The sequence below is a fragment of the Sinohyriopsis cumingii genome, chromosome 4 (genome assembly GCF_028554795.1).
Source record: "Sinohyriopsis cumingii isolate HCF-2022 chromosome 4, ASM2855479v2, whole genome shotgun sequence".
In the NCBI taxonomy this organism is placed as follows: domain Eukaryota; kingdom Metazoa; phylum Mollusca; class Bivalvia; order Unionida; family Unionidae; genus Sinohyriopsis; species Sinohyriopsis cumingii.
Genome location: NC_142964.1, coordinates 90,418,906 through 90,563,084, shown reverse-complemented (window position 1 = coordinate 90,563,084; position 144,179 = coordinate 90,418,906). Strand labels below are relative to the sequence as shown.

The 144,179-nt window shown below is 36.0% G+C and overlaps 3 protein-coding genes across 4 annotated transcripts; all 3 read left to right on the top strand.

Annotated features, from left to right (window-relative positions):
* The first annotated feature begins 16,624 nt into the window (after window positions 1-16,624).
* LOC149801650 (protein ZBED11-like) lies at window positions 16,625-17,488 on the top strand. The gene has a single exon (XM_089956820.1). It carries the CDS (start codon window positions 16,625-16,627, stop codon window positions 17,486-17,488), a length of 864 nt encoding a protein of 287 aa, XP_089812946.1.
* Window positions 17,489-44,342: 26,854 nt separating this feature from the next.
* LOC149801649 (uncharacterized) lies at window positions 44,343-45,512 on the top strand. Its single transcript, XM_089954340.1, has one exon. The coding sequence runs from the start codon at window positions 44,530-44,532 to the stop codon at window positions 45,388-45,390; it is 861 nt and encodes a 286-aa protein (XP_089810466.1). The 5' UTR covers window positions 44,343-44,529; the 3' UTR covers window positions 45,391-45,512.
* A 38,893-nt stretch (window positions 45,513-84,405) lies between these two features.
* LOC149801648 (uncharacterized) lies at window positions 84,406-139,103 on the top strand. Of its 2 annotated transcripts, none has more exons than XM_089955921.1 (6): window positions 84,406-84,916; window positions 97,131-97,248; window positions 112,928-113,884; window positions 117,596-117,704; window positions 121,498-121,617; window positions 124,770-139,103. In XM_089955921.1, exons 1-6 carry the CDS (start codon window positions 84,536-84,538, stop codon window positions 124,948-124,950), a joined length of 1,866 nt encoding a protein of 621 aa, XP_089812047.1. In that variant the 5' UTR covers window positions 84,406-84,535; the 3' UTR covers window positions 124,951-139,103. The 2 variants fall into 2 exon arrangements, with proteins under 2 accessions (XP_089812047.1, XP_089812046.1); XM_089955920.1 differs by having other exon boundaries at window positions 97,131-97,260.
* Window positions 139,104-144,179: the final 5,076 nt, after the last annotated feature.

Here is a 144,179-nt window from a genome sequence, read left to right as displayed (position 1 = left end):
TTAGGCCAAACCAGATTCCAAAAGAAAACAGAATAGTCACAATGCAGGTTGAATGATCTGGAGAAGTCCAGAAAACCTAACACTGGAGCTGCGGTCAGTTTATTTGTTAGAATGTTAAAGGCCAGATCACAATCATCATACCATTCCCAGGTTATAGGATCATTCAAAAGCCGAGCCAGTCGTTGTGCAATATTTGCAAACTCTTTTCCTCAAATGAAATTCAATATTCAAAACCCTATAACTCGTCTTTCCCTGGACCAAGTGACGGCCTATTATATCATCTGACTTAGTGTGATAGATTTTCCTCCTGTCCGGTGTTTCTACTCATCTGTAGTATTTCTTGACTGGTACCCCTTCAGTCCAACAACCACGTCCTTCACCCTTCCACTTCCTCCACTTCCTCCACTTCCGTTCGCTCCTTTTCTTGTCTCCCAGAGACTCAGGACCAATTGTACCAAGGTATTTCCCTTCTCTGTCTCCTACAGCTCATCTGGTCCCTAAAAGCTTCCTGTCCAAAGCTCCTTTGTAATTCCCAGAATAACAATGTTTCCCGCCAATTTCGAATGACGTCGGAGTAGCTTATAACTTCGTTATGTAATTCCCGCAAGATGGTTTAGCGACTACTGACGTTTAGTTTCAAGACACTAGATCTAAACTTGCGATTTCAATGGTGGCCACGCCTTGCTCAGTTCCGAGTGGATGTCGATTCACCCAAGGTCTACATAATTAGCAGAAATTACCCCCTCCCCGGCAGTCGGTCAAGGGTGGATTTACGACCCCCACTTGATGTTCCTTTGAGCCCAACACCGGCAATTCATGCCACTTACCTGCGAATCGCACGCAGCCAAATAAGGGGCCAGTAACAAGTTCCCATGGCCATGTTATATACAACTGGCTTCCCATCCGTCCTTTCGATGTCGGCTTACACTATCGTAACATAAACCGGCCGGCCAGTTGTGTACACATCGCTTTGACACTCATTGTTTGCAAGGCTGACACTCGCAACATTTGTGAAGCGAATAATTAGCCTCAGGGTCTAGCATATACATGTGGCAATCTGGCTATTGTTCCTTACTTATAACGTGACACACATGGTCATCAAAGCACAAGGTAAATATTATAATGACATCAATGTATACTAGAACGAATATCCAATTAATTGATGATAGTTATAGATCTTAAAATCGTTGGTACATCCACGGTGCATTGCACAGTACGAATCTTTTTGTGTTAAACTCATATTAACCTTCCCAGCAAACAAATGCAGGTTTCCGTTTATTTTGTTCTGTAATTGTTACCCGAAGGTATCCAGGCAAATAAACGAAACAAGTAAAGTCTTGACAGCTGCTGTAAAGCTTCTAGCATTTCTTGTTTTAGGAGGAAAGATGCACACTTCTTCACATAGAATTCAAATGGCGATAGTCAAAAACAAGACGATAATCTCCATCTGGTTTCTTGACTAGTAAGATTGTCTTACCAAAGGACTGGTTAAACATAGTATTACATTCTTATTTGGTAACTATTTCACTATATGTCTGACTTCCTATCTCTGTCAGAAAGGAATATTGTACAGTCTCTGTTTAATTGGTGGACTATCCTCTGTATCTATTCTATTTTCAGCTATGTTTGTTTCTTCTAGATCCTCATCAGATTTTGTAAAAGTACCATTATGAAAGTAAAGAACTTTGGGTATTTTGACTTGTGTTCTGCAGAATATTTGTTCCATTCAATATCAATGTCCCAGTCATTACGTTCAACAGTTTTATTTGGAAAGGTTTTATCACATGCGTATAAGACAGTGATGCAGAACTCATGAGAACATTTGATAATATTTATTAGTTTTCATATATATATATCTATATATATATATATATATATATATATATATATATATATATATATATATATATATATATATATATATATATATATATATATATATATATATATATATATATATATTAATTTTAGCTAAATAAATAAAAATGACAGAAAAAACGAGAAAAATATACAACCTTCTCTAATGCGGCTTCAACATAAAAGAAAATTAATTACGATAAATGGACAGATTGTTAATAGAATCATAAATAAATGATTTAATTGAACAGAAATCTTAATAGGAACACATTTTTCGGCGGCAATAATACATATTTGTATGAACCTTTAGATAACATTGAACCATATTTGAAGATGATCAACATAACAACTCTGAAACTTTGTGTTCTGATAATTTAGTAAGATTTAGCAATCAGAATTATGAAAAGACACTCAAGTAGGTGAACAGAGTGAGAATAAAATGCTTACAGAGAATAAGGTTTCTGAAAATTTGGAGCAGCCGTGAGAATGTCATGTTTATTCTACAATTTTTACGTACCATGTTTGGACAGGAAATATGCGAAAGTTTAAAATGATCGCTGTCCTGAATAATACCCAGTTCAAGTCCCGAAGAGGTTTGAAATTGAAGGTGATGACGTATATGTTACAGCCTGCGAAATACTGATGTGTCAACAGTCTCTTGCTGAAACACATATATATATATTATTCCAAGTTTGAATTCAGTATAAATTCTAATGAATATCTTTATCCAAGAATTTTGTCAGAGCACTTTTGTATTTCCAGAGAAAATAATCACTTAAATTCAACAATTTGAAGAAAAAAATATTCAGCCCGAACTGGTCACAGTATAATACAAATTAAAGTGCTAGATATTAAAGCACGACTGGTAAAATCCTCACAGTCACTAGATAATATAATTCTATGTTTGACTTCAGGTCACAATTCGCATTTTATAAAAAAAGAAAAACCAACCATTACCTAATGAAAAATAAACTTCTAGAATGATCTAATGAGCCTTGTTTATTTACAACTCAATACCCTACAAAATTCACTTAGGAATCTCCAAAAATCTGACCTTGATCAACATATTTTGTTTACCTGAATAATAAGCTCATACACATAGAGAGTAACGAAGCTATTATTAATTATTTACATAACAAAAAAAACAAAAACAAAAAACGTCAGTCACGTCAAGCAGAAATGGACTAAATTTTGGACAAGGTCCAGCGAACAATGTTACATTACAATAAAATGTAATGAAATAAAAAAGTTAAAACTACAAACAAATAATTAAATTAAATATACATAACACAAAATGCGAATGGAATTACTCCACCATCTCCATCAAAACTGACGGCTTCCCTAAATGTCCAGCCTCAGCAAGGTCGGACGGTTGTCATTCTGTAATGTCTTTTGAATCGGCGACCATCACACCTGATGATGATCTTGAAAAAGAGACATCTGCGCCCCTTCGTCCATGTACGTCTAATTACTATACGCACAGCATACAATAAATTCTTCAAATGGGTGCTAAGTACTCATCTGACGCATTAATTGTGTGCATAGCACACTAATTAATTAGCAATTAAGGAGGAAGATAAGCAGTGAAGGCATAACAGGAGTCGCAAAGCGGCAAAAGAAAATATTCTTGAAAGGCTGTGGATATAATGCTAATCAAATGTTAGCGACAACAATCATCAATGTGTTAACCACAGATACTAATTACGACACTGAGATTTAATTTTATGTAAATGGTGTGTATAATATTTCCAAATATTAAAACCATTACATGAGTGTATGTTACTCATTTTCATTTAGTATCACGCATAGTTTCTTTTAAATGCATGGTTATATTCTGGACGTTGGTTCGATATCGGTCAAATGTGTGATTTCAACAAGCATAATTAAATGGATTTTTCAAAAACCAACTAGAAAAATCCATACTGTTAGTTTTTTTTTTTTATCTGTCTGTTACTGGAGAGCTCCATCGTTGAGTATCTCTCAGGTAAGTCCTCGGGCAAGCTGACGCCATTCAGGCCGTCCTTTGTGCTGCAGTCCCAGAATAATTGCTATAAACTTCTGTTTGTCTCCAGTGGTGTGCAATGGCGGGTGGGTGGGATGGGGGCTAATATAAATCCGACTTAGTTTACACTTGCCAATACCTTGCCTGTCACTTCTAGTTCTTCTTTTTTTTTTGGGGGGGGGGCACCAGACACATGCCCCCCCATCCTAATTATATTAATTATTTATGTGTTTTTGTGTTCCCCCAGATTTGTTGTATTGTATTATTTCATCGTTTTTATAACGTGAATTAGGAGTTCGGGTATTTTTTCAATCCTTAGTGTATCTATAGGGGAGTGTCTCCGAGAGTGATCTCACTTATCCTCTCGGTTTAACTTCCCCTAGTTTGTTTTTCCTTGTGACCTTGCTAGGGTCTCCTACATCCCATGTTTGTTATATGTTTGTGTTATAGGTTATGTATGCTATATTGTGTTTTTGTTGGGATAGCTTGTTGGATCAAATTCTTGTAGTGTATAAGTTTTCCTATTATATTCCGTATTCATATACAACGGAAATTCTTTTTTATACTTTTATGAATTTGGAAGAACGGTGATTTCCCCTTATTTTTTGAATCTTATTGATTCTTATGAATGTGTTAAATCACCTTTCTTAATAAGATTAGGCTGAGCTCCAGGAAGGGTTCACATTTTTTTTAATTATTATGCTTCTCCCCCATGGAGCTGGTCTATCTTTTAATTAGAAATATTTCAAAATGGCTCAATAGTAGAAAAAAAAAAAATTAATTTGATTTGAGTTGCAATCCAAAATTCTGATTGTATACATTTTTTTGAAAGTTTAAATAAGTTTTAAATTTAAATTTAAGTTTAAATTCCAATTTCAATTCACATAGATTTTTTTGTTGAAGTTAGTGATAGATAGGATAGGTATTCAGTTTAAAATTTATTTTTCAAGAGGGGTTCCTTTCCAGATTCTGCCATGGGCCTGTTCACTTCGCGTAGCGCCATGTGACATAGCCCCATGGCATCATTATCTGTACTTTCCCGCTTGAGGTATTCCCTAAGTTAAAATTTAATTGGGCCACACTTTTTAATATTATTATTATTAACAATGAAACTTGAAATTTTATATAAAGTTGCTTTGCTAAAATCACCATCAAGATATAGTAGACATTGTGGTTTAAAATTACTGTTTATGTTAATTTCATCAATTATAATTTTCCTATCATTTTGTGTTTCCCTACAATTTAAAATTACGTGTTTTTTATTGAAAATGCCTATTTTACACAGCGGGCATTTAGGCGGTGCTCCGACCATATGCCGTCTCGCTGCAACCTCTCCAGTCAACCACGCATCATGCATGTATTTGAAGCGAGGCTTTGTATTTTTAAAGATCCTAATTGTGACCAGGGCCCCCATGCCTTTTTCCAGTTAACGTATAAATTTTCACGTTCGACTTTACTTTGTATATTTTTGGTTATGTCATTCCGAATCCATTTATATGAGAGTTTTTCGTCCTGGTCCCAAAATTCTTTTTTATCCCTATATTTCATTAATAATTCTTTTATACTCTTATATTTTCTAGGTGTTTCTAAAAGTTTCATTACTTTATTATTTTTATATATTCCCTCCCTGTTCCGCAAAACGAAACCAAACCAATATATATATATCCCCTCCCATGGTACTTTAGGTTCGTCACTCAGTCGTTTAAATCTATTTAAAATATTGGTAATTTTTAAAATTATGGGGCTTGGTAACCCTATTCCCCCTGATTCTTTTGCTTTGTATAATGTTTCTTTTATCACATAATGTAGTTTAAAATCCCATATATATTTGATTATAAGTTTATCTATGTTATTTAAAATTATGTTACTTATGTTGGTAGACTTGATAATATAATTCAAATTTGTATATATATATGTTTTGGCCACCTGGGCCCGTTCCATTAAACATAACGGCATAAGTGCCCAGATATCGATATTCCTTTTTATCTCACTTTCCATTTTTTTACAGTTTTCCTTTTCTTCATTTTTGCCAAAGTACACACCAAGTGCTTTAACAGTATCTTTGAAAATATGGGCTGGTATGCTAGAAAGCCTACCGCGCTAGTTACCTATCTCTAAAATTTCTGTTTTATCATGATTTATTTTGGACCCCGATGCTCTTCCAAATTATTCATATTCCTTTATAAGGTTCTCAAAGGATTTCGGATCCTCTAAAAAGTTAGTGCAATCGTCTGCATGTTGTAACATTTTCACTTCCTCTTTGATATTTGGAACTTTTATACCTTTAATTCCTTTATTTAGTTTTACACTGATACTCAGCATTTCAATTGCTATTACGTATAATAGCATCGATAGTGGGCACCCTTGCCGCACTGATCTTTTAATGTCAAATTGTTCTGTCATGGCTCCGTTATTTTGAACTCTTGAAGTTATGTTATTATATAAAAAATTTTTCCATTTCCGGAAAGGTTCTCCGAAACCAAATTTTTCCAGGACTTTCTGTATATAGTTATGCTCTATTCTATCAAAGGCTTTTTCTTGATCAAAAAGTACCATAGCAACTTTCTGTCCCTTATTTTGTACATAGTCTATAATTGCAGTTATACTTAATATGTTATTTTGTATGTCCCTATTTTTTGGCCCACACGTTTGGTTTACATTTATTATTTCTCCTATCCCCTTTTTTAGTCTATTGCTTAAGATTCTACTCAATATTTTGTAATCCGTGTTAAGGAGGGAGATGGGCCTCCAATTTTTAAGTTCTTCCCTATCCCCTTTACCTTTATATATTAAAATGATGACCCCTTCTTTCATCGTTTCCGACATTTCCTTATTCCTTAAAAATATATTGTTATATAACCATTCGAGAATGGGCAACAGCTCTCCGCAGAATGTCATATAGAATTCTGCAGAGAGTCCATCTCCTCCTGGAAATTTTCCCTTATTCATTGTGTTTATACTATCTAAAATTTCTTCCTGTGAGATAAATTCATCACATGTTTGTTTAAAATCATTGCTAATTTTTTCACATGGTATTTCTTGTAAGTAATCATCAATTTCATTCTCCGATATTTTTTGAGACGTATATAGTGTTGCATAATAGTTTTTAATATGGTCCATTACTTCCTGTTTTTCCGTTATTGTTGTTGTTGTTGTTGTTGTTGTTGTGCTGATTTTGATTTTCTCCATAAATTTATCTCCCCCCATTCTTTTCTCTTCTCTTTTATATAATCCCTCTGCTTTTTTATATATCCCCGTAAATTTCCCTGCCCTAATTTCTCTACCCCTACCTTCTATTATATTTATTTCTTCCAATCTGTTTTTTAAATTGGTCTCGATATCCTTAGCATTTGTTTTTTGTAGTTGGTATCTGATCGCTTCCCTTTCTATTTTCAGTTTCCTACTTTTTAAATTACAGTGTTCTATCGCTAGTTTTTTTAGTTTGACTTTTAGTTTTTCCCATTCTAATATTATATCTACGTTTTCCCTATTCTTAAATTCTTCTATCTCTTTCTTGACCCTTTGTATAAAATCTGTATCTTTTAAAATCGAATTATTTATCATCCATCTTCCATGCCCCCATTTTATTCTATTTTTAAATGTTACAGTCATATTTATAAGTTTATGATCGGATATTTTAAAATCAGTAATATTCGTTTCTTTGTGTACATTTTTATCATAGTTGTTGCAGTAAAATTTATCTAAGCGGCTTCCTTTGTTTATTTTATATTCAAAAGTATATTTTTTCCTTAATAAGTTCTGTACTCTGTAAACATCCGTTAATTTATATTTTTTAATATAAAAATCCATATCCGGTTTAATCCTAATATCGTTTGGTGCTAGATCTCCCTCCCTATCTATATTTTCTCCCACCCAGTTAAAATCGCCCCCTAGAATAATATTTCCTGTTGCATATTTCTCCATATATTTATTTAAATGCTCTAAGAAAATTTTCTTTTGTTCCCTGTTGTCTGGCATGTATATATTAATTATGTGCATATCCTCAATTATAATGTGTATCATCCTACCTTTAAACACCTTATCTACTTCTATTCTATCCCATGACAACCCTTTTTTATTTTTGATTAAAACTGCCACCCCTCCTTTAACATCTGTGTGTTCGTAATCACTAATTAATAGAATTCCATTCAGGTAATTTTCTATTGTTATTTTTATATTATCTTTAAAACCATTATGTGTCTCTTGTATAAGCAATACATCATAATTTAGATCTTTAGGAAATTTAAAGATTTTTTTCCTTATTTATGCTATTTATATTAATAGACAAGAACTGTAAGTTTTTTCCTTCCATTCCTGTCTCTTCCCAGGGTGTTGCTTTTTTTTTTAAAATTATTCTATTCTTTTACAAGTTGTTATTGGTTTTTGTGTTAAATACTTATTTGTGAAAAGTCTGTGGGGGGGGGGGGGCACTGGTTTCCCCACCCCCCTCTGATGAAATTGTACTACTTTGGGTTTCTACTGCACTTGTAACTGTTGTTTGGATCGTACTTTCTGTTTCTGTGTTATATGTTTGTATAGATTCCGTTGTTGATCTTATGTGTCCGGTGTCTTCCTCAATTTCTGTGTCGTTTTCTGTGTCCGGTTCTGATTCAGTTCGCCCCATTGCTTCTCCCTCGCTTCCATTTTCTGGGTCTTCTTCTTCTTGTATTTGCTCTATTTCTGCTTCTGCGGTTTTCTTTCCCTGTTTATTCTTTTTCCTTCATGATAGTGACTTTTCCTGGGGTGATATTACATCCGAGTTCCTTTTCGCCCTCCTTCTCTTGGGCATCGGCGTCGACGTCAGGGGGGTCTCTATCTGTGGGCTATCTTCTATTTGTGTATTCTCCTCTCCTAGAACGTCAAATCTATTTTTCGCTACTATCTCTTCTTCGTTTTGCACGCATGATCTTGAAGTTTTGTTTGGGCTCAGGTAGTTCTCCCACTCTAGTGTCTTGTGTCCTTCTTTTTTTGTGATGTCAAACTCGGGTAGGGTTTGTATTCCTTCTTCTTTTTCCTTTTCCTTTTCCTCCCTGACTTGCCTTATCAGGTTTAGAATTTCTTCCTGTTGTTGTTGTAGTTGTTGTTGTTGTTGTTGTTGTTGTTTTTGCTGCTGGGGTGGAGTTTTCTGCCCTTGTCCTGCCGCTTTGCTGGCATAGGTATCCTCCTGTTGTTTGGATCTTTCTATTCCCCCTTGGCAGTCTCTGGGTCCGTGCCCTTTTTGGTGGCACAAGGGGCAAACTCTATCCTGTTCGCTCCCCCTGTACCATGTTTTAAGACGGAAGCCGAAAACATAGAAGAAGATCGGGATTTTCTTAGCGTCTTCCCGGCTTACATATATAAGTCTGTTTCCAGACTTGATGGGAGCAAAACCCCATACCGTCGCCATTTTGTGTGTCACAACTGTCACTCCTGTCTTCTTTTTAAGCTTTTCCACCAGCTCCTGGCTGTCCACTTCCATGGGAAGCCCCATTACGTTGATTTCTGTTAGTCTTGGTTCCATGGTCCTGATGAAAGGTGCTGTTTTGTAGACTTTGGCTATCATCCCCTTTATACTTAGTTCTTCTTTTAATAATGGTACCCCTCCTTTTGGGTATACCACGTACTTGTTTAGACGGCCGTTTTGTAAAGCTTCGATCTTTCCTATGTCTACTCCCATAGTGTGAAGTCCCATCAAAACTTCACTTTGTCTTGGTAGGTTGGTGGCCCCTTCAAAGTCGATGGTCTGACACCCAGCCGGGTGATTGACTATCATTCTGTTGTCTTCATATACTGTATGGAAGTATTGCCGGATCTTGGATCTGACTGGTGCGGTTTGTCCTTCATCTTGATCCATTTTTTCCTTTTTTGTTCTAAATATTGTGTGTGGGTTGCACGCTACTATTAATGCGAAATAAATCTTCCCTATTTGATTTCGTTGTTTTAGAGCCGGTCAACCCCTTCTACTTTTTTTCTAAATCTTACAGTAACACTACAAATATACTAAATTTATGAAACATAAAGTGCAAACAACACTGTTTGCAACAATGACTAGGTGAATTCAACTCACTCTGCACTGTCGCACATAATCTCAGCCGGGATTAATATCATGCAACGATGCGGGATAATTGAAAATGTTATAGTAAATACAAAAAATAAATTGTAAATAGGTATTAGTATGAAAACAAATATCCCTTTCTACCTCTTCTCAAAGCTTTGTCCTTGCCATTTTCAGACGATAAAACAACACACACTGTACTTCTCAAGAAGGAGTGTAAGAATCACTTCTAGTTCGGGCTTCTTTTCAGGCCTGCTGAACGTCTGGTTTGGCATCTGCTTCCCTGTGTTTCCCTTATTGTTCTGGTCATTTCGTTTGTACTCATCGACTTGATGCATATTGGGGGCAGTTATCTTATGTGTCGTTCTACCCCGTATTTGCAGCTACGCCCCTTACTTCCTTGTATTCAATAACAGGCTGGTCATTAGCTGCACGAGGCATCATGTGGAATCTCCACAGGTGGCTCAACAGCTCTTCCTACATCGATGTTGAAAGCTTGACGGTTGGTGTCTGGAGAAGAACGATGACACGCCTGACTGACTTACCTTAAATATTGAACGTGTGGCGAAAGTTGGCCATGTACAATCGGGTAATGTGCACATAGTGTGCGAAGCACCCATTCGACATCATACTGTGTGCACCACACTTAATGATTACCTATTCCTGAAGACGAAAAGGAGGAAATCTAGGTCAGAGGGCGCCTCAACCACTCTGGAGAGCTCCAGGAGGTCCAGGGCTAAAAAATTTGCTTTTATTTGCCAAATGAAAGAACAATTTCGACTTCCAACTTATGTAAACGTTTTCTTAAACAAACGCTGTACATGTGGATGTGAGCAAGGGGTGAGGTTTAGTTATAAAATGGTTAGGAAAGGAGTATGTATGTATGTATGTATGTATGTATGTATGTATGTATGTATGTATGTATGTATGTATGTATGTATGTACGTATGTACGTACGTACGTATTTATGCATGTATGTATGTATGTATGTATGTATGTATGTATGTATGTATGTATGTATGTATGTATGTATGCATGTATGTATGTATGTCTCTATGTATGTGTATGTATGTGTGTATGTGTGTAAGTGTATGTATGTATGTATGTATGTATGTATGTATGTATGTATGTATGTATGTATGTGTTGTGAGTCTTATGTAAATTCCTGGATTTGTTATTGCAGCATTGTGCAGCTGGGCCTGGTCGTCCTGGGTATTAGACCACCTTATATATCCTTTTTCTTAGGGGTGCCTTAGTTTTAATGTTGTCTTTGTTTTCTGCTGTGGGTCTTTTGATTTGTTTTGCTGTTATACCTTTGTTGTTGGCTAAGGCTTCCTTTTAGTTTGATGGCAGTTGAAATTTAAATACTTTCCTTTTCCCGATATTACTGAGAAAGTTGATGATGTTTTGGTATGTTATACCTATATTTGTGTTTTGACTTCTTAGGAAATGCTCGGTAGGGCGATAGGGGTCCTATATTTTCCTGTTTGTTTCTAAATATAAATATTTGATATCTATGTTTTGGACAAATATTGAAGACGTCGTGTAGGTTTTCTGGGTATGGGCAATGGGGACAGTTGCCACGTGAATACACAATACTTGCCAGGTGTTTGCTGAAGCTGCTGATTGGTTTGGTTTTGCCAGTTCTTTTTCTGTTAATGATTTTTTTTTTATCTTGAGTTTATAGGGTACGTCCTTTCTTGCTGTTTTTCCATATTTCTTTTTCCATTTGCTATCAATCTTCGTTCTGATAATACTGTATAATTTCTGTGTGCCATAATTTAACGTTCTTGTATCAGGTTTTTGCAGCTTTTAGTTTAGGTCAGTTCTTAGCTTTTTCTTTACCTGCTAATTCAATGTGGGAAGGTACCAACATGAATTCTAATGTTTGGTTATATAGTGTTAGTTTACGTTTTAAGTTTTTAATTTTGAGAATGGTTTCTTTCAAGAAATTTTCTCTCGTGACAGACTTGCCCAATTTGATCGAATTTATTACACTTAGAGAGTCGCTAATGACTACTGCTTTATTATCATTGTTCTGTTGGACCCATTTTAGCACTTCAATTATTGCCCGAAATTTAGCTGTCTATATGGAACAGTTGTTTGGTAGTCGAGCTCCGAGCTCTCGTTTTTGCTTCTGGTATGACTAATGCCTCTGCTGTTCTACTGGGATTGCAGTTTTAGAACCGTCGGTGTATATTTTGGTAACCTGTGTATTTTCTTCTATTTTGGCTAGTAGTTTGGTTTTGATCTCATCTTCCTGTTCCTGTTTGGAGCTTAATGTTAATGCTTTTATATTAATATCGATATTTATACCCATCCAAGGTGTCCGGTCGGGATAACTGCATTGATCAGCTTGTATTGAGCCTAGGGAGTAATCTTTAATTAGTTCATGAATTTTTTTCCCTCCTTGTGTATATGGAACTAATCAGTGATTGAATGGGCTATTACATATTTGTATACTTTTTCTGGTGGGGTGTTCTGGTGTATGTATTGATATGCGTGTAGTGTATCTTGAAATACATTCTTGTCTTAGTTGTAATGGTCTTTCTCCCATTATTATCTATAATTCCGTTAGCGAAGTTAAGGTCTCACTGGACAGTTTATCTGGTGAATTTTCATCCAACAATGACCAATTACAGAAAAATGAGAATAATTTTACACTGAAGATACAAATAAAAACAAACTAATGATTTTTGTAGAAAGCATACATGTGAGCTTTTGACTGCAGTAATCAGGTTGATTCCTGATGCAACTGGTGGTTTTTATACTGAACCAACACTGCCACCAACCCCTACATTTTACATTCATTTTTGACAAGAAATAGCTATTTTGAATATTTTTCTGTGACAAGGCAGCTAAAAGAATCAGTATGTGCCTTATGCATGAATAAAGTTCACTAGTACTATAACAAATTAGCATACTTTTAATCACCCCTCAACCATCCAGATTTTTAGATATTTACCTCTGTAGCAGATACACATAAATACGTAAGTTGGCATCTCATTTCAGCCCAAGTTACGCATTTGATCTCCAATGCTCATCTAATTGTGACAGGCAGTCACCAACAAGCCAACCTATTTCCAAGCCTAATTCAAAGTAAGTCTAAACCACATTTTAGATTTAGCTTATGTGTGAATTTATAAATGCTAGGCTTGTGATAATTAGGTTCATGCCTTCTACTTTAAAAATTAGGGGGGTGTCAAAATACGAAACTATCCAGTGAGACCTAAGCTTAATGTTCAGGTGCATATGGATAAAGCCTTATATTGGATACTGTCAAGTTTTATAAGTTTATGTAGACTTGCTGATTCGTAAACCTGACATTCCTAGTCCATTGTATCTTATGAAGGCTTTATATAATGTTAATAGAGTTTCTTGATTGGCTCACCATGTAGTTCATTTAAGGTTTCGTAATAAGTCTAGATCTAACCTGCATCTCAGGACTAGCTTCGTACTGTGGTGTTTCCATGTAAGATATTCGTCAAAGTTCATTCACATAAATTTTGCTACTCTGACGAATTTTATTAGCGTGTCTTGAATGTACAGCTTTGGATATTCTACTGAAATACGGGTTTGTGGTTAGAACATTATTGATACGGTTTTACTGTGAGATATTTTAAAACCCCGTTTATCCGCCCACCGACCTATTTTTTTGAAAGAGACTTTCTTGTATATTTCCGATGACTATTTGATGGATAGGGTTTCCAGCTTTCAATATCCCACTGTCAACTGCGAGCTGGGATAGGTCTATGTTAGTTCGATTTATTACGCTGCCTAGATCACTGTCCATGATGTTTAATAATGTACTTTAGTACACAGCCTAGATCACTGTCCATGATGTTTAATAATGTAGGGCTCAGTACACAGCCTAGCTAGTTGGTGCATATCGGAGTATTGGTCTCCTACTCTTGTTATTAATTTCCGGTCTTTCAGGAAGTCCTATATCCAGTTATGTACGCAGCCGGTTATTCCGCAATGATTTAATTTTGCAATTAGGCCTTTTGTCCATACTAAGTCAAATGCTTTTTTCAGATCAAGAAATACTGCAATTAGTTGTCGATCACATTTGCATTTTGCATTAAAGACCATCTTGATACCTGATTCAAGTCTAAATAATTAGTCTGTGGTGGATCTTTTATTGCGAAGGCCGCTATGATTATCTAATAAGTATTTATTGCTTTCTAGGTGATTTTTAAGTCTGCCGTTTATCATGGTTTCCATTATTTTACATATATTATCAGTGAGTGATACTTGTCTAGATGGCATTGTATTGATGTTTGATGGATATTTGCCTGGCTTCTGTGTCGGTTATCGGTATTGCTATTGCTTGTTTCTAGCTTTTGGTGTGTTCACTTTTTTGCCGAATGTTATTGAGTAGACATTTTCCGGGATGTGTTTGCAAATTTCATAACCAAGTTGATCTTCCCTGGGTAAGGTTGCCTTTCTCTTTGCTAATGCGGTTTTCCATTTTTCTATGATAAAGTCCTCATTTAGATATAATTGCTTAGGTCCTAGATCAGTGAAGAGATTTGGATTATTTTACTCTACATTTTGGCGGTGTTCTTGAAATACTTTGGTATGGTTAGTGCTACTACTCATGCCTGAAAAGTGTATTGCTAAATGATTTTCTTTTCCTTTGTTGATTAGGTTTCCAGGCAATTTGGGAGTATGTTGCTTGGATTTGCCCTTAATTGCTCTGATCTTCTCCCACTCCTGTTTTGCATTGATGTTTACGTTAATAATTGTCCAGAAGTCTTGCCATGCTTTTTCTTTACCATTTCTGACAATTTTCTTCATCTCTTTTTCTTTATTATTATATGGTCTAAAATCATTTGACGTCCCTGCTGTGTGTTTAAATTTGTTTAGGGCTTTTTTCTTATTTTTGAGTGCTATTTTACATTCATCGTTCCACCATGGGACAGTTGGTTTGGGTTGTTTTTCTCCGGTTCTAGGGATGCTTTGCGTAGCTGCTTCATTTAGAGTCTTAACTATGTTTTTATTATATTTATCAGTGTTGTCATAGAGATGGACTTGAGCTATTTTGGATAGGGCGGCTTTAAATTGATCCCAGTTGGCTTTATCACATCACCATCTTGTTATGTTTTTAGATGGATTTACTTCATATTTAGAATGACTATTATGGAAAAGTGATCGCTTCATAAAGTGCTGTTTTGGTCAGCTTACCAGTTTGTGATTTGTGCCAATCTGGGTGTGATGAAGGTGAGGTCTATTGCTGAGTGAGCGCCATTTGCGAGGTCAATTCTTGTACAAGCTCCATTATTAAGCATTACTAGGTTTGTTTCAGTAGCCCATTCCTCGAATAATTTGCCTTTTTTGTTAATCTTAGCGCTTCCCCATTGTTCACTGTGTGCATTATAGTATCCGCATATTAAATGTGTTTTGTTCGTCCTTTTCCTATAGTTTTCGATTGTCATGTGAGTGTCACCTCCTAGGTCATAGAGGTTGTACAATTTTATATTAAGTCGTCTGTATTAATTAGTATAGTTTGCATTTCGATTGTTTCGGAGGATTCATGGTTTTCAGATTCGTGATCTATAGCTACTTCAGATGCGTTTGATAGGTAATCACTAATATAGATCGCTTGGACTCCCTTCTGTTACCCATTTGCTCTATTGTTGAAGTACCCTGTTGCAGATGGTCCTAGTGGCATTTGATAGATGTGTTTCCTGCAGACATAAGATATCTGGTTTTCGCTTTTCTGTATTTGTTTAATTAATTTTGCATATTATTAAGTATCCCGAGGAAATTCCATTGCCACAGTATCAGACATTTACGTTGTGTGGAAGACATATCATTAGTTGCTATTTACTGATTTGTATTGATTATATTTTTGTTATACTCTGTCATTACTTTATGGGAAGTGCTTGTTCGCTAACTTATGTATTTTAGTTGATGTGTCAGATCGGATTGGACATTGTTGTTCTATGTGATTAGTGTAATGCTGTTGCTGAGTTCACTGATATATTGGAGCACTACACTTGTTGTACGTGCTTTTGGTTAGTTGTTATCGTTATTTCCTTCTGTTAGTGGGTCACTAGGTTTATGATTATTTCTTGTCTGAGGATTGGGTACCTGGTTACTAGTGTGATGGCCTGAGTTTGATTTTTTCTTTGTATCTGGTTCAGTTAATTTCGGCATATTTGTTTTATCTTCTGCGTTCTTCTTAATCTCTTTCGTATTGGTGTTTCCTATAGTGCAATGATTCTCAAACTGTGTGCCGCGGCACACTAGTGTGCCGCGAGAGATTTGCAGGTGTGCCGTGGGAGTTTTGAAAAATATTTAAAATTGCTAGCGTTTTGAAACCTTGAACATATCGAAAAATTAAATGGTAAATCAATGTCGCAAAAGTTAAAAAAGTAGCATGTAACATATATATATAAACGCAATCTCTGCCAGTCTGTCATTCGTTGGTTTCTTTGTTAACGCGAGACTTGTGCGAGATCTCGGGAGAACTCGATCGCTCTAATTATAATAATAGTCTAAAAATAAATACATGCTGCCCATTATACAATGTTCTCGAATTTTCCACGCTAAAACAATAAATACACGACGTAACAAATCAGACCGCTGCATTTGGCCGCTAGGGGTGGCAGCTATACAATGTTCTCGTATTTTCCACGCTAAAATAATAAATACACGACGTAACAAATCAGACCGTTCCATTCCAACATTGATGCTTATAAATAAAGTTTGTTCATTGTTTAGCCATGGAGAAATACTTAATCAAGTCTGGAACTCTGAAAGAGAAACTGTTAAATGAAAAGCAAGGAAGCAAGCGAAAGTACAAAGAAGATTACATCGAGTATGTTTTCATCGCATCGGGATCTGAAGATGCTCAATTGCCATTCTGTCTGATCTGCAATGCAGTTTTATCGAACGAGGCGCTTGTTCCCAGCAAATTGAAGAGACACTTGGAAACAAAATATCCAGCTGTAAAGGACAAACCAAAGGAATACTTCAAAAATCTCGTGGCTCAACAAAATAAACAAGCTAAGAAACTTACGAACTACATGAAGCTGCCCGAAAAAGGATTGATTTCAAGTTATAAGGTCGCTCAGCTGTTGTTAAAACGAAAGAAAGCGCATACAGAGCCTGAATCAGTCATTGCGCCAGCATTAGCAATTGTCGTTGAAACTATGCTTGAAACCGATGCCGCCGAAAAAGTAAAGAAAGTTCCTTTGTCAAATGACACGATTTCGCGCAGAATTGAAGACTTATCGTCAGATTTAAAGGATCAAATCTGCGAACACTTCGAAGCGCCTGACGATGAATTGTCTCTGCTGTGGTCTCTTCAAGTTGATGAATCTACAGAAGTTAGTGGCAAAACTCAGCTCCTGGCTTTTATTCGATTCATAAAGGATGGAAAATTTGTGAACGAGTACTTATTTTACAAAGATTTGGAAACTACGACGAGTGGCGAAGACATTTTCCATTTGGTGAATGAAAACATTTTGCTCTTTAGCCTACAGTGGAAAAACCGTGTCAGCGTTTGCACCGATGGATGTCTTCAATGCAGGGAAGAAAGAAGGGATACGTCACTCTCGTACGCCAAGAAAATCCAAACGTGTTAGTTGTTCACTGCATGATCCACAGAGAAGCTCTCGCCTCCAAATCTTAGCCGACAGATTTGGAGTCTGTTCTGAACCAAGTTACTCAAGTGAAGCGATGGATTCAGACTACAAATGCCTGCTGTACCATACCGACGTTCGTTGGCTTTCAAGGGAAAAAGTGTTAAAGCGTCTCGTCCATCTCAAGATTGAAGTGATTTCGTTCTTGGAGGTTGAAAAACCAGACTTTGGATTCTCTCTTCATGACGAAATCTTGTGGCTGAAGGTTCAGTTTCTCTCCGATTTGTTCGACAAATTAAATTCGCTGAATTTAAGTCTTCAAGGACCATCGGAAAACATCATCACTGCAACATCAAAACTGAAGTCATTTGACGAAAAATTGTCGCTGTGGCAAAGTAAGGTCTCGAATGGAGTCCTCGACTGCTTTCCTACTGTCAACTGTCAACGAATCTCATTCAAACAAGAAAATCATCCCCGAAATTCTGGACACACTGAGAGACCTACGATCGGCACTGCAGCATTACTTCCCATCACATGCAAGCGATGAATATGGATGGGTGATCAATCCATTCGGAAACAAAGAAACTACAAATCTTACAACCGAAGAAGAAGACCAGCTTATTGATTTAAAAAACGATAAATTTTTTCAGTCAACTTTTCCCGAAAAGAGCCGAAAAGACCCTCGATGAGTTTTGGATCTCAATCAAGAAGTCATATCCTGCAATCAGTTCAAAAGCAATCAAAGTAATTCTGCCATTTATGTCTTCGTGGTTTTGTGAGTTTGGATTTTCAGCATTGACTGAAATCAAATGAAAAAAGAGAGAGAGACTTCTTAAAATCGACGATGAAATGCGCGCTTGCTTGTCGACTTTGGAGCCTCGCTTCAATCTGATTTGCTCTCGAAGGCAGGCACATCCTTCACATTAAATTTAAAATTAAATATATATGTAAAAATAAATACGTTCTTCACCACAAAAATTGTTAAATCTTTTCAGGTGTGCCGTGAAAATGTTTAGATATTTTTGGTGCACCGCAAGACCAAAAAGTTTGAGAAACACTTCTATAGTGGGATCTTGCTTTTTTAAGTTCGTAGTTTGACTTTTTCCTGTGCTTTTGCTCTTTATGGTATGCTGGGTTTTCATGTTTAGGTTGACTATGTTTGGCTTCCTTGTATGAAATTAGGTCGTGGTCCATGTGTCTAACTATTTCAAATTTTTGAGTGGCATAGATGCACTCGTACGATTTAGGGTGAGGCGGTTCTGCACAGTTTGCACATTTCTGTTTCTTTATTTTGGTCTGTCCCCTATGATGTCCACCATAGTGATCGCATCTTGATTTGTATTTACAAGAGCGTATGAAGTGGCTCCACACTTTGCAGTTCCCACAGAATCGGAGTTTATTCATATAGTTATCTAATTTGGAAAATTTCCCGTTCGGGCCCAGTCTTACCACTTTTGGTGCTGGGGTCATGACTTCCATGATTGCTCATGTTTTTTCTTGTCCTTGAGAGTTTTTAGTTTGTATGCCCTAGCTATGTTATAGCCGTAGTGTATGAGTTCCTCTGTTAAATCTTTGTTTCCTTTATGCTTTGGTTCCTAGGTAGCTTGAGAACAGTTTTAAAAGATGGTATGTCGTTGTTTATAGGTATTTTAACCGGGGTGTTATTGGTTCCTATAACTTTTGTATTTTCCTCCTTTTTAGTTACTGTGGTTGTTGTGGGTTTGTTCTTGTCATTATTGCATTTCAGTGCTGTATGCCCTGAAATAGTGATCTGCATTGTAGCAATGGATTCCATTTCTATATATTTGGCTACTTGCATTAGTGTGTTACATATGATTATTATTTAATCCGTTTTGGGTCTAATGATTTAGAATTCTCAGCCGTGGGCCTTACTGAGAGATCCTGCGATGCTTAGAGAATTGAGGTTGAGGAAATCGGTGTTTTTACTTGTAACAAATATGGCGAGGTTTATAGAGTGGTAGTTTTTTCTGTGTCTTGATGTTTTATCTATCTTTAGATTTGGTTTTGGATTTGGATTTTTCCCCTGTTTAGTGTTATTTTATATTTGAGTTTGGTTGGGCTTGCTAGTTCGCTCAATTTGTCTGGGTTGTTTTTTCGTCTCAGCGTTCCCATAGTTCTTATCTGATAAGTTTTTTAAAACTACTTGTGGTTGTGGGGGTTTATTCATTGGCTGTTCCCCTTTATGAATGACTGGTGAACGCACCGCTTTATATAATTCAAGCACGGGCGTGATAGAAACAGCCACTTGATTCGGTACGAGGACCTGAAGAAAAGGATGAATAAGATCGACAGCGAGAAATCGAGAAATTTGAAAGAACAATATGTTTTCAAAACAAAAGGCAACACAATTTCTTTTTTTAACAATCAGCAGGCTTAATAATAATAATAATAATAATAATCACAAGAAGAAGAGGCCTCTTTAACACAAATAAAACAAACAATATAAAACCCGAAAGTATTTACAAGATTGACATCGTTGTGGGGTCAAACTTGAATTTATCATGATCACTGTCATTTTGCCATCAGTGAACGCTAAGTTTCTGAACGAAAGTCAAGATATACCCATAATGCTCACAACATCATTTGTCTAGTTTATCATAATTCCTAGAAGAGTACAATATTGTCTATACACAATTGAATATGATCCTTGTAATTTCACATTATTGAATCGAGTCGACATATCATTTTTTTTTTACAGCGTCAATGGTGTCGTCTTCCAGAAGAGGTAATCCATAGGAATCAAAATAGTCTACATTATGGTTGGGAATATAGACGGCTACACAATAGATTCCTGGTCGATAACTGTCGTCTATGTTGATGACAGAGGCTTGACCTGGATCAAGTACTCGTCCTAGCAAGCACTTTTCTTCTTCGTGGGGCTTTTCTTCTTCTTGTGTGAACCTTCAGGACCAGAAATTTTCTTTGAACGTCTTTTGGGAGATCTGATTTTTTTTAAAAACTTTTTTCGAGCTTCGGCATTAAGATACATTTTAAAAGGGAACGAATAATGACAGCTCCGTAATAACCACTTGCACCAGGTTTCAAAATGATTTGTGTTTTTGCTTTTTGTATCAGTCCTTGGATCTGTCAGCTGCTACAACGTTAATTTACGAAGCATCTGGTTCAAAAAAATTGTGTTTTGCTTTCTATATCGGTCCTTAGATCTGTCAGCTGCGACAATGCTAATTTACGAAGCATTTGGTTCAAAATGATTTATTTTTTTTGTTTTTTCGTTTCGATCCTTGGATCTGTCAGCTGCGACAACGCTGATTTACGAAGCATTTGGTTTGATGGAGTATTTGTATGATATCTTTAAGTAACTTAGTGCTGTCAAAGTCATTCATAGTAATAAAACTTCTTTGAGAATGGCTTCTAACAAAATATATTTGAGTGACATCGTCCCACGCATTGTTCAGTCAAAGTGTTCCTTATTATTTGGCTAATAATTGTACCAGAGATGTGTCTCGTGGGCGATTGAACAAGACCACATAATGAGCATTGAGACTGAAGAAGGTAAAACGTGGGCCATGCAAAGTGTCGCTTTTTCATTGGTTATGTTAAACTCGCCATTGGATTGTTGGACGTGTTGAACTGTGCATGTGAAGAAATTTACAACAAGAGTAAGACAGTGAAATAACCGTAAAGGTTTTGCTGGCGCAAAACTTGTTTTACGTTTTGCTTGTCACCAATGAAACTAGTATTATGTTAGTCACTTTATATGAATACAATACTGACACTTTAGTAAATATTCATCTCTTTAATAGTATATTTTTCTTGAGGCTATCCTTGCTTTGTTTTTAATAAATATATTTTACAATCTTTATTTATTAATTTTTAATTTATTTTCGTCTATTTTCATTATTTTTCAAGTTTTACCATGTCACGTTTTATATTTTAATAAAATTTGAAACAACAAGTTTAATTATCCTTTCTGTAATTTTTTAAATTGTGCTGTTATGTATATCTACAGTATGTGTAACTTTTGTCCATGCATGAAGATTGCACTATTTTATATAATGGTCATTTGTATACAGGTTGTTTAACTAACTTATTTGAGTCCATGATTCTAAGCTGTAGATAGCATGTTGGCATGACTTTTTAGTTTAGAAACTTATTTGTGTCCATGATTCTAAGCTGTAGATAGCATGTTGGCATAACTTTTTAGTTTAGAAACTCATTTGTGTCCATGATTCTAAGCTGTAGATAGCATGCTGGCATAACCTTTTAGTTTATAAACTTATTTGTGTCCATGATTCTAAGCTGTAGATAGCATGTTGACATAACGTTTTAGTTTAGAACATTCTCGAAACATGCCTGTTAACAATATGATTGGAATTTTCCATTGAAATGAATTTCATCTAGGTCAAGTAAAATGTGTACAGATAGGTTCTTGATAAACAAATAATATATCCCTATCTTAGATCGGTATCTAGAAACGAAACGTTTCGCTTTGTAACTTAGAGAAATAACTAATATGCTGGTTCTACTTAAATTGTTGGTTTCGCTGTTAGGCCTACTTAATTTAAGACCGAGGGTCACAAAAGTGTACGTTCAATCAAAACTTTCATATTTTAAATGATGGTCATTTTATTGAACTGATGTACATGTTTAAGTTCTCTTTGTTTAACTCTTATATTGATATTTAGTAAAGAATCCTCCCCTTCAATCGCATACACAAAAATGCATATACTTTTTGTTCTTTGTCGGCAGGAAGAATGAGTTTGATATGGTATATTAATAATTTATATCAAACAAGTCATTTCCCCGACACAGAACAAAACACGAATGCGGTTTTCTATTTATTACATGCCTTCTCTTTTTTTTGCTCTCTGAAGAGTTTAGCTTTACTGTATGTTCTAGTCTGTGTGTGTGATCAAGAAATACGAATTGAAGAGCTCTGTGTAATGGCAAATCAAGAATGTAAAAGTATATGGGAATGTCATTAAACAAGGAAAATTATAGAACTGCACCCAAGAACACTAATGAAAAATGAAACTGACTGACTAATCAATTTCTTTCAACCTAATCATAATGATGCATTAACGTGCGGTCATTTGATTTCAAGCTTGTTGTAAGTAGAACGATTTTGATGATCTGAGACACGATTCCTTTTTCCAAACATTTTGTCGAGTCACTGTTAACAAACCTTACGTGACCGCTGAATAAAAAAGTGACCTGGATTGTTTTGGGGTCACTGGTAATAAAACATCAAGTGAGTTGTTAGGATTTGGTATAGACAGTCTCCATAACATTTTCAAAGTTCACAACCTCATTTCTTAGTGACTGATAAAGAAAGTTCAAAGCGACACGCTGATTTGAACGTTAAAGGGCAATATTGAAAAACCCATTAGGCGATGTTAAAAAACGTATAATCTAGATCATGTCTTTTTGATTGGCATTTATTGTTATGTGCATTTATAACCTTGGTTTTTGGTAAAAATTTATAGTGGATATATATTCCAGTATTTGAAGATTTCGATCTTTAATCTGATCTTTAATTTGAATAATAAATATGTTTTACATGAGTACAGCTAGTTCAAATTGCTTGTAGAAATGAATACTGTGGAGAAGAAGAAAAAAACAAGGACACAAATAACTATTACTTTAGCGACCACTGAGGCTGATTATGTCTTAAACGTTATAAGCTTGCTAGGGCGTGAGTTAGTGTAACTACTACGTTAAATAATAAGTTCGTTAGAAAGGAACGCGATAGAGATAGAACTTTAATCCAATCAGAATGTGTGTTACATGCATTAGTTCCAAGATATATCGCGGGAAGGAAATTTCTTAGTTTATTTGATTTTTATCGAATACATTTTCACCAAAATAACACGTTCCCTATAGAGGCACAAGACATCAAACTTACCCCCACCCCCACCCCCACCCCGCCAAGAAAACAGATGAATTCACTAACGGTCCTTGGTTTTGAATAGAAAAATCAATATTTTGGGTTGCGATATGTATGCATGTTTTTCAGTATTAAATTTTGTTGTGGAATATCCAGACCCCTGGGTTTGATGCATGGCGGTGCTCGATGCGTCAGTGGGCAAGGTTCTTTAGAGGCGCACCTGCTTTGCTACAGAAGATAGCTTTTATATCATTTGCCAACCTCTTAAAGCCCAATCCCACCCTACCCAACCCCGGTCCTAAATATAAGTTTTGTGACGATTGCCCCCATTAGACTAAGGTGAAGATGAAATTGCTAGAAAAAGATTTCGGCTGCAAAATGCTCTTGATGGCGCCCCAATTTCCCTTTCGTGTATGTATTTTTTTTAAATTATTGACAAATGATACATACATTTAATACATAAATACTGGTACAGTATTTCAACCACAAGACAAAATCAATATATTTCTAGACAATTAATGTTGTCTCTTTAAAATGAAAGAATAACAGTTAATAAAAAAAGAAAAAATGAAGAATGGTAAAAGAAACATGCAATATATATATATATATATATATATATATATATATATATATATATATATATATATATATATATATATATATATATATATATATATATATATATATATATATATATATATGTATGTATGTATGTATGTATGTATGTATGTATGTATGTATATATATATATATATATATATATATATATATATATATATATATATATATATATATATATATATATATATATATATATATATATATATATATACATATATATATATATATGCATTTATGTCTATCTGTCTGTCTGCATACCTTGCACGCACATTCTTATTCTATTAAATGTTTGTATAATGACCAACTATTGTCAAACGTTTCACATTAACAGTTTCTATAAACACTGTATTTTTCTACATTGAAGTTCAAAGCAGCAATTTTTTTGAATTGAGGCAAATGTAGTCTGTCTTAATTAAATGCAAATTTATAAATATATTGCTTACCATCAACATTAGTTTTAGCTTTAATTCCAAACTAATATTTATGTTTGCGAATTCTAAAATATTTGTATGACTATATTTACTTACTTTTCCACTGCACGATATTGTTTATAATAATCTGAATTATGTGATAATCCCTGAAGATATCAGAGATTGTCTCTGCATGTAACATGCAAAAAGACCAGAGATCATTCTGGATAATTCTCGTTCTTTTGAGAAATGCATTCGTAGGCAAAATTATATGTAATAGTTTCAGCTGCAACCATCTAACATTTGGACAGTTTTGTATTTTTAAAAATCTTTCTTGTGGTAGCAAGAAAACTTTCTATCAGTCGTCATCTTCGACATTGCCAATTTCACAATTCCATTTTCTTCTAGAAGTTTGTACCTCATTGTTTCGAACATTGCCAATTTCACAATTCCATTTTCTTCTAGAAGTTTGTACCTCATTGTTTCGAACATTGCCAATTTCACAATTCCATTTTCTTCTAGAAGTTTGTACCTCATTGTTTCGAACATTGCCAATTTCACAATTCCATTTTCTTCTAGAAGTTTGTACCTCATTGTTTCGAACATTGCCAATTTCACAATTTCATTTTCTACTAGAAACTTGTACCTCATTGTTTCGAACATTGCCAATTTCACAATTTCATTTTCTTCTAGAAGTTTGTACCTCATTTTTTCGAACATTGCCAATTTCACAATTCCATTTTCTTCTAGAAGTTTGTACCTTATTGTTTCGAACATTGCCAATTTCACAATTCCATTTTCTTCTAGAAGTTTGTACCTCATTGTTTCGAACATTGCCAATTTCACAATTCCATTTTCTTCTAGAAATTGGTACCTCATTGTTTCGAATCCGGTTTTTTTATATATATACTTCTACATCCTCTTTTATTTACTGCATTGGCATGCACAGTAATATTAATAAAATGCTGTAGAAGATTTGAATCATAAGTGACACTAAATTTATGACTTTAAAGCTGCAAGTATGCCTTGAAAATCTATGAAATTAATGCTAATATAAAATCTATTCTTAAAACCAGCGGCGTCGCTAGGGTTGGTGTCACCAGTGCGGTAAACTCATGGTGTCACCCCTCCAGACTTCCACCATGGATTTCTTCTTCTTAAAATAAGTCCACTCTGAATCTCATTCAAATAAGCACCAGACGAACTGCAGACTGCATGGTGGCACCCTGTGCCTGCTAGTCATGTATTTAACTAGGATCGGTTATCCGCTTATGAAATCCGACTAGACGGAGCAGTGTGTGCTCTGCAAAATTTGCAATTTTTCATTTTGGTGTCACCCCTCTGAGATGGTGTCACCGCACCCCCCGCACCCCCCTAGCGACGCCACTGCTTAAAACTATCCAAGCTCATCTCATTTATCATATCGTTCACAAATCTAATGCCTTTCTGAAACATGTTTTGTGATACAAACGTTTTCCATCTATTGTAATACAAGGATTTAACCGTGTTTGTGCTTCTAAAAAAAGTGTTCAGCTGTGGCTATTTTAAAAGTCTTTTGAGCTCTAAATTTGCGTGAAAGACATCGAGACTAACAACGTTAAGATCCATTTTCACTGAATTAAGAAAATGTGTTTCAAATTAAAAGAAATTATCAATATTTAATATAGAAAAGTGTAACAAAGGTTTCTATTTACATTGATCAGATCATATCAGTCTAATCCATGTAATTTACAACGCGTTTCCAATTTAAATATATCATGTTTAATCCCCCCCCCATGATAGCCCTTCACATAATTATTTCTTTTGATTTTGTCCTTTGACCTATGCCAACAAACATGTAAAGGTGAGTGTTTAAATCACTAAGAACGTGTTTTTATGGATTTAGTATTGATAATACAAGATGTTTAATTTTAGAGATAGATATTCTATCCAAATGGTGTTAAAAATACTTGATTCCACAGAATTAGCAGGTTCTTAATCTGGAGAATTTTGGACGGATAATTAAGAGTTTTAATTTTTTTCTAAGTTACTTGAAAACTTTACAAGTAAGACAACAAACTCATTTAAGCATATATTCTGGACAGAAGTTTTTATTGCTAACTATTATGCTTCCTATTCATACCACCTTTGGGATTTTTTTTAAAATATGTATACGAAGACCAGAAAATTTGGAATATTGTTATAAAAGATCTAAAACAGACATTTGAGATTTTTCTCAATCATCAAGAGTAAGTGTTGTATCGCCATTATACTGAGAAAGAACATAGGCTATATGACCTATACACTAAATATCGTAATGTTTCCATATCATACGGGCTCAAATCTCCGCGCACAGGAAACAAAAAAGAAATTTGAAGAGAGTGTATCTCCCTATCTACATCCTCTTTCCATACCAAACCATCTTTAGAGTTGGCCATTGATAACTACACCAAATTTTGCGTTTCGATAAAAATAAAAGTTTTATTTTATCGTTGGTTCATCAAAATTTGAAAAAGATATAACTTTGTTAATAAATGACTATGGAACAGAGTCCAGTGTTTTCTCAAAATGAATTGAAAGAAGCAGTCCAAGAATATCTTGCTCTTTCGTGTAAAACAAAATGTTCTCTACAGTGAATCGTCCTTTTAGAAGCCCTGTTTGATCCTTATGTATGACTGTGGGAAGCAAGATTTAATCCTACATGCATTGCACACAGAAGCAACTTTGTATGATCCATTTAGAAGTGATATGGGTCTCCAGTTTGAAATGTACTGCTTAGGTTTATCTCCCTTTGGTATGCATATAATAACGCCATCGTTCGGAGTGGAAGACATTTCGGCAAGTGCATACCCAAAGTTAAAGACCCTTACTTTAACTGTCCGATATCTTTAAAAAAGATATATAAAATTCCACCATTAAAGCCTGACTTTTTCATTAGTCGTTTTCGTAATTAAAAAAATGCCGCTTCTGTATATGACATGAGACCATTTAAGGAATGTTTCTGACGAGATGTCTGGGTAATTAAATAACATTTCAAGATCGACAAGATCAACTTCATGCTTTTTATATAAATTCATATAAAATAGTTTTGCTTCTTCGAAATATTTCTAAGGAACCACTGCTTTGAACAAGAGGTGGCATCATATTACTTTTGCAATTTATATTTTCTAAAACGCATAAACATAAGTTGACTTTCTCTCCTTCTTCAGTTCATATAGCTCTAGACCGCACCCTTACACCAGCCATCTTTTCTTCCTAATACCTTCTAATGCTTTCATTTGTCTTCAAATTCCGGTATTTCACTGACACTGTTTCTCTTTTTGAAGTTGCTTATATCTGCATTTAGATGCTTTTCCTGTTGATCTTGCTTTGTTTCTTAAATAAAGATAAAATGCATATAAAATTGTTCTTTCTCTTATTTCTAATCGAAGCATTTTCAAAGAAAGTTGATATTTATTGAAATTTAAGGTCAGGCAAAGGTATAGCCTCTAAAGTTTTTAATTGTTTAGTACATGTAGTCTGATGTTTAACTTTTAGGATAACTTTTACTCATTTAATTTTTCTGCAGGTGTAGCAATGGATCCCTATATTATATTCCCTCCATAACTCTACTAAATTATATATATATTTCTTATTTTTTATATCCAAGACAATTATTGCAAATTATCTGGATTCTTTATATTACTACAATTAATGATATATATGCTGGTGGATCCATCACAGGATTGGAATCTCCGAACATTAAAACGCAATAATTTTTATAATGCAATATATCTTTTTGTTATCTCAAGGTAAAAATCTTGATTGCCTCTGTTTGGTCCGTAAGTGCTTCTCCGTGTAAATATGTTACATTCCAACCATCGCAAGTTTATTGCCATCTTTCTCATTCAATGGGAAGTGATCTGGATGACATTGTACCATAATATCACCACACGTCTTAAATTAGAATAGTATTGGCTAAAAATATGTTTATATCTCCAGGTGGTCCGCATAAAATTTTACAACTCTTCAATGAAGTGCGTATTATGAAGAAAGTATACTGAGTATTTCTTATTCTTGAGAAAATTAAAAACATCTCTCCTTTTCTTTCGATCCCCAACCCCAACAATTCAATATCGCAGTATGTGTTGACCCTGACATAAATATTAAGAAAGTTTTATACTACTCTCTTATTTCTTGTGTGCAGAGATCAAAGTAAAATTGTATTTAACTGATTTCTTAAATAAATTATGCATCAGAAAACATTAACAATAGTGTCAAGAGTACTGTTGTCACGCCCAAAGGTGTTCTGGTATACGGACACAAAAGGTGCCAGGAGAATTAAAGTTTCCATAGTGACAGGGAAAAAAAGAAACGGAGAAAAAGAAAACAAGACAATTTGACATGATAAAGAAACGATGTTGTAAGCATACAGAGGGTACTTTAAATATATTTCTAAAGTATGAGGGCATGATTAGTTTTATGAAAAATATGTAATTGGTTGGTCATGTAAATACCTGACAGCGATTGACAGATCACTATTCAAATACGGCTGATCATTCACGATGGTTACTGGACTGTAAAGAGAGATTCATACGACTCCGATTCATTCGAGCATTATATGATTAACCAATAGGATTTTCTTGTCGGTCGATGTCACCCACTGACTGATACAGGTAGATAACTAAGCTTCGCCTACTATATTCATTTCCTTACTACACTTTCTCAGCAAGTTCATCGGAACGACATCATTTCATCTCAAAACAAAAAGTTTCAAAATAAGTTAAAGTTTAAAAAAAATAGATATATGTCGAATTACAGCAATGTATTTGATTTTTTAACACGTTGTTTAGAATAATTATCACATGATAAATTTTGGAAAATTATGTTCTAGTTGAAGTCAGACATTAAAAATAAACTAGTATCAACAATAACGCTGTCTAGTCAGATATTAAATTGCAGAGGTATATGCAATATGACGAGTGTGGACAAATTTTAATTGAAACTCAAACAAGGACACAAGTTGTTTTATTATGCTGATGAAAGTTGAAGTGCGTGTGTGAAAAACTGACACATGTAGTGCAGTGCTAGCAGTCGCAGGGGTGACGTGACGATAACGTTAAGTGAAAATGACGTGAGGTCATAAGAACGTGAATATGACGTGACCTTGAGATTAATCTTTGGACATCTATGGAGACAAACATTTTCAAGAAATACAACACAATGTTGAATGTAACGTGTTTCTATTTCAACCAGTGAAGATCTGGATTGTAAAACTGAGGTATCATAAACACACCAAAGTGTATATTATTTTGTTGTTGTTGTTTTTTTTGTTCTGAGTCGGCATAAAGAACGAATTTGATACGGCGAAGGTAGGTAGGTAAGTTAAATTAACGTCGATTTCGCCCGTTAGGGCACGTTCGACGGTTTATTGGAGCACAGCTGGATGTTTAATTACTCCTGGGGGAAGGAATTGGTGCCTCATCCACCAGACTCTTATGTAGTGCCGTCATTAATGGGACTGAACCCAACACGCACTCATGATTAAAAGTTGGAATTCAGTTGCGATCTGAACAGCACCAGGTGTCAAAACAAGCAGTATATAACGTCCGCTACGATTGGTCGGCAGCGATGACGTCACATTATGACACCTGGGTTTTTTTTTTGACGGGTGGAAATGGTCCCACATTCCGTCAAGGTACGATGTCCGTGAGAGGCAAGGAAGCAAGGGACTCGGAAAGCCAGCCATGGATATCGTGTACTCCCAGAAACGCCAGCCGGTACTTGTTTCAAATCTAGTCCAGTTTATGGACAAGAACAAATACCAATAATGTGTTAGCCACCTGTGCAATTGTTTAAATCGCACGTCACAAGTTTTGAAAAAAAGAATCCATTAATGAGTTAGAATTTAGAGTACAAAGTGTACATTCAATAAGCTAATTAAATACCGATCAGTATAGTCAAAATGACTTGTAAATAGTTTGTATCACGCATAATAATTTAAGAACAATAAATTTTATGCCGGTATCTAAAACGGGTCAAATTAGGTTTTGTGAAAATAGAGATATTATCAAATGTGTTCTCTAGCTAAAATGAGAACCAAATACATTCAACCAGGCAATTTGTGTGTTGCTCGACCTTTTCAAATCGAGATCATGAACGTGGTCCAGTTAGGTCCTGAAATGGTCTCCACTGCTTTTTTATCAGTCTTACGACTTTTCGGCATCAGCGTTAATACTGTGCTATTAATAACCGGTCACTTGTTATCAGTTCTTTTTTGTTGCAGAACCGTGTTGTGGCCACGCTCCCTTTTTTACTCTTTAATGGTTAGTCACGGCCGACGTGCTGCATGCTTTATCTACACCCTCCTCCTTCCTTTTATTTAGTAACGGGCGCTCCGGAGTTTTCCCCCTGTAACGTTCTATTTGTCTTCCAGCGAAGTCTATTCGGCAATCCCCTTTACTATCCACGGCGAAGGAAGCTGTCAGGCCTAGACGTATTCATAAGCCATACCAAACGAGTTCTTTTCCCCGACTCAAAAACAAAACAAAAAAAAGAAATATGTTCTTTATACTTGTTACATGCACCCTCTTTACGCTTTTTAAATATGTTTAGCTGTAATGTCTGAATGAAATTCAAACCGAATTGAGATTTATAAATTTCCATGCCCTGCTTCTAGAAAGATTTAGGCACGGACGTCAAAGAAGACACATACGTTCGAATATGGGTAATGATACGGAAATACGAATAGTAGTAGTAGTAGTAGTAGTAGTAGTAGTAGTAAAGGGCTGATTTGAGACCAAACACATTTTCCTAAGTCATCGAGCAGTAAAGTGTTTATTAGACCCCAACAGTAGCGGGAAGGTGTGTCTAAGCAGACTTCGTAGTAGCGTAATATTAAGTGGGCGACTATCACCAACACTCCAATTACAGACGAAAAGGTTTATGGAATACCGTCATGAACGTCAATAAGGAGGAGAGAAAGAGTATCATCAGTATGCTGATCAGCTCGCATAAGTCACGCAGCTTGGCTTCTCTCGGTCTATTTTAATATAAGCCAAAATCGCGTATAAAAATATGGAAGACTCACAGCCCAATAGGAAACGGAATTATTGAATCGTTTGGCAAGAGACCGATTTCAGAAGATGACAACGGAGGAGAAAGATATTAATTTGTGTTATATCATTTTGCGTGTGTGTGTGTGTGTGTGTGTGTGTGTGTGTGTGTGTGTGATTTGGACTTTTAACGTAGCTTTAACAATTTTTCAGTCATATCGCTACGATGTCAGCAGTGTGGCAGTTCATAGTGATGTCTAGCACTGAGGTGTCATGCCGCAGACATGTAGCATGATGTCCCACCCAGTCATATTATCCTGACACCAGGCCGACCAGTCCTAACACTAACTTCCTAATGCTGAGCGAGGCATCTGTAAGTACCATTTTTGTAAGTATTTGGTATGACTAACCGGGGATTGAACCCACGACCTCCCGCATCCGAGGCGGACACTCGAACCACTTGGCCACTGGATCGGTTTGCTAGGGCTTATCAAATCTATATAAATACTAGATACCACAGCAACCAACCTTAAAAGAATAGCAGTCAATCAACACCCAAACTAATTAGAGAGGCAGGCTTCTATGATGCACCATCATATTCCATTGGCTGTAAATGATCTCAGCTATGCCCTGGTTGTCCTCAGACCGCACAAATCCCTGCAGAAAAAAAAATGCTTTGACACTTACTGCGCCGTTCATACTCGGAGATACTGAGACCGGATCAGACTCTTGATCTGTTGGAAGTGCGGAGCAGCCTCTCGCCGTCCATCACATATGCAACAGGTGCGGAGATGGTCACCAGTCCGACAAGGTGGGATGCATAATACTAAAGACCAGCCGACAATATAGAAAGGTCCTTAGCGAGCTCATGGCCAAGACATGTCCTACGACCGTATTAAAGGCGCTCTGTAGCAAAAGCACATCTTCTACTGTCTCATCAGTAGCCCATTTAGAGAAAAACCAGGTAAAGTAGCACAAATACGTATACCCAGGGGCGTATTAGCCATTAAGCAGACTAAGCACGTGCTTAGGGCACCAGGGCCAAAGGGGACACAACAAAGTTGAGAAAAGGGTGAAAAGAAAAAAAAAACGAATGAAGATTTGTAAAATAAAATTGATAAAACTAGTGCAAATTGATCATAATGTTCTGTTTCTTGATCATGGTGCACCCTAGGGTTATCTTCCCAGGTGTATCACAAGGAGCGCTGCTGGCGCAGTGCACTCTGACCTCTGTCGGTCAGTGTGGAAAGGAGGGGGGCACCAAGATTTTTCAGTGCTTAGGGCACCAGTGAGCCTTAATCCGCCCCTGCGTATGCCCTCAGCGGCAGCAAAACAGTCACAAGTAGCGATTGTATATTATAGACCGGTTGGGCACAATAGCCATGCTCAGCATTGAGAAAATGAATGTCCTACTCAGGGAGGGGCAGATTACCGAGAGCGAGTACGATGGCTTGCTGGATCAAGTAGTGTCCATCTAAGCACGGCAACCAAACCTAGCTGCCAGGCCAACGCCAGTCTCTAGGGACCTGGTCTTATGACATTAACCAGTGTTGAAGAGCTGCTTTAAAAGGTTCAGGCTGGCGGTTCCTCGTATGCAATGATGCAAAACTATACATTTCGCAGTGCCGCCCGTATCAAATCCAGGGCATATGCCCACGTCCAAGTAGATTTCAAAAGAGCAGTCATCAACGTAGAAAACCCGATATTTTGTGGCCGTCCTTGCCACTCTTTACCTTTCTGATAACCACATCATTAATCACATCAGCTACAGTAAATGTCTGGCAATGCCATGTTTTCTATCAAGGTCTGTGACATTACCCAATTTTACAAGCTTAACTTTCTCATCACCGTCAACGCCATTGGGTAGGACCACGTTCTTTCTGACAAAGCTGTGGATAAAACTGTTATCCCACTGTTGCGATCGGACGACGACAAGCAACACTCGTATGAATCTAAGTCCTTTCCCGGAGTGTGTATAACAGTAGCACATAAAAAGCACATCCACTGCCAGTGTCTCCATGCCTTCTTCCAACATAACCTTCTCAAGAGTGCTACGACTGAATAGTCATAAACTAAGTAACAAAACGAAGCAGAACCAAGTTTTTAAAACAAATTCACAAACAGTTTTATTATCAACGTTATAAATGAAAATTTAATAGGAACCTACAGTGTAATGGATTGATCGAAATTAATACTGAAAAGGTTATATTAAAGTCCAAACAAATGAAATCTACTAGTCGGCCAAGAATCGTGACGTTGTCAAAATGATGTTGTCCCTCGAATATTTCACAATAGTCAAAATAGTCCAATGAGCACTTTCTATTTTCATTGGATAATCCAAATAAATGTTTTCCTCTCCGATAATATCTTAATACAACATAAAATACGTCTGCACATTTGAAGTTAAACAAGAACACTAGATATAAGAATGAGAAAACTGCCAAGTCCGAGCTTCAGGTAATAAGCTAAAACACGCATATTATCACTACTGCTACTGCTACTACTACTACTACTACTACGTGACAAATCGCAAATTTCCAACATCTTAGAAGAGCTCACAAGATTTAACCCATCCAATGGTAATTAAATCAATTCTTCAAAGATACCACGTGACCGACCTGTCCAGTGGGAAGAAGCCCAAAGCTCGGCAACATTATTACAAATAATTATATTATTAGTAACTGTCAACACTTACGTAAATATCTATAGGTCATCGAGAAATTGTGCTTTACTACAAATGTTTGAACGATGTGTCAGTGATAGTTTTGTGTGTAGTTTTCCAATTTCTCTTGCATTTAACCTTTCTTGTCAAAAAAGTAGGATTGTGGTTACCAAGACCAGCATTTGGCACATTAACATAAGCATCATTGTCTGGTAGGTTGGGATAAATGTGATCAATAAGAGTACTTGATATTTATGTTACCCTTGTGGTCTCATTTACCAGCTGGACTAGGCCTAATGATTCAGTAAATTCCATCCAGTTACTCCTGTTTGAGTAGTGAGTGGGTCCTTATTTGCTTTGCCGAGTATATGTTTCTTTCTCCTGTGCAAGAACATTTTCTATTTGTTTCCAAAAGTTATCATTCCAAATTACTTTGGAGGAAAGTGGCCTTTAAATGAAACCAATTATGAATGATTTTGCATTATTTTGAGAAATTTCCACCCAAATACTTTCAATTTCATGTGACTCCAAGTCAGGTTGCCTTTCTGCATTTACATTTTCCCTAATGTATACAAGACCTCCCCCTGCTATCTCTCTGAACCTGCGTAATGGTTTATTGTAGCCTTGACAGTGAAATTGATTATCATTGTGGTTAGCATTTAATTTAGCTTTAGTCCTAACACATGTATATTATTTTCCTTGCAAGACAGCATTAACTTAATCTGGTCTATTTTTCCCCACACTACCTTGTACATTTAAATGACCTAAGTAAAAACCGTTTGTATTTAGTTTAATATCAATTATATGTATGTAATTATGCAGTGGGTACTCTATGAGGTTGTCTCCATACTACTTTTATTATTTTGGTATTATATAAGGTGGCTATATAAATGAGGTGGTCTCTGTATTTTCTACGGTATCTGTGCATGGTCTTCCTTTATCAAATGATATTGAGGTGGGGTGGTGAGTAGCAACGAAAATTAAAGCAGATTAAATATGCATTGTGTGGTAAAATGAATAATCCTACAGTACAATTATGCATTTTCTAAGTTGTACAAAACACTACTGACTTGTTTATATTAGAGTCTTTGCCAAGTACCAAACACTTTTGAATGCGTATCAATACTTGTTTTGCAAGATATAAATAAACAATTACCCTCATTCTTGTCTGACTTATTGGAACTATGTGTAAAGCTTGGTCATCTCTGTTTTTAGGCTGCACGTCATGTCTTCTTCCTCTTCCCTGTCTGGTTCTTGCTCTTAAAGGTCGTTCTGGAGTTGAGCTTGAAAGTGAACTTGTAGATGAAGATAGCTGAGCGGTCATACGCCAAGAACTTGCATAATATTTGTTATGTCATGTAACGTTTAAAAATTGAAGCTGACATCCATCTTTCGTCAAATCATAGAGTATAACAGATACAGTTGGTGACAGAGCTACATAACAAGCTTGATCCTGAATTTAAGAACACAATTTAAGGTCAAAGGTCAATCGCACGCCAAAGCCTGCACTTTTAATCAGTTCATGATCATTCCTAGATCATTTACAACCTAAATAACTCTTATAATGCCCAGATATGAATCTTACTCACACAGAGTCTTTATTATATGTAGAATTTATTCAGTGAAGCTAACTGATGACTGCGGAAGGCCAATAGGCGATATCTAAATTATACCTATGATTATTAATTTGTGGTATGAGCATTCTTAATATTCCACAGGGTCGTAATATTGCGGTGCGAAATCTTTAAATTTGATTTTATCAATGTTACTATACATTACTTACCGCTATCTTAAGCCTTAAATGCGACTGTTTTAGGTAAATCGAGAACAAGCTATCAGTTGTTGTTGTGGGGTTTAACGCCATTTTTCAGCACGATAGGCTATACATGGCGGCCAGTATTAATGGTGGAGGAAGAACCCGGAAAACCCCGGAAAGAACCACCGACCCACGAGAAGCTACTGGCAAGCTTTCTCACATGCCCACATTGGCTGAATCTTAGACTCGAACCGCCGCAGACAGAGGTGAGATGGCAGTGATCCGTAACGAAGAGCGCTTTAGACCACTCGACAAGCTATCAGAGCCGTAGAGAGCGATCACGAGCCCTTGGGTACGAAACACCCGGGATTCTCATAGTTCTTGTTCAAACAAACTTTTAAATTAAAAAATTAAAAAGTGTTGTTCGGCCCGAGCCCCGGGGATATATCCCGGTTGCGTTCCACCCCCACCCCCACCCCCGCTCTTGTCGGCGATGAATCTATATACCAAAAAACACTGTGAAGGATACGTAATTTATTTTCATAACATATTTACCACTCATTTGTATGTTATATTATGCTTCATTATTTGTCGTAATTTAGTTTGAAATTAAAGCTATGACACGGTGCACATATAATGGTTTTCAAGATGTACGCGTCACTACAGACATTAAATTAAAATATAAAAGCACAAATATCAAACTACGATGTTACTGAAAAATGCCATGGCGATTTTTTAAAACTTTATATTTTTCAGTAATGTTTTTAGGTTTTGTCCTTTTGTTGAAGTTTGTTTCATTAATACAATCTCTAGAGCTCTGCAGGTCGAAGACTTACGATGCACGCCTTGTTATTGATTTAAGGACAGTGTATATTCCTTTCAGTGTTATGTATATTTAATTTTTATTATTTGTTGGTTTTTTCCTAATGATTATATTTTATGTACATCTATATGTTGTACCTGACCGTGTCCAAAATTAAATTAATAGTGTACTTGACCTGAAACGTTGATTTTGTAAACAAAATAATACACTGCTAAATATATCTCCAAGCTTGTGGATTAAATATTCAGATCATTATCAGTGGATGCAAAGCATGTTTACTTGAATCTGAGTCTAGGATTTTTAATTGGAAATTCCTAAATTTGTTAACAACATTGAGTGTTTCATAAGGGAAATTGACCTACATCCTGGCTCTATTATTGTGCCTTAGCCTGTTACATAATGTTGTTTCCTTGAAAAATTATTCTCTCTTATCTTAACATCTTAAGTACTCATTCTTGTTGTTGTGTTCATTGTTTTATTGTGGGTGGAATTGTTTATTCACATTATTATTCACGGGAATCACAAAGTGCTCAATAATATTTTTGGACAGGAACATACAATTGGAAATACAATGAAATTAGGCAAGAATTTGTTTGGAATATATTATTGTAATATATCAAATAACTACTAGTATATCGCCACGCACCAAACGTTTGGCACATCAGAACATTCATGAATGCAGGCACGTCAACACATTAAATATTGAAATTTTATTGGGAACACCACTGGGGTTCAGAAGGATAATACATTTTGACTTGTTCTAGAACTTTTAGGACTACTTGGTATTTGATTCACAATACTGTAAGTTATTTTTATATTTTCACTTTGTATTATAGGGAAATAAATTATTTGTTGAATTTTACAAAACTTGGTTGTCGCTCTTGTCTGTAACTTAGTTTAAAACGATATATTCGTAACATCGGTTAGAAAGCACACCATGCTATCTTTTAGATAAGTCTGAAAAGAGTATAACTCGTGTCATCTACATGAAATATTTGAACCACATAACTTGTAATACTTTCATTTTGTCTTTTTCTATATAAAAAAAAATCAGTCGCCGTGAAAATTTGAGGGCATAGCAATACTGAAATATGGAAAAAGATGAAAAAATGGGGTTCCATTTAGTCGGTCCTCAGATGGAAGAGACTGAATTGTAATATCATAATCAGACAATTATTAACGCAAAAATTCCTGATTCATCATTGTACATGTTTCATGGCTAATTCAGTTATGTAGATGATGTCCGCTGACCATCCAATGTAATCAGATGGTCTCCTTAAATGCTCAAGCAATGAACGACTCTGCTAAGTAATTTTAATCGTTTAATTTTATTGTAATTCTAATTAGATAATGAATTTGTAAACAATATGAAGTTTGAATAGCGAACGTTGGCATTCCTTTGGTCTTTTAATTTAGTATTTCTTTTACAATGCAACAGCAAGGTTTGGCATTCATTTGTCCCTTTAATTTGGTTTTTCTCTTACAATGCAATAGTGAGCTTTGGCATTAATTTTACCTTTTGATTTAGTGTTTTTCTTACAAAGAAATACGAAGATTAACGTCTATCCCTATGTTATTGGCATTTTATAAGATTATGATAAAGCAAGCATTATAGCATATGCTTAAAGAAAGCCACTAAGTACATTTATATGCCAATATCTGGCTAACTGTATATTGCAAGTGCTCACTGAATGGCAATAATTAACGTATGAATGGAGGTCGGAAATAACGTGATTGTTTAATCAATTTTGTTTTCAATTGCCCATACTTCATAATTTTTTAAGTATTATTTTTCAAGTCCTGGAAATTTATCGGTGTGAAGATTAAAACGATTTTATGAAGTCTCAAGCAGGAGATGAGGTTAATATACTGAAAACATTTGTCTCTGATAATCAATGTGCAAATTCGCTCAAATTGGACATTCTACGGATAGCTGAATCCCATCTCACTAAAGCGAACCATCTGAATATATTGAGATATAATTAACTTATCAAAAGTAAAAAAAAATTAAATATTATATTTTGATGAATTAACGGTTCGCTAACGTAGTTTTGCTCAATAAAAGACTAGCAACGATTGTTAGTCCACCTTACCATAAAGTAGTAATAAAAATAACAAAAGACGTCTGCTACGCTTGTTTGTTTAGCACATACCTACATAAAACCTCCTCTCTCTCCATACATACATACATACATACATACATACATACATACATACTGCAATATTCATTTTAGAGATATAATTAATCTCTGTAGGAGAGATAACGGAAATACGAGAAACAGGCGTAGGCTGAAGATATTAAGCCAAAGAGGTACCGAGAGTAAAAGCTAACGTACCATATAGGCTAGTTTCAAATACTATATAAAAAGTATATTAGAACATGATACGTAGAGATTGCTTTCGGTATCGATGTTTTCATCGATGTATCTAAGTAGTTCCAAACAAATAGATACCAATAAAACTGTGCTATACTACTGTAATAATATCTGAATTCGTTCAGTTTCAAAACACTGCAGCCTATTTTGTCAATTGGCGAATTCCTTCTCTTAAAATGTTCCAACATTAGAGACAGCTTCCAAATTAGGGAGAGACAGGTTTTCATACACGGGAAAAATGGATATGTATTTTTTGCTATCATTAGGAAACGATGAATTACAATGTCACTTTCTAACAAACCTACAAAATTCCTTTGAGTGAAAAAGAAAGAACCAAATGGTTATTATTTCTTATCCATAGGTTTAAATCATTCGAAATTAGCTTATTACAAAAAAGTCACAATAATCATTCTTTAATGTTTCGGGTGAATGCGTGCTAAATGAAAATTTATTATAGTGTCATATTCAAGTTTGTTTTGGTTGTTTTGTTTTTCTTGTTTTTGTTGTTGTTTTGTTTGGTTGTTGTTTTTTGTTACTTTTTTGTTTTTGTTTTTGCTTTTTATAAAGGAAAGCTTCTGTCGCAGGAATTATATCAGTTAATTCTTATTAGATTAGAAGCTATTGTAAATATATTTAAAGTCAACATATACGTCCAATCAAGTTAATTCCGTTGTTGCACCAGCTTTAACTATCAATCCAAGAGGAAAAGTGTCAATTAACAGTTAAACACGCTTATATATTGCGTTTGACTATTTTAACCCATTCGATTATTCAGTATACATGTTGAAAAGGTAGCACTTTGAATATCAAATCCCAATCCACATAATCAAAGGCATCTTTCCGTCATTTGATCAAAAGCGTAATACTTTTATTTCAAATCCATTAAATTAATGGACGATGATGTATCCATTAATTGTAATGGATCTTTTCCACGTGTACAACAGATGTGAGTATGATATGTGTCAGACGGGTACATACAAAATTTGTCCACACCCAGCTTTGCAGGCGTTAGGTGACTTCTGTAACCTTGTCAACCATCAGAATTTGATTGGAAAAATCGCGACATGCATGTCGATTTAAACCATCAATCACATTTTAATTAGTATAATCCCGGAAAACCTCCTTTTGAAAATATTTTGCTAAGTCACTATAACAAACAAGACGCGACAGTTGACTAAAAAGGTGGAATTTGTATAGACAGTAATGATCAAAGTTTTAAATTTACAACCTCGTTTTTAAGCACCTGATGTAGACACGCTAAATCGAATCTCAGTAGGGCAATATTGAAATAACATGGATCATGTGTTTTTGATTGTTTTTTATCTCCATCGCGATTTCTATTCATATGAAGTTAGGCATCTTCTTTAACAGATGATAATTCCTTCTCATGCATAATACCAAGTCGCGAAGATTAACCATGATATGAATCACATCAACTTTCCAGATAAATAATGATTGTAACAAACATGCCATTATAACAATGAACAATGATTATAATGCATATGATTATATCGACTAAATTTTAACTAAAATAACTCTTTCGTTATAGATGCACAAGGCAATCTCGGAAGAGTCCGTGTGTAGTTTGCCCCTGCTTTGCTACAGAGAACAGTTTATATATCATTTGACAACTTCCTCCCCCACTTAACCCCACCCCGATCCAAAATATAAGTTTACTGAAGACCTGCTTGCATTAGACTAAGGTGAGAGGGAAATGCTATGATAATTTCAGCGGCAAAAACACCTTCGTGACGGCCTCGTTTTGCCCTGCGCCCAGTGGCAATCGTAATTCCCCCCCCCCAAAAAAAAGAGGAAACCAGCAAGCTCAGGAAGTGATTATGGTCTGAATATCAACGTTTTCATACCTGTATATGTTCACCCTGTCTATGTATCTAGTGTGTATACTGTTAACAAAAATAAATGAATGTTGAGCAGAAAGAAGAATAACTTAACAAAGAAAATTAAGCGAATGGGTTAATATTTGAATTTGGAAAGACAATGCGATGTTCAGATTTCCATTTCAAAGTTTCCATTCCTTCCTATCCTGGGGCTTAGCATATCCGTAACGCGCCCAGCATGCATAAGTCCCTTATCTGGGATACCTATACAAATAATATCATACAGGTTATACATTCTGGTGATGTGCTTGGTCGTGATGGAATATGGGCTGGTGTGTGCAGACAAGGTGATGGGTGTCGTTTACCCGCAGACCTGGGATCGAATCTCCGTAGAGAACGAATTAAAAATTCTCGAACCTGTATGATAGTTTCATTTGTATAAATATTACTTCTGCTAGCCATTATCAAGGATTCTCCAATAGCACTTTCCGTTCTATCTGGTGTATATTTATAATTCCCTATAATTAATCCTATATACCTTGATTTTTTCATAGGAATCCGGAATGACTGTGTAGATAGATGAGAATTAATTACCTGGTCGTCATGCGAGTGTGTCTGCTACACACGAGTGCATATAACACCGATTAAGTAGCATCATTTATTTTGTGTTCAGGCAAGGCGACGTGTGCCGTTTACCCGCGGACATGGGTTAAAATCTCCGTAGAGTACGAATTAAAAATTCTCTAACCTTTATGATAGTATTATAGTATTATCTGTATTAAGTATTAATTCTAACTACTAGTATCAAGCATTCTCCTATATAATCCAGGGATAGCACGTTCCGCTGTCTGGTGTATATTTATAATTCTCTCTCTCTCTCTCTCTCTCTCTCTCTCGATATATATATATATATATATATATATATATATATATATATATATATATATATATATATATATATATATATATATATATATATATATATATATATATATATATATATATATATATATATATATTGGTGCGAAACAAAATAACATCGTATTTATAAGAAATAATATGCACGAAAGTAATAATTATTGCTATTCTCTGATGTAGGTGTCATACAAGTATATACAGCACGGTAATCAAACAAACGGATTTAAGAGTAACCCTACAACTTGTGAGGAGCAAGATTTGTGATATTGATCTAACGTCTTATATAGCAGGAATTGTTGATAAAACTGTTTCTCTAATCTGTAATGTTTTTATAGCAAACGTTGCCAAATTAGTCATCAGAATTTTGCTAGTATCATTGTGTATAAAGGACCTAAAAATTTTTAAAGTTGGATTTTTATATACCAATGTGGGTAAGTATTGCTTTCATATTTCTCCATATAGCGGACAAACAGTAATAAAATGGAATTCATTTTCGATGTTCAGGTTAAACATTTGACACAGTCTTTCGTCGTAGTAGATACTTTCATATCTTCCTGTGTTGCCTCTCACTGGCAAGTTCCCCACTCTAGGCACAGTGATTATATAACAAAGATCGTCATCTCCCAACAATTCAAGATATTTTTGACAAGTAAATTCTACTCCCAATGACCGCTAGAAGCGCAGTCTTACCATCACCTTCATCACATCCTGCAGCTTTTGCCTAAAAATATCTTCGCATCTCTGGCTGGACAATCTAAGAGAAATAGTTTCAGCATTTACTTCACACACACACACACACACACACACACACACACACACACATATATATATATATATATATATATATATATATATATATATATATATATATATATATATATATATATATATATATATATATATATATATATATATATATATATATATATATATATATATATATATATATATATATATATATATATATATATATAGAGAGAGAGAGAGAGAGAGAGAGAGAGAGAGAGAGAGAGAGAGAACATTTTCTATTTCTTTACTTCAATATGCTTTTTTGACTAGTGGGTAGAATTAGGTCTTTTTTCAGAACAGCAGACGAGTATTTTTAAAAAATCTATTTCAGTGTCGGAAATGGTGAAATAAAAAAAATCTATAACGATGTACATGCATTCAGCATTGTTGAGGTAATTGATATAATTCCAAATACCATAAATATGAAGATTTGATTGGTCTTAATGTGAATCACATCACCTGCCCTAGAATGTGCTCGAACCATGTATTTAATAAACTTTCAACTCTCTCTCTCTCTCTCTCTCTCTCTCTCTCTCTATATATATATATATATATATATATATATATATATATATATATATATATATATATATATATACACACACACACACACACACATACATACAAACATACATACATACATAGAGAGAGAGAGAGAGCACCAAACCTAAATAGTCAGTTCACTTTGCATGTGATCACTCTGAGATGCATTTCTATTGATACCGCATGCACGATTCATTCTTGTAGATTGGATATCCAGACTGCAATGTTACATTATTCCCCACAGTTCACTCCACTTACACGGATTTGTTAGAGGAATTTCCAGATACCAGCTGTTTTGGCAACTAGTAAGAATTATAGACTGCTAGAATTGACAGTTTGAAACATTTCATATAGTATGCTTTTATTTATAATTTACAGACAGCAAATGCTGCCAAAATCTTGAATCAGGTGATGTTATCACAGGGCCTGTGACATGTCAGAAATCTTCAGCTACTATTTTCACCTCTTCAGCTACAAATCACATGTCCTGTGCTACTGTTGTAGAGATATCAAACATGTCATGTGCTACTGTTGTAGAGATATCAAACAATTGTATGTCAAAATATAGATGTCAAGATACGTTTGGGAATAAAGTAAAATGTCAGTTTAATGAGTTCACTTATTACATTGTCAAAAAAATCATAGCAATCACGTTAATTTCTTAGACATTAATTTTTGTAATAATTTTGTACAAAACAAAAGGAATTGTGGAGCGTTAGCACTGAAATAATTTTGACCTTTAAACTTGTCTCTTTCTTTTACCAATACCACTTTTGAAGAAATGGTTTTTTTAGAGTCCTCTTAACAATGTTTACTTTTGCAGATTTAAAGAGCCTGCCCATAGAAATACTTGTTAGGATTCTGCAATCAACTGGAGTCCAAGATTTACTTACGACTCTTATGTTCAGCAACAATCGTCTGCGACAGATAGAGAAATACTGTCATTTGAGAAATACTGTCATTTGGTACAAGAAGTGATATTTGAAGATGTAGTAAATATAAAGATGGATATACTGGAATTTATATTAAGTGTTCGCATATGCTCTTCGTGTCTTGAATTTATCAAGCCAGATAATATGCACTGACATAGAATAATTTAATAACCATTTACAAAATTTGAACAGTGCTCTTAGTTTGAAATAATTGTGCTTGGAAAGTTGCCCAGTACAAGATATTTCTTGTATGCCTGCTGTAAAAGCATTGAGAGTACATGACTTGAGCTCCTCTTTAATTGTAGATAGCAGTTTGAATTTTCTAAAAGCCGGCAAAAACATTGAATACCTCTATTTATCATTCAACTGTCTTTCAGCAACAGCAGTTCAAGAGGTGGAGAGACAGATTTGCTGATTGCTTTACGCTTACAGAAGGATCAGCTCTTCAAGAGGAGCAAAATTCATGATCAGATATGGAATTCGATATCAGCAGATATGGAAAAACAAGGATTTATTGTGAGTGGTGGCCAGTGTTCAAACAAATGGAAATCTCTGAAAAGAAGTTACATGGAAACAGTTGATCACAATTCTAAAACAGGCGAATATCCAAAATCCTGTAAATATTTAGGAGAAATGAATCAGTTGTTTCGTAACAAACCAAGTACCCAACCAACTTTTACTTTGCATTCATCAGGTCAGTCATCATCTTCTGATGAATCCTCTACAGATCTATCAGTCTGTAAAGACAAGGATGAAGATACCAACTTGGAAAGTGACAGTTCAACTACTAATGCATCCTGTACAGATCTATCAATCTGTAACGACAAGGATAAAGAAGATACCAACTTGGAAAGTGACAGTTCAACTACTAATGCATCCTCTACAGATCTATCAATCTGTAAAGACAAGGATAAAGAAGATACCAACTTGGAAAGTGACAGTTCAACTACTAATGCATCCTCTACAGATCTATCAATCTGTAAAGACAAGGATAAAGAAGATACCAACTTGGAAAGTGACAGTTCAACTACTAATGCATCCTCTACAGATCTATCAATCTGTAAAGACAAGGATAAAGAAGATACCAACTTGGAAAGTGACAGTTCAACTACTAATGCATCCTCTATAGATCTATCAATCTGTAACGACAAGGATAAAGAAGATACCAACTTGGAAAGTGATAGTTCAGGTTTTGAGTCTGTAGCTCCTCCTGTCCCTAAAAGAAAGAAAGTTGCTGGCTGGCAAAAGAGGAAGGGAAACTCTATTCTGGAATTTTTGAAAGAACATAGTGAGAAGCAGATAAATGAAATGAGAGGGCATGAGCAATTTCTACGAGAACAACAAGACCAAAATTAGCAAGTTTTGACCGGCTTTAAGATAATTTACAGAACAAACAACCATAAGTAGAATGACATAATGAGAGTGAATATTAGTGATGATATTGATGAGGATTGTCACATACAGTATTAGTGATTGAAAATAAAGAGATCTTATTAATAGTTGGTATTTTGAAATATGTTTGAGATTATACTTTCTTCAGCTTTATGACAGGCCATTGCATATGGAGTCCAATTTGTCTGTGTTGTTAAAATCATATAATGCACCTTATTTTACAAGGAATTGTTCATCATCTAAAAGTGAAGTTGGCAGTGGTGATAGAAATGGGTTCCATCTATCCATGATAATTTTATTTCTACAGTGCAAAAAAAAAGATGTTTAATGAATCGACTGTTTCATTTCCTTGGGAAAGGAGAGAAGGTCTGATATTTTCATTTCACTTGGAAATTTTGTTTATTTACCTCAAGATAATAAGGACAAGAAAATGTTTAATATGTTTTAATCAGTTATTGGACTTACATTTAATGTTCATACTTCCCTACCAAATATTATATAGTTTTCCAATGGATCTTAACATCATAAAATGACTTTGTTGACCCCATTAGTATCAAGAAAAACTATGTTATTTTTTTAGATGTTTCATCTCACAAGACAAGACCAATGACATTATGAGAATTTTTATGCAAAGGTTTATAGTTTTGAAAAGATGCTGACAGATATAACAGGCATTTATATTCCAACCATTATATCCTATAGTATGACCATAACCTAGTACGCATGTCTATCAAACATTTAAGGAGCCCACCACCATATGGATTGAAACCACATTTTTTAAACACGATTGTGATCAGTGATGTAGCAACCTCCCAAGCAAAATACGTAACTGCTGGGGGTCCAGGTAAGTGGGCACCATAAATTCTAAACAAACACCTTATTTATTGGTGGGGTCTCCCGACTTTAGTTGGGGGGGGGGGGGCACCCAGAATTGCTTGCAAGGTCACTGAGTGATGGGGGGTGGGGCACCCATAATTTCTTGCAAGGCCACTGAGAGTGATAGGTCACTACAAAAAAAAAACATACTCACAAGGTTATAACACAACTTTATATCACCTCATGACAATTACAACTCAATTGTGCTTTATTCAAAACAGAAATAATAAACTGTCTGTTACTCTTATCATGTTATAAATAAATATAACGATGAGCCACTTACTAACTTTTTGTTGTCAGACAGGCATAATTATTCACAGTGCACATATGTCAGCTATACCTGATCATCTGTATTTATATCTATGGAATAGACTTAAGCTTCGATCCCACAAACCTCGATCCGCGCGAGTTCGTGTCTCGGCTCGACTAACGAGGACATGTAGGAAAGCTTGCCATTATCTTCTCGAGTTTCGGCAGTTCTTCACCTGGTCTTCCGCGGTTCTTTCTCAACCAGATGTACTGGCCGCCATTATGTATAGTATATATCATGTGTGAAAAATAGCGTTAAAACCATTACAACAAGACCATGCCATAAGTAACACACTTTTACTGATTTGTACTGACTTCAGTCTGTGGAAAATCTTTTCAGTATTTAGTTGCGTCATTAATGTTGTTGTTGTTGTTGTTGTTGAGGTTGTTGTTGCAGTGTTTAATGTCATTTTTCAGCACACGATAGGCTATACATAGCAGCCAGCATTAATGGTGGAGGAAGAACCCGGGAAAACCCCGGAAAGAACCACCGACCCACGAGAAGCTACCGGAGGGCGCTTTAGACCACTCAGCCACTGTCATTAATGTTGTCTATTGTCTTAATGTTACGCAACGAGAGAGAGAGAGAGAGAGAGAGAGAGAGCAGTAGCAGCAGCATATTAATTCGTAGCGAATGATATGCAAAGATATCCGGTGTACGCCTAAGTGATACAAATCACGTACAAGGCAGTGAAACAATTAAATGTAATTGAATAATTATATGCAATCCTACTTTAACAACCCCCCACTCATCAGATGTTTACGAACTTTTCATTCTTTTGATTAAAATGAATCAACACTTTACTTCCTTAAAACTATAACCTCGAAGAGACAATTAAGTTCGGTACACCTAGTAGAAAGAAATTGGGATGGGCCTAGAGCATTTAGCATTTCAGAGTCCGTATTGAGTTTGCATTACTATCGGAATATAATCGGTATTATCGAAATGCTATACATTTGTTTTTCTCACTTATTCTATTCTCTTCCTTATAATTATATGCAATCCTACTTTTAACAACCCCCACTCATCAGATGTTTACGAACTTTTCATCCTTTTGACTAAAATGATTCAACACTTTACTTCCTTAAAACTATAACCTCGAAGGGACAATTAAGTTCGGTACACCTAGTAGAAAGAAATTGGGGTGGGCTAAGAACATTTAGCATTTCAGAGTCCGTACTCAGTTTGCATTACTATCGGAATATAATCGGTATTATCGAAATGTTATACATTTGTTTTTCTCACTTATTTGTCATTTTCTTCTTTGAAATGTTTCCCTGATTGACAACATTTAGAGATGATGTCATACAACAAACGGTTGACATAATGTCATGTACATGGATGTCTGTATATCCGTATTAGTGTGTAGTATGCATTTATGCTATATTTGTTAAGTCTGTTTAAATTGAACAGTGTTCTTCTGTTGAAGATCAAGCGAATGACTAGATTTTGTAAATAGAGTTAGATATCGATTTCTCATAATGATTCTATCACATTGTACTATATTTACAACACATTACATCCGGGGCCTCAAACACGCGGCCTCTGAGACGCAAGTGGCCCGCCAAGCCATATCCTGTGGCCCGCAAAATGATTGTCGTCACAAGGTTGCAAGAAAGATAACAAAGGTGGTGCGGCCCTTGGGCCATCGAAAATGTCCTCGTGCGACCCTCATGGTTGTTTGAGTTTGAGACCCCTGCATTATATGTTCACAGTTTGAGAGATGTATATGTATGACACTAGTAGGAAAGTGTGTCCAGAAACAGAATCACTTAATTAGTTTTGATACTCATACAGATGAGAAATTTATACTTTATGCAAATATAACAACTGTTAAATGATTTCACATCAACCTAATTGTTATGTGAGAACTTTAATAATAATAATAATAATAATAATAATAATACAAAGTTTTCGACAGATAATACTCAAACATTATCGAAAATCTCTGCCTTGCCCAAATAACATTTTAAAAAAACTTACGCACTAAAACTTCATTAAAACTATTTAACGCAATGATATCAAACTTAACTGAGCTGTTGTCCCACCTACGCTTTCGAAATTGTATGATTGGTAATCACATATGGCCTCCACAACTAAGAAGAACAGCATTTCAAAAGCTTTCTCTCAAGCACTGTGCAACGGAATTTGACCAACTCTGAAAGAGCATTTCTGTGTCAATGTGTTTTGATTATGTAGCAATGATAAAGATCCATCACATGATAACGGCCACCTCCCCTCCATTAAAATTAGAAAATATTTAAACGACTTTTCTACATCAGTTAATATAGTAATTAGAGCAAAATTTACAGAGTTAGCTAGTTCAAATACTTTAAAAATCTGTACAATTGCTGAACGGATATTAAGTATGATTGTCGTTATAAAATATTATTTCAAGGACTTCTAATTAACCTCTATAGGGTTTCAAGTAAGTACATTTGATTTGAAAATTGCTAAGTACTTGTGTAGCAACATTGCCAAGTTAGGTGCTTTTAACCAAAGTCATTTACGAAAATGTTTAAAAGCAAAGTTGATAGAGTGTAGCATCGAGACGTTTCAAGCATGTACACATAATGTCACTGGGTCATTATATAGTTAAATATTTAGACATATATGCTTATTTCATTTATTCACTCTGCCTACTTATCTATCACTCTGCTTGCTTGTGTATCTATATATTTTATTAATCTGTCTTGTGTTTAGATTATGAACCCTCAATATATACGAAAAGATACAGTGGGAAAATGAATAAAAGAAGAAGTTAATTTTACAAAATATAAGGTGAATGACTATCAATCTATTTTAACAATGTTTAAACTCTATTCCGTCATCTTTATTCATGATAATAGGAAGAATCAAGACGACGGAGCGAATTATTGTGGGTCTCGCTGCAGAGGGGAAATAAGCATACAAAGATTTGCTAAATCGTAAAGAAGTTACCTCCCTAACATCAATGGAAATGTGTGTGTGTGTGTGTGTGTGTGCGCGCGCGCGCGATTTTGTATTTTTAACTGAGCTTTAACAATTTTTTTGGCATATCGCTGCGATGGTTAGAACGTACGCATCGGATGCGGGAGGTCGCGGGTTTGAATACCGACCGAGTCATACCGAAGACTTTTAAAAATGGTACTAACAATTGCCTCGCTAGGCGCTCAGCATGAAGAGGTTAGTGTTACGAGTAGTCGGTCTCGTGTCAGGATAATGTGAATGGGTGGGACATGATGCTATATGTCTGCGGCATGATGCTCCAGTGCTAGACATCACTACAAACTGCCACGCTGCAGACATCGTCACGATATGACTGAAAATTTTGTTCAAAGCTACGTTTAAAACACAAATCATACACACACACACACACACGCACACACACACACACTTTCATTGGTTAGTTAGAAGTAGGTAAGTGGGGCACTTTTGCCTCACGTAGACTTCTATGTTGAAAAAGGGTCTCGGCACTATAGCCTCAAACTGGAATTGAACAAGGGCCTGTTTAGACTTATTACGATTTGACGTTATGGTAGTGAACACTAGGCTGACCTCAGTATGACGGAACACTGGCAAGAATATTAAAAGTGGCTGACCTCCATTAGGCGGAACACTGGCAACAATGTTGCAAGTAGCTGACCTGAATACGCACTACCCGAGGGAGAGACAAATACAAGAGAGATATAGACATAGACATATATAACACGTTCAACACATAGACATAGATTGATACCTTATGTCAATTGAGAACATATAAAATACCCTGGGAACGTATAGGGACAAGGGGAATATAACATGGGTGAGACTATAGCGGGACAAGAGAAAAGGTTAGTATAGGTTGGGACTGTATAGGGACAAGAGGAATTTAACATGGGTGGGACTATAGCGGGACAAGGGAAAGTTTAACATAGTTTGGGACAGTAAAGGGACAATGGGAAAGTTGTATAGGGCCAGATTACATTTTAGCGTTGATCTTTTCCTTGATTATAGCTATTTATAGCATCATTACAATTATGCAAATTTATGAACACCGCCAACATAAGATCAGGTCTAGGTAATGCTTTATCTATAAATCTCAGGCTTGTATTAGTATAAGTCTGACTCTGTCTCTGTTTGTGTTTGGCCCTCTACCATCCTTGTCCCTAGACAGACCCTATACAATTTCCTCATTGTCCCTATATAGCCCCAACCTATGTTAAACTTTCCCTTGTTTCGCTATAGTCCCACCCATGCTAAATTTCCCTATACAAACCCAATTCAGGCGTATTCAGGTCTGCCACTTAGTGTTCCGCCCAACTGAAGTCAGTCACTTTCAACACTGTTGCCAGTGTTCCACCCACCTGAGGCCAGCCCCTTGTAACATTGTTGCCAGTGTCCTCTACTGTAACGTCAATTCTTATTGAGTCTAAACAGGCCCTTATTTAATTGCAGCTTGAGGCTATAAGGCCGGGACACTTATTCAAGATAGAAGTCTACGTGAGGCTTTAAATCTTGAGACTCAAGTGCCGGGACCCTATTATAACATGGAAGTCGACGTGAGGCTATAGTGTCCCACTCAGTTACTGTTAGATTTATACGGTTCTTTCACTAGTTGGTTTGATTTATACGGCTCTTTTGCTAGTTGGTTATACTGATGTGTCTCTTTCACTGGTTGCTTAGATTGATACAGTTCTTCAATACATTGATAATTATATCATGAGAATGAAATGCTAACCAGATGCCTTTCCCAAGAACACACCGATGCAGCCGACCCTAGGTGGCATCGATCGAATCCAACCTCTACAAAATGTGATACCGTGTCTACAGCATTAGCAGAAGCGTCTTTGCAGAATTAAGTACTTTAAAACTGCTCGAGTGGATTTTGCTTTGTTAATCATGGAGAACCGATAGAAACGGTTGATTAATCATATGTGTTATCAGTCATGTTACAAACATTTAGCTGCAGCCTTTTTGTTTTGTATTGCCTTCGTTAAGGCTACTTGCATATTCTAGCATTTGCCTAAATTTTCTTCGTTCCACGGTTACTGTCCGACCAGGAAACAATAACTTGTTCAAAATCAATTCCGTCTGTTTTAAATTTTTGCAGGCAATACTGATACTAAACCTGTATCTGAAGTTAGCTCAGTTTACACTGCTAGCACTGTGGTATGCTAGAAATAAGTGAATAAAACTCAAAATGAATGTTTAAACCTGTCAGACACACACACACACACACACACACACACACAAACCACTCCCACCCCCACACACATTCATGTGATCTCTCTAACCTCGTCATCCTTTTGTGGTCGCAAAGTAACAAAGGTAAGCCTTCTTTTCCACATAGAGTTGACTATATAAATCATCTATTACACAGCGAGCCTTAGTGGCAGTCGGTTGAGTGTGGACTAGTAATCAAATGGTCGCGGGTTCAATACCCGCCAAGGCCAACCCAGATCGGTTGACTCGGTATGCCCCCAGAAAACGTACTTAACTCCCATTTCATCGGCAAGATATAAATTCATAATTGTGTTAAAATCACCGTTAAAACCAACACAAAAATTAAGACTACGTGTACACATTCGTTCAGTGAAAATAGTTCTGAAAAAGATGGCATATTCTTTTAAGACATGATAAATGGTGCAGTAATAAACTGAATTTTTTGTGACCAAAGAAACTGTAATACATAACCTTAAATTGTGTATAGTGTATTCAATGAACAGTCATGCAATACAAGGAATATACCAGTGATTAGGCGCATACCATGCATTGATTTTATTAGATGTAACAAAAGCCGGTATCTATAGTTAATGCCTATTTGTTTACAAGTTTCAACGCTATAAAACTGTATTCAAGTATATGTATTAAAGATTAAGCACTCAAGAGGACAAAAGTTTTAATTTGCTGATTTTAATATAAAACATAAATCTTATAACGCTTTGGAGATGAGGGAGATTTACATATTACTTTTGTTGAAAATGACATCAAGATAACAACATCAGAAATCTGAAGGCAAAAATTACGAAAGCCTAAATTACGTATTTGATTTGGTTTAACCTTGAAAGTCTCGTAAACGTTAAGAAAATATTCATACATTTATTGACAAGAATCTCCGTTAAAACCAGCACGTGGTGATTCATTGTTTGAAGTAAATGTAATAGTTGAGTTACTTACACACATATTAATAACTGTGGAAACAAATTAACAAGACAAAAACAAAACAAAATGAATGAATGGCTAACTGAAAAATCTACCTCCACGATATAAAATCAAGCAAGGAAAAGATTTGCCTAGAAAAGAGCCATGTGGATGACATATTTAAGGCAGACATGGTTGATATGCAGTTGTGTTTAAAATAAAACGATGGATACAAAATACATATCGACAAAGAAAGATACGTTCCCTCCATAAAAGATTTTGTACTAACATTGAAAACAAACAAGGCAGAAGACAGTTTCGATGCTTTTCCGTACATTTTCAAAGAGTAAAAATTCTAAATATACTGTTTAATGAAGGAAAATTGTTTCTCAGCAGACTAAATTAGGAATTTGAAGGAAAAGGAACAGAGAATACGTGTCAGCTTACGAAGACAAAAAGACATTTTCAATGTTATGATTTAACAGATCGTTAAAGATTAAAGTGTGGAAATTTTTTACTGTAAATGACACACGAAAATGGATTTAAATGACACTATTTGGACTTGATTTGCAAACGTCAATTGCTGGTTATAATAACACTCATCACAGATTCAGTAAAATCCAGAGAAAAACATTCAAAATACCGATCAACCGATTACTTTACTTGACAACTGTCATTTTGGATTTATTGTTTCATTTTCCTTAATTTCTTTTTTATTGCCTGAGGAACATTTTGCCTACGGAAACGATTGAAATTTGTCAACATCTTGCGTTTCGTGTCAGCTTTCACAAGACAATTTATCTCATAACATTTTTTGTAGTGTTCATTTTTTATTTCTAATATAATTCTATATATAAATTGAAAGTTTTCAAGAAGAAAAAATGTATTTCGAGAATCGATGTACCTATTTCAACATGTGCTCGAATTTACGTCGTCCATGGAGTTCAAAAAACAACTTCCGAAATCAACATGGGCTATTTATGGATTGTATATATTAATGTTCAAAATTGTGTTTTTTTAACTTTCCTACTGCATTTGGTCTACTGTACATAACTTAATAAACTTGTCTTTGGAATAAGCGGTCGGAAAAAGTCCTAACTAGTCAGCAATGAAGCAGCAGATTAGCAGCTGCAGGTATTGCAAGACCAAATCAAAGGAAAAGATTAAGTATGATTTGTGTTGTTACCACACAGGTTTACACAATAGATCTATTACACGTCTGTCTTCAAAGTCCTATGGCTTTCAGGACCGTAAGGTGGTGACACAGATCAATACATTATAACAATGTTCTAAAACTATACAGCAAATTCAGACGCGAAAAATATTCATGATGATATTATTTTTATATTGGCAAATGGCATGAGTAGGATCAATGGATGCAACAACAATTTACAAAAATCCACAAACGGGTCTAAACTTGGGATAAACCTGGCCATCAGTAAGATGTTGTAGGAAATTATAGTGTTCCAAAGATTTTTAAACAAAATAGAACATTAATATAAGGCTGTAAAAGATATAGAAGAAAAAATTAGTGATAGTCCTGCTGTCACACCTGGAAATGAGAACCGCTTTAAGGACGTTCAAAAAAAGGCCTTCACAACAATTGCGATTTTTGAACATCACCTAATATTACGAGCTTCGCGACTTTTGCTAGATGATGTTTGCACCTCTGAAAACAATGTAAATGACAAACCCACTAATGCCAAAACATGTAAGATAAAGTGTTTAGCTAGGCAATAAACAACATTTCGATCTTGTCTTCAAAGTATACGTATCAACGTACTGCTCTTTGTTCCTCCACGGAAACAATTTCTAATTTTAATATATCGTTGGCAATTTTGTCATATATTATTCATCTTAACCTCCAGTTGGAGCTCTACCGTCGTTTGTTTCGCTTCCTCTAAATCTTTCATATAATTAGCTCTGGTCATAACAGCGGTTTATATTGTCATACCCATTGCAGTACCCGTAGCAAAAATTGTTACACCCTTTTCTATAAACTGCTGTTTCAGCATTTCACCTAATGTTATTTTGTTTTTACTTTCCGGTTCGACTTTTCAACGTTTTCACTGAAAACTGTCCAACTGCGTTGGATGTCCAATTAGCTGCGCAATTTTACTTTTGAACAATTTCTAATGTTCTTGAGTTACAGGTTTGCTGTTTAAGTCTGATTCTTTCCTATGTCTTTCTTCATTTTTCGGTCTGATTTTTATACATTTCAACATTAGTTTTCAGTTTCTATTTTCAAATTGAAAACTTAAATAATATTTTACGTAACCCTAATGTTCTCCCCTCTTGTTTCGAGATAACTTTGTTTCACTGAAGGTGAAAGTTATTCGCTTTGAATTCGCCGTGGTAGTGGTAAAATATTGTCGTATATGTTTCTTTACCTTTTCGTCAAATGGTTCACTGGTGTCAAATGGTTGTATCTCAGCTTCTTCCGGTACACAAAATGGTTGTCTTTGTACAACACTGGGGTCCAGGGATTATGTAGACTGGGTCTCTTCCGTAGGACTTTTTTGGCTATGTCATTTCTCCGATGTATCAGTATCTCTCCAAAATTCTTATGGTATGATATATGTAAGAAAAATGGGGGGGGGGAGGGGTTGCTGAATATTTAGTGGTTCATTCTTTCAACAAATTAGGTTCTGTGTTGTTTTTTTTTATTGTAGTATGTGAAGAACGTACTGTGCCAACATTCTGGATAATCGTCAAATCAACTATATTACTGGTTCTGTCTTTGGGGGTGACGAATACGAAAATATATATATATATATATATATATATATATATATAATATATATATATATATATATATATATATATATATATATATATATATATATATATATATATATATATATATATATATATATATATATATATATATATATATACACACACATATATATACACACATATATATACATATATATATATACACATATATACATATATATATACATATATATATACATACATATATATACATATATATATACATATACATATGCATATACATATCCATATACATATGCATATATATATATATATATATATATATATATATATATATATATATATATATATATATATATATATATATATATATATATAGAGAGAGAGAGAGAGAGAGAGAGAGAGAGAGAGAGAGAGAGAGAGAGATAGATAGATAGACAGACATACATACATACATACATACATACATACATACATACATACTCGTTATAGTTTGTTTGTCTTCGAATGGATATTCAACTGATTTATCAAAATCATTACCACTTTCTGCGATTATCATGCTGAAATATGCACTAAAGGTTAACGCAATTTTCGGATATAAAAATGTTTAAGAATGTGCCAAAGTAGTGTCGTATACGACTTCTGTCAAAGATAAGGTCCTCAGGAAAATAAAATGTATCGAACACAAAAATTGTAATCACTAATCTTCTCCCAAAGCAAAAGAAAATAAAGGGGAATTGAATAAATTTAGCTACCGCAAAATGTAGCAGCGAAGAGATAACTTTTAGGAACTGAGTTAATAGTTAAAAAGATCGAGAAAAAAAAAAATCAAAACGACTTAGTAAATCTTTGTCAAGTCTAAAACTGCTAAGATTTCCTAATTATTCTTAAATGTTGCAATGTACACTGTGATATCATTGATTAGCGGATTTATTTTCACTGATCGTTCAAACAGTTGACAAAATGAAGTGACTTTAATTGGTATCAGATAAATTACTGGACTTGTATCATTCAAGTTGGAGTTGCCTCGATCTGCACTGAATGCAAGTTTGCATATAAAGTCGGACAATATTAATTTCAGCAAGACGAACAGAAAGATGAGAAAAAAGAAGCACTGAAAAAATGTTTCAAAACTAAATGTAAACGTGTTGCTTTCTTGTTGACGTATTCTTTACCCAAAGAAACTATTGTTATGACAACTCTAATTTTAGGACATAGTGTCTTCCGTGCAACAAAGTCGATAATGAAGAAGTTATTCAGTGTTGTTCAAGACTTATCAATAACAAAACCTGGGGCCTTATTCAAGATAACATCGAAATATATTTTGCAATTACGGTTTTGTTATGTTGAGTTCTCTTTCCAACTATTCTCGCAAATTAAATAATAGGCGAGAAAGAAAAAAATGAAAATGAAAGTAAGTTTATTAAAGAAAAAGTTTACTTCCCAAAGCCAAAAAGTTACGTTTTATTTGGCAGAGAATTGCCAAACACTCAGTACAATTTAAAATACCAAAGCAGGACGTTTGAGTAAAGAACAAGACGAATCTGAAGCATCACAAGATGCGGCAATCCAACAAAGTTAAAACTAAATGTATATTCCAAATCTATTTTACGTATCCTTTCCTTTTGCATCCAGTTATAGAAGATAATGTATTTAATAATGAACAATGAACCAAAGCACGACAACAAAATAAAACTTCGAAAACCGGACAAACTTCAACCATCTTACAATTCTATTTCGGAAATATTTTTACCTTTTGTAGCTAATAAGCAGGATAGTTTTTACCTATAGACAAATTTTGACTTAAACAAAAGGTACTGTTAACTATTTTTAACATGCATCATGAAATTCAGCCGTTTCTGCTGCATGCATCATACGTCTGTTGAAGATGTTAATATATCAACCATGTATATGGCGAAAGAGGTAAACTGGCTATTCCATTGTCATTTAGTCGGTTCACAAATTACTACCTTTTAACACGTGTACATTTAACAGGCCAAATTGTGAATAACGTACAAAATGACGCTGAAATTTGGATTTCTCTCTTTGGATACCTATATTGTTTATGTTCTGATGACAAACGAATTAGGTCTTTCACATTTAAATAAAGAGTAATGATTTGATTCAAACAAATGCAGGAAACTTGCTCCAGACATTTTCCGGTACCTAAATTAAATCCGTAAGGATACCATTTGTGATGTTACTGTCCAGGTTAGATTTAGGGATTTTATGTGTATACGAACCTCGTTCCTGTGGATTCATCGGTTTATCTTAATAACATGAATCTCACATACACACACACACACACAATGAAGGGCAGACTTGGTTCAACTTAAAATCATGTATCTAAACTTCATTTATACGTTATCTGTTTGTGATATTCGCTGAGAATGTGTAACGAGGTCTTACTGTACTGTACCACCTTATTCTTTTCAATCCTAAGATTACGTAGTTAGTTTCACTGCATAGTTATTCATTAATTCGCTATGCGGAAATTGGGGAAATCAGTATTGTACATTGAGTGTTGCCCCACAGTCTTCTCACAGTATTTTACCTTTGCATTGCCTAGTTAATTGTATAGACGTTTCAATACACCATAATAGAGTAGTTATTTGAAACGGTTGGAATGATAACGTGTTTGTCGCACAAGACTTGATAAATATAACTTCCGTTGTCCTAAATAAATCTTATGTTGTGTCCATATCTGATTCACTTAACATGGATTTCCGAGCACATGTAAGTAGTTATGATAATCGATTATAGCTATTTTTAACAAAATTTATTAGTTAAGATGTTATAACTTTGTTGAGAAATTTAAAATAGTCTATGGTCCAGTTTCAATGGACTCCAGGGAACAAATCATAATGTAATAAATCTGGGCGAGAATTGCATAACAAAGTCTTGGCTATTATTCCTGTTGAGCAAAAGGCAAAGAAAGAACCATAAGGAAGAAAACTATCTGGCAGAATGAATTATCTTACATAAATATTCCCCCCATTAGATAAATCATTACTGTAGAACTGTGTGTGTGTGTGTGTGTGTGTGTGTGTGTGTGTTGCCTAGCTAATAAGACAGTACGGGGTTATCTTTATACTCGAAGAAACAGTAATACAAATGTGTGACTGTTTTTCTCACGCCATTCCTAACATTGGACTTTTTTCTAGATATGAGGCTGGACAAGTAATTGGAAACACGGCATTCCTTACATTAGAATTCTTTCTGCATATGAGGATAGACTAGTGATTGGAAACAGACATTCGTTATAATAGACTTATTTTCACGACTGAGATTAGCGATTGGAAACACTTCATCTTGTCCTAGTAAGAGTTTCCTCTGACGTTTTCGATCCGTTCTAGATATTTGGGCAGTTACTACAACAAAACTAAAAACCGTGCGTCAGGTTTGATAAATTGTGTTCAATCATACACTTGTACCTACTTGTTGAAGAAATCGACTTCACGAGTGGAGGAATCTTTGTATGTAGAGTAAATCCTAATCAATGTGGAATCGTCGTATTTTGTATTAAAACCTTCAAGGGGCGCTCTAGATATTATGAACTTCTGAGAGAGGGGTGGGTGTAAGGTGAAATCATTTACATTTACAACATGCACAATGGAGAGAATGTTGGTATACCTCTATGTTACTTTCATGTACTATGGCTGAAATTTCTTTGGATATTATACTTGATGAAGTTGTTCATGATCAAAGCACACAGCTAACTCAAAATGACTGCTCCTTGTACTCAAAAAACCAGCCTGAATATAGCAGTTATTAAAATAAGGAAAACACTTGTTAGATATACCAGCTTCTGAAAGTACAACGAATGAATTACCACATATACAAAACGTAAAAAGTTATCGGCTCTTTTTGTGCAATTTACCTCTTAAGTCTATGAAGTGAAAATCACCAAGCGGACCTAGCAGTATTTTCTTTAAATTTGCACATCTAAAGTAAGCCCAAGCCGTATACGCTATAGCCGATATTGCTCATATCAGTCACCCACCAAACTAACGGGAATTAAAGGTTCTTTCAACAATACGTAATGTGGCCCAGGTTCGTGTTTGTCATGGGTGAGCGTATGAGTGAGTGTGTGATCGATCAGTGCACAAGGTACATGAAAGGGACGATAATGTCGAGCGCCTGTTACACTGGACAACAAATTTTTACAAAAGTCATGTTACTGAAATAAAATTAGTCAATTCTTATCAATTTTTATGTGCTGAACACGAATATGACAGTCAAATTGCAAAATTGGCTCTAGTTTTTTTGTAATCTGCAAGAAATTAATGTTTACATAACGAAATGCATTCCAATAGTAAAAGGTCAACTGTAATAGCCTACCTATAAAAAATCAAGTCATTGACTACATCTTAGATTTCTTCGCCTGTCTCTTGTACAGCTGTTCGGGAGCATCTCTGAGGAGTGTCCAGCAGTAGTCAGCCAGCATTGTAGTGGACCATTTTCCCTGGTATCTTTGTTCCATTGTTGCGATATCTTGATGAAAACGTTCGCCGTGTTCATCACTAACAATACCACAGTTGCTAGGAAAGAAATCCAAATGGGAATGAAGGAAGTGAATCTTTAGAGACATATTGCAGCCAAGTTTCTTATACTTCATCAACATGTCTTCTACTAGTTCCTTATAGTTTTCTGCCCTAACATTTCCGAGGAAGTTTGTAGAAACTAGGCGAAAAGCATTCCATGCTTGTTTCGCGTCACCTTCCAGCAAGTTGTTGAACCGGTCATCTTTGAAAAGCTCTCGAATCTGAGGACCCACAAAAACTCCCTCTTTAATCTTTGCTTCGCTGAGTCGAGGGAATTTTTCATGCAGGTATCGGAATGCTGGCAAAGTCCGGTCAATGGCTTTCACGAAGTTCTTCATCAAACCTAGTTTGATGTGAAAGGGTGGTAGCAAGATTTTCTGAGCCTCAACCAGAGCTGGGTGTTGGATATTCTTCTCTCCAATGGCTACATTCTGCCTGTGAGTCCATTCCTTCCTCATGTAGTGCATTTCCCTTGCTCGGCTATCCCACTCGCATAAGAAACACATGTATTGTGTATATCCTTGCTGCAGTCCCATTAAAAGGGCAACTACCTTCAAATCACCACAGAGGTGCCAGCTGTACTTGTTATACTCAATGGAATTCAGTAGCTGCCTTAAGTTATCGTATGTCTCTTTCATGTGGACAGCATACGCTACTGGAATAGATGGAAGAATGTTTCCATTGTGCAAAAGCACAGCCTTGAGACTCAGTTTCGAAGCGTCCACAAATAGTCTCCATTCTTGTGGGTCATGAGTGATTTTTAAAGCATTCATGAGGCCCTCAATATCGGAACAGAATATCAGATTACTTTCCTTTCTGAAGAAAGGCTCCAATTGCTGGTGGCGCTTTCGATATGCAGTAATTGTGACATCTTCTTCTAGAAGATTCCATTGTTGGAGTCTTGATCCTAGCAATTCTGCCTTGTTCTTTGATAAGTCCAAATCACGAATCAGGTCATTTAGTTCTTCCTGTGTTATTCTGTGTGGGGTTGATGATGCACCACAGTGAAAATCTGGATCACTGCATGCTGATGGACCAGGAGAAGAACAGGTCGACTCACCTTTGTCTTCGTCAGATGAATCAAGAGAATATTCTGCTGGAGGTTCTGGAATAGGAAGTCCCTCACCATGTGGAACTGGTCTCAATGCAGACGGAATGTTTGGGTAGACTATTCTCGACTTCTTTCGCTTCGTTATTCCGCCGGAAAGAGGAGGAACCAAGCAGAAGTAACAGTCATTTAGGTGGTTGCTTGGCTCTCTCCACACCATTGGGACTGCAAACGGTATTGATGACCTTTTGCAATTCAACCACTGTGAAAGCTGTGTTGTACATGTAGCACAGCATATATGCGGAGCCCAAGGCTTGTCTTGGTCACCAACCTTGCATCCGAAGTAAAGATGATATGCCTTCTTCACTTGAGAATTGATACTTTTCTTCTGGTTGGCAAATGTCACTTCCCCACAAATATAGCAAAAATTGTCCGCGGTATTAACACACTTTCGAGGCATTACTGTTCTTTATTGTACGTAAATGGATAAAATAATAAGTTTTATGTAACAGTAGCTTGAACTGTCTCGCACAACGTCTAAAATATTTTAAATGCTGAACCTATCTGATTGGGCTTTATATAGTACACTGCTTACGTCAGCTTCAGCAGCCGCCTGGCATTAGTATAATAGGCCCACACATGTGTAGTACACTGCTGACGTCAACTTACTTCAGCAGCCGCATGGCATTAGTATTGCATTGCATCAGAAAATGATGCAATCAACTGTGGATGATGTGAGCATGATGGTATTATGCAATGTTACATCATTATTCCGGATGTTGCTGCAGTCCTACTGGAGAAATTTACACAGTGAAACATAGAAAATGAGGTATATGAATATCTTCAAAACGAGAGCCAATACAAATTTTTCACGGTTATATTCGTGTTCGGCACACCAAAATACTACAGATTAGGGCCTTTTCAAGTCAGTAATGATTTCACTGTTGACCAGTGTTACCTAATAAAAGCCATAGGCGCTCATCGTATCGTCCCTGGACGAACGACATCTTATTCATTTTGTCTACGACTATGGTGGCGAATACAATTCGCAAGAATTATAGCATCTGAATGTTTAGGATCTTCGTGTCTGGTTTTTCTTTTTTTTTTTTCTTTTTTCTTTTTTCTTCTTCTATTGTTTCTTATCTTGACGGAAAATAAACGACACGACCCAAGGGTGTCGTGTTCGTTTCCTTTTGTACAACGCTAGGCTCATACTAACATATGTAAGTTCTTTTTTAAAATACTAAGTATAACCAGTGAAGAAAACCGGGGCAATTCTTTTTCTTTAAAATTCTAACTATGCAAAATATGAAAATGTAGAGCGCCACCATAGCCATAAAAATACATCTTTCCATATACATATGCACTATTTATGCATATGCATTGTTAGCGTCATATGGAAAATAGTTATTGATGGGTCATTTCCGCCTAGTAACATGCTATCTGCCTTGGTGAGAAGTTTCTTTTTTAAAAGGAAGAGACTGTACAGTTAATTTTTATAATGATGAATAACATCTCCCATTAAGAAGGGTTCAAGGCATTTGGAGATAACTCAGTTTCATGGTGGTGATTCAATCCTACCGACTTGTTTCCTTCCTAATTATATGTCTGGTCTGAAGGGACTTCCTAATTATATGTCTGGTCTGGAGGGACTTACCATTGAAGAACTCTTTAGTAAGAGAAAGGACAAGAAAAAGAAAGTACAAAATAAAATATAAAAGAAACACAGTTTTAGCTCCTTTTTAAGAAAGAAAATTTTAGACCAGTTTAACATTGGCAACAACCCCGAAAGCACGCCAGCTGAAAACGTGGCCCCTGAACCTTTGTTCTTTGTTGTTGTGACTTTCTAAAGTTAGTCTACCATAATTGTTGATTGAAATTTGAATAAGTAAAATTCTTCGTGAAATATATGAAAATTTGTTATTACCATTTTCGCATGTTCTTTTGAGCACTTCCATCATAAAATTGTCAGTTTGGCACGAACGTATTTGTTTTCTTTTTCAACGAAATCGGAATGCTCTCTGTCTTTTCCGTTGAGACCAAAGAAAAACAAGTCAATTTACTTCACCGCCATTAAGAACTACATTGCGGCAGAAGACGACAAAGTCATAAAATCCATGAAATTGGTATGTATCATACGACTAATTCCGAGGTTATTTCTCGCCTTGACAGAAACGGAAGAGTAATATTCTAAGGGGACGTCCATTAATTATGTCAACAATTTTTAGGCAATTTTTTACCACCACCCCCCCCCCCCTTGTCAACAACTGTCAAACTTTCAGTGACCCCCCTAATAAAATGTTACCCCCCCCCCCACAAACTAACAATACTTTATACGGCTGGCTTTTATGCTAAAAGTAGAATTATGGAAATTAAAAGGTCTACAAATAAATTTTAATACATTTTTTTAATTGTTTAACAGATTTCTAATTGACTATAACACTTTGAATTCATGAAAAAATCGAGAGTTTATATTCTAGCTTTCGTATATAGGTTACATCAATTTTACAGCACATGCAAATTGGGGGGGGGGGGCATTTGCCTGAAATGAACAAGAGTCTGTTATCAAAGTGTACACTATTTAAAAGGCATTAACGTTACTGCATCTGGTTGAAAAGTTGTATGCTTGTGTAGGCTACATAATTTATTTTATGTATTATGTTACAGATGACTGCATAATAGTCAAGCTCTCAAGTTTCCTAGGCTCAGTTATCCATCTTTGGAGGGATAGCTCATGGACTTCAATATATATAGCATCTATACATATAACATAGATGCTATTTAATAGAAGTCCATGGATAGCTATACTATTTAGATGTCTATGGCTCAGTGCAGTCTTTGAATTTAGTAATAGCTTCCCTTAAAAATCTGTCTACAGTCTACAATCTACATTGAATAAAAACAAAATATGATGATGCAAGACTATGACTTCCTTGGCAAGAGCTCAACCGGTTTAGGATTAAACTGGTGGGCTGTTGACGGGCGAGCGAGTGTGTGCCATACCAAAGCACCGACTAATTTCCTGTTTTGTTTATTTATTAAATTTATTGTAAAAAATAACATTGTTGACGTCATATTATCTTGAACTCCCCCCTCCCCCATGTCAACAATTGTCAAACTTCTTCAACCCCCCCCCCCCCCCATTTTGTTGACATAATTAATGGACGACCCCTAGGAACGCCTTGGCTGACACATGCGTACGACGATGCCACTGATACCCCCATGCCTATTTACTCGCGGATTTAAAACACACTACCCCGAGTATTTGCGATTTCGTACCAATTTGTTTCACCACTGGTACCAGGACGGAGGGTCTGTCGTGTACACGTCCCCGTCGTCGACTTAACAACAACAACAACAACAACAACAAATCTATAAAAATCTCGTACACTTTGGGTCTGTCTCGTACAGCGTCAGCATGATACTCCTTCAGTCTCATCCCGTTAAACTGATTCGTGCCTTATGCATCAGTCGCGAACAAAATCCACAAATACGTGCTCGTGTCTTAGAAGCCAGTCTCAAAGACGTTTTACGAATGTTTACGGTGACAGCACGTCAATTACTGCAAGGCAACATTCACATTCCTCATCAAATCAAACGCTTTCTTGAGAGAAACAAAGTAGCCGTGACGCAACTGGCCGATCGCCGCAATGGCACTCAAACCAAAAAGCACATCATTTTGATACCTGGAGATAGTGGTTTTATAGGAGGTGTCATCATTCGCTCCCTCTTAAAATGGGATCCCAATGCCCACAAAGTCCTCCCCAAGAAAAAAGCCGCTCCCCAAAAAGCCAAACCAACCCAAAAGAAGAAAAAGAGCAGTGGTGTCAAGACCAGATCACAGCCCCAGAAAAAGAAAAGTCCACAGAAAAAGAGAAAGAAAGGTCTCCTAAAAAAGAAAAGTCCACAGCAAACAGCCTCTACCCGTAAGAGAGGCACATCGGCCAGGATGCAACTTTACATTCGCAAACCACGATCTGCAGAGACGGTGACCGCGTCTCCAGTAGCTTCAGGTTCTTCCACTTCCCCGTTGTTGGTGGTGCCTGCCAAACCCAATTTGACACCCGTTCTTCTTCACTTGATGAAACAATGGAAACCTCATCTCCAAACACTTCTCCTCCAGCGGTGACAACCTCCTCCTCTTTAGCTGTAGTATCAGCTGCTCATAAAGTTCCTGCCCAAAAATCAAAGTCCAAGAGAGATCGGGCATGTTACAGAATTTACTGGATTTATCCAAGCAAGATCTGTCCCGCTATAGTCCTTTGCGAACCCCTCCACGACGTGTGATGCCTGTCATCAAGTTAATACGACGTAATGACAATCAGTGGCGACGCATTTCAGTATAAAAATATAGGATTAGTGTTTTTGTGCTTCTGAACGCCCATAGATGTCCCCTAATAGAAGCGCACACCACCCTCTGGATAAAAAAAGGAAATAAAAGAAAGGACTTCATCCTCATTTAGCCAAACATTGGGACATGTTGTCTGTCCTGTCCAAAGCTCCATCACCCTTGCGAAAACAACTCAATCAAAGAGCCCCCAAAGACGTCGTCGATATCTTGTGTGAATGTTGCCTGAATGTCTTGAAAGGCACGATACCTTTTTGTCCACATCAGAAAGAATTCTTTGCGAAGCGTCATCATGTTATTTGCCAAACGGTCCAACGAAAATACCAATCCGTCAAAAGAAGAAGTTGGTACAATGCGGAGGAATTTCGCCCATGTTTTTATGATCTTTGCTGAAAGAAGTATTAGGAACAATGCTGGGAGGACTCATGGGAGCAAGATAGAAAAGGACCAAGAATATAAAAGGAACCTCTGGAGTCAAGATCTCAGACGTGACCATTGAAATCGAATGGAAGGACGCAAACTGGCTTCAGTGCCTTCAAACGATGGATGGAATACCATCGTTGGCAAGAACCACAGACCAAGCACTTGCCTCCCAATCCTCTTTTGACCCAGATGTCCCAGTTATAACACAAACTGCAATAGTTAATGAATCGCAACGATTTGTCCCAAACATAAAAATCGCAAAAGTACGGTCAACTATTGCAACGACTGCAACGCTTTCACCAGAAAGCTTTGGACGAAACAGCTCTGCCCTCTCCGACGGATTGTAAGACCCAGATGAAACGTCAATCACCATCACCACCACCACCTCCAGAGGTCAAGACAGACGCAGCGCCACGAATACCTGAGGAAGAAGAGGTACGAGAAGTCTTTCAAACACCGTCAGCAGCTCACATTCCTTGTAAGATTGCATTGCCCTTGTTGACCCCTTTCCCCACTTGTCTGGGTCGTGCCACTGACTTCCAAATCGAGCAGTGAATTAGTGCGAGCGCTCAAACTGGTGTTGAAACAAAGCGGTCGTTACCCTTTTTGATGGCAAATCGACAAAGGCGAGGAATTTCTCACATTGAAAGAACGCATGTGGAAATATTCAACACACTCTCAAGTACATCGACGTCTTACCGCACTTGGTTCAAGCGCACAACCAATCTTACCATCGAAGCATCGGACGTTCTCCCCCCAAGAAGTGACTACTGACAACGAAGAGACCATTCGACGGTGACAGTCCCCAAGAAAAGTAGACTGTTGTCAGCAGGAGATTGAGTGCGCATTGGCAAAAAAGACACCCCACTTTCGACAAAGGTTACTAACCCAGCAGGACTACTAAATTATTTCGTGTCACTGGACGAGTGCGTGGCCGTCATACTGCCGTCTATGAATTGGAATACATGAACGAGGAAATGTTAAAAGAAACGTTTTACTTGCCCGAGTTACAACGCGTGACCAAAAAGGAAGACGAAGTGTACGACATAAAAGCATTCTCGAACGATGAAACCGAAAAGTGGGAAAAGGACGTGTCAAGGAAATCAAAGTACGCTGGAAAGGATATCCTCCCAGTTTTGATTCTTGGATCGGCTCTTCACAAGTCATCGACTATAAAATGAAGTGACCATCATTCCCTTCTACACAGCCTCATCTACCGCTACCACCGCAGTAACAGAGTTCTTCTCTGCAAGATCTACAAAAATTACCCTTGTTTGTGTGGTGTGGAGAACGTGTGACTAAAAGCAAATGGTCTTTTTCTGCCTAATCTTTGTGGTGTATTGTGTCATCGGTGCCCCTATTGCCAATTTGAGTTTCCAACAAGGAAACAAACAATTGTGAATCATTTTACTGAGCAGTTGCATCGGTTACCTTCTTCCCAATCCTTCCCTGAAATACTCCTCGAACGGATATAACGGGAGTCTTGTGTCCAATGCCAGTCACCATCCCAACAACAACAACCACCAAAATAATCCTCTTTAAGACACTACTCTGACATTGAGTGACCCCACGGACAGCAGGCAAAAATGTCGTGCTGAAAACAGGCAAAGACATTTTGGGCCGGCCAGAAACGCCTATAAATGCCCTTGGCGCTACCAAGCCAGGCATTCCTGCTTCCCTGACGCCACTATGTATAGTTAATGGGAACGATGGAGCCTCAATGGTACTTCCATAAAAAAGTGAGAAAAAAATATAGCCTCAAGGAAATGTATAGGCTCAAAAAATGGATAGCCTCAGTGGGAATTTAACATGGTTGGGCAGTACTGGGACAAAAGGAAATGGACAGGGGGTGACGTCACGGTACTGCACACCAGGGGAAAATGGTAGCAGTGTTACTTAAGAGTTTAATGTTGATTTTTTCGAGTTGGTATAAACTGTCATATATATATATATATATATATATATATATATATATATATATATATATATATATATATATATATATATATATATATATATATATATATATATATATATATATATATATATATATATATATATATATATGTGTGTGTGTGTGTGTGTGTGTGTGTGTGTGTGTGTATCGATGTGTTTCCCTGCATATTTGTCTTTAAACTTCACACCAACATTTTATATGGTGTCCAATTTGTCAGCGAGCAATGCCTCACATAAATGCGTGTAGACAATTTTGGTAGTTACATGCTTTAAGAACTGATCCGTATTCGTGTACATAATTTTAATTTCAACTTAACGCGACTTGATCGAGTCACAATAAAGCTAATATATTAAGATCTTCGACATGTCCAACATATACGCACCTACATAAGTTGTTTTTGTCTGCTCTAGTTTAGACTTTTTCATGTGTACGGCAACGAGTCGTCGATCAGAGATTTTGCGTGACTCAAAAGCGGGTCGGCAAAAAGTGTACGAAGTTGATCTTCTTTGCTGTCTCTAAGATCAATGCGCACCACCTCTTCAAATGTTCATTCGTTTTGTCAAATACAGCATTATTCATAAGTTTGAAAAAGTCTTTTTCAGACTCATTTGTATCGACTGTGTCCAGTAAACACATTTTGGTTTATGTCTGTGAGCAATTCCAGCTCGATGCGGGTTTGCGACAGTAGCGTATCCCAGGCCATTCCCGAGGTCGAGAAGGAGTGCGCTTAATCGACCTTCTACAGGCGCTTAGCTGTGTCTTGAAACGTTTGAAAGACATCCGCAAGCTGTGAGGTAGTTGTTGGTGTATATACGTTCAGGAGATGGCCATGAATGGAAGGCCTCGATGAGTTGCAACCGAATTTTAGTAAAATGGTCCCAATCGCTCATGTAAGGCAAACTTTTGAACTTTTATCAGCGACACCACATTATCAGCAGTTGATTGTGAAACCAATCTGATTAAAATCAGATCTCCACTGTTATACACGAAGATCTGCCAGCGACCGCTTAGGGGCCATGTTCTGAGGTTATTACCTTATTGGTGCATTCGATGCAGCTGTGTGTCTTTGCATGATCAGGTTGGCCATCGTGCCCACACAACACAGAATTTTTGTTTTGCCTTGGTGAAAACACAACTGGGGATTGAATGCGCTGGGAGCGGTTTTTCTGAAGTAATGTTAAAAGGTAAGGTAGCGTCTCGTAAGCAAGTTATGTTAATACGGGACATCCTCCGCAGCTTGGTATAAAGTCGTTATTCCTGTTCAAACAAAATTTTCTTCCAGCGGATATTTGGTGCAATCACTGCACATTTACTATAGTGCATTCCACCAAATCTAAATAGACAATCTATTGTATGTTTCCATCTAAGAATTTAAAACGCATTGGTAAATTTGTCTACGAACATGAAATTCCATATCGTCTTGGCGTTGAACACTGACTTTATGGGTTTTATTTCTCTGCACTGAAATAACTTTCCACGGAAATGTCAAAATTTCACAGAGTTTTGTATCATTCTCTTGTATTCTTTTTTTTTTTTTTGGCCCGCAAATTAATTAATTGTTCTGACTGTCTGAGTGCCAGTCGTGTTTTTGACATTCCTCGAAGTAATTTATCTTTGGTGACCTTCTCTGTAATCAATGTCTTCAGTGGCTATTTCAATGTTCTACCAACCTTTTCCTATAATCTCATTGTCTTCGTTGGGTGGCTCAGTCAACGTCAGTGATTTAAAATTTTCTTGCAGAATATCATATAACAACCTTTCTGTTTCTGCGTCATCTTGTTCCAATATGATACCTAACTCGATTAATTTATCAAGAATCTCCGAAAACGTATTTGAAAAATATGCAACATCTGTTGGGCTTTTTTGACAATTCTATGCAACACATTTACGCAAAATATATATTGAATCCTTTATGTAACGTTACAAGCACGCCATTGCTCGGGTAATATAATTCCCACAATATCTGCTCTTATAAATCCTTTCAAGTTATTACACGAACGAATCAGTGAAGTAAACACCTTTATTGTATCTACCGTGGTGGCAATCTAAGCAGAATATATAGTCCAGATCAATGTAGTACATTCTCATACAAAAGTAGTCTCCGCAAAATATATTATATTTAGTACTGTCGTGATAAATAATAATATTTACTATTTTTATTGTAAGAAGTGTATTGATCTGACTTTAGCGCCTCGTAGTTACTTCACTTGGGGCGCACGCAGGTTAGTCATGCAGATTTTTAAAAATACTTTTTCTTTGCTTTTGTATATTGCTGATTATTATGATCTGACTTAAATTTTATGCATTGTTTTCAAGAGATCGCATTCTGTTGTTTTAAGAGCTCATGGCATGGTCTCACCATGGGGCTGTCTTCAGTTTTTTGCGCAGAGGAATGCAGTCTTTAACAATGGTTGTCAAGCTTTCAGAATTATACATACCAGGCAATGTATAGCACTGTCTACATCATACGTAATGTTCCTGTAAAGTCTGAAACTGATTCAGTTATGTAAAAAGTATTTATTTTGTAAGTCATATTTCTTCCTATCGGGGTATTCATTTGCATCGAGGCCGATCATGAGTGAGCAGAGAAGTATTTTGTGATATTGGGTAGGAAACTTGAAAAATACACAATATAGGAAAATGACCATTCATTATTACCTAATCCTATAGAATCCACAATCATGTCCAACAGTTTCGAAGACGAAATAACCATTTACGACACTTTTGCCACCCATATGTATCTAGATACGTCCACTTTCATCCCTTGCATTAAATTGTCCAGTTAGTCATGAAATAGTATTCATATCACATTGTGCGTGCATGTTATGAAAATAAACAAAGTAGTGGGGCCAATGGTTGGGAACTATGATGTTACTCTTAACATACATATATGACCTCTGAGTTGGTTTGCGTAGGGATAATATCCTAAACTGAATAGCACATAGCCAAGTAGCAGAGGCGCTTATTTAACGACATTAGTGCTGAGTGATTTGCCAGACAACCGCCATTAAACGCCGTTCCGATCACTTCAGTTATTTACGATACAAAGATCGACTTAGAAGCTGCGATAGCATCAAACTATTTTTTAAATTAGCAACTTCTCAGCTAATCATAGTCAGTCTAACAAACTTCATACGTTCTGGCGTTATTGAAACTCGATCACTTCCAATTAGGTATTATGGGTTAGTGGACTGCACGCAGAATTTACTGATCTCCGAAACTTAAGAACCGTTACAAAATGAATAAATGATTTGGGGTCGTCCATTAATTATGTCAACAAAATGGGGGCGGGGGGTGAAGAAGTTTGACAATTGTTGACATGGGGGAAAGAGGAGTTCAAGATAATTTGACGTCAACAATGTTATTTTTTACAATAAATTTAATAAATAAAAAAATAGGAAATTAGTCGGTGCGTTGGTATGGCACACACTCGCTCGCCCGTCAACAGCCCACCAGTTTAATCCTAAACCGGTTGAGCTCTTGCCAAGGAAGTCATAGTCTTGCATCATCATATTTTGTTTTTATTCAATGTAGATTGTAGACTGTAGACAGATTTTTAAGGGAAGCTGTTACTAAATTCAAAGACTGCACTGAGCCATAGACATCTAAATAGTATAGCTATCCATGGACTTCTGTTAAACAGCATCTATGTTATATGTATAGATGCTATATATATTGAAGTCCATGAGCTATCCCTCCAAAGATGGATAACTGAGCCTAGGAAACTTGAGAGCTTGACTATTATACAGTCATCTTTAACATAATACATAAAATAAATTAAGTAGCCTACACAAGCATACAACTTCTTCAATCAGATGCAGTAACCTTAATGCCTTACAAATATTGTACACTTTGATAACAGACTCTTTGTTCATTTCAGGCAAATGCCCCCCCCCCCCCCCCAATTTGCATGTGCTGTAAAATTGCTGTATCCTATATATGAAAGCTAGAATATAAGCTGTCGATTTTTTCATGAATTCAAAGTGTTATAGTCAATTAGAAATCTGTTAAACAATTTTTAAAAAAATGTATTAAAATTTATTTGTAGACCTTTTAATTTCCATAATTCTATTTTTAGCATAAAAGCCAGCCGTATAAAATATTGCCTAAAAATTGTTGACATAATTAACGGAAGTCCCCCTAACTGGGTGACTAAGATTTGCACCAGCGATTTATTTCTAAGGCTTTTAAATAAGATTACGTAATGAGCACTGAGACTGATGGTGCGACAGGCTTTACTTTGTTGAAACAGAGTTTTGGTGATGTAAATGACAGTGGCATTACGATGATGCCCTTGGCGCGTAAAGCACCGTTTAATTTCTTCTTCGTCTTCTCCTAACATGTCGTCGAAAATGACCAGATGGGTTTGACTGGGGTCGCCTTGACTTTCTCGCAAGAGGCTGTAGGGCGATTGTCACTCTTTGTAACACCACACGATCCGATGAGGTGGACGATCGATCAAATGATGTTTATGTTCGATCAAACGTTTGACAAATTCGGTTTTGTCTGAACCACTATGTTAAAGGGATGGCGAAGATAAACGGCCTACCAACTGACACGATCTAAGTTTTCGTCGATAACTTTGAAAGTAGAGGAAGAGGGAGAAGAGACAGTAGAGGAATCCATAGTGTAGGGAATGTCACTTTTGACACGAAGACAGACAAGACACGAGTTTTTATACTTTTTTCAGGACAATTTTATTCTTTTTAAATAGAACAACACGAAAGGCAAAATACATAAAAGCGAAATGGCGAAGTACAGCGATAAATTACACATCAAAACGATCCAAGTGGAATATAAACAAGTTACTGTACAACATGCTTTTGGTAATAAAGTTGTCATAGGGACAATGTGTAATGTTCTTACAGTCTCTACATTGCGTACAGTCACACAGGTGACCTCCGGAAATGGCCTTTTGGTAATATTCATAACACTCCTGTCCTGAAGGGTGTGGTTGTCCTCGGTGACGGGTTCTTCTTCTGGCACTGTCACTAACAGAGGATTAAAAGTCACCTTTTTCACTGGACGTTTGAATTGCGTATCCCAGCTCTTGGTCATAATTCGCCACTTCGTTGGTCCAAGCCTCCACACCCCAATTTTTCTGGTCGCGTACACCTGTCCAGTGAGGGTGTAAGCCACAAGCTACACACACATCGTCGTACACATCTTCAGTACCTAAAAGGCGACTAATCTCTTTTTTCCCGTAGAGCTTGAGAAGTATCGAAACGAAAATGCAAGGCTTTTAGCATAATGAGTTTCTTATGCTCATTTAAAGGGACCACTTTCACGCCTTATTTGGTGGTAAGTACTGTTCGTAAAGAGGTCACAAGGAATCGACTGGTGAACGAATTCCCAGAAAGCAAGTCACTAAGACACACACCACACGTCGATCTTAATTCATGGGACACAGTTCTCGTAAAAAGTGTTGATAATCCTCCACCGTTTGAATTCTCTCATCGATTTCCTTCCACAGAACCTTTTGTATCACCACTGATAAAGGTCGTGGCATGGTAGCCCGTTTTTATACCTCTTTTTGTCGGAGGCAATAGGTATACTTTCTGGACAGAGATGATCGTACTTCACTCCTAACTGTCATTATTTTATTGAAAATCTTGCCCTAGAGCCAAACTAATGGACATAATGAGTAATTTAGCAAAATTTAGCTAAATTTAAAATCTTGTCGTCGGGGTGCTGGTCCGTCCAGGCTGCTAAACGGTCTTCTTTGATGTTAGGGTAACAGTGACCCAGGTTCGTACAATTTTAAGCGAGCATGGGCTGTCACATAAGCCGCAATGATGTTATTTCCAAATTCGTCGGCTTCTGCAAAGTCAAGTTCTTCTTCATAATTGACCAGTATCCAATCTTCACGAACGACGTCCACGTGTTTCATGTATTTAGTTTTGTCGTTAATCATCTGGAAGTAGCGGCAAGGTTCTGTCCAATACTCCGCCTTGGGTAAACACGGTCGTTGTTCCATTTTGCCCCACAAACAATTCAACATCACTTTGGCAAACGATTTCCTTTCTTCGTTTTTCCCCACGTGGTCTAAAATGATGCCTTCCTGCTCCCAGTATTTCTCTTTGAATTTCTTTTGGGCATTGGGAGTGTGGCACCAGGAAGGATAGCTGCTGACTTCTTGTTTCAGTTTCAAAATGGTATCCACGTAGTCGGCAAAAATGCCTTTCTGAGTCTCGTCCCCCTTGTGGTACTTTTCTATCTTGGGAAAGGGGTAAATTTCACACACTTCTAACAGTTAGTATCCCAAGTCCAGAGCTTTGAACAATTTCACGCAGACCCACGTTCCCGTCAAGGCGCGTTCTTCCTGTGTGTGCTCACAAGGCTCGTTTTGATTGCACGTTTCTGCACAAGTAAGGCACAAGGGAAACGTCACTTTTCCTTGGCAATGGTGAGGTAAAACGGGATTGTACAAGTATGTGGGAGGCAAGAATTACATTTAATCAATCCTTCGTATAGTCGAATGTTGTCCAGGTCGATGTGTTCGGTCAGCTATTGCGGATGCCCTGCGAAAAAGAGACAATATTTGCACACATAAGGATGCAGCGAACACACGTCCAAGTATCTGATTTCTTCTCCTTTCTCCTCGTCGGCTTGGTACAGCAAACAAGTGCCATTTCTCCGTCCTCCATACAAACAGTTTCGCTGGTTCAGTGGATCCTCCAACTTGCAACTTTCCACGATGCGTTTAAACTCGGGATCAGTTTTCAAACAGTGATCGTACTAGTGTTCCCACATTTCCACCACTAGGTATCCTTGCTGTTCTAACTTAAATCGCCGCTAACAAGTGATCTCGTACAATTCTTTCATGGTCCGTTGTAAAAACTGATTTTTAGTGTCACGTTGAGGGTAGCAGAGGAAATATCCGTGAAATAAGCATCCGTTAAACTCGTACAAGATCTTGGGGTTTTCTAAGTCCCATCCATCAAGCGAATACGTTTTAATGGTCTTTCCACCTCCCCCGTTGCGGGCATGTTGGATCCATTTGTCTTTCTTGTCGCACAAGTAATGTAGCCAGAGTAGGGCTTTGACCGAGTATTGACGTTTGACAAAGTTCGTCGTTTGAGGACTGATAACACCAGGGTGTTTTCGGGCATGAATCATTGGCGGTACACTAAGGAACACGCTTTGGCAAAGGTGCATGCTTCTTTCCAAGGATCTATCCCTCCGTGTTCCATGTACAGTTTTCGAAATTTTCCACAGCAACGCAGTAAAGCGTCCACCTCAGACCGACAATACTTTAAGATTTCTTCCTGAAAGTCGAAGGGGTGCGACGAGAGAGTGCAGTACCAAGTGTAGAAAGCTTCTCGTTTTTCGGTGCGCATGTTGTCGGGATCGTAGCAGTGAGCCTCTGGCAAATGGGGTAGAACGGCGTGTTGATTGGCTTCGGTATTGAAAAAGTGCGGAAATAGCCTTTGGCCATTTCTGTCATTTCAAACGTTTTAGGCATTTAACTCCAAGGCATGGCCAAGTAACTCATCGAATCTTTAAACTGCACTTGTCACACTTGAATGGAAATGACTTTAGCTCCGTATAGTATCTCAAAAGAAACTGTCCATCGTATCCCCAGAACTTGTGAGCCATCACCGTGGCATGGCAATAACAATCTCCGTAACGTTCGATGTCCTCTTGCCGTGGAGGATCTTAGACCCGATCAACAAGACGTGGAGTCTTGTTGATCGGGTCTAAGATCCATTGGGCGAAATCAGCCAACGTGTTCATCCGCGAAATATTTTTTAACTGCCTCCAGGAATCTTGCTGCAGTGTGTGCAATAAATAAAGATAGGCTCTTGAATGCACTTCTCGCACGCTCGATGAGCCACGCAGAAATTAGGAATGTCAATGCCAGTGTCTTGCATGCATTCGAAATCGAAAAAGATGAAATTCACTTTCTTCTAGTCATCTTCCTCCTCTTGTTTGGAATAGTATTTTTGAATGTAACATTCGTGTTCCAAGCCCACGATTTGGCGACAAATGAGACATGGTTTCTTTCTTGAACATACATGTGCCTTGGCATTATTGGTACGTATACCTTGTCCACAAGTAGGGCACAATCTCAGGAGCTGGCAAGCACCTTTCTGCTGTGAACTGATGGTAACGGGCAGGGGTAACAAAAGTGCGCTGACAAGCAGGCAAATGCACTCGTGGTTGTCCTTCTTCAAGACAGGGTTGAGAGGCCGAACACCCTAAGCATTTCAATCCACAATGCTTGTGTTGCTCTCGATTGTTATAGCTATAGTCACATTTCTCACAATAATAACCGTATCCCAGGAATCCGGTGATACTGGTAATGGCATCGAACTGTTCATCGTGATAACAAACGTGAATGTATTTTATGTCTTTGAAATATTTCCCTCGAAACAACGAAGGTCCGCGCACTTCTTGAGGGTGTACTTTCAAAGTGTAGCGTGGAGCCAAGACGTCTTTCAATTTTTGCATTTCAGGAATGCCACAGGGTGTGTCTTTAGATAGGCCTGCTTGCTGTAACAAGAGTTCTGCTTCTCTTCGTTTTTTGGCACGGTTCGATTTTTGAATAGTTTGCCAGGCTCTTTTCCATTCTGCTGTGTCGTTCTTTTCAGCATACGTTCGTCCCACCACAATGGCACAGGCTAAACATATCTGGTCTTGAGAGTTCTTAATTTGGACAAGGCTACGTTTGATGCTACGAAGGTCGTCTACCAATAACACTTTTCTACGTTGTCCGGTCCCTTTGGGAAGTAAAACGTGGGCCATGAACAGTGTCGCTGTTCCATCGGTGATGTGAAACTTGTTGGATTGTTGAACTGATTGAATCTTGTCGATGACTTTGGAAGGTGACAGTTCTGCATGGCTGCTAAACTCGACTCAAACGGGGGGGGCTTCAAACTGTCATCTTCTTTGGCTTCACATTGTCGTTTCAGTGTGGTTAGCAAAGAATCCTGCACCTCGATGAAGAACCCCTCTGTTACTCCAGTGGTATGTCGGACATGAAATCTTTAAACTTCATCGTGTACGTATAGGCTGTCGTTCTAAATTTTCTAGAGGAGCGTTTTTCCGTCTCTCGTATGTGATAGTACTTTTCAGGGTTTACTGATGATCTTTGGTTGGGTGTAGACTCTCTGGGTCTGGATTCTGGCTCACTCGTGTCATCTTCAAACTCGGTGGCATGAATTTGAGCCAAGACTTCAGCTACTGTGCGAGGCGATAAATTACGTTTCTACCTCTTACTTTTTTCTCCTTTCTCCACGAAATGATGCGATCGTTTCATCTTGACTGCAAAACGTCAAATGACTACATTTTAAACGCCATGGTCCCCTATTTCCATGTCAGACCAGTGTCTTCCCTATATAAAGGCTCAGTGTCTTCCCTTCCATTATTCGTTTCACTCTCAAACCGACCAGAACGATCAAAGAGCCCACACAGATCGAACTTCTGATCAGAGCTTTGCAAGGTGTCATACGAAAGTTTTCTTCAAACAAGCCGACGGACTACTCTCCCATCTTTCAAGATTAAAGTCAAGATACTTGCTATATCTGTAAGAAGAAATGGCATTTGGCTACAGAGTGTCCAGACCGTCAAGAAAGCAATACAGGTGTCAGAAGAGACAAAAGTCAAGAAACCTGTTATCATTATCAAGAGAAAGGACATCGATCTTCAGAATGCCCTAAGAAACAACAGGAGGAAGAGGAAAAGAGGAGTTCCGAACAGGAAGAAGAGGTACTCTCCCCAAATGAAGAACTGAGACACGTACAGAGAGAGAAAAAAAGAGAAGAAAAGAAGACTAAGAGAAAGTGAGTGAGTAAGAAGAGGAGGAAAAACATGTGCAAGTGAAGAAATTTTAATTAAAAAAAACAGAGAGAGTGAACAAAGGCACAGAAGTCTATGAACTTTTTAAAGTGTTGTGTTGTGATGTTGGATTGTGAAATTTGTACCAGAATAGACCAGACAGAAAATATGTCTCTTGGTTTTGATTTTTATAGTCATAAAAAGAACCTACACTCACGCACACACACACACACACACACACACACACACACACACACACACATGTACATCATGGGCAAAAAAAAAGGATTTTTAGTTTTAATTGATTTTGGCAAAATGAATACTCTCTTCTCGAGAGAAGTTGGTGGCCCTGAAAAGGACCGTTGGGACCTAATCAACTTTAACTGCCTTAAGCCTTTGCCACGGCCAAGGCCTACTTGAGGACTTGCTCCTGTCGATGGTTTGGTAGAAATCACTACGGTGGGTAGTAACAGAGTTGGGCTGCTTGGCTCGGGAAGTTCTTTTTCTCTTGGTTCGTATTAAAGAAGTCTAATACATTTGTTTCAGACTCCTTACCTCTGCTAAAATATCTAAGAGTACCGTCACCGTTTGACTCTTACTGTCCTCCTTCTCTCCTAGACCTTGTTTCTTTTCTGCCGCTTCTTCTTCTTCTTCCTGTCGTTTCCTTCTTGCCTCTTCTTCTCGTTGTTGCTGTTGAAGGAGAATAGCTTGTTCTGCTTATTTCTGCTGCTGTAAAAAGTTCTCCAATTCTTCTTTCTGTCTCTGTTTAAGATCCTTGTGTGGTAAGAAGATGGAGGCAAAGGTAATGGTACAGGAACAAATTATTGTGAAGAAGAGAGAAAATCGACTAAATCCCAATTAAAATCTGTCTCTTCTGGAAGTAGAACTGTGTTGACTTTGGTAGCCCCTGCTATACCACCACTTTCACCTCTCGTCTTCACGGCCGGTGCACCCCAATTCATCGTCTTCTTAGTTTCCGTCATGTCTGATTCATTGCGCACAGACGCTAGCGCATCTATATAGGGAATGTGACGTCACATGTAGCTCTCTTCGGATTGGAAGAGAGACTCCACACTGTGACTGAATTTTGAAACGCGTGTAAGGATTGGTGAAAAATCTCAATCCGTTTCTATCCACTCTTCCACTATAAATAACCGAAGTTCATTTCTTTCCCTTCACTTGTTCTCGTCACAAAATGTGGACTAACGTTAAATCATCTATTCTCGTATCGCCGACGCTGTTCCGTATAGAGGGGGATTACCGCCATAATTCTATACATGTATTTTCTAATCTTCCTTGATGATCCATTGTAAATGGCTGCTTGCAAGTGATACTTTCATAATTCTTTCAATGTATATTGTATTCTTCATTGGTGTAGATTGTACGTGGCAGTTTGCAAGTGCTAGTTTCCTTCTGCATTATTGTCAATGGCTGCTTGCAAGTGCGACATTTATAATTCTAGTCATGAATTTTCTATTCTTCATTGGTGCAAGCTGTAAATGGCTGCTTGAAAGTGCTTAGATCTACTTTCCTTCTGCGTCCTTCTATCTTGCAATTTGCCAACTACTGAATTGATTCTGTAGTTTTGTCTATGGCAAATGCTATATCAGTTATTACAAGTTTTAACATTGTATTTATCAACTTGCTATATCACAAGTTACACAAACTGCACCTTCCAAAATCATGACTATAATGTAGCATCAAGCACGTTGTAAGTTAGAATCACGGAAGTTAGCATAAAATAATGCCTCATTATGACAACAGATGGCGCTGTGACACGTCAATTTCTTACAACACGACTACTCCCCTGACCCCAGCAACAAGAGGTTTTACCACGTTACGACATGTTATTTAAAATATCATTCGAATTAAATTACAGCAGCTGATGTCTCAGAGCATTAACATTCGGAAGAGAGGTTGCCTGCAAGTAGCACAAAACAAATTAAATGTATTAAATTGTATACAATTAGATGTATTTACACAACGTTATAATTCCGCAAACCCTCTCCACCCCATTTTATTTCAACATTTTGTCTGTTTAATTTACCGCCGCCGCACGGTGGCAGAATAGGGTAGCCGCTTACAAGCAAGATTTAAGGCCCTAATTTGTTTACATATTCTCATCCACAGTGTTGTCAATTTAGAGCATATTTATTATTTTAGAGTGCAGTGCAAATTCGTATTTTTGTAGCAGGAAAGACCTCATAAGGTTCGAGCAAAGTGCAGATAATAGCACCTAGACCATACTTTCATTTCTTTATTCACGAGAGAGAGAGAGAGAGAGAGTACATTACAGAGATGAGGATTCTGTTTATTCTCTCAACCCTATGTAATTAAATTTTGCTGTTAATATGCAGTTTACAGTGGCAGCTTTGACAGATATCAAACTGGAAACTACATAATTTTATTATTAAAACCATATTCATCCATATATGAAACGATATTTATAGTACAGATAAGATGGCTGATTGTATGGTACCTCACTGATAAAACATCAGACTCATTTGGTAGCAATTATAAAAATATAATATATTGAATATAAATAACACTGCTACCGCTACCAGTAACCAGCTCAATTTGTTTGTATTATTACTGCTACAGTACAGTACTAAAAGTGCTTGATACATTTGGATATAAAATTAATGTAGTAATTAAAAAGATTAATACAAATTTTTACGTGTATCTTCTACAGATGTGATTGTTTTCTGTTAGAAGGATAAAGATACCCCACGCATAATTTTCTAAAAAAAATTTGTAAAGTTTTTAAGGCTAGTCACAGCTCAGGCTGTTGTAGCATCCACCACCCCACATAAACATCTTCATTTGTCTGTGATTTTATCATTATTTTATCCTGTTCAAAATATCAGCTAATATTGTCATGACACAAAAAATATCAGCACAATACAACTATCAATAAAGCAAAATAAATAAATAAAAACAATATACAGTCTTATGTTTAACTTTTCATAAGAAATACAAGAGAAAAAAAAAGTTTAATTTAAACCGGCATTCATAAAAACAATATTGTTAGATGAATTAGTCTGAAGCAAAAATTATCATACAGGTAGGCAATTATAAGGAACAAATACCTGGATTGTCTTGTTACAATGTTCTTATAGATTTATTTGCCAATCCCTTCTGTTTTTCACTTTCACATGAATAAAATATGAATGAAGACAAGCTTTTTACACAATCGGGCTTTTGGATTGGACATACACTCACGTTGCAAGTTCTGAGGAATTAAAACTGTAAATTCTGGATTGGCCAAGACACATTACCTTTTGTGTACCACATACATTTGTAAATTATGACTCAAGAACAGTCAGGTTATATTCCCTAGATTCTGTTTCAAGTATTAATCCCCCAAAACATTCCATTACCTGATCTGTATTCAATATATATACTGTACAAAAATGGTCACTTTTTGATGAATTTATTTTGTGGGCAATAAAAACAAGTTGTTTGCACTTGCTATGAGCAAAAAACCATGACAATGATTATATTTTATTTGCTAATTTGTTATTTCTCATACTTTGACCTTCACAAAACTATCATATTTATGAACCTGAGATGAAATTGTAAATTTGGTCTCTTATCCCTAATCTATGTGCTTTGGAACAATGGATAAGGTAAATTCCATAATTTAAATGTCTTAATCACTCAGCAGAGAGAGAGAGATTCATAAGTAAGTTCGTTTCTTCACAGAAAAATAGAAACCACTAGCCAATTTCTGACTGCATTTGTAAGATATCTGAGCAGAAAGTAACAGCTACTTTATAAGCATGCAAGTCATTTAAATGTGAGTTATATGCCCCCAAGTACTATTCCTCAGAGAAGACACACTGGGTTTTAGAAATTAAAGCCACACAAGTACCAGTCTTTTACTTTGTGAAAAATGGGGTCATTATGAGAAGATGGAGACACCTGATGTACCTGCTGGTGATGAGTGGTCAGTGAGCATTCAAATTGTTGAACCATTTACAGCTTGGATCAATGAAAAATAAAAAATTATGACTAGAATTATTAATGTAGCACTTGCAACCAGTCATTTACAATAATGCAGAAGGAAAGTAGCACTTGCAAACTGCCACATCCAATTTGCATCAATGAAAATACAATAGACATTGATATAATTATGAAAGTAGCACTTGCAAGCAGCCATTTACAATAATAATAATAATAATAATAATGAGGACTTTGTATAGCGCCTAATCTTTAGAAGCTCTAAGCGCTTTACAACATTAGACAACACCTATAAGATAAAAAAAAAACATATAATGCTATGATTACAAAAACAAACACCATGAAATTATAAAACATTAAAAAAAACATGCTGAGAATATTTAAGGTAGGAAACATTATTCAGTCTTTAAGTTTGTTCTTGCAGTCGAAATCAGTGAGTTTTGAGAGCCCTCTTAAATGTGATCACTGTGTCTTTGTGTCTAAGTTCAGTGGGCAATTCATTCCACGTTGCTGGGCCCTGGTATGCAAAAGAACGCTGTCCATATGACTTTGTTTTCATAGTGGGAATAATAATGCATCAAGGAAGATTAGGAAATACACGCATATAATTATGGCGGTAATCCCCCTCCATAGTTCCGTACGGACTTACCCATGTATGTCAATTCATCATGGACAATCAACCGGATCTATACGAGCTTTTGGAAAAGAAGCATCTATGTGGAGAGACATGGCTGTCTGAAGAGTCCTCATCTACGTAGTAGAAGTCAGAAGAAGTTTGAGGAAGAGAAGAACTATGCGATGCCCTCTGTGTTAACGGAATGATGTCACATAGTTGTTTGTGTGATAGATTGATGTTCATCAATTTATGTATGTGTCATATGTTTATGTCTCTCTCTGCAAAGAAGTTATATGTCCCGCCCCACCAAGCGCTATTTTATTGGTATAGTTTATGAGCTAGCTGAACTTACCAGCTACCCTATACAATAACCCCAATTCCCCTTGTCCGTATACAGTCCCAATATTTCCCATGTTAAATTCCCATTGTCCGTATATCGTCCCGGGGTGCGTGGGCTGAAACATCTTGTCCGTATATCGCCCCAGGGGGTTTTGTAATGTATTTTCCCGTTGTCCCCAATATCGTCCCACTATACTACTCTCTCTCTCTCTCTCTCTCTCTCACACACACACACACACGGTAGCACATCTACTGTTGCGTGTATGGTCGTAAAAGTTGTTCAGCTTTCATCTGTATTACGTATGCTTTTTGATCATCGAGTCTTATCACCTATGTGCTTAGACCTACAATGTAGGACAGTGATCTCAAACTCAAATCACCATGAGGGCCCAAGAGCAGCACCACCTTTGTTATCTCTCATGACACCTAATGATGCCAATCATTTTGCGGGCCACAGGATACGGCTTGGCGGGCCGCATACGGCCCGTGGGCCGCGTAGTTGAGACCCCTTATGTAGGACGTATCACCTTATTTATATTTTGGTGCTACGTTTTACTGCAACTGTAAAGGCCTTGTGTAACGTGTTCCGCAATTGACTGGCATCGGAACGAGCGTCCAAATTTTAAGACTCTCTCGACCACTTGGAGGCACATATTTAAGTTTTTCCACAAATTAAATTCATGTTGATTTAGGCGGACTTTATTAACTATGATGTATTTTCGATTACATTCAAATTCTCAAACAAGTAAATGGACATGTTTTAAAGTTCAGTTGACCTTTATTTCAGTAGGTTGGAATGCGATGGAAGGCGAGAATGCCGAAATTGGTTAAATAAATGAGAAATATTTTGAACGAAACGAAGCTATCTAAACACTGTCGTCAATATTAGTATATTTTATTCGTTTTGTTAAAGAAACATTCTTCCACCTAATCCGATTTCGGCATTCTCTGCTTCCATCGCATTCCGACCAGCTGAACGAAACGTGAAAATGCATCCGTTTTGCTACTGAGATTCTGATTCCATCAGATTAAAGACAGCAAAATAAGTATGGTGAACTATATTTAAATTTGTGGATGAGTGTGGATATGGGCTGCCAATTGTGTGAGATATTGCTGAAAATCTTGCTTCTTGTTCTGTCGGTCGCTTGGGAACATGCTACACAATGCCGTTAAAAAGGAAGTTAGACGTAGCACCAACTCAAAACTATCATGTGATACGTCTTACGTTGTATTACTATCATATGCTATGTGTCTTTGCTAAGATTTTTTTAGTATGTACTGGCGAAGCAGGCGAGGCATAATTTTCTTCATAACTTTCTGTTATTCTATTCTCTGCACAACACTTCATTATCCTTTTAAATCAATGATAAACTCGAAAGAAGATAAAAGGCTTCAATTCGGATTTATATCAGTTGGAAACACAGTTACATCTCTTCTTCGTGTCACTTCTCTTCGTACATTTCTAATGTACCAGTGCTATCTATTTATATATAGTACAGACAGTACATGCGTCCATTGTATAGGACGGGTTGATGAGAGAGAGAGAGAGAGAGAGAGAGAGAGAGAGAGAGAGAGAGAGAGAGAGTAAATATAAATAATAGCATTTTATTTACGATATTTAGCAAGAAAATGAATTGTCTTTGTCTTAGTCATTTTTTGATGAAATAAATTAATACATCTTTTGCATCTTATCTGGATAGTAGGGTGGTTTCGGATTGAATTAGTTTTAAACCAGAATATTCCACAAGCCGTTTACGTTAAATTTAATAAAGCACTATTACTGATTTGTAAAAAGAAATAATTAAGTTTATTCTTCGTCAAATCTGTATGAAAAGGTGTGGCTGGCGGTCAAAGGGGAAGAGCAAAAAAAAATTCAACCGTCCGATTTTAATCCAATGAATATCCAGTAAAGTCGATTGTCCGTAAATAAGGAAGAAAAAATGCGATAACAACAATGTAAAGATTAAGTAGTTAACGGATGTATTGTCAGTGAGCTACACTTCCGTTGTGAAAGCTATTAAAACTGAGGGAGGAAATAATTGAGATAAACATATACAACGGGAAATGGATTCGCAGAATGATATTTATTCACAAGCATTCGATCACATGCCGCTTATGTGTGATCCATCTAGAGCTAGTAGCAATGGCGTTATAAGGGGCAAAAATGAAAGGGATTTACTTTTGTCGGACCCTTCGAACAAATCACAGATAGGATCAAACAGACGTACAGCTGTTCGTAGGGGTGCTGTGCACGAGTCTTCGCGGGGCAGAGAGACAACAGGGTTGTTCAACCCTATGGGTCAGAATCATACCATAGAACAGTTCGTGGTGAGCCCGCCTCCAACGACAAGATCGGGTGGAATTAGGGGGGAGGACACATACCAGGAGGGTGTCATCAGGGAGCAGACTGGATATGACTACGCAAGACATGTGTCAAATCATCAGGTACATACATGCAGTGGAATCATTTGCACCACACTCATTTACTGCAATATGAGAGAACTTTCTTTTTTAATTTGCGTGAAGAGCTCCCTGGTATGTCTTCGAGCTGATGCCATCTGTCAAAATAATTATCCAGAGATCAGTTTTATAGGTGGGTTTTTCATGACAGTATCAGTAACCCTTTCTTGTCTACCCAAAAAGACCACCACATTTGATGCGGTTCTTTTCTGCAAGGCAAACAAGTAATAAAATATTCAAGATACCTAAGTAATCCCCATATGAAAGAAAAGAAAATCCATAAATTATATTTAAAGAAATTTTCTTTGGCACATAATACAGTCAAATATTGTGAATCTCCACAGGGCAAATTAGGAGTAGATATGACCAGCATATTGACAGATGGTATTTCACCTTGGCCAAATAAGAGTTCACTTCTAAATACATGGACGTACATATACAGAATGTCCTATATAGAAAAGTATGTGACATTGAGAGATTTGGGGTGTTGAGAGTTCTCTGGGATGCAGAAATCGATGCACAAGTTAATGTTTTCCCCCATAACCTAAAAAGGGAATAGGTAATTATCCTCCAAAAAAGGGCACTTTAAAATGCATATCTCATGATCAGAAGGGTTTGATTGTTATTATTTTTATTATTATTATTATTATTGGAGTAACTCACTTGAAAAGTTATAAATATCCTATGTTTAATATGTATTCCACTGAATAAGAACATACAAAATTTCCTAATTGTATTAAGCCGTATATTTCATTGTCTTTCATATATTCTTTAAGTTCCTTGAATGAACTATATTTTAATTTATTTAAGGGCAGGATCTGTATACTTACTAGTTCATTGGATGTAACATTAAACAAAAGAACGAAATAATGAGTCACTATATTGGTATTTAGTGTACCCTTTGATTTGATATTAAGAGAATGTAGTTATAGCTAAAATGACAGTAGAGGATTTTGGTTTTCAGTTTTAATTTGGAGCAGAAAACTACACTAATATGAAAAGTATCTAAACTTGCAATCATCTATTTGCGAAAAAGTCTTTCTGATCTGCTCAGGTTAAATGCATTGTTATTCCATGTAATTCTTGTAACTTCTTGAACAAGTGGGCTGTAAGTAACGTCATTTAGAGTAAATAGATTGACTTAGCGGTTGGCTGCAAAATGTTGTGAAAGATAATCCCTTTAAACATGTCAACTCAACTGCATGTTGAAGTGTTGTCCAATGAATGCACTGTTTCAATAAACAAAGACCATCTTTATGCATTGCAGAAGGTTATTTACCAGCTGTAACCTGATATACAAAGCTTTTGGTACATGTATATTGCTGCTTATGATCATAAAAAATGTTGAAATTAAATTAAGCACATAAGCAACTTTTTATATTTGCGACAAATTAAAATAAAAGGGAGTATTTTGTGACTGATAAAAGCACAAGTTGTTTGGAAATGGTCTGACAAATCAGCTTGGCATGCAAAATATTGTCCAGACGTTAGAAAAGAATTGCATGGTTGTTAATTTTGGACAGAAGAAAAATCCAGTTACTGAGTTCTCAGTGTACAAGTTCTTTTTATGATATTGTCTTTTGTTTGATCTGTTTCTATAAAGTATGTATCAGTCATATTGTGTCCAGGTCATCAAACAGAATCCAGGTGATTGTAAGAGGATTGTTGTTTTCCAAGATGACCATGACATCAGTAACTGGTTTGGTTTCTGTTGGTATATGGCTAATCAAACTAATCTGTGCTCTGAACTGTCTGTGGGACACTTGACAGGAGATGCTGCTTTGGGTTTGCTTGATCAATAGAGGACATAATGCAGTTGTGAGATTTATGCTGCTTGTGCTTTTGTAATGCCTATCCATTTCCCCTCCTTTCAGAGTCTGTATCTCTGCCAAGTGGAGTGATCCTGTGTGAGATCTTCCCAAAACTCAGGTCATTGTTGAAGAATGACTTGAGGCAATCACTGAAGTGTTTCTTCTGAACATCCTAAGATCACTTTTCGTATTCCAGCTTCCCATTGCAGTTCTTTGGCAGTCACTTTTCCGGTTTCCTGATGGTGTGGTCTGTCCATCTCAGCTGTGATTTCATCAGTATAGTGTGGATGCTTGGAATGCCTGTCCATGTGAGAACCTGAGAACCTCAGTGTCTGGGACCATGCCCTGCCATCTTGTCCTCATCAGTTTCCTTAGCAGTACATGTGAACATTGTTCATCTTTTTGGCATACTGTCTGTATACAGTTCAGGTTTTGCTAGCAGTAGCAGGGTTGACAACACACTGACTTTGTAGACCTTAAGGTTTGTAGGTAGACTGCCACACTTGCTTTGGCAATTCTGGTGTTGGTTACATCATCGATATGGACTGCTTGTGACAGTGTGGTTACAGATGAACTTATCAACTGTCAGGAGGGTTTGGGTTTTAGGCTCTATATAGAGGTTCTTGTTGCAGGTTTCAGGAACACCTCAGTCCTGACACTGGTTTTGAGACCAAAAAAATCACAAGTGAAAGAGAAATGGTCCATACTCTCAGCATGTCAGACCTGTATTTGGCATTCAGGAAACAGTCATGAGCAAAGAGGAAAACACAAACAGTCAATGGGTAAAATGTAAAAAAACAACTCTTGTGACTTTGACAGATGACAATAATAGCAATCTGCAACTTTCCAAGCACCAGGAGTGGTGCATTTATCGATGTAATGTACTTTACGACCAATACGATGGGCTGCTACATATAATTTAGTTTGTCAGTGTAACAAACAATATACATAACATTAAAAATTATAGCAAAGATAAAGAATAAAGAAAGATAGAGATAGTTCCTTAGGAAAAACTAATTTTATCTGGCTATTTATTTTGGCAGAGAAAGTGAAGGAATTACAGATTCAGTAATTGGTTTAATTACTCTCATTGGACATTATTTGTTATTGTCTTGTATAGGTATCTGTTGGCACACAGGGTAATGTAATATGATTTTTAAAAAATAAATATGCTGTTCACTGCAGATGGCAGTGGATATGAACTCCCCAGATTGATCAGATCTGAAACAAATGTGTGTGTGTGTGATTTGGATTTTTAACGTAGCTTTAACAATTTTTCAGTCATATTGCTACGTTGTCTGCAATGTAAGTAATATGTAATGTATAGTACGTTGATTTATAATGGTAGGTCATCAAATTTAATTTGGGTTAATATTTATCATTATGTTATAAAATGGTTTCTTTGCAAATAAACGTGTCAGTAGAATTTAGCAACAAAGCAGACTGCTCTGTGCTTTTTATAAGTCATACACTTTATATCCACTTTCCTACCCCACGTCCATCTCCTTTCTTTTTATATTCCTGTGTTCTTATACACAAATAAGTAGATGCACCCCCTCCCACACATACAACTATTCATTGACTGGATCACAATTTCTCATTCAAAGATATATACAGACATTTCACAGGTTTATCTTTTTTATTATTATTTTAATGTGATGGTTGGAATGCATATTACTAAAAGCTTTCCTAAATTAAAATTTCAAAATTATTTTGTTAAATTGGAAGATGGGAATATCAGTTTTTGGATATGCCTGAATCACTTTTAATGCATTTGACAATACGGTTTACATGTATTCCTTGGCTGTACTTATTTTCCATGTCCGTAAACTGCTTCCCCCTTTATCAGAGTATTGTTTATTAAGCAACCACATAGGTCATCACAATGTATACTACCCAGATGGGTTAGGATACTCTTATACATTATATGAAAAGTACAACTGGTAAGTCACACAACACCATAACATAGTACCATCATTACTAGGCATCTGCTTTGTACATCTGCTGAAAATGGTACAGGCAGTTGACTTCAAAAGGATACTTCCTAAGTTTAATACCGAAACTGACCAAGTACCAGAGAAGAGCCAATGCAGGTATTTTTGAGGGAAAGGCTGTATTTGTGCAAACTCAGACTGGCTGTGGATAATTGTGTATCTGTGAGCCTTTTTCAGTTTTGTGGTCCTTTGTCTTAATCATGCTGGAACAGCGTTCAAATTTGGACAAAATGAAATTCACAGTCCAAAAGCACTGAAATTATATCTGATCAATCCACCAAGGCAAGCAAAAATGAGGAATTACACATTCCTTCACCTTGTTGTATAAATACCAAATTCAGTAATTTTCCTGATGTGTTTTCATATTTGTTCATGTGATTTGCATCATGTGTGTTTGCAACATGTTCCTTTAATACAAAAGTTTAAGAATCAAACATCTCATTTTACTAACAAAAGGATAGGTAAGTTTCCATTGTATACCTTGTCCTGTCCACTAAGGTGTATGTGGCAGACACCCTATAAACAAGAGGTAATTTCAATGAGAGGTATTGTATGCATATTGTCATTATTCATTGTTTCTTTGCAGGATTTTTTTCTCTTGAGATAATAATGTTTGGACAGTATATTGAGAAATGTGGCCACAAGAAAGGCCCTCAGGACACTCTGTCAGACTCAGCCTCACTTGTATGCACTGTCAAACCACTGTGCATTTTGTAATTTATGGTCCACTTAAATCTTGAACCATACCAATTCCAGACACAAATATAGATTGTGGAGGAGGAATCGTCTCTCCCCCTTTTGCTCAGAGATCTCAAGATTTTTCTTGCAGAGCCTCTAGGCTCTTACTGCAAGGTGATTAGCTCTTCAAGTCAGAGATGCCCTCCTAGGTCCCAGGAGATTATGTGACCAGTTTTTCAGAGACTGGCGAGGCCCCTACAGGAGGAGGGACCGAATATTCAAGGAATGCACCCTCCCCCAGTGAGGAAGGACCAACTGAGCACTTATTATGTTCAGATTAGCAAGTTCTACCATCTCACAAGGGAAGTGAAGCACTGCATGCCTCAGATCTTGAATAGGGTATCATATTGCACCCTTGTATCGGCAGGGGGGGTTGAACCACACTCATCACTTCCAGGGTAGATTGTCCCACAGTCCCACATGTGAGGCATATCAGAGTGATGAATCAGGTTAATGTTCTAACATATATGTCGTCTGACCAGTCAATGATCAGTGGTCTGTCCAGTGACTGATCTGGTCACTGACCTAAGTCTGACAACCTGTTACTTCTGGTCACTGACCTATTTCTGATGACTGGTCATTGGTTACCGAACCTTGAGAAGTCACAGTACATTCTTTCTTAGGACTTCATTTACATCGGGATGAATTTCTTCATGAACCATATCTTAGTACAGGTCCCATGGGACAGGATAAAATGAATCCTGATGCTTCTAAAGGCACTACAAGCCCATACATCATTGTACATTTGATTATATCTCTCCCTACAGGGAATCTTGACTGTTACTGCAGATCTGGTACCCATAGGATGTCTCCAGATGCACCCCCGAAAGAGATCACTCTCGACTCTGATTCTGTTAGGGCCAGATATTTATGACCATTTTTATTGGTGGAAGAAGAATTGAGAAAGATTCCTGACAATTGTCCCTATTCATGTACCAAACCCCTACTTGAATCTGTTTACTGATACATAAGATTCCAGTTGGGGTTTTCATTTCAAATCAGAGGGTCCTTCATCAAACCTTCATTTGGATTACCTTTGGACAGTTTCTGGATTAGTGAAAAATTGAGAGTACAATGTAGAATAATATTTTAGGAACTTATGCACTAATTTTTTTTAATTCTTTCACTTTGTTTGATTTTATATTTTATTTAAATAAATCTCTATTTTGGAAAATTGAATGCTTGTTGGGTTTACCTTGTCTTGTTATAGAAGTTTAAGCCCCTAGATATCACACTTGTCAGAATTTAGAATTGTTGTGTCATAGTTTCCTCCAACATGTCCATTGCAGCATATATCCAACATCAAGAAGGTGCACATGTTCCCTTTATGTTTGTTTAGAGATCTGTAACCTCATTCACTGGACAACCTTGGAGAAAATCATACTCTGAGTTCAGCACATTCTGAGCAGGAAGAATGTATCAGCAGACACGCTGTCCAGCACAGGCAAATAGTCCTGATGGAATGGGTCCCTACACCACTCCCGAACTTAGTCCCTTTTCACACTTGGGGGAAGCCTTAGGCCAACTTGCTGCAAATATATTCAGATTTCATTTTTTTGTTTTCAAATACCAGAACAGAGAGCATGGGCAGTGGACATGTTCAGCTTCAGGTGGTATCTTTTCATGTATGCCTTCTCAACATTCTGGCTGCTATCACAAGTTCTAAAAGTCAGAACTTCTATTGCTTTTATCTTCTCACAGCACTCACACTCTCCACCTTCACAGCTGACTTGTCTCAAGCAATCTTTTCACCATAACAAGATTTTGGGCTGTGTTTCAGGTTGCATCATTCAGGCCAGGAGGTATTTTACGTCCAGTTCTATAATTACAGGTGGAGAATCTTGTGTGATTGATGCAGTATGAAACACATTGAACCAATCTGCCCTCTCTGAGTTCAGTCTTTGGTTTCCTTTTGTTTGCTGTCAAAAACAAAGAATTTTAAATATCGATTATCAAGGTCTATAGAGCTGCCATTTCCAACACAATTCTCTCAGGGCATGGCCATTGGTTCAGTTTTGATTCTCACCAATCTTTTCAAGTACTTGAAGTTGCAGAGACCTGTCGAGTCCACTCTCTTATGCCCAGATGTAACCTGTCTTGTGTTTTGTGGTCTTTAATGAAACCTCTTATGAACCATAGAGTGTGGGTTCCTTCCAGAACCTTACACTCATGACTGTTCTGTTTTTGGGGGGTGCTTGACATCTGTGAGAAGAAGGAGTAAACTTCAAGCTTTGCTTATTGACACTGGCTTAAGGGCCATTACAAGTGCATTTTCCTTCTTTGCCTTCAGTAGCTCCACTACCAAAGAGATGTCCAGTCTCATCGATTCTGCTGGGGATGATCAGGATTGGTTTTATTCCCTGTTTTGGCACTACATTTCTATCTCATTGTCTTAGAAAAGGGAAAAGGAATGGTCGGAAACATCCTTTGCTCCCTCTTCAGGCCTCCATCACTTCACGGATGATTGTCACTACCATCATTGAATCTATCAAAGGTACCTTACCATTAGAGACCATCATTGCCTCTTGGGCCTGTCTTAATCATTCTTCCTTGGAAGTCAACTTTGAACCAGCATTTTAGCGATTACGTATTACCTTGTCCTCCACAGCCCCTGAGTACCTGCACCATTTCTCTGTGGCTCTGATAATACCTATGTACCTAAACTGAATTTCTTTTCCGGATGGTGAGTACTTTGAATTTTTCTTTGTTTTTGATCAGTTTTAATACATCAAGCAATCCACCTAACTGATAGATTCCGCTATGCAGTATTGATGGATTATGTATTACTGCTCTGATTTCCTTGCATAATCGTTGTCTGTGGAAAAGATCACTTTTTCTCACATGGGCATGTGAGATGCATTAGTGGACTGTGTCCTGATGACAATTCTCCACACTGTGAGGAGTTATTTTACATGAAATGGATGAGGTTATTTGTCATGAGGCTTGACATTTTCTGTAAAGAAAAAGAGTATAATCTACAAAACAGTAACAGATAACAATTAAATAATTAAAATTTGTTTTTAAAGCCAAGCCCCACCCCAAACATTTATGGCTATCTGTAAGAGTTTTCTTTTGCCTTTCAGAAAAACTATGGTTTATATAGTCAATGTAACATCAATATATGTGTGTAGTTTAGTTCATGAAGCAATTTTGTAAATGTTGATCCATTGAAATGATGTGGGACAATTAACAGCCTGCCCAATGTGCATAAGCCTACAAGGGTAAATTATTTAAACCTAGCGCTTTTCCACAGACATTTAAAAAAGACCAATGTAATGTAAAGCCATATTGCATGATTTCTCACTTTGAACTAAAATTGTACATGATTTTACTACCTGCTATCTGTTACATTGTCATGTTGGATTATTAACAGTTTTGGACAAGTTCCAAACATAAAGGTAACACAGTATTAGAAATAACTGAACAGAAAGTGGAACTTTATGTAATCAGAGTCTCATTTTTATCAAAACTTGGATGACAGTTTATTTGGAATGGGTAATTTGAAAATCCATTAGTTTGAATTAGAAAGTTGCCATCACCATCACTAAATGATAAAATGATCTTTCAGGTGATAAATAGATTAACTCAGTTATCTCAGATGCCATGGTTTCAAAAGTGGGTGATATTACAGAAAGGAGAAAGATATCGTTCTACAATGACATTTGCTTTTTTTTAAAAATGGAATTAAAAAAGACTAGATTTTTTTATAGGCCAGATATGACTGGTTTTGAAACTGAAGTTTGTTTCTAGACTTTTTTTTGCTATTAGATCTAATGCAGACCAGTCTGAACTGGACAGGGACAGATGAACTATTGTAAAATTGAAAAGAATTAGTTTAGATTTGGAGTAATAAATGGCCTGGACACAAACATTGTGGGTCAAATAAGTAAATAAAAATAGAAAAACAAATAGTCCTTTATAAACCTAAGCATCCAACAAGATGAAAAGCTTGCAGAAACAAGTATTTTGATGCAATCAGATCTAACCCCACAAACAGGAGAAAATGTAAACAAGACAGAAGAATGGAAATAAAAATAACCACAAGAGAAACCCAAGCAACTAAGAGATACAAATCTCACCTCCAACAACAAAAAAATGAAACATAAAAAGTGAAATCACAAAAGAAAAAAAAGAATGTGTAACAAAAAATACAGGAAATCAGAGGATAAATAAACTGTTATTGAAAATAACAAGTAAAACAGAATAAATGGATTTTGAGCACAGGATTCATTCTTGTTATTTTAATGTAAACAAAAGCACTTGTAACATACCTTCATTAATGGAAATCTTAAAAGATAAAAATGTATGATATGATATTCCTGGAATTATAAATATTATATACAAAAGGAAAGGGGAATATAATACATGTAATTTGATGACCTATATAATTTTTAAATACTGTCTATAAAATATTAAGCAGAATATTATCAATATTATCAATAAAATAAAATGTTTTGGACTGATTATGAATAAAAGCCAATCCTTTGGTGAAAAGAAAGACAAATATAATTAAAAAGAATAGCAGTAACATGTATGTTAAATTGTAAAGTAACAACTGGGGAACAAGAAGCAATTATTCTAATTGATGAAGAAAAGACATTTGACAGGATTGGATAAAATTATGTAAAAAAAAGATAGTACAGAGATTTAATTTTGATAAAAATTAATATATGTGGGTTCAAATGGTATATAATAATATATAATCAAGTACAATTAAAACTGATGGGGCTTTTACAAATGTATTTAAGATGAAATGATCATTAACACAAGGATACCTATCAATGATGTTATATCAGATTGCAATAGAAGTTTTAAGTATTAATATAGGAAATAGAATAAAAGTACTAAATATATCAGAAGAGATAAAAATGTTCTTACATGCAGATGAATGCACAAACATTATTTCAGATAAATATTAATTTGCTCTCATACAAAAAGTACATGAATCCTTTGCGAAAGCTGCAGGTTCACAAATATACCTTTTTAAATCGGAAACCCTTTTAAGTAGGGAATTGGAAAAGGAATCATTTGGGCCTTCCTTCGGAAGATATAAAAGAAACAATAAATGCTCCAGAATTTTGTATGGTAAAGATGAAAGAGAGAAAAAAGTAAAAAAATATCCAAAACAAAATTAAAATGAAAATATTAGAAAAATTCCAAAATGTGAAAAATGAAGAAAAAAATTGTTTTGTTTTATTTATTTACTAGCATGTATTAATGTAGTCATTTGTAAGACATAGAATCACCCCAAGATATTCAGGAGAGCAGTTGTTGTTTGTTTGATGTTTACGTCATTTCTCAAGTCCACTAAATATTTATGTTTCTTGAGTTAAAGTGTTTTATATTTACTGGATTTCTTCGATAAATATCTTGCCAGGATGTTAGTGTCCCACATCAAGTTTCCCAGCCAATTATAACAATAGTGTAGCAAGTAACTTGTAGACTTCATGCGTCAACAATTCCCATTTTTATCAACAAGCTCTCCAGTGTCATCACACATGGTCAGCCTTTAGATAACAACCTATATAGCAGTTAGTATATATATAGCAACTTAGCAGGTCTGTGTCTGTACAGTTTGTTAGTAGTAATCAGTGGAACAAACAACATAGACCCTGATTTGCCAGCACATTGCTGTTTGCAGTTTGGCACAGATTACCAGTATAAACATGTATGTACAGTATATATGCATCATGTACTTTATCACAAGATGTTTTGACTCTTGCTTTTATTGACAGTGTCATAATAATGGCATGTTGTATAATTTATATCAGTTGTATATCAGTGTTGCACAACCTTTACAAGTTGCTGTATGTACTCACTTATAAGTCTAGTCCAACTGCCAAGTGCACACCCCCAGAATTGCTGTCACATGATGCACCAGTAGATCTGGGTCTTTGCAGTTTTTTGTTAGGAATAATCAAAGGACTAAACAACATAGACTCTGGTCCACCTGCACATTATACCATGGATAACATGGCTGATTAGGGTCCATGTTTTTTAAAATATATTTTTGCAGACTTATAAGTGAGTACATACAGTAATTATAAGTGAGTATATACAGTACTTATAAGTGAGTACATACAGTACTCACAAGTGCATTGTAGTCATTGAGGTAAAGGGAACTGAAAAACATGGAGGAAACTACCATAATGTTTTAGTTGTACATATTTTGCACACACACCATCTGTACTCACTTATAAGTCATGTCAAACTACAAACAACAAGGATCCTGATCAGCCATTGTATAATGTGCCTGCCAATCAGGATTATGTTGTTTGTTCTTCTGATTACTCCATAAGGTGCTGGCATATCTGGGTTCGTGCAGTTTGAAGTTGGATTCATCTAATAAGCGAGTGTATGCAGTACATGTGTGTACCACCTATATAAGCTTAAGCATTCTGGATGACTCATGGATGTATGACCACTTTACCCAGACACATAATGGAGCCAGTGATTGAACCCAGGGTGACAGAGGTGTCACATGAGTACAACCACTGTACTGTCTAGATTGTCAAAACCCTACCATGTCAACATAAGCACTTAGCCCACCCTGGCAATGTTAGCGATTTTCATGGTGATATTGTTAGTGGTGAAGTGGAGATCTTCCTGTTTGATTGTAAACTAACGCTCGTTGCTGTGAGACCTTTGAGCCAATTACATGACCTGAAACTTGCACAGCCATTGTGTATTAAGTATCATCATGACATGTATGATCATGAAAGGAAGTTTAAAATAGCTGCAGCTATTCACAGTTAGCAGGTACATGTACTGTATAAAACAGAAAAGTTATGCATTTAAATCAGTGCTATCCACAAATGTAATCCTTGCACAATATTTTTTCAGATCTCAGGAATAATTGAATCTCACTTATGCTTTGTTAGATTAATGCATGATATGCTTTTTTTATCATTCTGACAGTAAATAAATAAATATTTCTACAGGGGTGGGGGAATGGCTTGTCAGATTAGTTACTTTAAACAAACATAAATTGACATTTAATATTTGAAAAGGCAACTGTTTGCCTTGTGTTTTTACAGGTATGATGCTGTTCATACATGTGCCTAAATCACAGATGAAATTTGGATGGGTGTGTTGTTCATGTAATTATGTGGGTGGGTGTGTTGACAGTTGTGTACCTCAGGGTCTAATGTAAAACTAAAACATTAGGGGAGTAAATTCTGCACTCTATTTGAAAAACAAAGGGCAGCAGGTCTAAAAACAAGTGGGACTTTTAATGAATAAAATTGAGCTTGAAACTATGCCTGAAATTAATTTTTCCATGTGGGTTTTAGAAATTGGCTTGGTCTCAGCAATCTGGTGTCCTAGAATAGATCCTGTACAAAGTGTCACTAATTTGATGTTTGAATTTGTCCCAAGGTTCACTTCCTGCTCACTAGTAAAGTGAACAATATAGACGTATAAACAAGTGGAATATATAGTATATAATGCAGGATAAACTATTACATGCTTCTGTCTATAAAGATGAAATTCCAAATTTGTGTACTGACAGTCTTTTCATTGGGGGTGGGGTGGGATTGCTATCCTAGATGGGATTTGGGGGTGGGGTTGCTATCCTGGATTGTGCTATAAGAAGTCTTGTTCCACAGAATTTGCTTTCTTAAGAGGAGAATTTCAAAGTGTAAATTTCGGTTGCAGGTTGTAGTGCGGGATGATTACAGTCAGCCTCCAGACAAGTTATCATCACGGCCTGAGAGTAATTTACCAACTACCAGTGACTATACGGAACCATACCATTCACAGAACAGGAAATCTGGTAATCTTGCTGGTATGCTTTTTAAGTGAATGTGGATGTTTGAGAAGCAATCCCATCTTTTCTTAGGGACTGACCTTTTTTACTAGATAAATTTGTTATATTAGAAAGCTCCAGCGCCGCCCCCCCCCAAACAAAATTGCATGGCCTATCCCATATACTGCTAACATACAGCCTGAGTTATTTATATTTGTATGCAGACAAAGTTTTCATACAGTGAAGTCCTAATAATGTATGTAGACAAGTTTTCATACAGTGAAGTCCTAATAATGTATGTAGACAAAATTTTCATACAGTGAAGTCCAAATAATGTATGTAGACAAAGTTTTCATACAGTGAAATCATAATAATGTATGTAGACAAGTTTTCATACAGTGAAGTCCTAATAATGTATGTAGACAAAATTTTCATACAGTGAAATCATAATAATGTATGTAGACAAAGTTTTCATACAGTGAAGTCCTAATAATGTATGTAGACAAAATTTTCATAAAGTGAAGTAGTAATATTGAAAGTAGACAAAATTTTCATACAGTGAAATCCTAATAATGTATGTAGACAAAGTTTTCATACAGTGAAGTCCTAATAATGTATGGTGACAAAGTTTTCATACAGTGAAGTCCTAATAATATCCAGATTTTGTACACCAGAAATTGGAGACCTTGCTGTTTTAAAAAGTAACAACATCAGGTTGGCTATTATGATATTTGCTTGTTAATATGTCAGTGACAGAAGGCCATACACTCAGAGTAAGTTATCCTAGCCACTGTATCTATCCCCAAATGGCTACATGAATGTATATAGCAAAAATAGATAATGCACTTAAATTAGACAACTTTCTTTTCTTTGCTTAAATGTAGAAACTTTAACACAACTTATAAGCAATACTCAAAGGAACTAATACAAAATTGTTTGACTTTAATAATGTATGACACAAGGAAACAAAAAAGGAATATAACAAAATATCGGACTGTTTGATCTTGTCTTATTGAGATGGAGTCTTTAGAGAAAGCGTGACAAATGCATGCATTGACTTTTGTCTTTTATCGTGCTATTGATCATAGACCAGAAAAGCTTATGGGATGGTCTGTCATATTTTGTTAATCTTCCTATGCCTGTCCTTGAACACAAGTTTGTTATCGTGACTTTTCCTAAACTACGTGTATGATTGCCATAAAACTTTATACACACATTAATGCTAAGGTCCAGTTGGCCCTAAATGAAAATGGTGCTGCTCAGGCATCCAGTATGCACAGCATCTCGCCAACTTGAGAATCTTGTTATCACTACCCCTTTTGAATGGATGGTCCTATCAGCATGGGGTTTTCACTGAAAAATTTCATATCATTTCTTGTTGATCCTAAATGAAAACGTTGCTGATCTTAGTCTGATGCCACAGCAGAAACCTTGAAAATCTATTTATTGCTACTCCTTCAGAATGGATCATCATATCGACATGGGGTTTTCACCAGAAGACTTCTCATGATATGTTATTGGTCCTGAATGAAAATGGTTCCACTTGGACATCCAGAATAGCCACCACAGTGGCTGCCTTAAAAATCTTGTAATCACTACGCCTGTATGGATGGTTATATCAGCATGGGAGTTGCACTAAAAGACTTCTTATGATGTCTAGTTGGTCCTAACTAAAATTGGTGCCAATTTGATGTCCAATATGGCCACTATGGCAGCCATCTTCAGAATCTATTTATTGCTTCTTCTCCTGAAGTGAGTAACCCATGGTGGTCAAGTAGTCCAAAGCACTTGCCTTTATAGATCACTCACACATCTCACCTCTGTCCGTGTGAGTTCAAGTCTTGAATTGACCATCATGGATACATGGAAAAGCTTGCCTGGTCTGAGTGGTTCTTCCTGGAGTCCTCCTGGGTTGTTTCTCCACCAAACATTCTCACTGCCATGCATTGCCTCTCATGTACTGATGTATATAAACCCCTCAGAAAAAAACCTTTGGTAATGGAAGTTTTATCAACATGGAATTTTCACCAGAAGACCCATGATATCTGGTTTATCCTAAATTAAAATATTTCTGTTCAGACAGTCAGTCAATATGAGGTTTTCACAAAAGACTTCGTATAATGTCAAGACATCCTAAATGAAAATGGTGTTGATCTGTTGTCCACTTCTAGAAAATGTTGCTGCTACTTCAAAAATGAAAAGTCGTATCTGCATGGGTTTTTCACCCGAAGACAACTTAATATGTAGTTGATCCTAAAGAAAATGGTGCTAATTTGACATCAAATTTGGCAACCACAGCAGCCATCTTGAAAATCTTTTTATTGCTAACCCTCTTGAATGGAAAGTCATAACAGCACGAGTTTTCACACGAAGACTTCATGTGGTGTCTAGTTGATCTTAGATCAAACTTATGCCCATCTGATATCCAATATGGCCACCACAGCAGCCATCTTGAAAATCTTTTTATCATAACTTCTTCAAGATAAAAAGTCATATCAACATTGGGTTTTCAAAAGAAGACTTCTTATGATGTCCAGTTGATACTAAATGAAAATGGTGCTGATCTGAGATGTGGTGTGGCTACCATGGCAGCCATTTTTTAAATCTTTTCATTGCTTCTCCTAACATAAACATGGGATTTTCACCAGAAAATTTTCAATCTTGTTTAGTTGGTTCTAAATAAAAATCCTTCTGTTCAAATATGACCACCACAGTGGCAAGCTTGAAAATCTTGTTACTGCTACTCCACTAAATGGATGGTCATATCAGCATGGGGTTTACTTTGAAAGATTTCTTATGTTTTGTGGTCCTAATTGAAAATAGTGCCAATCTAGCATCCAATATGGCCATCACAGCAACCATCTTGAAAATCTTTTTATGGCTACCCCTTCTGAGCAGAAAATCATATCAGCATGGGGTTTGACTGGAAGACTTCTCATATTGTCCAGTTGGTCTTAAATGTAAATAATGCCAGTCAGATATCCAATATGGCTACCAGATCAGCCATCTTGAACATTATTTTATCACTACCTCTCACAGATGAAAACCATATGAACATTGGATTTTAAGCAGAAGACTTTTTATGATATCTAGTTGTTACTAAATGAAAAGGGTCAGACATCCAGTGTGGCCACCATGACAGCCATCTTAAAATCTTGTTATTGCTACTCCTCCTTAATGGAAAGTCATATCAACATGGAGTGTTCATCAGAAGACTAACTATAATATCAAGTTGGTCCTGAATGAAAATGGTGCCAGTGTGACCTCAGATATGGCTGCCACATGGAACATGTTACAAATCTTGACATTGGTTCCCCAGCATGAATGGTCCAATGAACATGGGTTTTCACCAAAACTCTTCTAATGATGTCTAGTTTGTCCTTAATGAAAATTTTGCAATCTTACAGCCAGTATGGCTAACACTTAGGCTAATTTGAAAATCCTATCACCCAAGAATATCAGAGAAGATTTCAGCACTTTGCATTGAAAAAGAAATGGTCTTATACTTAATTAATGGAAATTCTTATTGGACTATAGATCACTAGTCCCTTTGGGGGATTCTTATTATCTCACCTACAGTAGACACAAGCCTATGAGATGAACCTTCATCTGTCAGGCACCTTCCATTCAGTTTTCTCAAAAGCCATTGACTAATGTGCACATAATTTTACAGGGAGTACTCTGCAATCAAGGTTTTTCAAATTAGTTTAATTTATGCTGATCTATCATCCAGTATGGCCACCATTACTAAAATTAGAAAAACCAAAGGAAAATATTACCAAATTTGACAGGAAGCATCGTGGCCAGAAGGTTTTTCAAATTTATTCAAATGATGCCAATTCAGCATCAAAAAGCAACCAATACTGAAAATAGAAAAAAAACTAGCAAGGATTATTCTCAAAGTTCAACATAATTTGATTGGGATAAAAAAAAAAAAAACATTTTATGCCTGAAGAAGCATATATGCAAAACTTGTTGCAAAGAATTTTCAGCATATGTGCTGTTTTTTACCCCAATTGTGAAATTTTTCAACAACATAATGGCATCAAATTATGATCTTTAGAGAGTAAAGATGTCTTTGAAATATCAAACACTAAAACTATCTGAAAAACAAATGAAAAGCAGCCTTCACAGCAGTTTCTTGAACAAATGTGTTGAGGGGATTGTTCCATCAGGTTTATGACTGAAACTGAAAATATACATAGGAAGCAGAAATGAAGAATTCCAAAATTTGATCGACAGTCTGTTACATAAAGTCTCGCTAAACATATGCGAATGATTAGCAGAAGAACAACAAAAAAATATCACTAAACGTAGGAAAACAGATGGAAAATGTTAGGGATGAATTGAAGAAGAAACTAGATGGGCAAAGCCTTTTCAGTTTCGATCAAGAAGTATATGAGAAAACAGAAAATTTGACAGAAAACATCCTGGCAAAGATCACTTTAAATTATATACAAATATTAATGAGCCACCAAGATATATGAGCACCTTTACATAATAGTCAAAATCCTAAAACCGACTTTGGTGTCCCATGTTACTGAGTGGTTTAAGGTGTCCCGTGTTACTGAGTGGTTTAAGGTGTCCCATGTTACTGGGTGGTTTAAGGTGTCCCATGTTACTGAGTGGTTTAAGTTAATCACCTTTATGGATCACTGACATCTCACCTCTGTCCAGGTGGGTTTGAGTCTTGGGCATGTCCAACTTGGGCACATAAGAAAGCTTGCCAGTAGTTTCCCAGTGGTCAGTGGTTCTTACAGATATACTGGCCACCATGTTCTGAAAATTGGCATTAAACCAACAGCAACACAGAAACATTAAGACTGATTTCTTGTTTTCACTGCTCAACAGAATTAGACAAAATTTGACAGAAAAGCATCCCATCTTGAAGGTCTGTAAAATTTGACAGAAAAGCATCCCATCTTGAAGGTCTGTAAAATTTGTTCAGATGGTTTTGATCAGCCATCAAAAATGGCCACCGTTACTTAAAATAGACAAACCTTAAAACCCATTATTGAAAACTGCTCACCAGAATTAGACCATTTGATACATGGCATCCAGGCATGCAGGGCTTTCAGGTTTGTACAAATGATGCCAGTCAGCAGTCTAATATAGCTGCTGTTTCAGTTTTAAAACCTAAATGCAACCTCTCAATCTGCGTAATAAGCACTGGCCAAATTTGACAGAAAACGTTAAAGCAGGAAGGAATTTTAAATTTATACTGATGATTGTTGATCTGCCACTACTGAAAATAGAAAATAATTTGAATGACTTCTCAAAAACCACCAAATTTGCACAGAAAGTATAGTTGCATGAAGGGTTTTTAATTTTTGCACCAATGATGTATATGTCTGCTGTTTTGACAATATCTGCTTGCTATATCTTTTTAGTACACATATCTGTCTACATGTATTATTTACATATATATTTTGATAACTTTAATTATCAATTTGTTTTTAAAAAGGATAAAAAGAAAACATTTGTTTAGATAAATATAATGTGGTTTCCTTAAAATATACCATAATTTATTTTATCTTATTCCTTTACTTATGGTGGGATATTGTGTTTGGAGCAAGCTAAAATTTTCCAAGGATAAGTCCAGTTTTCCAATCAGCTTGCCATAGATAACTGACTTTTATAAAAACTTTAAATCCCTGCATTGTGCTTTCACCAGGAGACTTCTTATAATGTCTTGTTGAACCTAAACTAAATTGTGCTGATCTGATATGGTGGCCATCTTTAAATTTTTGTTATCATTACTCCTCATAACATGTAGTTTCATCAGAAGACTTCTCATAGTGTCAAGATGGTCCTAAATGATTGAAACTGACCCTCAATATCACCTCCATGGTGACCTTGAAAATATAACAGATGTCTACTTAAACATGGAGTTTTCACAAATAGACTTTTTATGGTACCTTGTTGGTCCTGAATAGAATTAGTGCCAATTGTTCATCCAATAAGGCTGTCATAACAGCCATCTTAAATATTTATATGTCACTACTCCCCCTTGAATGGATGGCAGGATTTGCAATAGTTGCATACCCTTGTGTTTTGACACTTGGAATTTAAATGTGACCTATTTCCTTAGCATCAGTCTTAATTTGGCATGATGACCTAATGACCTTGCACTATCCATAAAATTGTTATGTATGCACCATTGATTGACTTTTGCCAGACTACTGTTTACACCTTATCAGCTAATAATATGACACCTCTGTGAAATCGGTATGAACTGGGTGGACTAATAGGCCACTGATGTCACCTTTAGGTGTGCATAACTAAAGCAGTGTAAGAGTGTTTTGATAATGTCTTTGGTGATTATGATAGAGGTAGAGGGAATCAGTTATAACTTGATTGTACAGCAGAACCTCTCTTGAAAGACCACTCCCTTCTGCCAAAAAATAATAGTCTTTCAAAACAGGTGGTCTCATAATAGGTCATAAAACTATATAATCAATAAATCTATACATGGAGACCATGGTCTCTCAAAACAGGTGGACTCTCAAAGCAGTGGTCTGTCAACACAGGTTTTACCATTGTAACTTTTGATCAGATATTGGAGTTTGTTTGATAGCCCTTCAGATTTATAATCATTTAAATGAAACTGAAAAATTTGATGGCTCACGAAGCCAGTTGTCTTAGGTAAGTGGACAGACTTTAATTCAGTTGTGTTATGTTGCAGATTATATGCTTCATTGGCCTAAATGTTAAAAAAATAGGGTGTTTTTTTAAATATATGATTCAGTACTAATTTACTGGCCATTACACTCATTGACTTACTTTGTGCTTTCAGATTATTCAAGATGAAATAGTGAGATTGAAACATTTTATTTTATTAGCTGTATTTGTAAAATGTTAAATCCCATTGGCTCAAAGAAGTATATTTTTGTTTCTGTCTCAGTCTCAGAAACAACCTGCTAGTGATGATCGTTTCAATCCACACACTCCAAAGGAACATAAAGTTACTAAGGAGAATACATCTCCTAAATTTGTAATAAAATTTAAGTACGAGTGGAAAAGCAAATTTCTATTGGTTGAAAATGTTTCAAACAGAGTGATGATATGTGACAGGTATAATAATGCTGGACAGGTCTAATCTTCAAAACTAAGGTATAAAATAATCCTTTTTTTCTGTTTAATTTTACAAATATGCACACAATAATGCATAATTAAAATGCAGAACACTTGTACAAATGTAAGTAAAAGCCATGTCTGTCTCACTTTCTGCTTGTCTGTTTGTTACAAAATACCATTTACATGTTTCTCTTTATTCAACATAAACAAAACAATCGTACACATCCATTGCTCAATGAATAAAGAAAAATCCCATCTATGAGCACAAAGCTGACAACTATTGAGATTTCAGTTTTGACTCTTGAGATTTTTTGACTCTTGAGATTTAGGGGGCAAGGGTAAAATGACTCTAAATTCTTTAAATCTATTGAAAACCCAGGATGGTTATATTTAAATGTGGTCTACACAAAAATACTTCTACTGTTATCTGCTTAGTCCTAAATGAAAATGGTTGCAATCTAACATCCAGTATGATCACCACCCAAACCAAAAGTGCAAGACTGTTTTAAAGCTTGCCACAAGCTTATTTATAAAGCTTGTGGCAAGCTTGTATTTGGAACATTGCAGCAAGCTTGCGCAAGCTTATTTAACAAAAGTGTCATAAGCATGCACAAGCTTGAGCTTGTGCAAGCTTAAGCTTGCACAAGCATGTGCAAGCTTGTTATTTATTTACCTAGTACAATAAGTATACACAAGCTTGTTACTAGCTTGCGCAAGCTTGTTACTAGTTTGCGCAAGCTTGTTACTAGCTTGTTGCAAGCTTGCAGAGATTTCTTGCTACAAGCATCTGGGCTTTCAAAAATCAGACATGATTGTGTTTTCCCCCCTTCCAAAAAACCCCTGAAAATGTGAAGGGGGTGTCTGGGAGTCCAAAGGCCCCTGTCCAAAAAAGCATTTTAGACTCAACTGCTCCTGGTGGACCATATTATCTTAACATATTGCAAAGTTTTACTTCATTCCAACGAAGTAATCTGCATATTTAATGATTAAATAATGTAATCTTATATTTGCAATGCAGTGGAAAACAAATCTGTTCCGCCAAAACATTAAGTTTAATTCCATTGTTCAAGTTTATTCATTCACTGCAAGCTTACCCAAGGCTGCAGAAGCTTTATGTGTTCCCCTAGCTGCAAGTGTCACGCCTCTATGAAATGATCGTGAATAATTCATGAACTGTTTATGAATTTGGTTCAAGAACCATTCATGAAAGTTCATCAAAAGGTTCATGAATTATTCATGAATGTGCATGAACTGAAAACAGTCCACAAATTGGATCATCATCATTCATGAACAAGTGCATGAACATATTCATGAACTATGATGAACAAAGTTTTTCAGTGATTCATGACTTCATGAACAGTGCCTATAAAACAAAATATGATTACCTGACAAGTCACAAATACCTATTTCATCCTGAATCGTACAATAACCTTAGATGGGGGAGGGGGTTAATACAGTATAAAATGCAACATATTATCTTAAAAACTGTATTTGATTTCAGATAAATTTAAACTGACAAGTGATATTCTTTTTTTTTTTTACCCTTAGCAACACTTTTTGTATGTTCTGTAATTTTTCTTTGAAAAATGGTCAAGAGATATTGGGGCAGTTGCCTGCAATCAACTGTTGAAGCATATTTCATCGTCATGGGGCTGTCTTTCAGCTGGGGTTTCTCCTGACCAATCTTCTTCTAGAGATTGACCTGTCTGATAACTCTTTGGTGAAGATGTTCAGGGTCTATAATTTAATCAAATCCTGTCCACTGTCACTACTGAATGTCTCCATCTGCAACTTAAGCTGTTCCATCCGATTACTGTTTGGATCTTTAACATTGTTGCAGCAGTCACAATTTAATGTCTCTTCCATCTTGGATCCTCCAGTTTTCAAATTTTCCTCCTTAACCTACAAACTTCATCCTCTAACAATTTTACTTTTCTGCTGTCTGGTCTGAAAAAAAGGTAAAGTTAGTTAATTACAGATAATCTCTGATCAACATTGTTTTTAGCTTTTAGCACATTATCATTGTACCCCACTTTACTTACTGGAATAATATGATCCAACTCAAAAATGATTTAATCCCTGACACATAATACTGAGCATTTATATTATTGCAGAATTTTGTCACTAGTTTTATATTAATTGAATCTGTCTAGCCATAGGTATAGTCACAGGAGACGGATGTTGTATTCAGTAAAATATGACAATTTTTTTGACAACATCGTTACACTAAATAACCGTATATATTACAGATAACAGTAATTTCATGCTTTCAAATATTTTTGCCATTTTTTATTGATAAAACGCCAGACTTTTGTGGTATAGGCCTTTAGTATGTCACTAATGCATCCACTCAGACTCCGCATGTTGCATATAGCTGCTTCCGGTTTCATCATGTTGTTATTTGCACCTGTATTGTGTACAGTTTCATGCATTAACTATTTTCTTGAGTTTGTTTTTTCTAAATTACCAAATTACATCAGATTATAGAAATAGTGATGTCATGTAAAAGAAAATGATCTCGAACATCTCAACTCCTAACGATATCGTACCACGTCTGGTATCGAGAACTAGGGGGTGGGGGTGATAATGTTTAGTGATTTTCAGAACTTCGATGAGCAAGTTTAAATTAGGTCTGAACAAAATCGTGTCATTAGCTTGGTTATAAATAATATGATGACACATATAAACCAATAAAATATCCATATAACTTCTACTGAAATAATCACAAATGAACAAGAAAAAGATACCGTAATTTTGGTCATCCAGGCTTGGTATGCTTTTCCGCCTAATTTTGCTCTCACCAAATCATTTCCTTCATATTCTTCAAAATCGCTTCTCTGCGCTTCTACTTATTTTAAAAAAATTATATTGAAAATATTCTCATCTGTCCATTCCATGGAGTCCACGGGTTTTGTTCGAGGTTTTTGCCATGATCTTTGGTTTCTGAGGAAGGTTAACTGTTGAAATCTCGCGCGTATATTAACCAATCATATCACGTCTTCTTTCATAGTCATCCAATCAGGATAATCATTGTTAATATATTTCGGTTTTTACTGCAAATTGGCAACCAGTGACTAAGTCAATAGAATATGCAGTTTATAACAGTAATGGAGAAAGAAAAAAAAAATGTTTGGACAAAGTCATTGAAAGCTTTTTAAAGCAAATACATTTTGTTGATGCTGGCCAGAAAATATTTTCCCATATTAATCCAGAAATACTCAGGTTAAGTACACAAGTATTGAATTAAAGATCTGTATGAACATTTATACAGTATATCATTAAAAAAAAAAAAAAATCACCATTATTTAAATTTCACTAATATTGTGAGAAGTTTGTATGATGAATTTTCATGAACATTTTATAAATATAATGATATAGATATTTAATATACATTTTTTTAAGAAATACCTTGGTATTGCATCAAAGTACTTGAATTGTTCATGAACCATTAGTTCATGACATTTCAGGAACTTCAAAGATATTATAATAGTTCATAAAAGTTCATCAGTGTGTTCATGAACTTCAAGTACATGATTCATCCAAATTCTTGAAGTTCATGAACTTAGTTGAGGAACTTTCATGAACACTTCATGATTGTTCATGAAGTCATGAATTTGTTTTCGTAGGGGCGTGTCTGAAGAAAACAAGCTTGCGCAAGCTAATTTAACTTTCTGAAGAAAACAAGTAAGCTTGCGCAAGCTAGTTTTACTTTATGAAACAAACAAGAAAGCTTGTGCAAGCTAGTTTTAATTTCTGAAGCAAACAAGAAAGCTTGTACAAGCTTGTGCAAGCTTGCGGTTATATCCAGCTATCTTGCCTAAGCCTCCACTTGCTTGTACAAGCTTGCGCAAGCATCCATGTTAGCTTATAAACATCAAACTAGCTTATTGTAAGCTTGCCACAAGCTTTCAGCAAGGATGCATTTTTGTGCACAGCAGCTAATTTGAAAATCTTATTATTGCTGTAAAAAAATCAGAAGGAAAAAATGGTCTTGCCTTGAAATCATGGAAATTCTTTTCTGCCAGTAGAGCATCAGTGCCATCAAGGGACTCTTGTTCTGTTTTTCATTGCCACTAAAAGACTTATGGGAAATAGAATTGATCTACGTCAGTCTTAATACTTGAATTAATATCAATAAACTCTAAGATCTATTTTCAACATCTTGTTTCCATTTGTCATGGGACAGCAATTCCAGTTTGGACTTACTTACCTGGCAAGATGATGTGGGGAAAATAGTCTTCAAATTTGAATTTATCTGATGTATTCTATGCAAAAGGGTGGCAGCTAACATGTAATTTAACTTGCCTGTCAATGATTTTTAGCTGTGCAGGGTGGCCAGGCAAGGGAATTTTAATTTGCATTCTTTTTAAATTTGTGCAGTTCAGATACAGGAGACATCATTGAACATAAACAGTTGAGACAGCAGGTTCTAAAGAACACTTGTCTATTAATACTTAGTTAACTTTAAAATTACTGGAAAGCTTGAATTAAATTTATGCAGACATTCTATTATTTATTTCAAAATCATGTTTAAAAATATTTGATTTACATTTATGTGAACTTTTATGTTTTTACATCTTATTTTAAAATTAGTCAACTTTAAATGTTTTTTTCAGTGCAGAAAGGCTGGCCTCATAAGAGAAGGAACAATGCACTTCATGTTTCATCATGGAGGGAATATTTGATATACATGTGTGTTACTCTTAAATTAGGTCATAACAATGATTGCTACTCAAAATATCCAGGATGCTCAGTATCCCTTGCTACTGTCATTTGAGTTCCATGAATACATGGCACACCTTTGACCATCATACAGACTAAAGGTTATAGCGTCCACCCTGGATTCGGGAGGCCATGGGTTCTGACCCTGGCCAAGTCATACCAACGACTTCCAAAAATTGTACTAACAGCTGCCTCGCTTGGCGCTCAGCATTAAGAGGTTAGTGTTAGGACTGTTCAGCCTGGTGTCAGGATAAGGTGCCTGGGTGGGACATCATGCTATATGTCTGCGGCATGATGCCCCAGTGCTAGACATCACTATAAACTGCCACACTGCAGACATTGTATTGATATGACTGGAAAATTTTTAAAGCTATGTGCAAAATCTAAATCACACACACACACTAACCATCATACATTTTTGAATACTAAATTTATAATGATATTGAGATTTAGCTGTTCTTTTTGTTAGCTATGGCATTGTGTCCACTGTCAGTTACTAAGAATAGTTTATTTTTAAATAATATGACACTTTCTATAGTTAGCACTTCTGGGGCATAAGTCTTTAAACTGTTTGCCAAAAAAGATGAACAAATTTTAAATAGTAAACGTTTGAATCGTATCCAGATGTTTTGTGGTTTTCATTATGTCTACTGGTCATGAACAAAAAGAGCTTATGAAATAGTCCATTGTGTATCTGTCTGTTAGAACAAGTTTGTTTTCATTATGCCTCCTAAACTACATGGACAATTGCAATAAAACTCTAAACATGTGTAATAACCTGCATTTAGGGAGTGATGTATGCATGCGTATATACGGTAAACACTGTTCATACAAGCAGTCCAATTCGGTCTGGATTTTTTTAAAAAAATTATAAATCAGTGCATTAGCAGTGAATTGCTCAAATGAGTTGACATTACTATTTTCTAGGATCCTGTGTTTTGTTTACTTGTCGATTAATAGTTTGCTGGTATAGTCTACGTGTTTTTGTGATAGCGAAAATAGGGAGTATCATGCTGGTGGCTGGCATCCTTGATAATTTGATTAGTGCCTATTTCTAGTTAACTGCCTAAGACTGTACACTATATACTCAATGTGTTTATAGTCATATGTATATGTCATCGCATTTAAGTTTGTTTTTCCTCTTCTTTATTTCTTTGGTACATATAACTGTTGACTACCCTTTCATGCGGTCTACCTCAGTAATATTGTAAGAGTGCATAACATGGTTTCCGAACCATTGCTATGAGCGACAGACTAACACGGTATGTGCCGCGAAATACAAAACTGATTTTTTTTCTTCTTTTTCTATTTTTACTTATGGCAATTCAATCGCAATGTAGAAATGTGTAAAATATCCAGCTGGTAATTTCCACAAATAATCAATATGAAAATTAACTAAATATACACATGCAGTACTAGCGCATGCCGGTTTGAATATTCCAACAAGGATTGTGGGTTTTGTGGGTATTGTGGGTTTTTGTCAGGAGTACATAAGGCTTTGTGGGCTGCTTGAGAGAGTTCAGTCAGCTAGCAGCCATCAAACTAGGTACATCACAGTTTTTGTGAGTTTTATTTTTTTTAAATTTTTTTAATTTTGTTTTTTTTAGTTTATTAGAGAATTATGTAACTTTAGGCAATATTTTGGACAGTAAATATTTTTGTAAAGTTTATTTAAGTACAAATCAATTTTTTATTTAAGTTATTTTATTCTTATTCTAATTCCTTTGTCTCTTCCAAATTATATGCATTCTAGTCATTTTTAATTTTTTTTATAAGCAAACTAGATATTGTTTTATCATTTGTTATTTGAAATTCAATTATATGGTCAAGTGAGTGTTGTCCTCACAGACCCAAACTTTTATTTATTTCTTTATTTATTTTCTTTATTTAATTAGTTTTATGAAGCTAAATACATACAGAATTGTTTTGCTACACTACAAATATATAATTCCTTTTTCCTAAATTATAGGTCCAACAAAGTTCTTAGGGAAATAAAATGTCTAAGTCATTGTGAGTGTTTTCCTCACCGACTTGACATTCTAAATTCAATTCAACAATACTTGATTATTCTAGCAATCTATAAAACACAAGTTATTTGTCTATTTTATAATTTATTAGTTGTCTAAGTCATTGTGAGTGTTTTCCTCACCGACTTAACAGCCAATTTACTTCCATTTATACCAATTCACTTCAAATAAGTATTACGCTATAGTTGAGGTGTGAAGTCAAGCAAGTGTTTTCCTTGCAGATTTTTACATTTCAATCAAGTCATAGTTTCTCTTCTGTAGTAACTTTTATTGCAGCTGAATCCACATATGGTAACTCTAATATAATCTTCACTCATCAGAAGAAATAATATAATGAAATAATAGTATAGTGCTAATGTGTACCCTGACTTTGCATGAAATTATCATATACCATACTGTACCTCCAAACAATTGTAGTAGTTTGGCTTAGGAGAAAAACAACAAGACTGTCATGGTCATGAACTGACTATATTCGCTGTTTCTTAATAAATGAATCATCTTGTGTTATGGTTGAAAAGAAATCAAGAGTTCGAGTTTACTCCATTCTCCCCCTCCTTTAGTCAGCTGATAAGAAGCATACTCATCCCTGGTGAGATACTCCAAGATAGTATTATCAGGACCTAGCTTGGCCGTTACACATGTTTATCCCATATAGTCCTAAATGAAAAATGGTGATCATCCAATATGGCCACCATAATTACCATCTCCAAAATTCTTCTGAAAGGAAGGTCATATGAACATCGGGTTTTCACTAATAGATTTCGTATGATGTCTAGTTGATTCTAAATGAAAATGGTGTCAATATGATTTCCAGTATGGCCACCACAGTGGCCATCTTGAAAATCTTGCTGTTGTTAATCAACCTGAATTAAAAGTAATATTGTCTTGGTGTGATATAGAGTTGGTCCAGTAATAAAAATAATGTCAATCTGATGTTAAGTATGGTTAACACAGCAACTGTCTTGAAAATCTTGTCACTACTCCTGAATAGCTGGTCATATCAACATGTGGTTTTTGCTAAACAGCTTCATTAGCTGTCTTGTTGGTCCTAATGGTACTATTTGGATTTCAGCATGTGGCCATCATGAAAATTTTGTTTCTCCTGAATGAATGGTCATATCAGCATCTTATGATGTCTTGTTGAATGAAATAAAAATGGTGCAAATCAGACTTCTAATATGACTGCCACAATACCCATCTTAAAAATTTTAAGATCAATGCTTCTCCTAGATGGATACTGCTCCGGTGGTCTAGTAGTTAGAGCGTCCTCCTCAGATACGGGAGGTCGTGGGTTCGATCCCCGGCCAAATCATACCAAAGACTTACAAAAATTGTACTAGCAGCTGGGTGGGACATCATGCTACATGTCTGCGGCATGATGCCCCAGTGCTAGACATCACTATAAACTGTCACACTGCAGGCATCATAATAATATGACTGAAAAATTGATAAAGCTTCATTAAAAATTCAAATTACACATACATTCTCCATGATGGCTGGTCATATTGACATTGTGTTTTCACCAGAAGTCTTCTTAAGATTTCTAGTTGGTACCAAATAGAAATCATGCTAATCTGATATTGAATATGGCCACCATGGCATCCATCTTGAACATTTTGTTATTGTTAGTTCTCCAAAACAGAAAGTCAACATTGTGTTTCCACAAGGAGACATCTAAGGATATCTGGTTAGTCCTAAATGATTTGAAAATCTTTTAAGAATATCATAGATGGTTTCACCACTCATCAGTTACAAGGAAGAAATGGTCTTATCTTGAATTCTTGGAAATTCTTTTCAGCCAGTATTGTGTCAGTCTCTATGAGGATTCTTTGTCATTTAGAGCCATAAAATAAATTAAAAAATTTCTGTTATTTTTACAGGGTTTGTACCTAGACGGTCGTATGCACTGAAAGGAAGGCAAATAAATTCTGTTGCAAAGTCTGAAGAGTCAGATATTTATGAACTAGCCAGAGATATTGATGAAATAGATGGTGCCGTTCTATTTTCACAGAAGTCGTCTGAACAGTATTCAGTAATACAGGACTGCAGTGGTCAGGAATACAATCATTTAGATGAACTTCATGAACAGACTTTGAAAAAAGCTTCACTTCAGAAGGATGTGGCATCATATGACCACATAAATGTTTGGCAAGATAAACTGTCACCCAGATCTTCCCAGAATACATCAGCTGCGGAAGAGAAGAGACAGTCAGTAGTTTCTGATGATGTTTTTATCCCAGATATGGCGCAGAATAATCCAAACCCATTGCCTGCGAATTATGAAGAACCTTGGGATTCCAAAGAGAGACAACAAATACTTGATAAAATGTTAGAAAAAGTTAATCGGCATTCCACTAATACCCAAGAGAATAGTAGCACATCTAATAATGATCCATCCTGCCTTCCCAGTTTACCAAAACCACCTCAAAGTCAAACACAAACACTGAGGCAAGCAAGAGTATCTGAAACAGATTCTCCACTAGCAGGTATTTATGAAGATGCATGGGATACCCCTGAAAATCAGAGAAGATTGAGTGAAATAATTGAGAAAGCTGAGGCACGCTTCTCGCAAAGTAGTGATGTCAGTCCGAAACCTTCAACCAAATCTGAGCAGTTTTTCTCACAGAGCAGTGATGCCAATCCTCAGACACCACCAGTTCCATTACATGTTAGAGCATCACAGAAAGCAAAGTATCCATCAGATGGTAGCTATGAGTCAGCATGGAGTACTCGGCAAACCCAAGCCAAAAATGAGGAAACAATAAATCGGATGGAGAGAGAAAGTCGTAGAAGTTTGGTGAATAAGACTGAAAGGACTTCCCCTAACTTAGTTGCAAGTAAGAAAATACAGCAAATCACAGAATTTTAACAAGTATGGAAATTTTTGTAAAAATATCAAAGAGAGTAAGTAGTTAATAATATTATAAATTATAAACATACAATTCAAGACATCCAATCAAATTTTACCTTACTAAAACTTTGTCTTGAAAGGTAAGGAAACTTAATTGCTTCTGATTGACAAATAATTTTATTGGGACCCTGCTTGACAGAGGCAGCAGAATTCTCTTGTAATCATTTGTCTGTCCATCAGTTATTTCAATGTTGCAAGATAATTGTATGGTGAATTGCTGGATTTTAATCAAATGGTGTGCAGGTCAACATACATGTTGATGAAAGCTTAAATTGGTTTGATATCTATCCTGTTTCTTTCATCATTAGGGAGTTGTGACCTTTGATTTCATATGTCATTAATTTAGGTTTCTGCAGTATAAATTTCCCAAGGAATGTTGGACTTAAACTAAAAATTGCCATGAAATTAGGTGATGATGACCTTTATTTGGCAAAAACTGTTGATGAGATCCTTGATAAGTTTGATTTCCAGTGTTCCTAGACATTATATATAGTATATATTCCCACTAATTGTCTGTCCTCAGGCTTTGGTTTCCGTTGCTTAACCTTAGATTTCAACAAACTTAGTATGCCGTTTTGTATTGAGTTTCATTTCCAGCATTTCACAATATCATTTCCAGATGTTATGCACCTATCACTTTATACTGATGAAAGCTTCAAGGTATCTCAAGTATTCTGCAATATCATTTACAGGAATTAAGCATCCAGATATTGTTTGTCTTCCTGACTTTGGGTTCCACAGCATGACTTTACCAAGGATTGTTGAATTTCAACTAAATTTGGTATAGGGCTTGATATTGATATGGTCTTGTATGAGTGCCACCTCCAACATTCCATAGCATGATTTACAAGAGTTATGTCCCCTGGTTGCACATTCCTTAAACTATCTGTAGCATTACCAAGGATTGTTGGATTTTAAACAAATTTGGCATGCAGCTTTATACATATTGGAGATAGAATGACTTTAATTTCCAGCATTCCATAATTTTTATCATTTACAAGAGTTGTGGGCCCTAAATGCAAATCCACTTTTACTTTCTACATTATGCCTTTACTAAGAAATATTGGATTTCAACCAGGTTGATTATACACCTTTATACTGACAAGACTTTGCATGAATTAGATTTTCAGCATTGCAAATTATCATCGACAGGAGTTCTATCTTCTACCATATGTACTTGCTTTTAAGACAAGTACAACTGCAAACTGCACAGACCCAGCTCTGCTGTTGCATAATGTGCTGGCAGATCTTGTTCTCTTTAGTTTGTTAGGAATAATCAGTAGAACAGACAATATAGACCATGATCCACAAGTGCATTATGCTATGGAAGATCAGGATTTTAGTTGTTGGCAGTTTGACTAGACTTATAAGCAAGTACATACAGTAATTGCCAGTTCTCACATTTCTTAACACAGATTTTTCAACTTAAGGCCCAGCTGAGTTTGGGCCCTTTGCAGTGCATCCATCTCTAATAGCACCAGTTACATATAAAATTTATAGAAAAAATGTTCAGAGTTTTGCTTTTTAGAACCGGTATAATGGAGACTTTCTTGCTTTTATTTCTGCAATTAATGGCTTTCCCGATGCCTGGGTTGTCAGCATACATGGAAGCCATTGACAATAAAAGCAGTATTATTCCATGCATGTATCATAATGTTGCTTAAAGGTCTGGATGACAACCAGCTGAAATTGGCTGTAAGTTTTGGTAGATGTAGATATAATCATATTTTATTGTATTTCAATATAAGCAGATGTCCTATTCAAAATTATGTAGCTAATATTATCTCTGGGTATCTTGATATAATGTTTATTTAATATTGTAATGCACTACCTGCCATGGCCCTGGGTGGCCAAGTGGTCTAAGGCACTCACCATTACAGATCACTGGCATCTCACTTGGTTTTGATTCTGGGTTTGACCAATATGGGTATGTGAGAAAGTTTGTCACTAGCTACCCATGGGTCATTGATGGGGCGGGGCATGTTCACAGAGTCTTCCTTTGTCAAATATAATGGTCATCTTTTCTCTAATGAAAATGGGCTCTTATAAAAGGAGTGAATTCATCAAGGGAACAAATAATTAAAATACAGTTTTGGTGTATGGAAAGGTAGCCTTATGAAAGAGGTAACCTCTGTTGAAAGGAGCCTTTCAAGGAAATGACCACTGTACAGTCTATTTTGTTCATAGATCTTTTAATTTTTTGTATGTAGAACAGTCAAAATAAATTTAATTTGATGTTGAACTTACCAGTAATTGGAATTAGATTTAATTCAAATTATCAGTTGTCTAATTTTATTGAAATGCCAATTTTATTTCTTTTTCTCAAATTACCTGATGATGATGTAATCTAATGCATTTTGAAACACTGTTATAAGAGCATTTTGTATCTTTAGGTTTTAACATTTCAACTCTTTTTACACAAGTAATTTCTGATTGTCAGCATTTATTTCTGGCCATGTAATCTTGTAAACTCTTCTAACTATTCAGTACAAGTACAGCACTATAGTAAAAGTCATTCAGGTCATGTATGCATATTTACGCACCTTACATTTAGTATAAATTGTTGTTTTAAAATGCAATATAAATTTTGTTTAACCAAAGTATTTTCAGTCCTGATTATTGTATGATCAGCATCTTAACTGTTATCAAGAAACTTCAAGATGAAAATTACCAATTGGTATGGACTTCTACAATGCAGGCCATGTACTAAACTGGGTTAAAAAAAACGTCAAGTCTAATCGTCACAGTATAGGGTAGTATGAATTTGTTTATTAACATGTGTAGCTTTCATTGTGACATAACATCATGCAGCATTAAATCTGGACTGTACTGGATCATGGCTTTAGGTTGATTTCGTCCAAAAATATCCATGTACTTTAACATTGATTTTCCCATAAATATACTTCTTAGAGAGTGTAAATAATGACCTTGCAAAGAAATATGGCAGCATGAGGAACCAAATAAAGTGAATAATTGCCATTTAAAGGTATGTAGAATCAAATTCTAAAAAAAATTACACCCATTACTGAAATAATTGCTGTGAATGCATACATGACCTGTATGACTTTTACCTTGCCCCACTACAGGGCCCCTCATTATAACACATCCTGTTATAAGGCATAAATGATGATGGATCCCATTCTATCATGTAATAGTAAAATAATATAAATATACCTGTAACATACTTCATTATAAAGCCATCCTACTGTAGGGCTTCGATTAACAATGTTTTAATGAGGGAGTTCTATATTCATGGAGGCAGCTGAACAATCTGCCAGTATTGACTTTCTAGGGAAAAGGAGCCTTTATCTAATGTTTCCATCTTAAAATAGCATTCCAGTAATATCACAGTTCTGCCTCAATGGCACACATCTTGCCAATATTTCACTATACTGTAGTACAGAAATTGTGGAGAAAGTAGACAACTATACATAACAGCTTGTCTCTTATCAAACTGAGCTGAAAATATACAGTACATGTATCCACTGTGCCATTCTTTATATTCTTACAACACAGATTGACCTGTTTTCTGAATGAGTAGATGAAATTTAAGTTTTGAACACTTTTGATTGTAATCAAAACTTATATTTATAATCACAGTCTGTCACGATCAGTTTTTTTCATGACTTTGTTACAGACAGAAAAGCATTTGCCCCTCAGACATCTCCATCACACCGACAATGCCAACAGCACCAACATATTTTGTCAGAAAGAATAGATCCTATGATTCCACTTGAAAAGCAAAAGTAAGTATAATAGATAAAAGTTGTACTTGTACTTGAGTTTTCTTGTTATCAGCAAAATGAATCTATCATGATTTCACATTGCAAATGAAAAGATAGTTATTTCTTGTCCAACGGTGATTGTGTTCCTTCAGTGAATATTAAAAATATCTGTTGTAACACACTTGTAAAATATGTAGGTTAACCATCTGCCTTTTCCATGGTGTTTTTGTAGTATATACTGTGTTATGAAATGGAATCATACTTGCAAAAACATTATGTATAATATGAAAAATATGATTGGATACTTCCAAATCCCTTGACAAAGTCCTGTTTATGAAAAAAACAGTTTTCATTTATCTTCATGGGATATATATGGAAAACTATCACCATGGGGCAGTTTATACAGTTGATTGTCATGAAGGTGATTGAAAGAAAAGTCAGTTAGACACAACAACCATCATTACACAGATTACTTAATTGACTGACAATAGCTGGAGTGTAAAGACCTAATAGTATTTCCTTACCATAAATATTTTCAGCATGTTTTCTGTTTTCTAATTTCATGGTGCTTTTTTTGTAATCGTATCATTATATAGGTGTTATCCAATGTTGTAAAGCATTTAGAGCTTCTGAAGATTAGGCAATATACAAAGTCCTCATTATTATTATTATTATTATTTATGTTGTGTTAAGAATCCATTGTGGGGTAACCCATTAGGCAAATTTATGTAGCTGAAGTACATGAAGTGGAAGAACTAATTCATTTGAAGTTTGATAAATCAAAGAGGCACGTGTTGAAGAAATAATACTCTTTCATGCCATGAATGACATTGTGTCCATTACAGATTATTGGGTACTTCATAATCAGCAGAAACTTTTCTTTGAAATCTGATTTTACTCCAAATAAAACACAAAAAACATGATTTTCTTTTTGTTGGTAGTTTTAATAGTGTGAAAGTCTGCTTCAATTTTGAGGGCAGATCGTTGAATTGCTGCTGTGATTCAGGAAAGGATTAGCCACTAACAGTTGAAATGAAGCCCAGGAAAACTAAATTTTAGAGCTCATTCCCAGAAGTCACATGGTGGAGCATTCTAACTAGTGTAGCCAGTGCATGTTTGACACCCCCACAAGGCAATGCAAATGCAAAAGGATCATTTTCTTTGCTGAGAAAAAATCATCTTGATCGTTAGGGAACTCTGAATAGCACCATCCAGTCTCTGATGAGTGTGAAGATGAATACAAATGAAACTTCGCCTTCAGCCACCCCAGCCCCACCCCTACTGATTCATTGAGAGTAATAAAGACTACGTCTGTTTTCCCCTGTCAGATGGATTTGAAAGACTGAAGACTACTTCTGTATTCCACTGCCAGATGGATTTTAAAGACTGAAGACTACATCTGTATTCTACTGTCAGATGGATTTTAAAGACTGAAGACTACTTCTGTATTCTACTGTCAGATGGATTTGAAAGACTGAAGACTACATCTGTATTCCACTGTCAAATGGATTTTAAAGACTGAAGACTACATCTGTATTCCACTGTCAGATGGATTTTAAAGACTGAAGACTACATCTGTATTCTACTGTCAGATGGATTTTAAAGACTGAAGACTACATCTGTATTCCACTGTCAGATGGATTTTAAAGACTGAAGACTACATCTGTATTCCACTGTCAGATGGATTTGAAAGACTGAAGACTACATCTGTATTCCACTGTCAGATGGATTTGAAAGACTGAAGACTACATCTGTATTCTACTGTTAGATGGATTTTAAAGACTGAAGACTACATCTGTATTCCACTGTCAAGTGGATTTTAAAGACTGAAGACTACATCTGTATTCTACTGTCAGATGGATTTTAAAGACTGAAGACTACATCTGTATTCCACTGTCAGATGGATTTGAAAGACTGAAGACTACATCTGTATTCCACTGTCAGATGGATTTGAAAGACTGAAGACTACGTCTGTATTCTACTGTCAGATGGATTTTAAAGACTGAAGACTACATCTGTATTCCACTGTCAGATGGATTTGAAAGACTGAAGACTACATCTGTATTCTACTGTCAGATGGATTTTAAATCCACTGTCAAGTGGATTTGAAGGACTGAAGACTACAGCTGTATTCCACTGTCAGATGGATTTTAAAGACTGAAGACTACATCTGTATTCCACTGTCAGATGGATTTGAAAGACTGAAGACTACATCTGTATTCCACTGTCAGATGGATTTGAAAGACTGAAGACTACATCTGTATTCCACTGTCAGATGGATTTGAAAGACTGAAGACTACATCTGTATTCCACTGTCAGATGGATTTGAAAGACTGAAGGCTACATCTGTATTCTACTGTCAGATGGATTTTAAAGACTGAAGACTACATCTGTATTCCACTGTCAAGTGGATTTTAAAGACTGAAGACTACATCTGTATTCTACTGTCAGATGGATTTTAAAGACTGAAGACTACATCTGTATTCCACTGTCAGATGGATTTGAAAGAATGAAGACTACATCTGTATTCTACTGTCAGATGGATTTTAAAGACTGAAGACTACATCTGTATTCCACTGTCAGATGGATTTGAAAGACTGAAGACTACATCTGTATTCCACTGTCAGATGGATTTGAAAGACTGAAGACTACATCTGTATTCCACTGTCAGATGGATTTGAAAGACTGAAGACTACATCTGTATTCTACTGTCAGATGGATTTTAAAGACTGAAGACTACATCTGTATTCCACTGTCAAGTGGATTTTAAAGACTGAAGACTACATCTGTATTCTACTGTCAGATGGATTTTAAAGACTGAAGACTACATCTGTATTCCACTGTTAGATGGATTTGAAAGACTGAAGACTACATCTGTATTCTACTGTCAGATGGATTTTAAAGACTGAAGACTACATCTGTATTCCACTGTCAGATGGATTTGAAAGACTGAAGACTACATCTGTATTCCACTGTCAGATGGATTTGAAAGACTGAAGACTACATCTGTATTCCACTGTCAGATGGATTTTAAAGACTGAAGACTAGATCTGTATTCCACCGTCAGATGGGGGCCCCAAGTGGCCGAGTGGTCTAAAGTGTTCACCTTTCCAGATCACTGCCATCTCACCTCTGTCTGCGTATGTTCGAGTCCAAGGCTCGGCTAGCGTGGGTACGTGGCAAAGCCTGCCAGTAGCTTCTCATGGGTCATTGGTTCTTCCCTGGGTTTTCCAGGGTTCTTCCTCCACCAGTTATACTGGCTGCCATATATAGCCTATCTTGTGCTGAAAAATGGCGTTAAACCCTAGAACAACAAAACAACAACAACACTGTCAGATGGATCTTAAAGACTGAAGACTACATCTATATTCCACTGTCAAATGGATTTGAAAGACCAGAGCCTGGTGTATTTGTTTATTTAATATCTGTTTGGTTGTTATTATGTGAGTGTGTGCACATGTGTATGGTGATGATATTTGACAGTACTAAGTCTACCAACTATTTTCCATTTGAAAGTATATTAAATGCTTCCTAGAATTATATTTTTGTTTCTTGTGTTCAAATATGAAATTCCAGTCATTTTCTTTGGGCTTAAATGAGTAGATTCCCTATTCCCAATTGTGCAAGATCACTCAAACCTGAGAAAATCTTGCAGAAGGGTTTCCTTTTTGTTACATATTTGTTATTGTTACAGCATTATTGGTCTTAGCCAGTATACAAATTCCATAATATAATTTATGTTATTTTATTTATCTCATATACATTACTTCATAATTAACCTTTGAAGTAATTTAACCTGTATTGCTATTTTTAGATTTTACCATGGCAGAATTAAAAGAGATGATGCAGAGAAGTTGTTGCTGGTACATAGAGAGGGAAGCTACCTGGTCAGGCTTAGTGAGACCTCCCGGAATGCATACTCTCTGTCAATCAAGTAAGTCACAGCCACCTTTATGATTCATTACTGTCTTGAGGGGATTGCACTTGGAATAGTTTCACTTTAATTTAGTAGAGCTAATGTCTGCCAAATCCTGTATTTTCCATTTCAAGAACTATGCTTGCAAAATACATTTGTAAAATGCAGATACCAACTACTCAGTGCTGGATAGTTCTCATGGAGTCCCATTTATCATAGAGCACAATAAATATTTTAGCAATATGAGTATAGCCTAGAACTCTCAGCTGAGAACCATACCAACAGACATGCCTCAGAATCATGCTTGCATATAGTTTATTTACAGAAGATGGCAGTTCAGTACTTAATTGCCGTAATTGCTTCAGTTAATCCCCAGCTCACAGAATGTCATTCTGAATGAGGTGCCTTCCTATCCACATTCATTCTAGTACAAAACCACCACAATGCCATCTAAGTCTGCAATGACTGTCTTCCAACCTTCTTATTTCAAGAACATGTAGAGGAGGTCTAGAAACAGGCCCAGAGAGGCAAACCTCAGGCAAGTACCCCAAGGTATGCCAGAGTGGAGACCCACCTGCAAGCCCCTTTCCTCAGTGAAGGCCCACTTTCTGAGAGCAATTAATGACAAATCAGAGGGAAACAATGACTGGATTCTACCTAGCTTCTCTACCTGACAGCTTTCTTGCAGAAAATGACATCAGACTTGTGTGCACTTTTTTTTGACATTCTGGTGAGAGTAAGACTTAAACCTTTTACCACAAAATGTGAGAGCCTCTGCCCATTAAACCATGAGTCTTGCAGATCAATTTGTAGTGTCTCCAGGGACATGCATTTACTCAACCCCACCTGTAAAGGACTCTCTTTGCTTCAGACAATTCCAGAGACCCATACAAAGTCATTGTTCTGCAGCAGGAAACACACATTCTTCTTACAAAAAGGGTTGTAGACATTGCTCTCAACACAAACTAACTGGGGTTTTATTCCAGACATTTCCAAGTCTCCAAGGTCCATGGCAAGTTCAGACTGGTCATAGATCGTGGCTGTCTCTCAACCAAATCATTTGGGCATCCAAGTTCAGAATGGAGACACCGAGATTAGCTCTAAATACAGCTCCGGAGGAAGATTTCAGTCAGGTTAGAGTTCCAAGATGTGAACTGTCATGTTCCCATTAGTAGGTCATCCTGGAAATGGCTGAGGATTTCATGCAGGGACACCATGTACCAATTCATGGTACTCATGCTTGGTCTGAATCTCTCTCCTTGGGCCTTTGCTAGAATCATGGGCCAAGTTATGTCAGCCTCAAGAACATCAAACCATACTAACATCATTGTACAGAAGCAGTTGTTGTACCCAGACATTGCATTTATCTGAGCTGAGCTAGTAACCCTCAAGAACTTGCCTTAGAAATAATCTTGGCTTCATAATAACATTGGTTACTCTTCTTCTGCTGGATTTGCACTAATTTGACCTATGTCCATTTATTGACCATATACTAATTCTAACCCGTATCTCACACTAGACTTGAAGATTTATTAGGAGACCAGTCCCAGGGCCAACAATGAGGTAAAAGAATTAACTCTTTCTGCCACTTTTGTACTTTTTTAACATACCATTATGGGATAGCACTGGTCGTTAACTTGGTAACCATTCAGTGACTCACACAGGGCCCAGAGTGGCCGAGTGGTCTAAAGCGCTCTCTGTTACAGATCACTGCCATCTCACCTCTGTCTGCATGGGTTCGAGTCTCAGATTCGGCCAATGTGGGTATGTGAGAAAGCTTGACAGTAGCTTCTCAAGGGTCGGTGGTTCTTTCAGGGGATTTCCTGGGTTCTTCCTCCACCATTAATACTGGCCACCATGTATAGCCTATCGTGTGCTGAAAAATGGCATTAAACCCTTCAACAACAACAACAGTGATTTACTGTGTTCTCTGTGGCCAATAAACTCTTCTTGGAATAAAGGGCAGGTTAAATATTGACCCAAACTCCAATAGATCTCACTGATTCTCTAATGAAGTGGGCAATCCTTATTATAAAAATGGGACCTGAGATGCAGTGCAGACTAATTTTTTAAGTTTCATCTGGTTTATTAACAGTCACAAAATTATATGGCAGTAAAAAGAATCAAGACTCAAATATCAGTTTCATCACTTTTAAATAATAACTTATTGATATCATATCACAGTGGCAGTGTGTATTTGGACAAACTTAGTTACATAATATAAATAGGTTATTATAGTAGTATATAAACATTAACAATTATAAAGGTTTTATTGTTCAGATTTATATTAAAACTTTTGTTCAGAGATATGGTTAGAAACATTGGCAAATATTTAATTATGTGTATATGGTATAAATTAAAACAGACTTGAGAAACATTCAATTGTTGTAGTAATAATAACTAACAATTTATATACAATGCCTTGAGAAACACTCAGTGGCTTCAGACTCAAATTTCCACTTTATTATTATTATTATTATTATTATTATTATTATTATTATTATTATTATTATTATTATTTTTAAAGTTCTGCAAGAAACACTTGATTTGACATCATTGAATCATTTTAAAAAAATGTACTGTCTGATAATAATTTAACTGATTAAGCAGATACTTAAGCTTAAGTTGCTAATTTAAAAAATAGAAATGAATGAATAAACATCCTGAGAGGTTTAGAATACACAGATGTAGATTTCAAAACTTACCTGTCCTAGATTTACTAAGAAAACACATTTATTTTCCTGGCAATTATTTGTACTGATATTGTGAAGTAACTAAATTCTCTGAGTGAATTGCTGATTACATGTAGACTAGTTAAACTTTGTTTTGATCCAACTATGGTGAAACTTGCATGATTCAATACTTGCTTGTAAAATTTGTCCAATTTCAAACTGAACAGACCCAGATCTGTCAACACATAATGTACTGGTAGATCTGAGTCTGTGCAGTTTGTTAGGAGTAATCAGTAGAACAAACAGAACAAACAACATAGACCCTGACCTGCAGGAACATCATTTAAGAGCAGATCAGGGTCTTTTTTGTTTGCAGTTTAACGTGACTTATAAGCAAGAATATATGGTACTGTAGGATATAATTAATTATATTGTCACAATGTGCACCTGTCAGTGGCAATTGTTTTCTTCTGACTTTTTTTTCATTTCTTTGTACAGAGGCTACCAGGGCATACCGATGCATATTAAGATTACATGTCGTCCTGATGGTAGCTACATCCTGGGAGAAAATAGCCCTCCATTCAGTACCATTCCCGAGATGGTTGATTATTATGCCTCCAATGCTCTTCCTGTCAAGGAAGCTGAGAAAATATGTCTTATTCATCCCATTAGTAGGTGACACTTCAGATTGCTCAGCAATTTTTTTTCTCATCTGCCATCACATAATTTCTTGGCAGATCAGGGTTCAAATCATGGGTTACTTAATTTGTGAGTAGAATGAAGTGGTAAACCCATATCATCTGGTGCAGTATGCATTGTGAGATCTGGGTGTGTGTTCTTCATTGTTGGAAGGATGCTTTACGTTACCATGTATTGTAATCAAGAATCTTTTCACTCTGATATACATAACCTTTTTTAAGATATCAAAGGCCACTTGGATATCAGTGTTTTTTTTTTTTTCCCATTGTAATGTAACTTGAATTGTTTAAATGGCACCATATAGCCATGCCATAATTCTGCACTTTATTCATAAATATATGTAATTTTTTTAACAAAATGTTTAATAATTATTGCTGTATATGTACCACCATGTTGGATCTATATTTTGTTCTTGTTCCAAGTTGCAGATGTGTTTTAGGTGACATGTACACAGTATAGGAGAGTTTATGCTATACTAACTGTGTCACTGATGGTTTCTGGTTTTCATAACTGTATTTGGGAGGAAGCTTTATCACCAGGAATGAACAAGTCCTTTGAAGGATGGTAGTTAATGTTTGAGTTATCAGTTTTACTATATAGGATAACTATAGATGTTTACTTCAGTATAAAAATAAGATTTTTAGATGTCCAATGTATGTATATGTGAATGAATGCATGCATATATGCATCAGTATTTAAGAGCATGTCATTACAATAATGGCTATACCTTGCCAATTAAAGGTAAAGTTCTAAAAATGTTAAAATGAAGACATGAACAAAAAGCTGTAAAGAAAAATCATTTCTCCTGTGGATATTTTGATAGTACTATTGACTTGTTCTTCTGTTAGTGTTTTTTTTTTCTTCACATGTGATCACATCAATGCTAACTTATATGTAAAAATTACAAGTTTGTTTGGGGGGGTGGGGTGAGTATCAGTTTTGTCCAGAAGTTTAAATTTCATAGCTTGGATGGAAGCCAGGAAGTTGAAGTTCTTAATATATTTGCCATATATTCTTATGAAAAACATTGAAAACTTCAGTTTTGTCAGCTGTTGTGCAGGAAATGTAAATATATTTTGAAATTTACTTATGCCATTAGTGTTTGTATATACTCACCATAAGGCAAGATGTTGTATGTTATGATGTTGTCTATTCATCCATCTGTTGCCAAGTTGATTTTTCTGCACAATAGATTAAGTTTTCAGCCATCAACAATTATGGAAGAACTCAATTAATTTTCAGGTCAAAGGTCCAGGTCACTGTTACTGAAAAGAGGCAGAAAGTCTTTTTTGCACATTAACTTGAGTTCTTTACCATCTATTGTTAAAAAACTCTGTAGATGGTTTGAACTTGGGTAAGGAAAAAACACTACTTAAATTTTTCAGTCAAAAGATCAACTGGCAAGGTCATAGACTGAAAGTAGAAACTTGGTTTGTGCACAGTATCTGAAAGAAGCAAAGAGATTAATGCACACAAAATTTCAGTTATCGAGATAGAGGAGAATTAAATACACAGCAGCAGTATAATGTACCATCCATACTGATCTTATTTTTACTGTAAATAATTGTTGATGTCTGTGACACATTAATTAGAAAATATCCACCATTGGTATGTATGAATTTATGTACATTTAAATATGTAAAGACTTTTGCACTTGTTAAAGTTACATACTGTTCACATATGAAGCTTATGTATGGTAGGTCCAGCCATATAGATTTTTTTTCTTCACTTCAATAACTTACTGTTCATCATGTACTTAAGCACTGTGATTATATGTAGTTGAGTCAATTTTCAGGCAGTTGTTTCACAAAATATAAGTAACTTACAGGTATTTGTAAAGCCGCACATAGCCCATGCAAGTAATCATGATTCATGAATATGTTACAAGTCATCATAAATAGCACTCAAAACTGTATACACAAACTTAATACCTTGAGTAAATCCTATGCAGGTTTCTTATATTCACTTAGAGTTTATGTCAACAAATATTATGATGACATCAAAAAATAGAAAAGGAGAGGTACAACGAGGACGCTATATTCTAGAATAGAATCACTATGAATGACACAGTCATGACTTGTTTTCCACCAGGACTTTACAGAAGGTATGGAAATAAATGTTTTTAGTTTCATAGATAAGTAATAAGAAAGTTTGATGTACATGACCAGGAAGTTTTCACATTCAGGATAAACATGTACAGCGAAACAAAACTCACCTCAGTTGTACTTTTATATTACAGAGCAGTCACATTTAACTACACAATGTTGACACTGAATGGTACCTAAACTTGTAAAATGAATAAAAATAATTGTCTTAAATGTTGTCAACTACAACCTGAAACACCCATGGTACTGAGAGACATAGAGCAATGATGTTTTATTGCAGTTTTTGCACCTATCCAGAAATTTTAGCAGAGATGATGATAATGCTGTTGAAGACACAAGCACCAGCATAAATAACACATCAAAAACAACATTCATGATATTAATGTCATCACTGTCTCTGTTTTACTTTTAATACCATTATTGCCATCTTTGTTAGGGTAATCATATTGAATATCTTAAAGTCCATCTGTCGGTTCATTTAGACTACTTGTACCAGAATACCTCTGCAATGTTTACACATAACTGCATGACATTTGGTAGGTGAATTGCCTATTACAAATTGATATGTCTTTTAAAGCTTTTCTCTTTTCGGTTTCAATATTTTCAGAGTTATTGCTCTTTTGCAATCAATATTACATTTCCACTAACAAGCAGAGCTCAGAGGTAGATAGTTCAACATATTGTAATACAGTTTGGTTTGTACATTGCCTCAGCCTTAAATGTGCCTTTTAAAGGTTTTGTTTTGTCAACTATGTTTGGAACAGAATTATGGTCCCCATTTGGAATAGAAATATGGTGTCCTTTGGAATAGAAATATGCTTCCCATTAGGAATAGAAATATGCTTCCCATTTAGAATAGAATTATGGTTCCCATTTGGAAAAGAATTTTGGTCTCTATTTGGAATAGAATTATAGCCCTTGACATTTAGCCTAATATCTTCATGTGGGATGTTGGCTGTAAACATCATAGTTCAAATTGATGAGGCCTTAGGAGAGTTTGATTTCCAATGTTCCACTACATCATTTACAGGAGTTGTGTCCCCTGATTGCGCCATTCCTGCTGACTGTGGTTTTGTAACATAACTCTGGTTCGTTTCAACTAAATTTAGCTGTTTTATTTCAACCAAATTTAGCATTCAGCTTCATGTTGATGAGACTGAATTTTTCAAGTGTTCTACAGTATCATTACAAGAGTTGTGGCCCCTTTTTCCTGTTTGTACATGGCAGACAGTGAAACAGATTCACTCATAGACAGACCAATAAAAAGGGAGGATTAGACAGTGAAACATATCCACTGATAGATGGACCAAGAGAGAGAGGATTATTCCATTTCAGATGGAAAAAGATGAGGTTGATGATAATGTTATGATTTTCTTCATCATGAGCAGTTGGTTGCATTTTTTACTAACCATTGTCTCATTTTCATGTTTCTCAAGTGTATTTAGAGTTATAAGTTGATGATGACATTATCCTCTATCCACTGAATTACTTGTATTCAATTGAAATAATTCTTGAACTGTTCTGTGTAACAATTTGAAACAATTTGAGTGTAAGAACCTGTTTTTAAATTTTCTAGAGATTGACACAAATTCACTGACACTCCATGAAACTGAAGAGATATTTTACAAAATATTCCTGTGTTATGTATTTTAACACATTTTCACACATTATAGACACATATCTTATAATTCAATTATGAAGACTTTTGTTAAATGTAATAGTTACACATGGTCACTTACACACAGATATATATCTGCAAAGTTACATGCACTTTGTGAAACAATGGCCAATGCACTTTGTGAAACAATGGCCAGTCATCCCAACTTGTTTGAGGACCTGGGAAATAATGGCCAGTTTGAGGACCATGATTTTGTCTCTAAGGTTGCTACCCAGATTAGTTAGTAATTGTATAGAGAATAAATTGTTTATCCATGATTCACTAAAGTCTTTCAAACAGCCCAGGTAATTGTCCCCTGCCTTTTTAAAGAAAAGAGGGTCACAGTATCCCTGCTTTTCACCAGCCATCCATCCTGTCCATCCATCCATCTATACCATATATACTCACTAATAAGTCAAAGCAAACTATAGCCAACAAAGATTCTGATCTGCCATCACATAATGCAGATCAGGGTCTATGTTGTTGGTTCTACTGATTATTCCTAACTGCAGAGATCCTGATTGCTGGTGCATTATGCAGTGGCATATCTGGGTATGTACAGTTTACAGTTGGACTCCTTATAAGCTAGTATATATGAAATAACAAACTTCACCTTTCAATCTGCATCTTCAATGCTTTTTGAGATTAAGGGATGAAATTTGGTATACTTGAACATCATCACCAGAAAGTGTGTTGCATACTGCTTTTGAAAGTTCTACCTTCAGGGTCAAGGTGGAAATTCAATATTTTTTGTATCTAGCACACTGCTCAATAACTTAAAATTGTTTCTTATTAAGCACTGAAACTATATATATGTATAGATCATCATTAAAAGGTATTTGCTTACCACATTGAAGTTGCTATTTTCGAGGTCAAGGTCAGGCCTCAGTATTTTACCTTTTCCATCACACATGCAATTTCACTCAGTATCTTTATAGCTGTTTGAGGTCAGGGGAAGCAGCTAAGTATACCTGTACATCATTGACAGGTGTGTTGTGAACCATTTTGGGGACCTTATCTTCAAGGTCAGTGCCATGGTGTTGATTTCCATTACACTTTCATTTCAGATGAAATTTTAGTACCATGTGAGATGAAGGGATGAAATTTTAGTACCATGTGAGATGAAGGGATGAATTTAATACAGCTATAGCTCAATATGTCATCACTAAAGTTTGTCATGTACCACATGGGGGGAGGGGGAATGGGTCTGTCTTCAGAGTCAAGGTCAGTCATTTTGGTTCCAGTTTTATTTGCTGTTCTTCTTTGTAACTTAACAGCTGTTTAAGATAAAAAGATGATACTTGGTGTACTTATATGTGTTGCATTGTGTATTTGAGGTTTTTTCCTCAAGGTCAGAGTTAATATTTTAAGGTTTATTTTCTTCCGTCTTTATGTTTTGTTATAGAACTTGGATGAACCATGGTACATTTATGCTTCCCACTTTGATTGTATCTTATGTATCACAGTTACGATCTTTAGCTTCAAGGTCAAGGTCACTGGTCATTTCTACACCTTTTCATCAAATGAGATAGGGCACTGAATCTTTGTTACATTTCTTGTCTTAAAGATCATAATTGTGAATTGTTGTGACCTGTATCTTATGTATCAGTTACGATTTTTAGCTTCAAAGTCAAGGTCACTGGTCATTTCTACACCTTTTCTTCAAATGAGATAGGGCACTGAATCTTTACTACATTTCTTGTCTTAAAGGTCATCATTGTGAATTGTTGTGACCTTGCCAACATAGGCACATGGCAAAAATTAACTGAATTTGCTTGCTTTTTATTTAACTTTGTCATGCCACTATACACATGTTGTTGGAATGAAGGGTTAATACTTGAAAGTTGAGGTGTTTTGTGAAAAAGTTGTGCATAACTTATGTAACTTATCTCTAGTTGGATGATGCATATTGTCTTTGACAGATTAGTTTCATTTACATATAGGTTTACCTCACCTTGAAATAGGTATCTGATCTTTTGGGTCAAAATTATTATAGTTGACAGGAATTGTAATTTATTGGATATTACTACTCTGTCACTATAATACTGTTCCTAGGAGTAATAAGTCTACCATTTGATAGATTAGGTTGCCATATATTGAGATATTTATTTATAGAAGACTATTTTATAGGTTACCATATATACTCACTTAAAAGCCTATTCCTACTGCAAATTGCACAGATCCAGATATACCATTGCATAATGTGCCAGCAGATCTTGGTCTGTGCAGTTTGTTAGAAGTAATTAGTAGAGCAAACAGCACAGACCCTGATCTGCAATCACATTATGATATGGCGGATCAGGACCTTTGTTGTTTGCAGTTAGAGTTGACCTTTCAGACATTATATATGGTATCTTGCCTTATGGTAAGATTTGATTCTAAATAATATTACTGTTAAATAATGGGACCCATTACCATACCCACCTTGTGAAAAAGACTACCTTATAACGAAGTACTTTGTAGTAAGGGAGACTACCTTATAATGAAGTACATGTACTTTGTAGTAAGGGAGACTACCTTATAATGAAGTACTTTGTAGTAAGGGAGACTACCTTATAATGAAGTGCATGTACTTTGTAGTAGGGGAGGCTACCTTATAATGAAGTATTTTGTAGTAGGGGAGGCTACCTTATAATGAAGTATTTTATATTAAGGGAGACTACCTTATAATGAAGTGCTTTATAGTAAGGGAGTATTGTATGATGTTTCTTTTTAAGAAATTCATACAGGTTGAAAAAATATATGAATTTTTGCCACATTTATTATGTTAGGATGACACCCTAAATATTGCAGATAGTGATTTCAAGGGAGGTAATTATGATAGCCTAAGGTGTCATATGAAACTGGTTTATAAAATACTGGGATTGGATGAATGTCACTTTAAACATATAATTCTGAATAATATTAAATGAGTCATATACACAGTAGTCAGATATATAAGGTTATAGAGTATATTTGCATATGTGTGACTTTTATTTTTCAGAATAGACCTTGTATATTATGATTATGATACCCCAGTACCCTTGTAGTCTTAACATCCTTAACACAGCTTTGTTCATTGCTGGTGGAAAAGCCACTTTGTTTTGAAATTTTAATTAAAATTTATTTACCATGCATAATCAATATGCAGGTTTTGTTCTCAGCATTATTGTTATTTTATTTGGATCAGCATTATTGTGTACAGAGGAATAGGGCTGTGCAAATGTAATAGCCCAGTTCCCAGGACTGTCAATTTTTCTGTCACACAAGTACCTGACAAAGGATTCAGTAAGAGGCATGTGTAATTTTTCAGAAACAAAAGGTCTCAATTTTGTTTGCCAGACAATACACTGTCTTCATCAGTACCGTTATATTCTGCGTCATCATTCTCACTCTTGCCTGTGTTCTTACTTGTAAAAAGTCCAGATTTGACTACTAGTATGTGCCATTATGGTATGCTGAATTGTACTTTCCTAAGAATGGCAAAAGACATGTGGTCTAATGTGCTCACCTTTACCAATCACTGCCATCTCTGCCCCGCATGGGTTTGAGTCTCAGGCTCAGCCAATGTAGGTGTGTGAAAAAGCTTGCCAGTAGCTTCCTGTGGATTGGTGGTTCTTATCAGGGGTTTTCCCAGGTTCTTCCTCCACCAGTTATGCTGGCTGCCATGTATAGCATATCATGTGCTGAAAAATTGTGTTAAACCTAATACAGCAACAACAACAGCATCAAAATACAATGATTTGCATTATTTATAGAGGTTGAAGTAAATGTTTCACCAAAGTACACACACATAGGCCAGGAATTTGTGATGCGTGTTCGATTTCTTCTTACTACTGGAAGATACAGTACACCCAGTCATTTGTTCCAAGTAGCAAGAAAGCATTGTCCCCAGTAGCAAAAAAGTGTTGTCTCTAGTAGCAAAAAAAACATTGTCCCAGGGATTTGGAGATCATTGTTGCAGTAGGAAGAGACCTTTGTCCCCTGTAGCAAGAAACCATTGTCACTAGGAGCAGGAGTCCATTATCCCCAGTAGCACAAAGAAATTGACCCCATTAGCAAGAAACCATTGTTCCCAGGAACAGGAGACCATTGTCCCCAATAGCAAAAGACTATTCTTGTATCTAGTTTAATTTTTTACACTTCTAGAAAATTCGTAGTGTGAAGTAGATGTAAACCATTATTTAATTATGATATTATCTGACCAAAAAATACACTTCATTCAGGTTAAAGTAGATGTGGACCTTGTCTAATCAAAATGTACACATAATTTAGGCTGGTGTAGATTGGACACTTGTCTAATTATGTTATATGTATTGTCTGTACAAAAGGTACACATAATTTAGGCCGGTGTAGATTGGACACTTGTCTAATTATGTTATATGTATTGTCTGTACAAAAGGTACACATAATTTAGGCCGGTGTAGATTGGACACTTGTCTAATTATGTTATATGTATTGTCTGTACAAAAGGTACACATAATTTAGGCTGGTGTAGATTGGACACTTGTCTAATTATGTTATATGTATTGTCTGTACAAAAGGTACACATAATTTAGGCTGGTGTAGATTGGACACTTGTCTAATTATGTTATATGTATTGTCTGTACAAAAGGTACACATAATTTAGGCCAGTGTAGATTGGACACTTGTCTAATTATGTTATATGTATTGTCTGTACAAAAGTTACACATAATTTAGGCTGGTGTAGATTGGACACTTGTCTAATTATGTTATATGTATTGTCTGTACAAAAGGTACACATAATTTAGGCTGGTGTAGATTGGACACTTGTCTAATTATGTTATATGTATTGTCTGTACAAAAGGTACACATAATTTAGGCTGGTGTAGATTGGACACTTGTCTAATTATGTTATATGTATTGTCTGTACAAAAGGTACACATAATTTAGGCCGGTGTAGATTGGACACTTGTCTAATTATGTTATATGTATTGTCTGTACAAAAGGTACACATAATTTAGGCTGGTGTAGATTGGACACTTGTCTAATTATGTTATATGTATTGTCTGTACAAAAGGTACACATAATTTAGGCCGGTGTAGATTGGACACTTGTCTAATTATGTTATATGTATTGTCTGTACAAAAGGTACACATAATTTAGGCTGGTGTAGATTGGACACTTGTCTAATTATGTTATATGTATTGTCTGTACAAAAGGTACACAGTGTTCAGGCTGGTGTAAATGTGACCCCTTGTCCAATAAAAAAATTACACAGAGTTCAGGCTGATATAGACAGTTGTTTAATCATGATACATGTACATGTACTTGCATTGTCTGTGCAGAGCATAACTGGTTGCGTGTTCCACATTTAAGTTAAACAGACTTTCAGAAGTAATCAGATATCAGCTTGATTATAAATACTTTATTTTACATTTGATATTCTGAACAATAAAATGCTAAGGACACAAATAGGCAACTAAAACACTGAAATGAAAAGCTGCAGTAGTCATTCTAAAAACAAACTATATGTTCGATTTATACTTGCTTATAAGGCAAATCCAAATGCACACTGCACAGACACCAGTCTGCTGTCACATAATGCACTGACATATCTGCGTGTGTGCAGTTTGTTAGGAGTAATCAGCAGAACAAAAAACATAGACCCATATCTGCATGTGTGTTATACTATGGCAGATCTGGATCTTTGTTGTTTGCAGTTTGACTTGACTTATAAGTGAGTATATACAGTATATATATATATTACATCACATTACTGGTAAAGACATGACACTGCAGTACATGATGTATAGTACCCAATAAGAAAGAGTCTAATACAGTTACACCCACATAATCATATATGCTCTTTGACAGCATTGTAGACATTAGACACTGGAAAATAAAGAAAAGTATCAAGTTGAAAATGTGACGAGTAAGACAATTGATCAGGATGAGTCACTTGTCCTAGACATGTGGCTGGGAAATACTTTGTGCAGCCCTGAGAAGGTGTTAGTTCAAATTATTATGTATGACTTACCTGTTGCATCAGGACTTGTATTATTTTCTTGTGTATATGTCGGTATTCCAGTAGTCCCATAGTATTAACAACATTTGCTTTTAAACTTCTGTTGCTTTAAAGAGAAGTACCTTTATACTCACTTTTAAATTGAATCCAATTGCAAAGAAATAAGACCTTGATCGGAAATTGCATAATGTACCATCCAATCAGGGTCTGTGTTGTTTCTTCTGTTGATTACTGATAACAAACAGTAATAAACCAAGATCTGCTGGTACATTATGTAATGGCAGATCTGGGTTTGTGTAGTTTATAAGTGAGTACATTTATATACTGTACATGCCCTGTTTCTTTTATTTTTACAGTTAGATCACTACTATTTAGCAAATGATTTAGAGAATATTATTTTACTGTTGTAAATTATTTTATATTATTGCAAATGGATTGTATTATCTCCCATATTTCTTGTTAAAAATACATATTCTTTCAAGAAAGTAAAGTTTCTGCATAATAATAGTCAGGTCTTGTTACAGTGACCAAGTTTATTTCTGACCATTTTGTCATAGTATCAAATTTACCATTATCAAGCTCATGCATTTGAATGAGAGGGGTTTGTCTAATCAGGGTCTGAACAGCATGTGTAAATGAGTGAGAAGAATGAGTCACAAATATAAATCTTCACTAGATACATAAAAAAAAATTATATTTTTTAAATCTTGTACATATCATCCCACTTTTAGAATTCATTATTCTGTAAATAAAACCATTTGTAACTATTGTTTGACATAATCTTGGTGGAAAATAGTCCTCCCTTCATATCATGCATGTTCCTATTATAAAGAGGGTTTGGTAATGATCCCATTTATTTAAATGGTTGCAAAATTATATATTTTCATTATAAGGCAGTCATACCAAAAGCCAGTATACTGTATAGTTCCTATGGACATTGTTACAATGAGGGAGTGTTGTATCATGTACTTCATTATAAGGCAGCCTAATTATAAGACGGTATACTTTATGACTCCCATATATGGCATTATAATGAGGGAGTACTGTATCATGTACTTCATTATAAGGCAGTCTCACTATAAGGCAGTATTATCTTTGACTCCCATGGACAGTGTTATAATGAGGGCATGTTGTATCATTTACTTAATTATAAGGCAGTCTCACTATGATGGAGTGTACTCTGACTCCCATAATGATTATAGTGAGGGAGTACAGTATAATGTACTTGATTGTAAGGCACTCTTGCTATAAGCCAGTATACTCTGGTTCTGATAAATTGCCTTATAATGAGGAAGTACTGACATTTGGAAATAAAACTTGAACCAGTATGCAGAGTTTCAGTTTAAACAATAAATAAAAATTGCCTTGTTTATGGCAGTCTAGGCTGATTTGAGAAAGAAAATTTCATGGAAGTTGTTTAGAAACAATAGCACACAACATGGTCTCTCCTTTTAGTATTGTGTCTATTTCAGATAAAAGGCAGTTTTAAAACTTGCATTCCTGTTGGAACAAGATATTTCATTTATTTGTATGATTTCAAAACTTTAAAGTAACAAAAATTCTCACTCTTTAAAAAATAATTTCTTTTTCCTGTGCAGAGTGGACATATGTAGTTGTATTATACGTTTTCATTCGTCTTTTGACATACATTATCAAACTCAAAAATGTTTAGGTACATACAAAACTTTAATAAATGTTTTCTATAAAATGTGTTGCATATTTTCAACACCCAGCCGAATCTGTAGTAGAGTTCACTTCTCGGTTTACATGTAAAAGAGTCGTTATCTTCTTCCGATGCAGGGGATGGGGATCTCATTTTGAATGCCACAGTTTTATAAAAATATAAGATCTGCATAATTTAATTTGTGTAAATGAGAGTTCAAAACAAAAGACTTGGAAATTAATATAATCCTGCAGGTGGTATTACATCTGTATACTGTACTTTGCTCATTCGTAAGGCCATTGTAACAGATAACCAGTCTTAAAATCCCATAATATCCTTGTGCCATTTAGAATGATGCAGAAGTGATGGGAATTTTCCCCAGAATTGTCTTTATATAATCTTTGTTTTTAAATCACGTGTGTGGAACAGTGACATTCTGTGACGTTTCCATGACATTTTTTAGATTTATTTTTATGATTTTACTCATAATCGTGATTTTTCTCAAACTTATATATGCAATGGGACATAACTCAAATTGTCACTTTCATTGGAAACAAATTAGACTTAATTAGAATTGTCTCCTCTGACAGTTTCACTGATAGACCAGCAAAGATAAATACTAAAATATTTCCTCTAAATTTATTAATACATGTGCTTTGACATTTTGTTTTAAGATAAAAATAGGAAATAGAACAGCTTATTTAAATTTTTTATTTTTTACATTAATCGGGGTGAACATATTTTGCAAGCTACATTTATAAAATTATCTATCAGTTATCAAGTATTTTAATATACATTTTCGAATTATGAGTTACAATCTTGTCATTTTAATAATGATTATATCCCTGTTAATATTAATAGCTCATAATTTCAAACTGATTTGGAAGGTTATTTACAATATGTGCATTTTTCTGAATGAAAGGTTATAACTGGATTGGCATGCATATTCTTGAATTAGTGCCAATAATTGTGTGATGAACTGTATACCATGATTTGTTATGATTTGTTAATTATTGTTTGTTATTTTTATTTTTGTATAACAGAAAATATAAATTGTAAATATGAATATATTTTCTGCACATAAAATGAAAGATTGATATGTCCCAATGGAATCAAATCAAGATTCAGTATGGTGAACCTGTCTACATCAACAGCAGGCAAAATGTATGTTGCATCCTTCAGTCACCATAATGAAATGTGAAACAACTGTACAAAAAATACAAATCAGCAGAATATGTGATTTAATAGAAATATTTGAAACAGTTATTATTTGCAACCTTTGCACTTCTGTGAGAGCAAATTGTTGTTAGCATGGTAAATTGTTGAAATTGCAGAGCATTTTTAAGGTGTCTATTGATTGAGGTTTATTTTGTTTTGTTTTTACTTCTTTCCTTTTATTGTGGGCTGCTTTCCTTATGGATGACATCAATCTTGTTAAGTTTTTTTACTCTCATTGTTGACATGTACAACTTTGTAAATTGGGCCTACAGCACATAGGCCAGATCAGGCCTGTGACCTGGTTTTATCCACTTATTTACATCATAGGGCGTGGCTTTGAAAGTCGCTTATCCACTATGTGACCTGGTTTTATCCACTTACTTACATCATAGGGCGTGGCTTTGAAAGTCGCTTATCCACTGTGTGACCAGAAGGAAGTTGCACATGACTGATGTATATGATGTTAGGCAAAGAAATATGTATTTAATACTTTTGTATGAAAACAGTCACATGCTTTATCACCAAGCACAACGTTACTAATGTATAGCAGAAGATTGCACAAAGCAGGTGTTAGAATGATGCATTTGGATTAACATTGGTCTTTGATATTAGAAGACAAAAATGCTGGATCAGATTGGTTGTTCTCTTAGCCAGCAAACAAAATTAAGTTCATTTTCATCTTTATATATTAAAAAAAATCTTTATCTTTTCCTTTATGTATAATCAGTGAATTTTAGTTTAACAATAAAAAGGCCTACATGCATACAATCTGGGAAAAGAAAAGGGACTGTGATATGATGTTATATGCATTCCCTATAGAATGGTTTCATGAATTGTCCCTCTTTTTAATGACTTCGATTAAAAAATATATTGGGTCCTTCAATAAACTTTGATTTGACTAGCTATTGTTTCCTTGTTTGTTGTTTTTAACATTGTTACCTTGAAAAATAAAGGGAATGTGTTGTAGGTTTGATAATGGGTATCTGGATGGAAGTTGATGGATAGCTTATACAGTGCAATCATTGGATGGATGTTAGTGAGGTAGGAAGGGCTTGTACAATGCAGTCGTTTATGCTGTTACATTGCATATCCCGGAGCATAATTTTGTTAATGCATTGTTTGTACTGCTCACCCTTATTATCCACGGGCAGTGGGTTTGACAGACAAACTTTTTCTCAGCTATCCCCTATGCAACTCAGCTATTTCTGTAGACTCATTAGATGCATTGGTGCTTAAAAGATCACTCCTATGCTATCAGACCTCCTTGTATTAGTCACCTAAAGAAACGGCCAGCGTTTTGCATTCCCAAAAATGTGTGGTTTGGGGTAATTTCTCAGAAATTCCAAATATCTATTATGGGCGTTTTATTGCTAGTGAAAAGGAATAAATCCTGTTTGACTTGTGCTGATATTTTATAACAAAGTGATAACTGACCTGAATAATGACAAAAAGGATGTTTTGAAAGATTTGAAAAAAATCTTGTTTTATGCTTTGTAATTTTGTAATAAACATATCCAAGAGACTTTATTTTTTTTATTCAGTCACCTAATCTCTCTCTCTCTCTCTCTCTCTCTCTCTCTCTCTCTCTCTGATGTGATTTTGATTTTTAACGTAGCTTTAACAATTTTTCAGTCATATCGCTACGATGTCTGCGGTGTGGCAGTTTATAGTGATGTCTAGCACTGGGGCATCATGCCGCAGATATGTAGCGTTATGTCCCACCCAGTCACATTATCCTGACAACAGGCCGACCAGTCCTAACACTAACCTTTTAATGCTGAACGCCAAGCGAGGCAGCTGTTAGTACCATTTTTGTAAGTCTGGTATGACTCAGCCAGCTCTCTCTCTCTCTCTCTCTCTCTCTCTCTCTCTCTATATATATATATATATATATATATATATATATATATATATATATATATATATATATATATATATATATACATATACACACACATACACACATACATACATACATACATACATACTCCAACGAGCAGTGTTGTTTTATAATATAAATGTACTGATTTCTTTCATTAATGTCCGAATATTTATCTTCTCAGTTTTTAATTCAACCAACGACCAAATCGAAATCGGGGAATATAACTATAGTAACGTTAAAGTCCCGTTAACAGATGTGGCCTTGGGATGGGGAAAAGGTATTATCGAAAATATCTTCCCGCATGTTCTCGAAACTCTACCTCAAGCTCAAAGCACTAAACTCAGATGTGATATTTGGAGAATATCTACTTTTTTTTAGGGCCCCCGCATCGATACGGGGAAACACAATTACCAACGTTGTCCGTTTGTCTGTCTGTTGCTTGTAACCAGCATAGCTCAAGAACCATTCAGCATATTCTGATGCAGTTTGGTATGAACACATCCTCACACGCCTGCATAAGCATTTTATGGGTTTCGTCTCATCTACTTCATTTTGGATAGAGTTATGCCCCTTGTTGCGTATATTATTGTCTTCACATAGAGACTTGAAATGCTTTTATTCTGGGGGGGGGGGGGTTGTGTGCTAGAGTTAGCATAGGTCCAACATCATTCAACGAAATCTGATGAAATTTGGCAAGGACATTGTCTCGTACAACTACATGTGTAGTTATGGCTTTAACCTGTCTACACCAATTTAGACAAAGTTATGGTCCTTGTCGTTCAGTTTCATATCTTTCAATTGGCTGATGTTAGCTCCACAACCATTAAACATGCAGTTTGATTCGATTCTTGAATCCATGTCTCTCCGTCTTGGACAGAGTTATGGTTCTTGTCGATGAACTTCATGTCTTTATCTTTACATGGGATGTTGTTTGAATTGGTGAGTCCTCGAAGAGGTTGGATTTCAAACATTCCATTTTATCATTTGCGTGAATCATCAACCCTGAATGCCCATTTTCTTCTAACTTAGGTTTTTGAACACAAGTTCCGCTGATTAGTGCCCTACAGAGCAAAGTATACTGTGCGGCGCCCTTTGCAATATATCAGTTGTTGATAGTTCCAATTTGAATTTATCGGACTGGGAGAGAGATGCATGTTAAGAAAATCCTAGATGTTCGTTTATATTTTATTTTAAGTTTATTTTCATCAAAGTTTCAAAATATGAAAAAGTTTTGAAACTTGCTGTTTGAGCTTGAGTCAAGTGATAAACAAGTTTCGAGAGTATGTGCTTGGGTCCCGCTCACCTTTATAATTATTTGTGCATCTTATACATCACGCGTGCGTGAGTGTGTGTGAGAGAAAGACTCGATGTTGTAACATAAAATTCACTCCACTCCCTCAGATTTGACGTTTTATAGCGCCACTATATTAAACTCCCTTGTTGCTCGTAGAACCCAGCTTATTTCCCCTCATTTTCACGAATTGAGATGCAGAGGCGTAGCTATGATATTTTGCGCCCAGGAACGAACTATAAAATTGGCGCCCCAGCCCCCTCCCCGTTTAATCACATTTTTGAATATTACCCTTGTTTACTTATTATAATGTAACGTTGTAAGCCTCATTTTGGCGCCCCTGTACCTTGGCGCCCGGGGACATATGTACCCCCCTCCTCCCCCCCAGCTACGCCTCTGTTGAGATGATGACACTTTTCATCGTGATCAACCCTGCTCGTATTTAAAATGTAAACTTGATAATTATGAGAAACAATATATGAGCGACTCGCTTAGGTCAACTAGGGTGGCCATTTTGTTTTTTCAGAATAACTTGAAAATGAGCCTTTTAAGTTTTTCCATTGACAATGTGGACATTATGCTAATAGTCAATATTTTGTGTCTCTTTTGGGATCTCTGTGATCCCTGTATTACTGGGTAGTAATATCTTATCTGTCTTTGATGCTGTCTATTTTAAAACATATGTCCATCCCTCCACACATCCACTTAATGCAATGATATCCCCAGATTTGTTGATTCATGTTTCAGGCTAGTGATATCCCCAGGTTTGTTGATTCATGTTTCAGGCTAGTGATATCCCCAGGTTTGTTGATTCATGTTTCAGCAAGTCAATGCTAATTTATTTTGTATTCAGTTCTGAGGTCAACCATTTCATCTAAAAACCGTCTTCCCTCTGGTTGACGTATCTTCACAACTATATTAAAGATGCCATATGTACTCGTTTATTACCAACTGCACATATACAGATATTATGTTGCATAATGCGCCGGCAGATCTGGGTCTGTGCAATTTGTTAGTAGTAATCAGTGCAATAAACAACACAGACCCTGATCTGCGTATTATGCCTCTTCAAATCACGACCTTAGTTTTTTGCAGTTTAACTCGACCTATAATTGAGTACATATGGTATATTGCTCAAGTTAGACACAAGCATTTTAAATCCTTTTACAAAGTGAAAGGCGTTTATATCACTTTATTCAGTCAGTTTATAGAAGATATTTTATCCGAAACACGTGACTTAAATTGAGTATTAGTTGCTTTATATGTTCCGTGTTCATGAATTTTAAATGTTAATGTACTTTGAAGTAAAACTGTTCGCGGGTAAAGTCTATTGAAGTATCGTGATCGATACAGAAAACAAATCATATATTGACCTGCATGTAGCCCACGTTCAACTGCGAACAACGTAAACTCAAATTTGCTGTTGTAAAATGCGTTGGTACATATAGACCTTATGAACAACTAACAGCGTAGACCCTGGTCTGCCGATACAATATACATATGGACAGGACAGTGTCAATATGAATGAACAACAAACCAATGACTTTGAATCGTTTCAAATGTTGGCTGTCAGTCAAATGTCAAGTCAAATGACAGGTCACATATAAACTTCATCGTTTTGAGTTTCTATATAACGACATTACCCCCATTTATACGTTCCTGGCAACAGTTTCGCTAAATACCTCCAACTATCTCACAATAACTGAAATGTTTGAATATCTTTCTTTGTTTTATTTCATTTTATTTATTTAATTTTTGCAGTGATAATCATGATACTATACATTTTCCAAAGATAGACTCGTGTTTTATGAACGAGGAATAATCGAATTCCTAGACTTGTTCTCAAAACTATAAAGATTGCCAGGCGTACGATTCTTAAACTAACGAGTTGTATTTTTTTTTTATAATTGCAATCATATTAATCAGCGATAGCGATATCGTCAAAGATATCATCATTCCGCTAACGATATCGATAGCTTAGTAGGAGATGAACAGGAACCGGAACTTTTAATGAACCGTCTCAACCAAGCATTACTAAGTTACGGGATGGAAATCAGCGCTGAAAAGACCAAGCTAATGACAGACAACCCGAGTGACACCCAAAAATAAATAAGAGTGAATGGACAGAAGCTGGGAACAGTGACAAGTTTCAAGCATTTAGGTGCTATAACCTCTTATGATGGTTCAAAACCTTATGTTTTTTTACAGGATTGTGCAGACAACAACTGCACTGGCTAGACTGAAGCCTTTTTGGAAGGACAGCAACATTATGCTTGGGTCCAAAATCAAGTTTATGCACACCCTATCATGTCATAATGAGGAGGTGTAATTGGATTATACGAAGGTCTTCTCACCGTATAAAAGAAACGCAAACTATGATGATATCACCGCGTCTCACTCTCATCTGGCCTGTTAAAGACAATCCTACAGGAAAGTGAAAACAGAAGAAGAGATGGGAAGATAACACCAAAGAGAAGACAGGCATGGACTTTGCAAAGTCCCAAAGAGCAGTGGAAAACAGCAGAATGGAGAGAGATTGTCGCGAAGTCATAAATGGCGCCCCTACTATCAGCCTGGTTCCGAGGGAAATGGATTTGGATTTTTTTAACGTAGCTTTAACATTTGTTTAGCCATGTCGCTACGAGGTCTGCAGTGTGACAGTTTATAGATACGTCTAGCACTGGGGCATCATGCCGCAGAAATGTAACATGATGTCCCACGCAGTCACATTATCATGACACCAGGCCGACCAGTCCTAACACTAACCTCTTAATGCTGAGCACCTAGCGAGGCAGCTGTTAGTACCATTTTTATAAATCTTTGGTATGACTCGGCCGGGGTTCTAACCCGCGACCTCCCGCATCCGCTCTAACCACTAGGCCACCGTAGCAGTCCCGGGAGAAATAAAATAAATGACGAACGTAATCTTTGCACACAAAAAAAGAGTTACAATATTTTCAGTAATATCATAAGTAGGAGAATTTAAAATATTAATTTTATAAGATTTTTAAGAAATTTAAAGAAACGGGGCTGCTTCACGCCTTTAAATAGTAACGACATTACATCTGTTTAAGATAATTCAACACCCTGCATCTAACGGTCGATTACAATGTTCCGCTCTGGTGTTTCTCGGGAAGGCCGGTGACATTCCTATTTTCCCTGTTGGTTTTTATCATCTAGTCATTGTCTCCTGTACTAAGGTTTCGAGGAAAATCTAATTGTAGAATATTAAAGTTGAGTTTTATATGCGTCTCTATCAAAGTCCTTCAGCTCCGGAAAGAATATAATTTGGAAACAAACTACTTTTATTGAGTAATTTTTACAATTGCTAATGAAACTCTAGGGAAAAAAACATTCACGTTCTTCGATGAAAATTAACTCTGTGCAGCATCATATAATACGTTTTTACGGGGGTTTGGGGTTGA

Bases quoted from the DNA above. Each gene is read 5' to 3' on its own strand.
- LOC149801650 (XM_089956820.1), top strand. From the start codon at position 16,625: ATGGAGAAATACTTAATCAAGTCTGGAACTCTGAAAGAGAAACTGTTA.
- LOC149801649 (XM_089954340.1), top strand. From the start codon at position 44,530: ATGGAAAAACAAGGATTTATTGTGAGTGGTGGCCAGTGTTCAAACAAA.
- LOC149801648 (XM_089955920.1), top strand. From the start codon at position 84,536: ATGGATTCGCAGAATGATATTTATTCACAAGCATTCGATCACATGCCG. The intron at 97,261-112,927 runs GTATGCTTTTTA...TTATTTTTACAG, and splicing joins GAAATCTGGTAATCTTGCTG to GGTTTGTACCTAGACGGTCG. The intron at 117,705-121,497 runs GTAAGTATAATA...TGCTATTTTTAG, and splicing joins ATTCCACTTGAAAAGCAAAA to ATTTTACCATGGCAGAATTA.